Source organism: Vipera ursinii (genome assembly GCF_947247035.1).
Source record: "Vipera ursinii genome assembly, chromosome: 3".
Taxonomy (NCBI): Eukaryota; Metazoa; Chordata; class Lepidosauria; order Squamata; family Viperidae; genus Vipera; species Vipera ursinii.
In genome coordinates, this window is record NC_139516.1 from 116,249,484 (window position 1) to 116,393,662 (window position 144,179).

At 41.1% G+C, this 144,179-nt stretch overlaps 2 protein-coding genes across 2 annotated transcripts; both read left to right on the forward strand.

Annotated features, from left to right (window-relative positions):
• The first annotated feature begins 12,239 nt into the window (after positions 1 to 12,239).
• LOC310637201 (carboxyl-terminal PDZ ligand of neuronal nitric oxide synthase protein-like) lies at positions 12,240 to 90,698 on the forward strand. Its single transcript, XM_083357542.1, is given in 13 exon segments — positions 12,240 to 12,462; positions 37,899 to 37,970; positions 48,716 to 48,811; positions 49,866 to 49,868; positions 49,870 to 49,937; positions 51,306 to 51,414; positions 58,471 to 58,612; positions 58,938 to 59,098; positions 60,369 to 60,539; positions 62,104 to 62,269; positions 67,531 to 67,683; positions 83,845 to 84,142; positions 86,589 to 90,698. Coding segments are annotated over 13 exon segments (2,028 nt in total). The 5' UTR covers positions 12,240 to 12,339; the 3' UTR covers positions 87,055 to 90,698.
• Positions 90,699 to 96,277: 5,579 nt separating this feature from the next.
• Positions 96,278 to 116,430, forward strand: UHMK1 (U2AF homology motif kinase 1). The gene is made up of 8 exons (XM_083357520.1): positions 96,278 to 96,848; positions 99,333 to 99,625; positions 101,289 to 101,480; positions 102,481 to 102,575; positions 109,388 to 109,464; positions 110,525 to 110,623; positions 115,006 to 115,094; positions 116,165 to 116,430. Exons 1-8 carry the CDS (start codon positions 96,593 to 96,595, stop codon positions 116,309 to 116,311), a joined length of 1,248 nt encoding a protein of 415 aa, XP_083213646.1. The 5' UTR covers positions 96,278 to 96,592; the 3' UTR covers positions 116,312 to 116,430.
• Positions 116,431 to 144,179: the final 27,749 nt, after the last annotated feature.

A 144,179-nucleotide genomic window follows, 5' to 3' on the forward strand; every position in this document is an offset into this window, starting at 1 on the left:
GTCCCCTTCAATTAGGGGGGAGATTGGGGGCGGGGCTGGTTTCAGTCGCAGGGAAGAGGTGAGCACCGGTTTCAACAAGATGCAATGAAATACCAGATGAATTCATCTGAGGTTTTGGGGAAATTCCAACTGTACTGTGACAGGGTTGATAATCTTAGAAATGGGAAAAGGTCCAATGTATTTGGGCTCCAGTTTTTTGGGATTTTTGTCTATACTGGAGGTATTTAGTGGAAAGGTAGAATTTGTCTCCAACTTTAAAATCCTTTGGTTTGGCACTTTTTTGTCATTTTTTTATGTGCCCTATGAACATAATGTAGCTCCCTGCAGATCACAGTCCAGTGTTTTGTAGTTGGGTGATCCAATCAGCCAGTGAGGTGATCTGGGGTGTGTTTTGCGGCAGTTCTGGCATGGCAACAAATTCTTGTCCCATAGCTATTTTAAAGGAAGAGAAACCAGTGCTACTGTCCACTGGTTGTATACCGCTTCTGCAAATGGGAGGAGATCTGATCAGTTGTCTTGTTGGTAATTAATAAAATATCTTAAGTATTGTTCTAGGACCCCATTAGTCCTGTCACATGTTCCACTAGTCTGTGGATGATGGGAACTGCTGAGTCCTTGTTTGGTGCCTAATAACTTTAAGAATTCTTACCAAGATTGTAAAGGGAATTGAACTCCCCTATCTGAGATTATGTGGTCTGGAACCCCATGTAGTCTGTACATGTGCTACTGTGTTTCCCCAAAAATAAGACCTACACCAAAAATTAGCCCTAGCTTGATTTTTGGGGGTGGGCCTTATATAAGCCCTGCCCTGAAAAAAGCCCAACGTACAAGATGAGGTGAGGTGGGGGGAGCTGCCCCATGCGCCTCATACCCGCTTACTGTGCCACAGTGCTCCTGTTGCGGCTGCCACTGAAAGACAAGTCATGCCATTGTTGCCACTGCAAAGTGCATCCTTCTGCTTTTGCCATCACCGTGAGGCATGTCCCACTGCCATTACTGCTGCTGCGAGGCACATCCTGCTGTTGTTGGCACCGCCATGAGGCACATTGCACCACAAGGTGCATCCCACTGGTTGTTCCATGAGGTACATTGCAAGATGCACCTTGTGTGGCAACAATGGTGGCAGCGGTGGCAATGGCAGCAGGATGTGCCTCACAGTGGCAGCAGCAGCAGAGTGATGGGCCTCATGGCGGTGGTGACAGCAGGAGCCCTGCAGCACTGTAAGCGGGTGTGGGGCACATGGGGTAGTTCCTTGAAAAAAAATAAGACATTTTTTGGAGGCAAAAAAATATAAGACCGGGTTTTATTTTCACGGAAACACAGTACATGAAGAGATTTGCTAGGCTGTGGGCTGAAGGAATATTTGAGCAGGGTATGAAGTGCACCTGTTTGGAAAACAGGTCTCTCATGACCCAAATAAGGGAGTTCACTGAGCTTTCAGGGAGCTCAACAATAAAATACATGGAGATTTCCTTCCAAGGAGTCTTGGGTTTTGCCACAGGCTGTAGGAGTCATAGCACTGTCCATGGGCATCGTTTTGCTGCTGTGCATGCCAGGCAACTAGCCACGTATGCCTCAATGTCTTTTTTCAGAGATGGCCAGCAGAATTAGCATTTTATCAGGTGCAGGGTTTTTATGAACCCGAAGTGCCCTGCTGTTTTTAAATCATGACTTTTTTCCAGGACTAAAGTCCGTTGGCTCTTGGGATGTACATTTTCCCTCCAAGCCGTGAAAGGGCCTCATGTAGAGTGAAGTCATTTTTGTGGTTATTAAACCAGTCTTTGTCTTTTAGGGCTATTTCCAGTGGTTTGATTACTTCATCAGGTGTGGTTTTAGGTTGCTTTGTCTGAGCTCTTGTGATGACTGGGGATGCTATTTGTCATGAAGGGATAATTGCCTGGATAAGTTCAAGCTTAGCACTGTTGTATTGTGGCATTCTAAATAAGCATCTGCCAAAAAATTACAGCTTCCTGGCATGTACTACAGCAGAGCTTTTCAATCTTTTCACAGATTGTACCACTTTTACGACATGACAATATCTGAGTACCACCAGTGGCTTAGCAAGGTGTCAAAAACTTAATGACCCTCCCCAAAAAGGGGAAAAAATGATAAAATACACCCACTTACCACACTTTTAATGGGAAACATGCTTGTTTCTCTGACATTAATCTTTGCACTTGTGGCTGGAGAGTGCTTACTGATAGAATTCCAGTCAGATTCCAGCTGAAGACAATTTCTTTCCTTAGTTTTTATACATGTTAATGAAGAAAATGCCTTCTCGCACAAGTATGTGCAACCAAATGGCAGTAACGCTACAATAGCTTTCCCCCCCACTTCCGGGTATAGTTTTACAACTTGGCGGTCAATGTTTTTTCATTAAAAAGTTCCTTCAAATTGCGGTTTGATGTCAATTCCAGAAGTGCTTCTTGCTCTTGAGAGGAAAGGTCAGAGTTCAAAACATTGTCCATAATGAAGGGCGATACAACCCAACAAATTCCAGTATCACATCCTCTTGACATGAATGGAAAATACAAAGCAAACTCAGTGTGCAATTTTTCCAAGTGATTTCTGATGGCAGTTTTAATCTCTTCAGTGTCAATAACACAATTTAGTTCAATAAAGTCTGACACATTGGGAAATGATGCAATATTTCCTTTCTTTATTTGGCCTATCCGCAGATTTTCTTGTAGAATATTCAGACATTGTCTTCCATAATAAACACATTATTACAAGGCCCTGCAGTGACCGATTAAGTTCATTTACCTTTTTAAATATGTCAGCCAAATAGGCCAAGCAGGACACCCAGAAGACATCTTCCAACTTTCCTGCTAGGGGTGATGAAACATTCATCAGGAACAGATGCATTTCATCTCGTAGCTCGAATAATCTCAATAATGTTTCACCTCTTGACAACCAACGTACTTCTGTATGAAAGAGAAGAGTGCTGTGCTCAGAACCTAAATCCTTGCATAATTGTTGGAATAAACATCCATTCAATGGCCGACTTTTGATGAAATTTATTATTTTTGCCGCATCCTCCAAAATCTCATGTAACAATGGGTTCATCCATTTAGAAGCAACAGCATGTCTATGCAAGATGCAATGATTTGAAACAATGGAACTGTTTCTTCTCTTAGCTCGTGCTATCACACCTGAAACTCTTCCTATAATAGCTGCTGCACCATCAGAACAAATTGCTACACACCAAGTCCATAATATTCCATGTTCACTGAAAAAAATGTTGATTGCTATGAATATTTCTTCCCCAGTCATTCTGCCAGGTAGTGGACAGCAAAATAATACGTGTTCCAGTATATCAGAAACACACACAAAAACAATTAACTGCATTTCCTCAGTGATGTCAGTACTATCGTCCAATTGAAATGGAAATTTTTCTGCAGCTGTGATCTTTTCCGTCACTTGTTGAATAATATCTGTGGCCATATCTTGTATTCATCTTTGGACAGTGTTAACAGAACATGGAATATTATGAATAGTAATCAGCCATTTTTTCATCAAAGAGAATTGAAGCAATTGCAATGGCAGATGGGACCACCACTTAGAATAGAATAGAGCTGGAAGGGACCTTGGAGATCTTCTAGTCCAGCCCCCTGCTTGAACAGGAGAACCTATACCGTCTCAGACAAGTCACTGTCTAATCTCTTCTTAAAACTCTCCAGTGATGGAACACCCACAATTTCTGGAGGCAAGCTATTCCACTGGTTAATTGTCTTCACTGTTAGGAAGTTCAGGGACAGCCTGAATAGACAGCTGCACCACACATGCTTGCCTCAAGGACTACCAGATCAGATCCATGACTGGGACCAACTGGCCAAAAATATGGAGTTAGACTTGATGGAGTACAAGAGACAAGAGGGAGATGAGTTCTGTCCAAAGAGGGGCCAGGGGCAATGACTGCTGGAGTGAAACCCCCCCCCCATGCCAGATGCCAGACCTGCTGAGCTGCCAAGGTCCCCAGCTGGAACCTGTTTTCAATGCAATCAAGAAGGTCATCAGGCAGCGTTTGCCCAGTACGTGCTCCCAGAGGATCCCAAGAAGCTCAACTCCCCAATCCATGAAGAAGCCACCCAAGAAGGGAAAGGAGAAGTCCCAAGTGGCAAGCCAGGTCATTGAGGTCTCGCCCTGTAGCCATGGAGAGAACTTAGCCTGGGGACAACTTACAGTTGAATCTCTATGAGAGTGAAAGCAAGGGGGAAGATGACCCAAAGGTAAGTGAAACCATCAGCCCCTTTTCAGCCCAGATGGAGATTGTGGGACCTAGCTCAGGGCGAAAGGCGTAGTGAAGGCCCTAACAGACTCTGAGTGTACCAGGTGCTTGGTTAACTTGCAGGTGGTGCACAATCTGGGACTGTGGGTGCAGAAGCTGCACTGGCCCCTAAAGTTTGAGCAAGTTGATGGCTCCATGATATGGAGGGATGCCTGCCTCCTACATAACTAAGCCGGTCCTCCTAGCAAGCCACAGAGAAACCATTTGATTCATGGTGGCACCAAGGATGACCAAAGCCATGATATTGGGGTTGGGCTGGTTAGCAAAATGATGCTCCACCATACACTGGGGAAGAAAGAAGAACAGGGTAGTGATTGCAAAGAGGGACCCAACCCCTCCTGTGGAAGAGCACCCCAAGGGTATTCATCAGGAGGAAGTGGGGAGAGGCCCTGAGAGCATGAAAGGGACATTGGAACCACTATCTGAGGTTCCAACCAAATCCAGAGAGTACCAGGACCTAGCCGAAGTATTCACTGAGAAGGAATGCGACGCCTTAAACCGCCGCCCCCCAATTGCCCTAAAGACTGTGCCATCGAAATTTTACCTGGGGCAAATCTCTCTAAGCCAAAGATGTATTCAATGACCCCAAGGGAGATGAAAGAACTGAGAGACTAAACAAAAAAATCTAGTGAGAAGGTTCATCCAAGTCGAAAAATCCCGAGTAGCTGCTCTGGTGTTGTTTAAGGAAAAGAAAAATGGATTTCTGAGATTGTGTGTGGATTTTTGTGGGATAAATGGTGTGTGTGTGTGTGTGTGTGTGCAGAATATGTACCCCTTCAGTACTGCTTCAGAAGAATGGTGAGGGACATCTGCAGCCATGTGGTTTCACTTCCCAAAAGCTAAGTGAGACTGAGATGGAATGGGTGGTGTGGGAGAAAGAAGCCTTTGTTGTGTAGTGGGCCCTACTGACATGGAGGCAATTTTTGGAAGGAACTAAGGTCCCCTTCAAAGTTTGGACTGATCACAAAAACTTGGGAGGTATCATGCAAACTCTCCACAAAGCAAATTCAGTGGGCCCAATACTTCAATCAATTTGATTTCATTCTGAAGTACATCCTGTGGGGGGGGAACTTTCTGGCTGATGCCTTGTCCCGCTTGCCTCAATACAAAAGTTCCTGGGAGGAAATGGTGGACCCTATTATCCCCACAAGGCAGTTGGCGGCACAGGTGACCACCAGACAACAAGAAAAGAAGAAGACCCTCCTTCCTGGGGACACGTTTACACAGCAGATGAAACAACTGCAAACCGATGCGTGCTTCAGAGCCCACAGAGGAGAACTAATGTTGAGGGAAGAGCTGGCTGGAAATGGGTCAAGCTTATATCCCTGATAGCCTACAAGTTCTACAGAGGAATCACGATGCTAAGCAAGCCAGCCACTTTGGATTCTTAAAGACTTTGCATTTGACTAAACGATAATTCTGGTGGTCAGGGATGAAAAAGGATGTAGAAAACTATATGCAAAGCTGTGCTGTGCGTACAGCCATGAAGCGGAGGCCAGGGAAAAGTCCAGGACTACTGCAGCAAGTGGCTGACCTGACCCGATCTTGGGAAGTCATAGCCATGGACTTTATAGTCTAGCATCCAGAGAGTGGGGGGAGACAGTGATATGGACCATAGTGGACATGTTCTCGAAGCAAGCCCAGTTCACAGCATGCTCCAGCCTGCCAAAAGCCCAGAAACTGGCCAACATATTTACCAACTGCACGGAATGCTCAAATACATAATCTCAGACTGTGGGGTTCAATTCATGGCAAAATTTAGGCATGAATTCATAAAACTGATAGGATCCTCCTAGGGCAGGGGTAGGCAACCTCGGCTCTTTTATGACTCATGGACTTCAACTCCCAGAATTCCTGAGTCAGAGAAGAGTGGCTAATCAATAAATTCCATGCAAAGTATCCACAGAAACCAGGGGGTTCTGAAATAAGGAAGTGAGGGAGAAGGAATGGCTAATGTGTGGTTATTGTTTTCCAGGTTCCTCCCAACTTTTAAGTCTTAAAGCCTAGTCTTGCTAGTGTGACGGACATTGCTTTTCAATTTGCCAACAAACTCGGAGGGGGAGGGGAGAGGTTTGGAATGTAGACTTCAAAGATTAAGGAAGCAGACCATGGGAACCAAGGACAATTGTCAGAAATCTGGCAGAGCCTAAAGATGCTTTCTCACAACAATATTTTTCAACTTGACTGGCCATGATTTGACCCAGAGGGAGGAGGAAGAAGTCAATGCTTTTACCATAGTGATTTGGATGGGGTCTAGCCAGAGTTGGTTTTACTTTCATATGCACCAATATGGCATACTCAATAAAGTTTTGCATTAAGAGCCAGAAGAGTCTCGAAGGTGTTTGCTTGGTTGGGTTCGAACTTTGACACTTGCATTTAGATAACTGTTTTATCTATCTGCCAGTAGATTTTTAAAACAAACTTAGAGGCTCCAAATATCCAGTTGTCAATTGGACATCTGCAGCCCAATTATGATAACTTACAGGCTTACAAAAAATTTTAAAGAGCTAAATGACTTCATCATGAATCACTGATATCAAATGATTAAAAGGTAAAGGTTCCCCTGCACATGCGTGCTACTCGTTTCCAACTCTAGGGGCCGGTGCTCATCTCCGTTTCAAAGCCAAAGAGCCAGTGCTTGTCCGAGGATGTCTCCGTGGTCATGTGGCCGGCATGACTGGACGCCAAAGGCGCACGGAAAGCTGTTACCTTCCCACTGTAGTGGTCCCTATTTTTCTACTTGCATTTTTACGTGTTTTCGAACTGCTAGGTTGGCAGAAGCTGAGATGAGTAACAGGTGCTTACTCTGTTACGTGGCACTCAGGATTTGACCTGCCAAACTGCCGACCTTCTGATCGACAAGCTCAGCATCCTAACCCACTGAGCCACCGTGTCTCTTATCAAATGATTAGAGTTACTGAAAAACAAATATATTGACTCTTGAAATTTGAAAGCTTTAATGTTACAAACTGAGCTTAGGAAATGTAAAGCCTCACTGGCAATCTCAATTGTTGCAAAGGTTCCCCAGCAAAATGTATTTACAATAAGATGCCACAAAAAATATTTGAACCTTAGTTTGTCTATCTGGAGAAAGTTTAGCAGGATCCTGCCAGGATCTCTCACTTCAGTCAGCTCTAGAAACAACTATAATTTAGATCATCCTCCCCAAAGCCTAGAAATACAGAATTTAATGAAGTGTGCTAATCCTGAAACTAAAGTTTTCTCTGCAACCATATAGTATTGAACACTGTGAAGGTATCAGTCAGAAATTGGGAAACCAGTAAAGGGAAATCTCTAGATTTATAAAAGAATGCAAGTTTGTGATTGGGAGGGCAATTTGTGCAAAAGATGAGTTGAATTGCCTATAGAAGTTTGCAAATCCTAGGAAACTTTGCAACTGTTTCCTGGTTTTGGGTGGAGTCCAGTCCAAGACTGCCCTCACTTTTTCAGGGTCCATCTCTATTCCTTCATTGATATGTGATAACCCAGGTAATCTATGCAATCTTTGTGAAATTCACACTCTGACAGTTTGGCATATAGCTTAGCAGAGCACAGTTTTTTCAGTACTGCTCTGACCAGTTTAATGTGTTCATCTTTGGTCTTGGTATAAATAAGGATATTGTCCAGATAAACCATAACTCACTTATACAAATGATCACGTAAGACTTCGTTGATCAGCTGCATGAACACTGCAGGAGCCCCTTGTAATCCATACGGGAGAACTTTAAACTGGTAGCCAGCCAATGGGCAACTGAAAGCAGTTTTGCACACAACACCTTTCTTTATTCTTATGCGGTAATAAGCCTCTCTCAAGTCCAGTTTTGAAAAAAAAATTCCTTTCAATAGGTGTGCTAACATGTCTTTCATTAAAGGTAATGGATACATGTTTTCCACACACACAGCGTTCAACATCCTATAATCCATGCAGAGACAAAGAGAGCCATCTTTCTTTTCTCTGAATAGAACAGGGGCTGCCACTTGAGGTCTGGCTGGCTTGATAAAACCCTGCTCTGAGTTCTTTTTGATAAATTTTTCCCAGTTCAGTTAGCTCCCTGGGAGTCATTGAGTACATGTTTAGGTTTGGTAATTTCACCCCTGGAATGATCTCAATAGCACAGTCTCAGGGTCGGTGAATTTGTCCACCCTCTGCTCACTGAAGGCTTCAGCTAAATCTCTGTATTCCATTGGGAGGCTTTGCAAGTCTGACTCACTGAGGGCGGAGGCAAAATCATGACGTAATTTCTTTTCTTTAGGGATGGACAGGGCTTCCCCACCCCCCCGGGAATCTCAGCTGTCCTTCCCTCCAGTTGATCATGGGGTTCCATTTCTTTAACCAAGCCAGCCCTAAAACTAATGGCCACTCCATCCTCGGAGCCTCAATAAACGCTAAAGTCTCTGTGTAGCCACCCAGGTCAATGTGTAAGCTCGACCCTCTTGATTGTGATCCTAGGGGATCTCATAGCAGTCTCCCTTGGGCATGATGGGGTTCTCAAGAGGTCTCCCAGCCAACAGACAATCCCATCTCTTGGCAGGTGTTTTGCTGTGGCAATCCACAGCTCAATGTCCTTCCTTGCCACACTTGAAGCAGGCGGTGCTGTGAGGTGGGGCAGATGAAGATCAGGCGGTCTCCCCCCGCTTTTCGGTCTGCAGCTTAAAGCTTGATCTCACAGGTGGTGCTAATGCTTGCGTTGATTGATCTCCACTTCCTCAGCCAGCAGGCACCAGTAGTATAGCCGCCACAGGACTCCGCGGGCTACGCAGGCATTGTACAGCTCTTCGTTGAGTCCATCCTGGAAACAGCTAACCAGGATGTCCTCTGGCTAGCGCAGGTGATTGGCCAACTCTCTGGACTCCTCAGTGTACTCAGCGACTGGTCTCCTTCCTTGCTTCACTGTCTTAATCTGCTCCGGAGCATTCTTATCAGCCAGCCGGTCTTCGAAGTGTCTGTGGAGGGTGGCCATAAAATGGTTGAAATTTCTCAATTCAGGTGCGTTGCAATTATACAGGGTCACCATCCAGTCAACTGCTCCCCTTTCCAGTGCCAGAGTGACCACTCAAACTTTCTCGACATCAGTTGGCAGTGTTCTCCCATAGATTTGCATGTAGGTGAACACTTGTGCCAGGAAGTAACCCAGTCACTTCAGGTCTCCATCAAACTTCACCCTGATTGGGATCGGTTTCACCTCAGCCGGCTGAGGTGCTTTGCCTCTGGCTCCTTGAGACAGACCGCCCCACCGCTGTGCTGCCGTCTCGGGCACCTCTGGCTCATCCTACTCTGATTCCTCCTCCGACTTTTCTTCCAACTCACGGCTTTCTTTCAACGGCATCTTAAATTCATCGAGGGTCTTTTTCACATACTCCATCACAGCTTCCATTGGCCCCACTTTCGGCTCCTCTTTCTCTCCGTCTTTATCAGGAGGGGCAGGTTCTGGATTCTTTTTCTTTGCCTTCTTTTTCCCTCCTCCTTGGGCCAGGGTAACTTTGGAGGCTTTTCCTCCCATCCTTTCTCCTTACTGACTCCAAGTGACCATCTGGCTCGGTCTTCTTCACCAGAAGTTCCAGCTTCCTCCAGGTCCCTGGAGAGGCTTTCATCAGCTTTCAGGCAAAGGAGATCTTCAGACCATTTGTCTGCCTGGAACTCCTCCATGTTAGATTTCATTTGTGACTCCCCCGGTAGGGCAGCAGCTTCTCCGGGTTGAGTACTATGCAGATCTCGCCTTATGTAAGGCAACCACTTCAACTAACCACCCAAGAAAGTAGAACTCTTGAAACAGGCATTGTCTCAAAAGGAACTTTTATTAGGGGTCAGTGACAGTAGGGAAGTCAAGGCAAGATATGGGGAAAAGCCCGCCGAAACGGTATAGTTAAGCAAGCAATATTCCTCCTCCCACCAAAGCCATAATGTCCGCTTGAAATCCAGCCAATCCACAGGTGGTCTGAAGAGCGGGTAACTGGCACCATTGGCCGTATCTCAAGGTCTTACGTTTCTTTGTAACCAGCTCCCTGATAAGGGAGACACATTCCTTTCTCAAGGGGAGGGAGGCAGCAAGAGAGAGTAGAAAGAGAAATTATCCCAATCTAAATGCAAAGCTCTCCCTGCCCCAACAGAACGGCAGGCGCCAAAAGTAGGATATATATGCAAGGTAAAGAATAAGGGTTTGGGGACCTGACAGAATGATTCAGTCAAGTTTGGTCCAGTTACGGATCTCTGCCCCTGTTTAGGCAGACTATATTGTCTTTGGGCATGGCTCTTCTCTATTTCATGCTTAGTTTACAACAGACTTCCTGCTGCTGGAAATTAGCAAATAAACAACCTTATTTTATCCTGATCTTTTCTATCTCCTGCAGATACAAATCTTGCCATTTGGACCACCTTCTTGCAATACAAAGTTAGGACCTGTCTTGTCCTGGTGATCTGATTCTTAGCTACTGTTACTGCAGGATTTCCTCCTGGCAGTGGCTCTCCTGCAGTGTCCTGCCACTTCTGCCAAATCTGGCAGCGGATCTCCAGGCTTGGAAGGATGGGAAACGAACAGCAACCAATTCTTTCTGGACACCAATTCTCCTAATCCCGTGTACAACCATAAAAGTATGGGGTCTCCTACTTGAGAAGGAGGCTGGACTACAAGACCTCCAAGGTCCTTCCCAACTCTGTTACTCTCTATTCTAAGTGTCAGGAGGAGTTTGGAAGGAAGCTTCCAGCCCCCCTCCCCTAAAGTGGTCCATCAAGCCCTGAGGGAAATGGGGGGACACTGCCATTCCGTAGAATACATGGGGGAGGGGGGGGGAAATGAATCTTTAGTAATCACCCCATGGGATGGGAGAAGCGACACCCAAAAGACTCACTTTAGCCTCCTCCACTTTCCTTGTGAACAGAACATCTCTTCTGTCTCAATGCCAAAGCAAAATTACGTCTCTTTGAAACGCGGCCAGCATATTTTTTCCGCAGGCTCAGGGACTGGAGATTTTAACACTGCGGACTGGACGGGCCGTCTGAGCAAAATGTTCTGCGGGTGAAATTATCATTACTGCCTGGAAAAGAAAAGAAAAAAACAAAACACCACAATAACGGACCTAAGTATCCTTTTGCTGCTCTAAAAGTAAACCCATTTGTGTGCGCAGCCTTCTCCGTCCTGCCGCCCAGCTCGAATGGCAACGCCACCGCCGAAAGGGCCAGCCGAGAAGAACGGAAGACGGCTTCAAGGAAAGCGGGATGGCGTAGGACCGAAGATGCTGCCAGAAGAGACTTAACCGTACAGTCGCGTTGCTTCCTTCCTTGACTGTCTCTGGGAACCCCGATGTCTTTTTCTATTTGTGCCTCTCCAGCAAATTTGAAGAGTTCACTCCTTACTGCGGCCTATACTGTATAAATATGTTTGGGGGAAAAAAAAGAATAGCTTGGGCCGGCCTTCTTCCACTTACTTTTTCTCCCCCCCCACTCCTTTCCACAAAGATGCATCTAAACCAGGGGTCTTCAAACTTGGCCCTTTTATGACTTGTGGACTTCAACTCCCAGAATTCCTCAGCCAGCTTTGCTGGCTGAGGAATTCTGGGAGTTGAAGTCCACAAGTCATAAAAGGGCCAAGTTTGAAGACCCCTGATCTAAACACAGAGGTACTTTCGTCGCCCGACAGTTTCTCGCGGCGAATCTGGGGGAGGCCTCACTTTACGGCGCGCGGACTCGCATCCCCAGAGAGCGCGACGAACCCAGACTCCTCTCCAGTCCCGCCTCGCCTGCTTCGCCATTGGATTCTCGTAGGAAGGAGATAAACCCTCCCACCGGACTCTCGGGCCCCGGCTTTCCCCCCACCCCGTCGCCCGCCTTGGCGCATGCCCCGGGGAACGCGCTGCCCTTGCTTTCTCGGGAAGTCCCGCTGTATGGGGCACCGCCGGGAGAAAGGCCAGATCCCACCTCCAAGCAGGTCCCGCCCCGCTTCGGGAATCAGGCGGAGGAGGAGGAGGAGGAGGCGGCTAGCGGCGCCGCCGTGCCTTACAGAACGTCGCCAGCTTGGCGCGCAGCCTGCCCGGGGAGCCGCTCGCTTTCCCTCGCCATGCCGGTGGGAGCCTCTCCCCCGGTCAGGTCTCGGTACAACCTGGTGGACGACAGGCACGACCTGCGCATCCCGCTGCATAACGACGACGCCTTCCAGCATGGCATCGTCTTCGAGGCCAAGGTAAAGGGGCCGTCTGGCTGGAGGGGCGCCGTCTGATGGGGGCCGGGCAAGGAGGAGTGCTTGCTTAGCAGCCCCTGGGCGCTTGCAAAGAACGGGGAGGACTAGAATTGGCCAGGGGGAAGGAAAATGGGGCTTTTGGGCGATTTGAATCTCGGCTCCTTTGGTCTTTCGGAACTTCCTCCGTCCGCTCTGATGTGGCACAGTTGTTAGGTCGCTCTTCCTTTAGTTCTTCTCGGCTCGCCTTTGGATGGGTTCTTCGCGGTCTGCTCAAACTCTACGCTCGGATCCCGGCGTCAAGTTTTAGGGAAGGGTTGCAACGGAGCCTGACTGGGGCTTGGAATTCCACCGCTCAACACCTTCTGGGAGAAAAGACGCCTGTTCCTGCTGACCAGGTCGACTCCCAATAGTTGTTGTTGTTGTTGTTGTTGTTGTTATTATTATTATTATTATTATTATTATTATTATTATTATTGTTAATAATAATAATAATAATAATAATAATAATAATAATAATAATAATAATAATAATAATAATAATAATAATAATAATAATAATTTTATTTATATACCTCCCTTCTCCCGGAGGACTCAGGGCGGTGAACAGTTACCTTTCCTGCTGAGCTCCGCTCTTGCCTCTTTGCGCAGCTTTGAAGTTCTTTTCGGGGTGTCTGTGTCAAACTCTTATCTTTACAGTGCAAATAGCTTCCGAGGCTTGTTCCTCCGAGGGTAAGTCCGGAGACGGGATGAAATTGCTTTGGAGAGGGGGTCGATGGTTCTGCCAAAGAGGCTTCCGAGGCAGGATTCCTTAGTAGCTGAGTCCGCCTCGTTGGCTTTCCTAGTCATTCATTGGTTCAGCTTTTCGCTTGCATTCTGGGAATTCAGTTTTCAGGTTAGATTACACCTGCCGATACTTCCTCGTTTTATTCCGCGCAGATTTAATATATGAAGTTTCAAGAACAGGTGCTTTTTCACTGTTGCCTTCAGTCAAAGACCCAGCGTCTTTGGATGCAAATAAATATGCAGCAATTATACTGTGATAATTTTAGAAGTTATAATTCAGGGTAACAATAAGGGGCAGTGGACCATGGCTTTTTACCTTACTTACTGTACTTCTAACCTACAAATCCCATGGATATCTTTCAGAAAACTGTCACTGTGCAAGAGTACTTTGCTCTCCCAATTAAGCACTTTTTAGATTGAAATTATACTCCAATCTAATTTAATAATTTATACAAGTATTACACAAATGTGAACATTTTGTTTGTTTCCAGCATCAACCAGACAATGACTGATGTAACGTCTACAGAGTTGTAATGAGGAGAAAACGAAATAGCTTATTGAATGTATCTTTTTCTAATTAATATTTAACTATAAGTAACCTAATGCAACGCAGCCTTAATTTCTGTGATGCTCTTATGCTGACTGTTCATTGATTCTTTAAAAATGTAGAATTGCAGACCCACAAACGCCTAGGAACATTGATACGGTGTTTGATACAAAGAAAGTAAAACTAACTTCAAAGGCAAGTGTTTTTGGAAAACTGCACAATTGCTGGAAACATAGATGGGCGGTGGCTTCCCAGCCTTTCGATACATCATACATATTCTCCAATTTCCCTTGCAAAATAGACAAACAGAAGGCTTAATGAAAAAGAATGTGAGATAGAAAATTGGCAGTTGATCCAGTGAAAGAGTTGAGTATTGGGTACCAGGCACAAATGAAGGAGCCAAGAAATACAGATAGCAACTGATCACTTGGGTATAAGGATCATTGTGGAGACAACTGTTGTTAGGTAGCACAAAGGAAAAAGTTCTAATATTTTCCATAGGCTCTTTAAAGGTTGGCTGCTTGCATTTTGTGGAACCTACATGACACAAATAAGCTCAGAATTGGTCTTTTCTTTAGACCTTGAAATTGTCTTGCTGTGTATCATCTATGGTAACTATTTCTCAGTTAATAAAAACACTTTGAACTCTTGAATTAAAAGCAGGGTACACATAAGATAAATTAAACTGCATACATATAATGCTGTCTTGCACTGATATTCAACTGCTTACATCACTGATGTTCATCTAGCCCCACAATCCACTCTTTTTTTTTTAATTGTGGAGAATTCTGACATCATTGACCTGTTTTTGAAAGTGATGTTATTGTCCCTGTTTCATCTATTAGCTACTTATGTCTGAAGCGGTCAGTTCTAGTTCAGACACAGAGAAGTTCCATCCTTAGGGACTGACAGGAATGAGTAACTAACAATGTTCTACTTACAGGATACTATATTGCATTTATGTAGTTATTTATTTGGGCCAGATATGATTCCCCTGTAAATAGTGTTCACAGGAGAAGAAAAAAAAATTGATTTTCCCTTATGCAGTGGCACAGAACCTTATCCAGCCTAATGCTTCCTTTCAGTAAATGGCAGATGTTAGGGAGGAATGCAAACCACAAACCATGTAGATATCATTACTGCATATGTGGCTGCTTTGATTCCATTAACATTATATTTCAAAAAACTTGATCTACCAACCCATATACAAATATCTTTATGGAATTCACAGGAACTTAGCTAATTATTTATTGGTATTGGGGAAAGGCATCATAAATGGTTATTTTTGAGCCCATCTTAGGGAAAGTATTCTCCTTGGCATTTGGGCAATGACCTGTATGGTCAGATGTTTATTGATTAGTACTCACCACTTCATCCATTGAAAAAACTGGCTACTTCCCATACAGAGTCTTCACTTAAGTTATCAATATTTGGAAATAAATTTGGTGAGTTAATCTGCTAATATCAAGAACACAATTTTGCTCTATTTTGGCTATTAATAACTTTACAGCATCCTTAACAATGGCTTGCACTTAAAAGAAACAAGCAACCAAATGTTTTATAAGGAAGGATATTTTGGGGAAGACAGAATTTTGCCTTTCATGAAGAGCTTTACTCACACTCCCAAGAAATAAACCACAGTGGTCCTTCAGGTCTCCTTGCATTATTCAGGTGATGGAGGACTTGAACACATAGATATAAAGGACAGAGCCAGTTGAAGGAGCTTCATTCTGTGCTCAGTTTTGAGACTGTGTAATTTGACTTTGTGCATGAAGCATACCTCTAACATCAAAATGCATGATATTATTATATGACTATTGTACACTGAAAAACCTGCTCACTATTTGGATGAATAACCCTATAAGGTGTCATCTAATTACCACTTTGTCCTTATCTCCTTCATAGTTCATCTGGTTTTGAACTATTGAGCAATTTTTATAGGATTGAACAATAACAAAAAGTACATAATAAAGATAAAGGATGATCTGATTTCTACAGTGTTGAAATGCTAGAAGAGGCCAAGCTTAAAGAGAAAACAGTCAAATAATATATCAGCGACAAAGGGAGAGACATGGATGAGAGGGCAGAATTTATACAATAAGCAGAAGTTGAAGGTATCTATAGGCTTATGGGAGGTTCTTGAAGACCATTTGAGGATGACATATATACTTCATGCGTGTGGAGAGACATACATATATTACACATATAGAAACACACACATAAAATCAAGTTGACAGTGCCCTGTTCTGATTCCATTTGGCTCTTTAAAATCTTTATCAATTGGAAAGTTATAAAACCAATTGTATTTTCTCCTGACCACCATATGTTGAATATTTCTTAAACAGTATTGTTTACCTCCTCCTGCAACATCCCTATCTAGGATCTTAGTCAGTCTGGGTTGAGGCTTCATGGATAATAACAATTCTTATAGCTGTATTTAACTAAAGCACTTCTGTGACTGTAACTTCATATTTCCTGCATATACTGTATCCAGACTCAAAATATAGAAGTCCCAAACAAGGTATCTGAAATCCTGTAAGAAACTGATACAAGAAAGGAGCTTTATAACATTATCATGCTGTTCTTTTTCTTTAGTAAATGCTTTCAGGTAATTATTGCTTGCCCTTTTGCAAGATTATTTTACAGATGGAACATTAGTTGAATTGAGTTGTATGTCTCAGTAACTTTTGTACATGACTGCTAAATGTTAATCAAGGTATTCTAACATAATAGATTCCCTGTATGTTCCAAGGGACTATTGGAGAGTCTCTAGGTCAGGGGTGTCAAACTCAATTTCATTGAGGGCCGCATCAGCATTGCGGTTGCCCTCAGGGGGCCGGGTGGGTATGGCCAGGGTGGGCGTGGCCTGCTGGGTGGGCGTGGCTAGAGTGCATATGGCCTGCTGGGTGGGCGTGGCCAGCTCTACATCGTTCGCATCAAGGGTGCCTATGGGGGCCTGGGCAGGAGTGGGACAGATCTGAGGGTCTCTGGCAGAAGGAGCGTCTCTGGGCCAAGGCCAAGGCAGTGGGGGCCGTTCCTTCACTGTTCCCAGGATGGCTTCGCGGGCCACATGAAACCACTTTGTGGGCCGGATCCGGCCCCGGGCCTTGTGTTTGACATGTCTGCTCTAGGTAAATTATGCATGGAGCCCAGTTGATGGAGCCATGAGGGTGTGAAGTAGCAATAATGAGACTGTCCCCTCCCCTTCTCCTTTTCCATAAATTTCAGAATATTCCAGGCTGACGCTGAATGAGAGCTTCCATTCTATATTACCATGACTTCTCAACAGACAGCTGGTGATGATAATCCAGTACCGGCATTTGGCTGTATAATTTAAAGGGATTCCTGTTTCTAAATTACAGGGAGGAAGATTCTGATTAAACACTAGAGAAACTTAGAGGAGGAGTACTGGACCTGGCTAGCTAGGGAGGTTCTGAAATCATGCCAGTTTTTCCCAAAAGGAGCAGGCAGGTGGAGAGCTTATATTCGAGACATAACAATTGGTTGGAGAGCAGGATTTTCATCTTTTAAATATTCCAAACAGGTGGTTAGTTAGCAACTCATGTCCTCTTAAGTAATTATATAGCAGGCTTAATAGAAGGTTCTGTTTAGATATTAAAATTATGGTACAACCAAGTCAAGACTCTGTTATTTTTCTTTTTTGGGGGGGGGTAGGTGTCACTGTTTTCCATGTGACATACATGTACGTAAATGTATAAGAGAGAGAAGTTTTAGATGGATGTATATTTCTGAAAAGGTTGCTCTGTCTTCTCTGAACCAAATGGTCACAATTTGACAACTGTACTTGTTTCCTTCAAAATCGCAACTGATTCTGCTTATTTTGCGTATATTTGTTCCCTTTGATCATGTGCAACTCCTTCAGATTACACATTTTGTTCACTTTGCTTGAGTGATTCAGTAGTCCCAGATTGGGGAAAAAAAAGAACTGGCTTGCTCAGTGTCACAGGATAATCTGACTTCTTCTCACCACTGAATCTCCTCTTGCTTCATCCTGCCTTTTTAGACAACATGCCATTTATCTCCAGGGTTATTATATTACAAATATTAGTGTAAGGGGGGGGGAGGCAAAGGCAGTACCTTGTTCGGGTTGCAGCACTGGAGTCCTGCTCTATATTTAGATTAATCTCTATAATTTTAGTCCCATTCTTAAATGGTGTGCTTGAAGCCACAACTAGCCAGTATATGCTGTGAATCAAAATCTCAAATGGTAGTTAATTGCAAACACCATTCTTCTCTCATTAACCTGCCACTTTATTAAAATGAGAAAATGACCAGGTTTCCATTAATTTTTCACAGTTATCATATGATTGTTGGTTTTAACACAAGTTGGCAAACTGCATGAAAGTTGGAACAAGAATTTGTAAAATTATCTTCTACAGGAGTAGAACTTGGAACATTTACATTAAGCAAATGGAATGAAAAATCTCACTGCAATGGCTGCTTTTCTGGCCAAGGGCCAGATAAATCTAATAAGATGAATGAGGGCCATCCATCTGGTATCCTCACATTTTATTGTTCAAGTTTAAGCACTGATTAGGGAGTATTTTCCTGCTTTTCTTTTTAAAATAAAATGGAGAGTAGAAAGTGGTAGCAGTGAACTAATTGGATTGAAAGCTAAAATTTGGCCAAGGATTGTTAATTTTACCTAATGCTCTGTTTTATTTTTAACATTGCCATGTTCTACTTTCCTTCCACTAGTAATTTCAAAAGTAACTATCATTAAAGTACAAAAATAACATACAGTGGGTACCACAAACAAACAAAAATCTAGCTTGTCAGCAATACACAATGTCTATTGATTTAGTTTCCCCAAAATTTTATTGGATTTTATACTTGGATTTTCCTATAGTGCCCAAAGTCAATATATAGTGTAGATGTAGCTTATCTGCTTTCAAAACAGGCTCTTTTAAACATTTAAAAAAGGAATACAGTATGTTGAGGAATGTTGTGCAGAAAGCAATTAGAGCAGATCTGGGCATTTCATCTGGGTCACATCTGGCCTTTTGACTGTTTCTGTCTGGCCTACATGAGGTTAATTGGATATTACAATCAAATGTAAACAAGTACACATCAAGCATGCAGTACAACTCCATTGCTTTTATTTTGAAGGCAACTGATATTTTTTTCCAATTTACATAAAAGTGTGTGTGCATGCACGCCTACACACCTTCACAGCCCTATTGGTTTTATCCTCCACAGCAGTCACAGTTTCTCATGTGGCCCCTTTGGAAAATTAATTCCCCACCCTGAATTAGAGAATGATATATTTATACCTTCTTTAAATTAACACATGGCCAAATAGTAAAAAGAAAAACTTCATATTCTATTGTGTACTAAACCTTAGGTGAAGAACTTTAGAACATCTTTGCTTGTCCTTTGTGTGTGTTTTAGCACCTCATAAGGAATGTCATTTAAAGGAAGGTTGTGGGGGAAGAAATAATGCACTAATGCAAGTATAGTTAGTGATACATATTAAGTCAGATGTGGTTTTTATTGTTAGCTGCGAAGTCGTGTCTGACCCATCACAACCCCATGGACAACGTTCCTGCAGGCTTTTCCTGTCCTCTACCATCTTCTGGAGTCCATTTAAGCTCATGCCTACTGCTTCAGTGACTCCATCCAGCCACCTCATTCTCTCTCGTCCCTTTCTTCTCTTGGCCTCAACCTTTCCCAGCATTAGGCTCTTCTCCAGTGAGTCCTTCCTTCTCATTAGGTGGCCAAAGTATTTGAGTTTCAACTTCAGGATCTGGCCTTCTAAAGAGCAGTCAGGGTTGATCTCCTCTAGGACTGACCGATTTGATCGCCTTGCAGTCCAAGGAACTCGCAGGAGTCTTCTCCAGCACTATAGTTCAAAGGCCTCAATTCTTTGGCGCTCAGCCTTTCTTATGGTCCAAGTTTCACAGCCATACATTGCAGCTGGGAAGACCATAGCCTTGACTATATGCACTTTTGTTGGCAGGGTGATGTGCTATCTAGATTTGCCATGGCTTTCCTCCCTAGGAGCAAGCGTCTTTTAATTTCTTGGCTGCAGTCCCCATCTGCGGTGATCTTGGAGCCCAGGAAAATAAAATCTGTCACTACCTCTATTTCTTCCCCATCTATTTGCCAGGAATTGAGAGGGCCAGATGCCATGATCTTGGATTTCTTAATGTCAAGTTTCAAGCCAAATTTTGCACTCTCCTTCTTCACTCGCAACAAGAGGCTTTTTAGTTCCTCTTCACTTTCTGCCATTAGAGTGGTATCATCTGCATATCTTAGGTTGTTGATATTTCTCTTGGCAATCTTAATTCCAACTTTAGATTCATCTAGCCCTGTCTTTCTCATGATGTGCTCTGCATATAAGTTAAATAGGCAGGGTGACATTATACAGCCTTGCTGGACTCCTTTCCCAATTTTGAACCAATCAGTGATTCCGTGTCCAGTTCTCACTGTTGCTTCTTGACCCGCATATAGATTTCTCAAGAGACAAATGAGATGGTCTGGTACTCCCATCTCTTTAAGAACTTGCCACAGTTTGTTATGATCCACACAATCAAAGCCTTTAGCATAGTCAATGAAGCAGAAGTAGATGTTTTTCTGGAACTCCCTAGGTTTCTCCATGATCCAGCGTATGTTGGCAATTTGATCTCTAGTTCTTCTGCCTCTTCGAAATCCTGCCTGTATTTCTGGTACGTAGTTCTCGATCCACATACTGCTGGAGTCTAGCTTGTAGGATTTTAAGTATAACTTTACTAGCATGTGAAATGAGTGCAATGGTGCAATAGTTTGAACATTCTTTGGCACTGCCTTTCTTTGGAATTGGAATGTAAACTGATCTTTTCCAATCCTGTGGCCACTGTTGAGTTTCCCAAATTTGCTGGCAAATTGAATGTAGCACTTTTACTGCATCGTCCTTTAAGATTTTGAATAGCTCAGTTGGAATACTGTCACCTCCATTAGCTTTGTTGTTGTTCAGCTTTCCTAAGGCCCACTTCACATTCTAAGATGTCTGGCTCAAGGTCAGTAACCACCTCACTGTGGTTATCAGGGATGTTAAGCATGTATAGTTCTTCTGTGTAATTTTGCCACCTCTTCTTAATCTCTTCTGCCTCTGTTAGATCCCTGCCATTTTGGTCCTTTATCATGCCCATCTTTGCATGAAACGTTCCTGTCATCTCTCCAATTTTCTTGAAGAGATCTCTGGTCCTCCTTATTCTATTGTTTTCTTCTATTTCTTTGCACTATTCATTTAAGAAGGCATTCTTATCTCTTTTAGCTATTCTCTGGAATTCTGCATTCAATTGGGTGTATCTTTTTTTTCTCCCTTGCCTTTCGCTTCTCTCCTTTCCTCATCTATTTGCAAAGCTTCTTCAGACAATCATTTTGCTTTCTTGCATTTCTTTTTCTTTGGGATGGTTTTAGTTGCTACTTCTTGTACAATCTTGCAAACCTCCATCCATAGTTCTTCAGGCACTCTGTCTATCAGATCTAATTCCTTAAATCTATTTGTCACCTCTACTGTATATTCATCAGGGATATAATTTAGTTTATACCTGAGTGGCCTAGTGCTTTTCCCTACTTTCTTCAGTTTAAGCCTAAACTTTGCAAGGAGAAGCTCATGGTCTGAGCCACAGTCAGCTCCTGGTCTTGTTTTTACTGACTGTATAGAGCTTCTCCATCTTTGGCTGCAGAGCACATAGTTAATCTGATTTCTGTGTTGACCGTCTGGTGATGTCCACGTGTAGAGCCGTCTCTGGGATTGTTGGAAAAGAGTGTTTGCTATGACCATTGTATTCTCTTGACAAAATTCTGTCAGCCTGTCCCCTGCTTCTTTTTTTACTCCAAGGCCAAACTTGCCTGTTATTCCGGTTATCCTTTGGCTTCCTACTTTAGCATTCCAATTCCCCATGATGATAAGGACATCATGTTTTGGTGTTAGTTCTATAAGGTGCTGTAGGGCTTCATAGAACTGGTCAATTTCATCCTCTTCAGCACCGGTGGTTGGGGCATAGACTTTGACTATTGTGATATTGAATGGTTTGCCTTGGATTCGAACTGAGATCATTCTGTCATTTTGGGGATTGTATCCCAGTATTGCTTTTCTTACTCTTTTATTGACTATGAAGGCTACTCCATTTCTTCTGAGGGATTCTTGCCCACAGTAGTGTACCTGATGGTTATCTGAATTAAATTCACCCATTTTTGTCCATTTTAGTTCACTGATTCCTAAGATGTCAATGTTCAGTCTTGTCATCTCTTGTTTGACCACATCCAGCTTGCCTTGATTCATGGATCTTACATTCCAGGTTCATATGGAGAAAAAATCTTTACAGCATCAGACTTTCCTTTCACCACCAGATATATCCACAGCTGAGCGTCCTTTTGGCTTTGGCCCAGTCGCTTCATTCTTTCTGGCGCTACTAGTACTAGCCCTCTGCTCTTCCCCAGTAGCATATTGGACGCCTTCCACCGTGAGGGGCTCATCTTCATGCTGTTTTCATCTTCCAAGCTGAACTCTTTTCTACTACTATACTGTCTCTCTACGTGCAGAAGTATATGCACAGCCTGGAAGAAAATAAAATTGCATATTTAAGAGAGGCAAGAAATATTTCAGAGAAATAATATAAATAATAATAAATAATACACATAATAACTGCATGCTGATTTTGCAGAACATTCAAGTTTTATACTGCTGTTTATCAGAGTTATTTTTCAGAATATTATTAAATTTGGGTTGTGTGACATTTGTACATTTGTGTACATTGCTTCTCCCTGTGATTGTGATACTCGGATATGTAAAAAAAAAGTGAAAGTGCATTGTACTATCCAGTATAGTAACAATATTTTTAGAATTGTTTCTTGGCAGTTTCTGATCTTTCCATCTTAGATGTGAAACATTTAGAAATTACACAATAAATGAGATTATAAATCTTATTTGTCAGTGGTTTAACAGAAGTGAGTGCAATGCAATTTAATGACTAAATATTTTTAAAGGAAAACAGTAAAAAAGGGGAAAAGTTAACACTGCTGTTAGTACTGATGCTAATCTTTATGATGATACTACAATTTTGAATTGGAAAAATGCACCTTAAGTGAGTCTTACAGCAGGTCGATATAATAACTGCAGAGAAGAAGCATAGTTGCATATTTCTAATTTTGATGATGGCAAAATGATGGAAGCTGGGTCATGATATCGTGACAGAAGTTTTGTTCTTTTCCATATGTTGCAGCATTGCATCCATTTAGGTAAGGGGCAGAGTTCGTGTTTTGAGATGAGAATGTATATTTTATCTCTGCCCCGAACCCCTGCTACTTCTGTACAGACACCTGTGACCAAATGTATGATTTTAAAATATAAGTTACTCTCAGTTTATCATGAAGAATTGGTTGCCATGGGCTAATATAGGAAACTGACTCACTGATTGTAATGTTAATTCAACTGATATGTTTAGATTTATATATAAGTGTATGCCTTGTTTTCAATATTAGTTGCACTAGCTAGACTGTAATAATAATAAAAAGTTAAGAATCAGGATAATGAATGAAAATGAAATCATAGCAATTGTTAAAAAGCAGCAGTGCTGAAAGGTTATGTTCATACAATGCACTAAACCTAGTCTGTAGTAAAATTGGCAAGAGTTACTTTTAATTTAAAATATCCCCATAGTTTTTTTGAGTGGAACCAATCTATCCTAAGTATAGGATTAGATAGATTATACCACGCAAGCACAGAAGAGATGCTTAATTTTTTTTCTTCTGGCTGATTTGTACCAAAGTGAGTATATAAAGTAACTTACTCTTATAATAACCTTTGTCTAATTATTTCACCTTTACTCCAGAAAGTGAGTTGGAATGGACTTTGGAAGCCCTCTAGACCAACCCTCTTCTCAGGCAGGAGACTTTCTATCATTCTGGACAAATGGTTGTCCAACATATTCTTGAAAACCTCCAGTGATGGAGCTCCCACAATTTTAGGAAGCAAGCCATTCCATTGATTAATTTTTTTCATTGTCTGGAAATTTCTCCTTAGTTCCAGATTGGGTGTCTCTTTAATGAGTTTCCAGTTGTTAGTTCTTGTCCTGCCTTCAGGATCTTTGAAAATAAGTCAACCCCCTCTTCTATGTGACAGGCCCTCAAGTACTGGAAGACAGCTATCATGTCACCTCTAAGACGTCTCTTCAATAGGCTATACATGCCTAGGTCCTTAACCATTCATCATACTGTTTAGCTTCCAGACCCTTTATCATTTTTGTTGGTCTTCTCTGTATACCTTCTAGGGTCTCAGCATCTTTTTTGCATCATGGCGACCAGAACTGTACACAGTATTCCAAATGTGGCTTCACTAGTGCAGTATTATACATACATTCACGCACACGCATGAGCGTGCACGCACACACACACACCTTTTTAGAAACTATCCTTTTATGTTCTTTTTCTAAATGGCTCAAGGTAGTTCACAGTAATATTTAAATTATTTAAAATACATAAACAACCATGGAAAGTACAGTATTGAAAGCAACATAAAACCCACATTAAAACCATTTTAAACTATTACTAAGTATTGGCAGATGTTATCTCAGAACCATTGTACCATATCTTTCATAAATTCTGAAACACTGGGGAAGTACCTGAGGATTGGAATGTGGTTCCCATCTTCAAGAAAGGGGGGGGGGGAAAACAGACCCAGGAAACTACAGAGCAATCAGCCTGACATCAACACCTGGGTAGATACTGGGAAAAAATAATTAAAAAACAGATCTGTGAACATCGAGAAACAAATAAAGTTATAACTAGTAGCCAGCATGGGTTTGTTAAAAATAGATCATGCCAAACCAATCTTATTTCATTCTTTGACAAAGTGACTAAACTAGTAGACCAGTGAAATGCTGTGGGCATAGTATACTTAGACTTCAGTAAAACATTTGATAAAGTAGACCACAACCTATTCCTTGGTAAGCTAGGAAAAGATGGAATAGACAACATCACCACCAGATGGACCTGTAGCTGTCTGGCAAACCATACTCAACGAGTAGTCCTCAATGGCACTACATCCACATGGAGAGAAATAAGCAGTAGAGTACCACAAGGCTCCATCTTAGGCCCAGTACTCTTCAATATCTTCAAAAATGACTTAGATGAGGGAATTGAAGGGGAGCTCATCAAATTTGCAGATGACACCAAACTGGCAGGAGTAGCCAACACCCCAGAAGACAAACTCAGGATCCAAAAAGATCTCGACAAACTTGAACAAAGGGCCCTATCCAACAAAATGAGTTTCAATGTGGAGCAAAGCAAAGTTTTACATTTAGGCAGGAAAAATCAAAGGTACAAGTACAGATTGGGTGAGACCTGGCTCAAAAACAGTAACTGTGAGAGGGACCTTGGAGTCCTAGTGGACGATCACTTGACTGTGAGCCAGCAGTGTGCAGCAGCAATCAAAAAAGATAATACAATCCTGAGTTGTATAAACAGAGGCATAGAATTAAGAACATGTGAAGTATTAGTACCGCTTTATAGAACCCTAGTAAGACCACACCTGGAATACTGCAGCCAATTTTGGTCACCATATCACAAAAATGATGTTGAGAGTCTGGAAAACATTCAGAGAAGAGCAACTAAGATGAACAAAGGCCTGGAGACTAAAACATATGGAGAATGGCTGCAGGACTTGGGTTTGGCTAGTCTAAAGAAAAGAAGAAATAGGGGAGACATGATATTCCAGTGTTTGAGGGGCTGCCACAAAGAAGAGGTCACGTTATTCACCAAAGCACCAGAGGTCAGGACCAGAAACAATGGTTGGAAACTGATCAAAGAGAGAAGCAACCTGGAATTAAGGAGAAACTTCCTGACAGTGAGCACAATTAACCAGTGGAACAGCTTGTCTCCAAAAATTGTGGGCGCTCCATCACTGGAGGTTTTAAAAAAGAGGCTAGACACTCACTTGTCTGAGATGGTATAGGTTCTCCTGCTTGAGCAGGGGGCTGGACTAGAAGACGTCCAAGGTCCCTTCCAGCTCTATTCTATTCTATATATTTTTGAAACTCTCTTGAACTGAGTATTTTCCATAAATCGGGCGATGAATGAGAAAGACTTATCCCACTTTACCATCAGACAAGCGGGTGGCATTCAAAGGTTTCTTTTCATCTTAGTGAACAGTGGAGATTTAGCAAAAAAAAAAAAAGAGTCTCTCAATCCAGATCAATGATAGTTAGATGATAAACAGCACTTTATATTTCATTGATGGGCAATTATATTTAAGAGCACACTTAATATAGTCTCTCCAAGTAGCTCCAGCAACTAATATTGCCATTGCAATTTGAACAAACTGGTTTCCAAACCTTATACCAAGATAGTCCTAAGTAAAGCTCATTGTTGTATTTATAAATGTATTAAAGGTAAAGGTTTCCCTGTCAGTCGTATCTGATTCTGGGGCACAGTGCTCATCTCCGTTTCTTGGCTGATGGAGCCAGCATTGTCCGAAGACAATTTCCGTGGTCATGTGGCTAGCATGGATATATGCCAAACACACATGGAGCTCTGTTACCTTCCCACCAAAATGATATCTATTAATCTACTTGCATTTGCATGCTTTTAAACTGCTAGGTGGGCAGGAGCTGGGTCAAGTAACGGACCTCACCCCGTTTTGAACCTGGGCTGTCAGCCGTCCAACTGCATCTTTAACCACTGAGCCATCACAAGATATATAAAGGTAAAGGTTCCCCTGCACATGCGTGCTAGTCGTTTCCGACTCTAGGGGCTGGTGCTCATCTCCGTTTCAAAGCCGAAGAGCCAGCGTTTGTCCGAGGACGTCTCCGTGGTCATGTGGCCGGCATGACTAGATGCCAAAGGCGCACATAACGCTGTTACCTTCCCACCGTAGTGGTCCCTATTTTTCTACTTGCATTTTTACGTGCTTTCGAACTGCTAGGTTGGCAGAAGCTGGGACGAGTAACAGGCGCTCACTCTGTTATGCGGCACTCGGGATTCGACCCGCCAAACTCCCGACTATCTGATCGACAAGCTCAGTGTCCTAACCCACTGTAGTTGTTTTCTTCAGGGAACAGGCACACAACTAGTGAAAATTGCCTTCAACCAGAGCCTAAACATGGAACACTAGGCTGAGAACAAACTCTTGGAGCCTCCCAAATTGCTCACTTGTTCTTTCTAGGAAGTGCAGAGAAGTCCAGAAGAAGAGAAACTACTCTATTTTTCTCACAGACAGCACATTTGTTTGCCTTGCTTATATTCCACTTCAGTTTATTACCCCTCAACCAGCATAAAGACAGCATTGGAAAACAATGATGTGAAGAAATAGACTTGGGTGTCATCCGTAGATTAATAAGACTTAGCACCAAACGTGATGATGTCTCACCCAGGAATTTTATGTAGATGTTAAAAAAGAGCCCAGAGGAGCTGTGATGGTGCAGTGGTTAGAATGCTGTATTGCATTCTGCTGCTGACTGCTCAAAGTTGACTCAGCCTTCCATCCTTCGAGGTCAGTAAAATGAGGAGCCAGATTGTTGGGGACAATGTGCTGACTCTGTAAGCCACTTAGAGAGGGCTGTAAAGCACTGTGAAGCGGTATGTAAGTCTAAATTGCTATCTCCGTTTATTTCTGATGGCATAAATTATGTTTAAACAATAGTCTTATTAGCAAAATTTAAACACATAGCCCAAAGTTAAAAGTTATTTTTCTTTAAAAAAAAACTTTTTTCTGAAACAAAAAATCATGTAGGAAAAATTTGTGTATACCATCTCAGACAAAGACCAGAATAGTGAGGTAAAGTCGAGTGTAGTAATTGATGTACAGACAATGAGGACCCTTGTCCCTGACCAGAGGGTATATGTGATAGACGTAAGGGTGGACTGGGACTTTTCCCACTTCTATGTGCTGTTGGAGTGGAAGAAAAGTGTTCTGGAGTGCTTTCAGGTTGAGAGCCTTCAATTGACTGAGGCAGGGGTGTCAAACTCAATTTCACTGAGGGCCGCATCAGCATTGCGGTTGCCCTCAAGGGGCCGGGTGGGTATGGCCAGGGTGGGCGTGGCCTACTGGGTAGGCGTGGCCAGCTCTACGTTGTTCGCATCAAGGGTGCCTATGGGGGCCTGGGCAGGAGTGGGACAGATCTGAGGGTCTCTGGCAGAAGGAGGGTCTCTGGGCCAGGGCCAAGGCAGTGGGGGCCGTTCCCTCACTGTTTCCAGGATGGCTTCGCGGGCCACATGAAACCACTTCGCGGGCCGGATCCGGCCCCCGGGCCTTGTGTTTGACATGCCTGGACTGAGGATATTGTTCTGTACCAGCCTGCTACCGGCCCTGCAGAAAAGGCAGGGACAACCCCTTTTACAAGAAGGCAAGAGGCTGGAATTACGCCTGCCAAATTTATAGCTACAAAAACAAACAAGACACGAACCAAGAAACAGGAGCTTTAAGAAACAGGAACTATCCAAGCAGTTGCCTTCAGCAAACCAGCCCTCCCACACATTCCCCTTATATAGAGTTCAGGGCGTGGCTTCTCTCTGCCTCCTTCCGAGGAGCCCCATTGCCTTCCTCTGTTTACTCCTAATTGACTGCCTCCTGCGTCGGGCGTCCTTGAACAGGGCCAGCTGTGGGTCATCTTCATCCACGCTGTCAGGCTCACACAGCTGGGTCTCCGTGGTGACCAAGTGGGAGGGGCCTGGCTGAGGGCTCTCATCAGCAAGATCTTCAACCCCCTCAGCAAGCTCTTCAACACCCCCCTCCTCCTCCTCTGAGTCGTCCGACCCAACTGCCGAACCCACAGGCTGACCCTGAATCACAACAGATATTAAGACAGGGGTGATATTCTTGACTGTTTGGGCCACACTTTTGACTAAACCATTGGGCCAGAAAAAGGAGACACGTGCTTTGTTTACTGTAGGGGCATCAGAGGTAGAGTCTGTACAGGCTGGGGGAAGCCTGACCTCCATACAAAACCTGACTGGCAGCTATTGCATGGGGGCTGGGTATAAGAAACTACATATTTTCTTGGGGGTACAACCAGTACCAGAGGGAGAGGAAGAATATGAAACCTGGATGGAGCAGGTGGTACAAGCAGTTGAAGAGTGGGATATACCAGATGCCCCAAAGAAGCAGAGAGTTAGAGAAAGTTTAAAGGGCCCTGGTGCAGAAGCTATTAGAAGTCTAAAGTTGAGCCGAAGGCACTTTACTGTGCATGACTACCTCTCCCTATTGCATGATGAATTTGCACCTGCTGAAACAGTTTCTAGCTTACTGTTTCACTTTGAGCATATGTATCAAAAGAGAGGTGAAAAGCTGTCTGAGTATATAAGACAATTGAACAAATTATTATACCAGGTTGTGGAAAGTGGGGGGGCTGGATCCAAGCGAAGTGGAGCAAGCCCAGATGGAGCAACTTTCCTGGGTTGCTTTAGCCTCGGATCCAGTCTGGAATCAAATAAAGACCAAAGCTAAAGGGAGTATCTGGGGGTATCATGAGCTCATAAGGAGGGTTAGGGTGACGGAAGTGGTAGAAGAGGCTAAAGAGGCTACAGCTGATTTATCATCAGGATGGCCCCCAGGCGCGGGAGCAAGGACGGGTGGAGAGGATGACAATCGGCTGACAACTATGCAAGCTCAGATATCGAACTTAACTAAGATGATGGCCTCGTGGATGGCAATGGGCGGCCCACCTCCGAATGGAGGATAGGCCGGACCAGCCAGTGGGAGGATGGACTCTTCCACCTCAGCCAACAATCTGGCAAGTTCAGTGATTTGTTACAACTGTGGGGGTGTAGGACATTATAGGCGTACGTGTACAAAACCGTATAGAAGATCAGGGAATTCAGTTCAATCGGGAAACTATCGAGGGCTCCAGTGAGGGAGCCAACTGGATGCCCAGCAATATCAGCTAGCTCCAATCAAACGGGTGATTGAGGGCAGGTTTGGGTGCCAACTCTTGGGAGTGCATCTCCCCCTAAGCTCCCATCGGTGATAGGGGCAAAAGATCCCGCATATCTTAGAACCTTCCGAAGTTAGAGTGATAGGGCCCCAGCAACAGTCTGTGTGGACTCAAGTACAGGCTGTTGAACCAGATGCTATGTCTCCCACTGCCACAATTCCTAAACAGCTGGTGGCCCCCTCCTCGATGGTGCCAGTACAAGTGGAAGGTATTTATACGAGGGCCCTCTTGGATTCGGGTGCACAAGTGACATTATTATATCAGGATTTTTATGATAGACACCTGATGCATATACCAATATAGAAGTTGGGCGATTTGAAGATTTGGGGTATTGGGACTGAGAAGTTCCCATATGATGGGTACTTGCCCGTCCAGTTAACATTTGGGCCTTCTATTGCTGGGTATACCGAGACTTTTGACACCTTGGCCATTGTGTGTGCCTCTCAGGGCTTGTTGATTGTGGGGATGAATGCCAATTTAGTTAGGTGTTTGCTCACCCTGATTGTACCAGTAGGGAACAACTCGGTTTTAGGGGATGTCCATCCCGCACTGCAGACAACATGCTGATATTTGATGCAGGAGCAGCAGGCCCTGGCAGAGGGGGGTGGGGCATTTATGGAAATTAGATCAAGCAAAGAGGATATTACAATCAGGGGAAGTGGCGTGCTTGCAGGCCTCTGTCAGATTAGATTGGGAACAGCCTGGCCCTTACCTCTTCCTCGAATCTGATCCTAGAAGGCAGAATGCCAGAGTGGAGGTAATTCCAGAGGTAGTCTCTACAAAGGCCTTACAGCAGACCAGAGGACAGATTTCAGTTGGAGTCCAAAATATTATGAACCTCCTTGTGAGGTTGAGAGATCATATGTTCAACTACATGTTGATGCTAGTCGGGATGGTCTTGGGGTGGTATTGTATCAGGAGCATGACAAACATCTGAAGCCCATTGCATATATCAGCAGGGGCCTAACTATAGCCGAAAAGAATTATCCCACCTATAAGCTGGAAATTTTGGCACTTAAGTGGGCGGTAGTAGATAAATTAAAGGACTACCTATATGGGGCAGAGTTCAACATTAAGACAGACAACAAACCACTTATGTGCTTGCTCACAACTGCCAAACTCGATGCCACAGGGCATCGGTGACTAGCTGCCCTTTCCAGATTCAGGTTTAGCCTGAGTTACTGGCTGGGTGCGAGGAACAGGGATGCAGATGCCCTGTCGAGGAGACCTCACGATCCGGGGGTACATGTTGTGGAATGGGTCCAATTGACCTCTAATGGTATCCAAGCGTTGCATCAGGGGGTTGAGCACCAAGTTCGAGGAGCAATTGGGGAGGAAGCAGTCAGGGTCACTACTGCAGGTGTTCCTAAATTGTATTGTAATCCCATTCAAGTTAGAGGGGAGGGTATGTTTGTTCTGATTAAGAAAGATTTGAAAAGAAACCAGGCGGAAGAACCCCTTTGTAGCCTGTCTGAAAGAGCTTTGAGAAGTGGTCACTGAGAGGTTTTACTCACTGACCTGTCAAGGGGAGCATGGGTGCTGTATAAAGAGTGGGATCGCTTACAGCTCCAAAATGGTGTGGTTTATCGGAAGGGTCCTTCTGATGGGCCCGAGGTGAAGAGGCAACTCTTGCTCCCAGAAAAACATAGGGAGATAGTGTTGACTGTGCTACATGATGAACATGGACATCTTGGACCAGATAAGACCTGTAAGCTAGTGAGGGATCGGTTTTATTGGCCTTGTATGAAGACAGAGGTTGGGGATTATTGTCGATCCTGTCTGCAATGTATCCAAAGAAAGACCCTAACTTCCAGGGCTCCACCGATGGGCCATCTGCAAAGCTATGGGCCCTCGGATCTAGTTTGCATTGACTTTTTCTTCCTGGAATCGGATACAAGTGGGCAAGGAAATGTATTGGTTGTAACTGATCATTTCACTCGTTATGCACAAGCCTTCCCAACAAAGGATCAGCGTGCCACTACGGTAGCCAAAGTACTTGTAGAGAAGTTCTTTGTACACAATGGGCTACCTCAGGGCATACATTTTGGCTATGGGGCACTTAAACAGCAATGCACAAAACAGGAAGTTGGATCAACCAATCAGCACACAGGGCGCACACCTCCCACACAACACGCAATTGGGATTTGGAGAGTGTGCGCATTGGCCCATCTGCAGCCATCTATTACCTACATTTACCCATCAACCACTTTGCAGCATAGGTGTGAGGCGATGGTTATGTGCAATTGTTGGCAACTCTAAATCAGACTTAATAAATACATTTCCTTAAGATAGGGAAGGATGTTTGTGGGAATAAATTTTTCGATACATGCAAATCCTAGCTGAAAATATTACATAAACATCTGAAGTCTTCATTCCATATTTTGAACATTAGTCCATCAAGTAAAAGGTCTTTGTTTTTGAAAAATAATCTTGGCTGCATGATTTCAATTTACAGACAGCAATTTTACTAAGTGTTTGTGATTGACAAAAGAGTTTTTTGAGTAGGAAAAATTTGACATAGACTTATTTCTTGCAGGCGTTAGCCTCCCTCCAGTCAGATGATGGAGGCATGCTCTTTTTATTATTTGGTGGAAGATGCCACTTTTATTAATGGCCTGCGGTTAATCAGAGCTAAAAACTGTAATCGAAATATCTAAGCTGAAAACTTAAAACTTGATCAGGGCAATGGCTTATCCCATTGGTGTTGTTTGTATCAAACCTTCCTTTCTGTGCTGTGGGCAGGACATCCACAGTGTTAGAAAAAAAGAGAAGAGAAAAATTTTCTCAGTGTAGTGTTCTTAGGCGGGTTCCCGATCAAATAAGGACAGCAGGCTTGGATACGATCAGCTGGTTTATTACATCTCCACAGGAACAACTTACCCCGCTTTCAAACCCCCCCTTTTATAGTCGAGCTGGTGAGCCTTCAGCCAATCCCCGTCTGAGGATTCTCCCGCCACTTCCGTCTTTGACCAATCCGCGGTGAGTGTGTGCGGAGCTGTCAGCTCGCAGCTGTTTATCGGTAGCCTCATGTGGAGCTGTCAGCGGTAACCGCGTGTGGAGCTGTCAGCTGTCAAAGAACTATCAAACTTGTGTTAATCGTTAAATGCTCTTTTAAACTCATATATTACACTCAGCTTGTCCCTTGCTGTTTTGTTCTCATTCCTGTTTTCTGTTATCTTCTTACTTGGAATCCCCTATTGAATTCATCCAAACACCCATTACCGAGTGGCCCCCCCCCCAGACATTCTGCTTAGTTACACTGTTAAGAAATCCTGTATTTTTAAAAAAAGTGTTTCCCAGGGGCTAGAATTATGCTTACTTGGTGGTGTGCAGGAAAAATACCAATTTTAATAGATCAAGTTTCTTGAATGAGAAGCGAAACGTCGTCTTCTTAAGGGAAAAAAAGGCCAGTTACCTTTTGAAAAAGCACATTTGGGCCAGTAGGAAATATTTTGGTGTTTAAATTGAAGATCAGGGCCATTGGACCTAGGAATTTTTGCCAGCGCAGTGGCAGACAAAGCTAAAGTTGAGAAGAAGAAGAATATAAAAGGTAAAGGTTCCCCCGCACATGTGTGCTACTCGTTTCTGACTCTAGGGGCTGGTGCTCATCTCTGTTTCAAAGCTGAAGAGCCAGTGCTTGTCTGAGGACGTCTCCGTGGTCATGTGGCCGGCATGACTAGACACCAAAGGCACACGGAACGCTGTTACCTTCCCACTGTAGTGGTCCCTATTTTTCTAGTTGCATTTTTACGTGCTTTCGAACTGCTAGGTTGGCAGAAGCTGGGACGAGTAACAGGCGCTCACTCTGTTACACGGCACTCGGGATTCGACCTGCCAAACTGCCGACCATCTGATCGACAAGCTCAGCGTCCTAACCCACTGAGCCACCGCGTCCCTGTTAAGAAGAATATATACATATATAAAATTTCTGTTTCACTGATTTTGCAGATTTAATATGGATGTACTTGCCTATCACATTACTTCTCTTCAGGGCAAGCAGTACTATGCAGAGTGGAGAAAAAGAATAAGGAATAGACAGCTATACAAAATTAAAGGCATGAGACTGGAAAAAGTAAACTAAATTTAGCTTACCTCAATACCATTCATTACTTGTCTCCAAACATCTCCATCCTTGTAAACTATTCTCCTTTCTGTATATCCGTACAGATTTATGTCTTTTGTTTTTAATCTGTTGCTTTTCTTTTTTTTAGAAGCTCATCGAGTTTCATTCAGCATCACTTTTCATTCAGCATCACTTTTTTCAGTTTTCCCTTCCTCCTGATTGATGTATTCTTTCATGTATTTGACTTCAGGTCTTTCTCTTTATATGACCAAACTATTCCAATGTCCTTTTGCACTTGTATATTCAGCACATTATTTACTCTCTCTCTCTATTTCACCATGCACACAGTTCTTAAGAATCACACTCCTGTGCACAGAACTTACTTTTATGTTTCTTCTGAGAAACCCAACTCTCAGTTCCATAACAAAGAGCAGAAGCAAGCTCTTATACACTACACAGCTGTGTTCACTTATTTCGACAAACATTTGTTCTTCAAAGTAGACTGTATGTTATGACTTTCTTTTTGCTAGCATTTCTGCTGTTTAAAATATTTTGATACATTTCCCTATGTTTATTTATTTGCTTTACTATTTTACATTTTTCACCAAACTTACAATTGTTCGTTTTCCTTATCCAAAACAATTTACAGTGATTCATTAATTTTCAGATTCATGCTTCAGGTTGAGTCATACAGTCTTCTGACATTGCAATATTCAGGATGCAATTTCCTACAGGCTGCGAAATAAGAGTTTTATGACAGCTAGCATAAATTTTCACATGTTGCAGCATATTTAAATATTTAAAAAGCTGGGTGGAATTGCTAACACTTCAGAAGATAGACTCAAGATTCAGAAGGATCTCGATGGACTTGACCACTGGGCCAAATCCAAGAAGATGCAGTTCAGTGGTGAGAAGAGTAAGGCCTGCACTTAGACAGGAAAAAACAAATGCACAGGTTTAGAATAGGTGGTACCTGGCTCAACAATAGTGCCTATGACACAGATCTAGGTGTTCTAGTACAGGGCTTTTCAACCTTTTCACCCATTGTACCACTTTTAGGATAAGGCAATATCCAAGTACCACCAGCCGCCCAGCAAAAACATGATCAAAAAAAATAATGATAAAGTACAGGTAGTCCTCGACTTACAACAGTTCGCTTAGTGACTGTTCGAAGTTACAATGGCACTGAAAAAAGTGACTTATGACCATTTTTCACACTTATGACCGTTGCAGCATCCCCAGGGTTATGTGATTTAGATTTGGATGGTTGGCAACTGATTCATATTTATGATGGTCACATTGTTCCAAGGTCATGTGATCGCCTTTTGCAACCTTCTGACAAGCAACGTTAGTGGGGAAACCAGATTCATTTAACAACCATGTTACTAATTTAATCTCTTTCTCTCCCTCTCTCTCTCTCTTTCTCTCTCTTTCTCTCTCTCTCCCTCTCTCCCTCCCTCTTTCTCTTTCCTCTCTCTCTCCCTTTCTCTCTCTCCCCTCTCTCTATTGCTCTTTTCCCCCTCTCTTCCTCTCTTTCTCTCTCTCCCTCTCTATTTCTCTCTCTCCCTCCATCCCTCTTTCTTTCTCCTCCTCTCTTTCTCCCTCTTTCTCTCCCTATCTCTTTCTCTCTCCTCTCCCTCTTTCTTTCTCTCCTCTCTCCTTTCTCTCTCTCCCTCCCTCTCTCCCTCTTTTTCTCTCCCTTTATTTCTCTCCCTCTATCTGCCTCCCTCTCCCATTGTCCCTTCCTTCTTTCCTTCCTTCCTTCCTTCCCTCCCTCACTCTCACTCTCACTCTCACTCATTGTTATTTCCTTCCTTCCTTCCTTCCTTCCTTCCTTCCTTCCTTCCTGCCTTCCTTCCTTCCTTCCTTCCTTCCTTCCTTCCTTCCTTCTCCATTTTTACCAAGAAACCTTATGCCCACTTAACTTTAACACTTCTATCATAATCCAAGCAGGGGGTCTTCAAACTTGATATACAGCAGGGGGGTCTTCAAACTTGGCCCTTTTATGACTTCTAGACTTCAACTCCCAGAATTCCTGAGCCAGGCACGGTGGCCTGGGGATCGATTTGGAGGTGCGGAGGGGAGGGGAGCGGCCGAGGGCTGCCCGTGTGACCTTGAAGTGGCCACCTTTGGAAGTATCAATGCTTGAGCTGGGCAGAGCGAGTAATGAGAGAGGAGCAGACTGATTGCCTTACCGGTACTTGGGACCCCGACGCGCCTTCCTGGCCATGTGTGCCTTGGACGGGGCCGCGCTTCTCCCAGGCGCCTGGGCACAGGGCCAAGCAGGAGCCCTGCGAGGGGGCAAGCCAGCGTGAAGAGAGAGAGAGGAGAAGTGCAAGTGCCCCCCCTCTCTCTCCCTCTCCTTCTCCCTCTCCCTCTCTCTCTCCAAATGGGGGAGGACTTGGAGCTGTAGTTGAAGGCTGAAACACCTTCAGCTGTAACTGCTTGCACGTGTTTGTGTGTGTGAGAGCAGGGATCAATGCTGCTTTCCAGGTGTTAAGTGCTTCTTCGGGATGCAGCAGACACACCAGGACCAGTGCCGCTTTCAGCCCATACATTTAACCCACCCAAAACTGTCCCCTTCCATTGCAGAACAAGAAGTAAAAAGTGTTGTTTTACTAACCTGCTTTCAGCTGCATTCCGTTTCTCTGCTTCTCTGCCTTCGCCACGTGTTTGTGGGACTATTGGTAAAAAAGAAAAAAAAGTTCCATGATTGTTTCTAACTTCTCACGGGATGTCTCAAGAAGTTAGAAGGTCTCATGGAACTTTTTTTGTCCCACAAACACACGGCTGAGAAGTGAATGGAGAAACAGACTGCAGCTGAAAGGTTAGTAAAAAAACACTTTTTACTTCTTTTTTTTAACTTTTTTTTACAGTGCTGTTCAACCCGTCCTATGCGTACCACCAGCCAGGTGCTCACGTACCACTAGTGGTATGCGTACCACCGGTTGGAAAGCCCTGTTCTAGTATACCACTACTTAAGTATATGAGTCAGCAATGTGCTGAGCTGCCAAAAAGCCAATGCAGTTTAGGGCTGAATCAACAAAGAAATTGTATTAAGATTAAAGGAAGTGATAGTACTGCTCTATACTGCGCTAGTGGGTTCATATTTGGAATACTGCCTCCTGTTTTGGATATCACAGAATAAAAAAAATATGCTGAGACCCTAGAGAATGCAGAGAACAGCAACAAAAAATGATAAGAGGTCCAGAGATGAAATTTTATGAAGAACAGCTAAAGCAGGGGTAGGCAACCTTGGCTCTTTTATGACTCGTGGACTTCAACTATGCTATGCTGACTCAGAAATTCTGGGAGTTGAAGTCCACGAGTCATAAAAGAGCCGAAGTTGCCTACCCCTGAGCTAAAGGAACTAGATTTGTTTAGCTTAATGAAGGGGAGACATGATAGCAATCTTCCAGTACCCGAAGGGCTGCCACAGCATCAACTTATTCTCCATAGTACCTGAGGGTAGGACAAGAAACAAGGGTGGAAGCTCATCAGAGGGATATCCAACTTGGAAATAAGGAGGAATTTCATGATGGTGAAATAGCTTGCCTCCCAGAGTTTCAGTGCTCCATCACTGATGGTTTCCCAAAAAAGACTGGATAATCATTTGTCTAAAAAGGTATGGAGACACCTGCCCTGGGCAGGGGGTTGGACGCCAGGGCCCCTTCCAGCCCTATTTCCTATTATTCTAAATGCATGTTGCAGCTTCTTCAATGAATAGGTATCCCTTTTCCACCCCAACCTTTGCAGATACATTGAGAATGCAGATACAGTGGTGAAGCACCAATATCCACAGCAAGCCACCTATGCATAGTTTTATCACTGTACAACCCTTTCCTTACATACTTGTAGTCAGATTTCATGTACAACTATATGACTTGCAAAGTTTGCAGCATGCATCCTGTTGTCCCCACCTTCACTTCACAGATGCATGTGTCTGGAGGATACCAAGTTGGGGAAAACTGGTGTATGTATTTCCTGGGTACAAAGAGGAGTAGCAATAAATATTTTCTTGCCGAACCAATTTTAGCCATCCAGCCCTGTTTAGAATACTTTGGTACTCTGATATTCTGCTCTAACCCTTCTACTCTTTCTCCTCCTTCAGTATATTGGCAGCTTAGATGTACCTCGGCCAAACAGCAGGGTAGAGATTGTGACTGCTATGAGACGCATCCGGGTAAGTGATGGCAACATTATTCCAGCTTGTTTATAGATCCCTGAAACATCTCAAAGAAAGATTATTTCTGTATATTCAAATGTGTGCACTTTTCAATTAAATACTGGGTATCTGCAGTATTATCATTGCATTCTGAATATTCTCCATCCTGTAAATTCTTCCAACTCTGGCTTTATTTCGGAAGAGAGTGAATTAGTATCTCTTGTCAGTAAACAATATCCTATAGGCGGAAAAATCTAATGCACTGAATTAACACTGGTGTGATCAGTTTTGAATGCCTTAGAGCAGGGGTGTCAAACTGCTGACCCCATGGGCTGGACATGTCATCCGGAAGCCTCTCCCACCCCATTGCCGGCAATGGGAAAATAGTCCCGATAATCATAAACTGCTTGTCTCTGCCTGAAGGAGTTTACCATAAGAATTTGGGGCAGAGAAAAATAGGAGATGGGTAGAGGGGTGAATTAGTAGGGGAAGATTATACACTGCTGCCACATTTTGAGAAAGCAGGTTTTGGAGAAGCCTTAGAGGGCTTTTAATCTGTATTATAAGGAGGCCTAACAGGTCTGCACTTCTATATCATAGTGGTAGATTCCCATCAGTGTTGAAGGAAGGTTGTTTTGCTTGCTAGAAGACTGGAAATTAAGTATTGTTGACAGAAGATATTTGTTCTGTACAGACACGTATTACTGGTATCTAGATCACTTCTGCTCTTATCGTGTGCTTACGAAGAAAATAGTAGAAATGACACATGTTTCTGTCTTAGCTGCTCTAAATTCCTTCTTGAGATAAGAGGCAGAAAGGAAGGGGACTGGTATCACAGAGGTAAAAGAATTAAAGTAGGAAATTCAATAGCTTAATATTTTTTTTAATATGTAGCAAATCAAGTGTTTAAAACTTTGGTATAGTCCTCCCAGTTACTATGAGTTTTACTGTATATTATGTGAAGTGTTGTGGAGGCAAATGGCAGGGAGCAGAACCAAACTCCATAAAGTCACCAATGAAAAAAAATAAAATAATCCCAAGTACTAATATTAAGTTGACTGTAATTTTTAAGCTCTTGCTGGATCTTCCTTTATTTTCCTTTAAAAATGGGAACATTTGTCCTTCTCTAGTCCTCTGACACTTCACCACTGGTCTCAAGATTTTTCAAAGGTGGCACATAAAAAATCAATCGAACCATCAGTGAATTGTTTCAGTATCCTAGGATGAAATCCATCTAACCTAGGAAATGTAAACTAATTCAAAGGAAACACATTTTTTTAAGTCCAAGATATTGTATACATGTGACTACAGCATTCATAATTAATTTTTCCCAATGTGTAAGGAGGATTTCATTTCTTTAACTAGGAATTAATCTTCTTTCCTTGAACTGATAAATACTTACAGCCTCTAATCATATGAGTTTGGTCATTTGCTGTTCCAGTCCTTTGACTTTTCTTCAAAGACTGCTTCAAAGTTTCGTTTGCTGCAAATATAACTAGATTGTTTTAAGATAGGAAACAAATTAAGCCACTGGATTGTGCGCTTGATTCTGCTGATCCATAAACATCACAATGAAAGTTCACTTTCATGTTATTTCTGCTACTTTAAGTGTGTATGCTGCTTCAAAATATGCAGATATTTCTTTTAAACAAAAAAAGTAATACTATCTTTTTATTTAAAATGGGTATAAATAGTTACTGGAATTTGTTTTGCATATTTCAGTGGGACAAATCTAAACATCCATGAAATTGTGACCATCTTTCTAGATAGTCTCCAGATCAGTAGGTTCCATATTTTGTAATCACACTTACTTAATTGTTACACTGGTTGTGGCATAAATCTTGAACTAAGCTAGTGTTTCAAGAATATATGTTTAATTATAACTATATCTCCCTATATGCCTATTTTTTTTTAAAAAAGAAGAAAATTCCCCAATATATACCAAAGAGCAGACCAAGCACGGGCCAATTATTCTGGATAACTGATGGCATCATCCAATTATTTCTGTCTTTGCCATCAACTGTTTGTGGTGAAGGGATCACTATAGTGATCACTGTGTGACATTATGGGATGTTTAATGTTAATATTACTCCGTGTTGCAGAAATGGCACTACCTGTTGTCTGTATGCCTTGGCAATGATTTCTCCAATCGCCTGCCCAACTTCCCCTGGTCTTCCTATTATTATTATTATTTAAACTACACATAGAAAAGGACAACCAACTTTCCTGTCTGCTCTGCCTCTCAACTTGGCCTTTCTTATTCCTCCTAATGGAATTAGACAGGGAGGGAGGAGGGGAGAAGCAGACAGGCAAGTATCAGCACAAGAACTTGAGTTAATATAGTAGAATTTCTTATTCTAAGCAAGAAACTGCTTGGTTGGACCTATGTAGTCAACAAAAGTTGAACTTGCATCTTTGTTCTTTATTTTACTTTGTAGTAACATTTAAAAAATAAAGTTGGACCAGAAGGAAAAGTCCTTAGTGAGACATGTCAAACTCACGACGTCATGTGGCGTCGCGTGACGTATCAGAGCTTTTTCCCATTACAGGCAATTTATTTATTTTTATTTATTTAGTTGCATTTGTATACCGCCCTTTCCCTGAGGACTCAGGGCGGTTTACAGGGAATTAAAAAATCCAACATACAAAAGTTAAAACCATATTAAAAAATATTAAATTAACCCTGTACACAATTTAAAACCCAATTAAAAAATTTCTCCTCAGCCTGGGCCCGAGAGCTCAAAGAGCCAGGTCTTCAGGCCCCGGCGGAATGATCGGAGGTCGGGGGCAGTTCTCAGCTCCACCGGTAGCTGGTTCCAGAGGGCAGGCGCTCCCACTGAGAAGGCCCTATCCCTGGGTGTCACCCGCCGGCAATCTCTCACCCGCCGGCAATCTCTCACCCGCCGGCAATCTCTCACCGGGCGCATGGGGCGGGCGCAGTTTCCTGGTGACTTGTCCGGCCTGCAGGCCAGCAGTTTGACACCCCTGCCTTAGTGGGTCATGCTTAGAACAGTGAGCTTAGGAGGGAATAAATCATATGAGCTCCATTCTGGAAGATTTTGCTGGCTGTAAGATCTGCGTGGAGGGGAAATCATTACCAGCCTTAAGCATGTTCTGTATTTACAATACCAGAAGCAGCTTAGAAAATAAAATAGTGGGTGTGTGCAGGTCAGTGCTTCGTTTCCTTTTTGGTATATTGGTGCTTTATGATTGACAGCACACTATGGTAAAGGTTTTGTGAAACTGCCTGTACTATGCTCTTAACATTTTAAGTGTATTCATGGTCTCAAAAAGGTTGGGCACCCCTGAGTGTGAGTAACTGAGAGCTGTACCGGTATTCCCAGTTCAGTTTTCAGGAGAGCTCTTGGGACTTTGAGATGACAGGGCTTATACCGCTAGAATTGTTTCCTTCTTCCTGTTCCTTCAAGTCACCTGCTTGTCTGCCTCTACTGAAAACTGGAAAGGACAGGCTGATCTGATATTCTGCTCATGCTCTTTTTACCTGCCTGATTTTGCCAGTTGGAGCACTTCCCAACTCCTCTGTTTCCTGCTCTGCTTTATACTTCTCCCACCTCTCCTGGCTTTGCATGAAGAGTGGCAGCTTGTGGGGGAGATGCTTTGGCATTTGTCTGGAATGCTTGGAATTGCTGTGTGTTGTGACCTTTCGCCTTTGCCTGTATTAAGGATTTTGTGATGTGCTGCACAGTGTTTGAGAACTAACTTGAATTCCATTTGCTAGCCCCATTCTACCCAAACACTAAACATTTCAACCATAGTTTCATTCCATACAGCATTAACCTTGTGAACTCTAAGGCTTCCTCCTTCCGTTATATATTTAAGATGGACAATATTTAATATTTTATTGTTATGTATATGTAGGGGTGTGGGTCTGTAGATATGTTGTTTATAGTATGTTTTAGGTGTGTGTCATGTATCTGTTTCACTTTGAGAGCGGGGGAACTAAATTTCATTTTTGATGTGTGCTGTTGTGCCCGCAGTGAAAAAAAAAACGGCAATAAAGATTATCTTATCTTGTTAATGCAATTCTCTTCTCCTGATGATATGTCTTAGGCTTTATCCATTCATTTTATTTTGTCTGAAATCTGTCCCAGATTCATTGTGTACTTACAGCAACGAAGCAGTGAGTTAGAGGGTTGAAATATAAACTTTATATTTAGCTTTAGCATCATATGCATAAATAGCAAACTAAATTTTATACCTAATAAATTCTATGTTTTTTTGCCAGTACTTAAAGTTCAGTACACAAGATCAGTGGGTATGGTGAAAAATATTTGTAGCTCAGGTGATAGATATTGGTGGTGGTTTGTTCTCCGAGCTTGTTGTTTAGTTTCCAAATGTTTCACCAGGTTAGGTAGCATCATCCATGGAACTTCAGTTGAAGTGTCTTGTTTCAGTTCACTTCTGCTTTTATAAGTCTTATGTCAGACATGTCAAACACAAGGCCTGGGGGCCGGATCTGGCCCGCAAAGTGGTTTCATGTGGCCCACAAAGCCATCCTGGAAACAGTGAGGGAAGGGCCCCCACTGCCTTGGCCCTGGCGCAGAGACCCTCCTTCTGCCAGAGACCCTCAGATCTGTCCCACTCCTGCCCAGGCCCCCATAGGCACCCTTGATGCGAACGATGTAGAGCTGGCCACACCCACCCAGTAGGCCATACGCACTCTAGCCACGCCCACCCAGTAGGCCACGCCCACCCTGGCCATACCCACCCAGCTCCCTGAGGGCAACCGCAATGCTGATGCGGCCCTCAATGAAATTGAGTTTGACACCCCTGTCTTATGTGGTCAGTTGGTCCCTCACACAGCATGACCAGCCAGGGTGATCTCACAACCAAATGACCCTCACATGACATGACCAATTGACCACAATAAGACCTATAAAAACAGAGAACTGAAAAAAAGACTCTTCAACCAAAGTTCTGCTGATGATGTTACCTAGCCTGGTGATGAAACGTTTGGAAAGTAAACAACAGGCTTGAACAAACCACCACCAACACTCAGTGGACAAGGATGACTTCAAGATTTGCACAAATACAAACAATGTTAAGGAATCAAAGGCCTCAACCATAGAATGCTGAAGGATTCAATAATAATAATTACTGACGTTACGAGATTGCCCAGATGACTAGTAACTCTCTTTTGCTAAGATTTAGTCTGATGACACCCCACCCCATCCCCCCCAATCCTTATAGCTTCCAGGCCCCAGAGGATTTTGTTGCACATTGTAAGTAGAAATAAAACACACAAAAAGATCTTTAAAACATATTTCATAGGTGTGTTTTACTTTTGAAATGCTCCACTTTTTTCCTGTTTATCCCTCTTTTACTTTCCTTAGTGCAGGGGTGTCAAACTCAATTTCATTGAGGGCCGCATCAGCATTGCGGTTGCCCTCAAGGGGCTGGGTGGGTATGGCCTGGGTGGGCGTGAACTACTGGGTGGGCGTGGCTAGAGTGCGTATGGCCTACTGGGTGGGTGTGGCCAGCTCTACATCGTTCGCATCAAGGGTGCCTATGGGGGCCTGGGCAGGAGTGGGACAGATCTGAGGGTCTCTGGCAGAAGGAGGGTCTCTGGGCCAGGGCCAAGGCAGTGGGGGCCGTTCCCTCACTGCTTCCAGGATGGCTTCACGGGCCACATGAAACCACTTCACGGGTCGGATCCAGCCCCTGGGCCTTGTGTTTGACATGTCTGCCTTAGTGGGTTTTTAAAATCAAAGAAAGTACTATAGAGAGTATGTACCAGTGTTTCTAAACATTGGCTGCTTGAAAAGGTATGAATTCCAACTCCCAGCTTTTCCCAGCGAGCTTTAGCTATGCTGGCTGGGGAATTCTGGAAGTTGAATGCAGCCAATGTTGAGGAACATTGGCCACTTTGATACATACAATTTTTTTGAGAAGATTGTATATGACTACACTGGGTATTTTGAACCCACCAAAGCAATCTTTCTGAACGTACATAAAAGATTCTGAACTTTATGATGCTCAATAGAATGTTCCATATCCCACTGTGGTTCAGCTAAAAAATGTTTTCACCCCCAATTACCTCAGGGAAAAGCAAGACATCAAAGATATTCTGGTTGGTTATTAGCTTCTTGCTTCTTATTTGCATGAAATACCAGCTAGATGGTGGCAGCACCTAACTGACCTTGGCTGATCTTGAAAAGCCAAGTAGAGTTGGATCTGATTAATACTTAAGAAAAGAACAGGAAATTCCATGCCCTAGTTAGGTAAGCTAAACTAAGAAATTGAAAAACTGTCAAAGAAGAATGAAATTACCACTTTGGAATTGTTGACAAAAAATTGCATATAACCATAACATTTTTATTGGTGTAAAAATAAAAAAAGAACTTAATAAATATGTTTAAAATTTATATACTCCTGCAGTTAAATTATGTCATATCAAATGAATGTGAGGCTATTATAAATTATTTTATTTTAACAGAATAACAATAATACTAGCAATAATAGTATTGCTCGAGCAGGGGGCTGGACTAGAAGATCTCCTTGGTCTATTCTATTCTATTCTATTCTATTCTATTCTATTCTATTCTATTCTATTCTATTCTATTCTATTCTATTCTATTCTATTCTATTCTATAACCATAAAATAATTGAATCAGACTCCTAAAGCACTTTTCATGATAATTTGGCCTGAAAAGGCAGGATAAAATAGCTCCAAGGCACTAAAAGCTAGAAGAAAGACTTCCGGTTTGCCACCGCGTTGGCCACGGACATTTGGAAGACGAGCTCCATCTTCCATGTTCGATTTTGCATCTCTGGGGGACCCTAGAAAGGGTCAAAAGTCACCCTGTAGGGGCAATCAGCAAGGAGGGCATCCCCGCTTGATCACGAGAGGGCGGTAGCTCTTCTGCTTGATCTGGTGCAGCCCTCCAGACTGGCAGACAAAAGACCGGCCATAGAAATATGGCTTGTCACCAGGCTGCAGACAGCCAAAGTCAAACTTACCACCAGGCACCTACAAAGAAGTACAGATGAGACTGGGTGAGATCTGAACCTCTCTTCAAGCCTAACTATTTTTCCCACCTGTATAAGCTGCCTAAAGTATTTTTTCCCCTGTGGAGAGAGGGAAGGGAAACTCTATCCCACCCTCTAATAACAGCGGCGACTGACTATCCAGGGGAGTTTAAAATGTTGAAACAATAACCTGATTTTAACTGGATTTCTATCTTTCCAAAAGTTGAGGACTAAAAGATTTCCTATTTTTATTGAAGATTTGGGTTTTTACTTACAAAAAAGAAGTAAAATTGGAAAAAAAAAGACGATATATATCTTGGTTTTTTAAAAAAATCTAAACTGGTATGGGTGACACCTTGTGGTTAAACCTGATATTGATTTAAATATTGTAGAAAATGATTAAAAAAGAGATTAATTGGCTTAATATTTAGGATTTAGATTTATAAGGGAAATGAAAATTAACTATTAGGATTCAATTTTGAACTATAATATAAAAATGGACTGAGACAATAAAGGATACTTTATTAGTAAGTGGTGAGGTACTAGGATGAGAAATAGAAAATGTTTATGAAATAAAATAAGAATGTATTTAAGTAACTAATATGTGTATTTTAGATATGATAATTTTTATGTAGTGAAATAAAGGAAATTTGGGTTACCCGAAATTTAAATACTATGGATATTCAAGGTTAAGTTGAAATACCATAATGAAAAATTGAAAATTAGGTAAAATTTTAAAACAGGACATGGATATGTATAAGTAAAAATATATTGATAAATGTTTTAACTGAACGTGCTATAACTAGAAATGTACTAGCTTAAAGATGATATAACAAATATTAAGGGAAATAGAGAAGGAATTTTTGATGATGCAACCTGAGATTTTGTTATTGAACTATTGATTACCCAATCACCACGCTGCTTTCCAAATATTTAAATGTAAAACTGGAAAACCAATAAAATTTGTTTTAAAAAAAGAAATAGAATATAGTCAAATAGATAAGATATGTATTCTGAATACTGGACTTTGTAATGTATTATGATAATGGGAACTTTGGTTACTTAAAACTTGGAAATTCGAAATATTAAATGTTAAGTTAAATATTAATGGGAAATTAAAAACTGGGGAAAACTAATTAGGACATTGATTGTCTATAAAGACTGAATGTTAAAATAATAAGGATATGTATAAGCAAAAAATTGATAAATGTAAGACTGTCATTTTTATCTAATTGATTTAATAAGAATTGTATCAATTTAAACAGGAGACAGTAAATACTAAGGGGAAAAGAGGAAAAATTTAATGTAACAGCTTGAGACTTGCACTAAAGATACTTGTATGTCATTGTATTATCAATTAACCCAGCTGCCACAGGCTTTTCAAATACTTAAATGTAAAATTAGAAATAAAATAAAATAAAAGCTAGAAGAAAACCAAAAGGCATTTTCACCATTCTCTGTCTTCTAAAATAACATAAATTCTAAAATAAAAGAAATATCTCAGGATGGAAGGAGCAATAAAACATTAACAGTATGTTGGCTTGATAAAGAGTAAACCTAAGAAGAGAGCTTAACAGATGTGTTTCTGTCTTCTTTATGGTACTGAAAAAAACACATTATGGAGAGCAATCCTGAATGTCTAGTCTTGCAACAATTCACAAGGCATCAGATCTTCAAATTGGAGTCATTAAAGTGAAGGGTGGAAGCAGTTCTATCAGAGGATTTTTTAGATTCAGTAGGTGCACAAGTTTTCAGTCCATTTTTTTCTAGCCCATTGTTTCAGCCAATGGGGCAAGAATACATGACTGAAAGAGCCAATCAGGGTATAGCGACCACCCACTTCTAGAACAGTCAATGTAGGAAACATCATCCCAGTACAAGTCCATTCTGCCAATCAAACCACTGAAACCAGAACCATCAGTGGACTTGAAGGCACTATCAAAGTAGGTTTATTTGCCCAATGGAAATGCGAGAATAACACCTGTGGCAACTGCTAAAACATCTGGGCATTCTGTCTCAAGTACTATAGTCACCTAGAGTAACTACAACTATGTGTCTGGAAATTGAGCAAAACTAATGACATAATTACTAATTAGGAAACATAGGAAGTGTTTCAGAAAAGACTATACTTTATGGCCATATCTTCACTCTACAAAGTTCACCTATTGCCTGAACTGTTGAAGAACTTCTGTTTTTCTCTGTAATAAATAGCAAAACCCATATCTGGTACAGTCATCTACTAAGACTAGTACATACCTAGCTCCTCCTAGAGAGGGCACTATAGGACCAATTAAATCAGCATGCACTAACTACAAAACTCTTGTTTGTTTGCCTTGAGCTTTTCTTACTTACAGAATACACTCTGGACTTTGACTCCTTACAAATAGCGCAATAAAAACGTGTTGCATTTTAAGTCCCTCAGATAGGTCTGGCATCCTTTGCAGAACTCTAAAACTTGCATAACCTAACCTTCTATGTAATAAATGTACACAATTATTATGTGTGGGTGGGTGTGTAAGTGTTTATGCACCACCATCCTGCTGCTTTCCTAACACATATAAATTATCCAGCTTAACACCTTGTGCACAAATCCTCCCACCTTTCCTGATGAAGTTTTGTTTTGGTGAACTAAAGTGCCTTCTTGTAACAATTACCGGGAATTGTATTGGATAATGTGACCCGAATTGTCAGAGAGGAGAGGACATTCGTTCTTTAACTGTTGCCCATCATTTATTCACAGCTACTTTCACTTTGAACCTGCCAAGTAATGATTCTGCTCATTAAATGTTACATTAGAGTAATTAATAGCTCTGGTGTTTTTCTTAGTTGGGCTTTTCAGCTGGAGGTTGACCGCCACTCTCACCCTTCACTCACAAAAGCCCCTCACTTCTCTTTCTCACCCTTTGCAAAAGCCCCCTTCACATACCCGCCGACAAAAGCCCCTTGCTCTCTTTCTCACTTTTCGCTCACAAGAGCCCCCCTGCTCTCTCTCATATCCTAAACTCACAAAAGCCTCTCACTCTCGCGCTCACCCTTTGCTCACAAAAGCCCCTCTCGCAAGCACTCTCTTCATCGCTTCGCTCACAAAATCCTCTTCTCTCTCTTTCTCTGTGTTTTTTTTCCCTCTCCTGCCAAAAACTGCTCCTTTTATAGCCTCTCCTCTCCACCCTTCTCCTCCTTTTCCAGGTGCACCGGAAGCTCCGATCAGCATGTAGCCGTGCGTGCTGATCCTAGAGCTTCTGCCAAGCCCTGACAGACTGCAGTTCCAACTGATCTCCTCCAGGCCTGTGCAGCACTGCTTTAGCTCATTTCCTCCCTTGCTACACTTGCCTTGGGTCGCATACCACCTGCCAGGTGCTAAAGTATTACTGGTGGGAGGAAAAACTGCAAAGCTACTTCTCCAAAGATTATTGGCAAACTGCAAGGGAGTATGGAAATCGCAGGAACTGGCTCCTGCCAATGGGAAACTGCCCATTGCAAAACTCTTATGTTCACCATTTTCTTTGGAGCAGCTGCTGAGCTAAATTGAATTGGATCAACTTGCAAAGATTCCATAAATTCAACTGCATCAGAGACACCCAGAAATGTAGCACTGCCTGCAGATCATTTGTTGCAGAAGGGGGTTGTGCTCCTTAATGATTAAGTGGCTATAAAGAAGACAGTAATAGCTGTGAGAAAATGAAAGTGGGCTCAGCACAGGTTGACATGTCCTACAGTTTGCTGAACAGTGCTGAAGTTAGGCCTTACTAACACCTGTGTTTTACACCTGGCAGTATGAATTCAAAGCCAAAAGTATAAAGAAGAAGAAGGTGAATCTGTTGGTATCTGTAGAAGGTGTGAAAGTGGTACTAAAGAAGAAGAAGAAGAAGGTAGGTTCTTGATTTCTAAAACTTTTACCCTGTAGTACAGTTGATTTCCTATGAATTAAAGGAACTTAAAATAAATTTATCCCCCTCTGCGTAGATCAAATGTTTCTCTTACTGCTCTCATATAGAGAAACATATCACACTTAAAATACTGCATCCAGTTTTGCTCACCATATTATGAAAAAGATGTAGAGACTCTGGAGAGAGTGCAGAAAAAAGCAACAAAGATGATTAGCAGGCTGGAAACTAAAACGTACGAAGAATGGCTGCAGAAATTGGGTTTGTTTAATCTAGTGAACAGAAGGACTGGGGGTGACATGATAACAGTGTTCCAATATCTGAGGGGCTGCCACAAAGAAGAGAGGGTCAACCTATTTTCCAAAGCACCAGAAAGACAAGACAAGAAACAATGAATGGAAACTAATCAAGCAATCTAGAACTAAGAAAAAAAATTCCTAACAGTGAGAACAACTAACCAGTGAAACAGCTTGCCTTCAGAAATTGCGGGTGCTCCATCATTCAAGGCTTTGAAGAAGAAACCAGACAGCCTCTTGTCTGGAATAGTATAGGTCTCCTGCTTGAACACGGGGTTGGACTAGAAGACCTCTAATGTCCCTTCGAACTCTCTTATTCTGTTATTCTTTTTTCTGGTCAGTGGAATAGCACAAGGGTGGGGGAGCAGGGAAAACTGGATATGGTGTTCAGAGAAGAGCAAAATGACTGGGATGAGGGAAGGGAAGAAGGTAATTAGAAAAGGAAGGAAAGGAAAGAAAGAGGAAACCTCCCCAGGCATTACCAAAAGAATTAAAATTAATTAGACAAACAACAGGGATGAACTCAGCTGGCTGGGGACAGATAATCTTCAAAGGCTTTCCTGCTTTTCAGCTGCAGAGTATGCAGTCATATTCAGCAATATTTTCCATTCTCGGTGAAGGTGAGGACCACCTCTCCCAGGACAATGTAGCTACGAAAGAGCTTGGTCCCTTAGTAATACTGTCTAAAGGACATTCATAAATGTTATGTCACTCAGTGAAGCATCTGTCCTGCTTATACACAGCTCTCTTTTACAGAAGAAAGAGTGGGACGGGGATGAGAACAAGCTGCTGGTGATGCATGACCCTATCTACAGGTAAGAGATGTGAGTGAGGAAAGCACACAGGTTAACAGCATCATTATTGGCCTTTGGGAGAAGGAAAAGTTAACTAGCAGTGTGCATATTATAGGCAAGTCTCCAATGACTTAGACAAGGTTCTGTTTTGCAGACGGGGCTATTGAGAGCAATAGCAATAGCACTTGGACTTATATTTATTTTTTATTTTAATTCCATTTATATCCCGCCCTTCTCCGAAGGCTCAGGGCGGCTTACAAGCTTAGCAGTAGCCTTCATTGTATGTATATGCCTGCTTATTAGGGCTTTCACACACACCCCAAGCGGCATTATTAGAAAGTCAGCTTAATTGCCCCCAACAATCTGGGTCCTCATTTTACCTACCTCGGAAGGATGGAAGGCTGAGTCAACCTTGAGCCTGGTGGGACTCGAACCTGCACTAATTGCAGGCAGCTGGTGTTACTTAAGGAGGCATCAGCCCACTGCTCCACCAAGGCTCTATATACCACTTCATAGTGCTTCATAAAACTCTCTAAGTGATTTACAGAGTCAGCATATTCCCCCAACAATCTGGGTCCTCATTTTACCAACCTCAGAAGGATGGAAGGCTGAATCGACCTTGAGTGGGTCAGGATCAAACTCCTGCAATGCTGCATTTTAACCACCATAGCTCTTGGAGGGTTTAAAGAAGAAGGTAGAAAGTGCTGGTAGATAGCTGATCACTACATGGGTTTGTCTCTCTTTTCCCCAGGCCATTTTGTTCCAAGTGGTATGATATTTGCACACAGTCCAGAATGAATCCAGATTGGGACCTGAGACTAGGCTAGCAATTGGCAGAGGTTTCTAGGTCTTGATGTGACAGTGACAGCACTTTGAAGGATAGCCCCTATTTCAGTCTTCTCTTTTCACTAATCCAACTTCATGCTTTACGATATGAGCACTGTACAGGCAGAGGTATTTGTGAGATGGAATTCTGGAATTCAGATTATAATTCTATCGTGTTGCAGCTATAGCCTGCATGACAGAAAATAGTAATTGGTAATTGACCGTGTGCATTTTAAGTATCAACCGGTTCACTAAACAGAAATGGCTAGCGGTGGAATATTATTCCTGTCTATTAGTCATATTAGCAGATGGTAATAACGTATCGTGATTAATAAACTATCTGCTTAGAAAAGAGTGCACAAGTGGTAGAGCGAGGAAAAGGAATAAACTGCACAATAGTAATAATGTAAAGATATTATTATTTATATATGCCAGTATTAATTACAATCGATCAATGAAAACCCATACCTTGACTTGGCTGTCTTTTCTCCAAGACAATGATAAGACTAGCCTCTTTCCTATGTGGTATGTATACATGCACATATAGTTCTACTGTTTTTGCAGGATATTTTATGTGTCCCATGATTCCCAGGACCTGAAGATCTTCAGTTATATTGCAAGGGATGGTTCCAGTAACACCTTCCACTGTAACGTTTTCAAGTCAAAGAAAAAGGTACGTTGCAAATTGGCAAGTTATAAGCTTAGGGCCTCTTATAAATCCCTCTAACAACTGAAGGTCATCATCCCACTCTGGGGATATGGTGCATAGTTTGTATCTCTTATTTTCCTGGAGCCTATTTACATGGGAATTGTAAAAAGGTTTGCAGTATTTTCTTCTCCTTAGGTAGAGGAGAATAGGTGCTGGGGAAGGAGCTTTTTTGTACTTTCTAAACAACATTCTTACTTATGCTCTGTGTTGATGGTACTTGAAACCAGGGCTTTTTTTCTAAAAAAAAAAAAAAAAGGTGCCGGAACTCAGAGGTGCTCTCACTGGGAGCGATGCCGGTGTCTGTAAGAACCCCCTCTTGCTACGGCGTCACCACCAGTCTTTGGGCTCCCACCCCTGTGGCTTGGAGCCACAGGCCACGGGGATTCTCCTCCCCACAGCCGCTGTGGGGATTCCCCTCCCTGCAGTTGCCACGCCGCAGCCCATACTGAGCCCCCACCCGGAGCTGCTCTGAACCCCGACCCAGAGCTGTGTTCCTCGTGGCAGCAGTCTCCAGCGTTGAACAGCCGACGGCCTTTGGCATTGTCCCTGACACCAGCTGAAGACGCCCCAGCCACGGAGCGCTGCATCAGGCCACCCGGCATCTCCAGCACCAAACAGCTGATGGCCTCTGGCCTCGGCACTCATTCACTTACTGCCCCGTCACTTCCAAACGCAGTAAGTGAGTGAGCAAGTGGCGTTTGGAAGCGTTTAGAAGCGACGGGGCAGTGAGTGAGTGAATGAGCAAATGGCATTTGGAAGCATTTGGAAAGGTTTAGAAGCAACGGGGCAGTAAGTGAGTGTGTGAATGAGCAAATGGTGTTTGGAAGCGACGGGGCAGTAGTGAGTGAGCGAGCAAGAGGCCTTTAAAAGGGATGGAGTGAGTGGGGGAGAGACTGAACGAGGTGCCTTTGAAAGAGACGGAGGAGTGAATGAGAGCGACTGGAGACTTTTGTGAGCAAAGTGTGAGTGAGTGGGGGGGCTTTTGCGAGCGAAGGGTGAGAGAAAAAGGGAAAAGTGAGGGGGAGAAGGGAAAAAGAAAAGGCCCTGACTTCTGACTTGCTTTGTTGCAGGAGTAGAAGGAAGCATTAACATTGAACCTCAACTATTTACTTTTCTATAACATTATAAACTAGCCATTTCTATAACAATAAATGAATATAACCAATGAAACCCAGATGGCTTAAAATCATCTGTCATCACCACTTAGTCAGAAAGACTCTTTTTTTAACAGGGAAAATAGAACTCACAGTAATACGTTCTTTTGTTGGCAGGTAGAGCCATAGACTTGGCCTCTGCAGAAAACTCTCTCCCATCCTGTTTCACTCTCCTTTCCCAGAAGTGCTCCAAATTCTACATTCTGACACTGTGTTCCTGCCTTGATGTAGCTGCTTGGTTCTTACTGCTGCCATTACCTGTCTTTCCCGCTGTCCTTCTCCTTAAGTCTGAGGTGTGGGATGGAAAGGAATCCCATATTCTGTGTCCTCACTAGCAAACAACAATAATAAGCAAACACAACTATAGTACATTTTATAACACCACCTCCCAGGACTATAGTGTGACATGTGTGATTAAGGCATGATGGGGAATCTAATGATAGATAACACGATTTTTCTAAATTCAAAAAATAGTAAAAATTCACTCCATTGCTTTACATAGTCATCTGAAAATATAATTAAGGTTGTGTTAAAAAAACACAGTGTTGCGAAAATCACAGATGGATATCTGTTCCTGTTATAGATGAAACAATAAGTTTAAGGCTGTTTGGTGGAATGGATCTGCTATTATTTTTTTATCCCATTTATATCCCGCCCTTCTCCGAAGACTCAGGGCGGCTTACAATCTAAGAAGCACAAATCAATGTGCTTAGCAATAGCCTTCATTCTATGTATATGCCTGCTTATTAGGGCTTTCGCCCCACCCCAAGCGGCATTTTTACAAAGTCAGCTTATTGCCCCCAACAATCTGGGTCCTCATTTTACCTACCTTGGAAGGATGGAAGGCTGAGTCAACCTTGAGCCTGATGGGATGCGAACCTGCACTAATTGCAGGCAGCTGGTGTTACTTAAGGAGGCATTAGCCCACTGCTCCACCAAGGCTCTTAATATTAATATTAATATTAATATAAGACATCCTGCTGCACAGAGTTCCCAAAGTGTCTCAAATATATGATAACTGAGCTTGTATAAATAAAATAAGCACCAGAAACAAAAATAATGTAGTTATTCTTTCCTTTATTTCTGTTGATTAGTTTAACACACTGTTGTTGTTGTTAGTTGCGAAGTCGTGTCCGACCCATCGCAACCCTATGGACAGTGTTCCTCCAGGCCTTCCTGTCCTCTACCATCTTCTGGACTCCATTTAGGCTCACGCCTACTGCTTCAGTGACTCCATCCAGCCACCTCATTCTCTGTCATCCCCTTCTTCTCTTGCCCTCAACCTTTCCCAGCATTAGGCTCTTCTCCAGTGAGTCCTTCCTTCTCATTAGGTGGCCAAAGTATTTGAGTTTCAACTTCAGGATCTGGCCTTCTAAAGAGCAGTCAGGGTTGATCTCCTCTAGGACTGACCAGTTTGTTCACCTTGCAGTCCAAGGGACTTGCAGGAGTCTTCTCCAGCACCAGAGTTCAAAGGCCTCAATTCTTTGCCGCTCAGCCTTTCTTATGGTCCAACTTTCACAGCCATACATTGCAACTGGGAAGACCATAGCCTTGACTATATTCACTTTTGTTGGCAGGGTGATGTCTCTGCTTTTTAGTGTGCTGTCTAGATTTGCCATGGCTTTCCTCCCAGGAGCAAGCGTCTTTTAATTTCTTGGCTGCAGTCCCCATCTGCGGTGATCTTGGAGCCCAGGAAAATAAAATCTGTCACTACCTCCATTTCTTCCCCATCTATTTGCCAGGAATTGAGAGGGCCGGATGCCATGATCTTGGTTTTCTTAATGTTAAGTTTTAAGCGAACTTTTGCATTCTCCTTCTTCACCCGCAACAAGAAGCTCTTTAGTTCCTCTTCACTTTCTGCCATTAGAGTGGTATCATCTGCATATCTCAGGTTGTTGATATTTCTCCTGGCAATCTTAATTCCAACTTTAGATTCATCTAGCCCTGTCTTTCTCATGATGTGCTCTGCATATAAGTTAATAGGCAGGGTGACAGTATACAGCCTTGCCGGACTCCTTTCCCAATTTTGAACCAATCAGTGGTTCCGTGTCCAGTTCTCACTGTTGCTTCTTGACCCGCATATAGGTTTCTCAAGAGACAAATAAGATGGTCTGGTACTCCCATCTCTTTAAGAACTTGCCACAGTTTGTTGTGATCCATACAATCAAAGGCTTTAGCATAGTCAATGAAGCAGATGTTTTTCTGGAACTCCCTAGCTTTCTCCATGATCTAGCGTATGTTGGCAATTCCTCTGCCTCTTCGAAATCCTGCCTGTACATCTGGTAGTTCTCGATCCACATACTGCTGGAGTCTAGCTTGTAGGATTTTAAGCATAACTTTACTAGCATGTGAAATGAGTGCAATGGTGTGATAGTTTGAACATTCTTTGGCACTGCCTTTCTTTGGAATTGTAATGTAAACTGATCTTTTCCAATCCTGTGGCCACTGTTGAGTTTTCCAAATTTGCAGGCAAATTGAGTGTAGCAGTTTTACTGCATTGTCTTTTAAGATTTTGAATAGCTCAGTTGGAATATTGTCACCTCCACTAGATTTGTTGTTGCTCAGCTTTCCTAAGGCCCACTTCACTTCACATTCTAGGATGTCTGGCTCAAGCTCAGTGACCACCTCATCGTGGTTATCAGGGATGTTAAGCTCGTTCTTGTATAGTTCTTTTGTGTAATTTTGCCACCTCTTCTTAATCTCTTCTGCCTCTGTTAGCTCCCTGCCATTTTGGTCCTTTATCATGCCCATTTTGCATGAAACATTCCCTTCATCTCTCCAATTTTCTTGGAGAGATCTCTAGTCCTCCCTATTCTATTGTTTTCTTCTATTTCTTTGCACTGTTCATTTAAGAAGGCATACTTATCTCTTCTAGCTATTCTCTGGAATTCTGCATTCAATTGGGTGTATCTTTCTTTTTCTCCCTTGCCTTTCGCTTCCCTCCTTTCCTCATCTATTTGCAAAGCTTCCCCAGACAGCCATTTTGCTTTCTTGCATTTCTTTTTCTTTGGGATGGCTTTAGTTGTTACTTCTTGTACAATGTTGCAAACCTCCATCCATAGTTCTTCAGGCACTCTGTCTATCAGATCTAATTCCTTAAATCTATTTGTCACCTCTACTGTGTATTTATCAGGGATATGATTTAGTTCATATCTGAGTGGCCTACTGCTTTTCCCTACTTTCTTCAGTTTAAACCTAAATTTTGCAATGAGAAGCTCATGGTCTGAGCCACAGTCAGCTCCTGGTCTTATTTTTACTGACTGTATAGAGCTTCTCCATATTTTGCTGCAGAGCACATAGTCAATCTGATTTCTGTGTTGACCATCTGGTGATGTCCATGTGTAGAGATGCCTCTTGGGTTGTTGAAGAAGAGTATTTGCGATGACCATCGTGTTCTCTTGACAAAATTCTGTCAGCCTGTGCCCTGCTTCATTTTGTACTCCAAGGCCAAACTTGCCTGTTATTCTGGTTATCTTCTGGCTTCCTACTTTAGCATTCCAATCCCCCATGATGATAGGGACATCATGTTTTGGTGTTAGTTCTATAAGGTGCTGTAGGGCTTTATAGAACCAGTCAATTTCATCCCCTTCAACACCAGTGGTTGGGGCATAGACTTTGACTACTGTGATATTGAATGATTTGCCTAGGATTCGAACTGAGATCATTCTGTCATTTTGGGGATTGTATCCCAGTATTGCTTTTCCTCCTCTTTTATTGACTATGAAGGGTACTCCATTTCTTCTGAGGGATTCTTGCCCGCAGTAGTATACATGATGGTTATCTGAATTAAATTCACCCATTCCTGTCCATTTTAGTTCGCTGATTCCTAAGATGTCGATGTTCAGTCTTGTCATCTCTTGCTTGACCACGTCCAGCTTTCCTTGATTGATGGATCTTACATTCCAGGTTCCTATGGAGAAAAAATCTTTACAGCATCGGAGTTTCCTTTCACCACCAGATACATCCACAGCTGAGCGTCCTTTCGGCTTTGGCCCAGTCGCTTCATTCTTTCTGGTGCTACTAGTACTAGCCCTCTGCTCTTCCCCACTAGCATATTGGACTCCTTCCGACCTGAGGGGCTCATCTTCCAGCGTCATATCGTTTTGCCTTTTGGTACTGTCCATAGGGCTTTCATGGCAAAGATACTGGAGTGGGTTGCCATTTCCTTCTCCAGTGGATCACGTTTTGTCAGAACTCTGCTATGATCTGTCCGTCTTGGGTGGTCCTGCACGGCATAGCTCATAGCTTCATTGAATTACGTAAGCCCCTTCGCCAGGACAAGGCAGTAATCCATGAAGGGGAGTTTAACACATTAAGATAAAATAAATTCAGATTACACAAAATTGAGTGAGATAGCTCAAGCCTTAGAAGGTAGAAATAAAACTCAAAAACCATCTTAGATGGGTTAGGGAAATTGGTGAGAATAAAAGAAAATGTCTACACAAGTAAGGAATTTCTTTGAATCAGAAGGATTCAATTTTACCCATACAATTTTACTTGCTTTTTTAGTTTTCTAGAAAATCCAAGCTTAAATCTGGGCCTGAAAAATCTTAACTTTCCCTTTCTCTTTATCCCAACACATCTTTTTTTTAAATTTTCATTCCACTTCAGCTCTCTCAGTTTCAGCTAGGCAAGATTGTTTTTTTAACTCGGACCAGGAGGGTTAGGCAGATTCCCTTCTTCTTAATAGAGCCAGAGCATGTCACATAGCCTGTTCTGAGGCAAAGCCAATGTGTTTTGGTTGTCTGGGATGAAAGACACAGAGAGGATTACCTTTACACATTGGCTATTGCTGAGAATTATGGAAATTGACACCCCATCATCTGAAGGTTGGTCAGGTTGGAAAACACTGTTCTGTTTCTAGGTTTAAGTTGCATTACTCTTAAAGATGCTGAGCTTGTCAGCTGGAGAGCTGACAGCCTGGGTTTGAGACCTGAGTTTCCATGCAATGGGGGGGAGCTCCCATTACTTGCCCAAACTCCTGCCCACTTAGCAGTTTGAAAGCATGCAAATGCAAGTAGATTAATAGGTTAACTTTTGTGGGAAGGTAATAGCATTTCATGAGCCTTTGGCATATAGCCATGCTGGCCACATACCACGGGAATTGTCTTCGGACAACATTGGCTCCCTAGACCAAGAAACAGAGATGAGCACCATGCCCTAGAATCAGACACAACTGACAGAGAAATCTTTACTTTTACCTTTTATTCTTAAAAAAAACACCATTTAAACCTAAATGACACCATAACTTTTATGACAGTTATTATTTGCTCTCTGGGGATATAATGTAGGAATGGCCACTCCAAAAATGTATTCCTTGTTAACGCCTTCATGTCTAAGTGACAAACTACATATTATTGCAAAAATGTATCTAGCTTGTTGCTTACTCAAAATTCAGAATAGTGTTATATATCTGCCTTCTGATTCAGGTAGAAGTTTATAAGAGAGTATCAGGTAAGTCCACCAGTATATATCTGAAACAAACTCAGAAGGAACAGCTTAAAGTCGAAGTGCAGCTTCTCAGTCATTCAGTACAACATTCAATGCACTGATTTGCAAATTTAGAAAACCCATCTGTGATTCTTTCCATGTCACTAAACAGCAAGACTCCAAAGTTGAAAGGGAAGAATGTAGGAAAATAAGCTCTTCGGGAGCAGATTATCTAATTATGTTGAGACAATATGTTGGCTACAGAAATCAGAGAAAAGCATTACATGGAAGAAAGTGGATTATTACCCAAATTGACACTGGTATTGTACCTAACTGAATATTAAGAGAAGGGACATAGATCTTTCCCCTCAGAAATAACTGTACCTTGGTCTTCAGAGGGGACGTTCTTATTGCTCTTTTTCTCTCTACCTTGCAGAGTCAAGCCATGCGCATTGTTCGAACAGTGGGGCAAGCATTTGAAGTCTGCCATAAATTGAGCCTTCAGCATACACAGCAGAACGCTGATGGCCAAGAGGACAGTCATAGTGAAAAGGCCAGCGAGGATTTGGAAGCACCAGGTAAAAAGACAACAACAATGGTGGGAAAGGTTCTCTTTCTATGAACAGAAAGTTGAAGTCCCAGACAGACAGGAAAAGAAGTGGCAAAACTTTATTTGAGTGAAGAATGGGTTCAATGACTTGCCCAGAGCAGGTTGAAAAATGCCCTCAGCCCTCGGATACAGAATTGAAAGAGTGGAGCTAATCTTTCTCTGCATGGAAATAATCTTTCTTTGTGGGCCTACTGGGACTTCACTTTTGCCTCTCCTAAACCAGATGTTAGGACCTTATCTTAGATCCTGCCTAGATTGCTGTAATAATTTTTGCTACTGATAATTTCTCATAGCCTGTGGTTTGACTGAACCTGTACCTATCAACACTACTGAGGAAACAGATATTGATGCCGTGGACACTAGTCGATCAGGGAGTGATCACTTGGAGTTTACCAGGGGAGTGACGGACCTTGACGCTGTTGGTAAAGAGATGTCTGGTCTTCTTTGCAGCAAGGTATACGTCTCCTTGTCAGTGATGCTTCTGTTCAAAGAATACAGCTCTAGGAAGAGTGCTTGAATAACTCTGCCTTTTATAGAATCAAAAGTCTAACTGACACGTGGTCCACTACCTTACAGAGCATAGGCTATCCTAATCCTGAAGTGAAAGTAATCAGGAAAATGAATCAAATGAAATACCTATGTTCCTGAACTGAAAAAAAAAACCCAATTGTTTCCTTTTCTCATTGTTCATGAGAAATTTATCATTTCATTAATGGGAATTATCCATTCATATTTAATATGTGGGAAGTATGAGAAATATTGGTCGGCACTTTGGCGGGTCGAATCCCGAGTGCCGCGTAACAGAGTGAGCGCCTGTTACTCGTCCCAGCTTCTGCCAACCTAGCAGTTCGAAAGCACGTAAAAATGCAAGTAGAAAAATTGGGACCACTACGGTGGGAAGGTAACAGCGTTCCGTGCGCCTTTGGCGTCTAGTCATGCCGGCCACATGACCACGGACATGTCTTCGGACAAGCGCTGGCTCTTCGGCTTTGAAACGGAGATGAGCACCGGCCCCTAGAGTCGGAAACGACTAGCACGCATGTGCAGGGGAACCTTTACCTTTATGAGAAATATATCATTCATTGGAAATAAATCGATCCTACACAGTAGAGCCTTTCCCAAAGGAATGGTATGGTGATACATGTCAGCCCATTCCCAATGTTCTCAGCAGATGATCTCTGTTCTTGATGCTACGCAATATTTGAAAACTGTGTACTTCAGAAGCTCAGCTTTTTTCTGTTTCCCTGCCAGATGTCTACACCTTCTCCATCTCCTCCTTCACTTGATATTGGCAGGAAACAATGATATTTTAAAATCTCTGATGTTAAGATGGCTACCTACCTAGATGATAAATTATATTAGCCAGAATGAGTAGAATCTGATCCTCTTGGGTCGAAGCCTCTGCATCATCATGGTTGGTGCTGTTACTTTTTTTTTAATCGGGCAAAGAGAAAGTAGTATGGATGGTTTCCCCAAAACTATGGATGAGCTGGAGGAAATTGTCCTGGTTAGTGATGTTGCTGAGCTATATAAGCACCAGAACCTCTGTGGTCTCCTTCCTAAAGTAGAGTGTAACCGTGCTTTGGTTGTGCCACTGTAGCTGCTCCCCTCTGCCTATTGGGTGGGGAAGAGTTATGTTCCTGACAAATAAAAGATGTATACTGGGGTATAGGAAAGTCTAAAGTGAATCCTGCATTGATCATTGCATCTGCTTTTTTTCATAGGACTTGGTTCATAAAGAGAATATCTTCATGGCTTCTCCTAAAATGCTTCTCCCTTCTTCTTCTACCCAGTTGCCTGAACCAGAGGTTCCCCTCTCTGCTCATCACCAAATGCAGTTTCTGCAACAGCTTTTGCAGCAGCAACAGCAACAGACTCAGTTTGCGGTGGCTCAGGTTATTATCTATTTTGCAGGAAGATCTAATTGAAGAAAAGACTGCATAGAAATCCTATACAAAGTCATCTGAACTGTGTTAGTGTATGAAATGTTCCAGCCTGAGCTTGGCTAATAGTTGCCTGTTCAATTGCAGTTCTTTAGCTAGGAAATAGCAAAAGATTTAAAGGAATAGAACCCTAGATCAGCAGTTTCAGTGCCAACTTTACTGCACATGGGATATCCTTTTCTTTACTGCCAGTATATTAATTTATTATTATTTATTTATTAATTTGGTTTATATACCGCCCTACTCCCAAAGGACTCAGGGCGGTTTACAAGGCAAAATTTAAAAACAATACAATATAAAATTAAAATTAAATTACATTAAGTCTAGCCTCAAAAATTAAAATCACAATTTAAAAACATTAAACCCCTCAGTCCAGACCAGATAGCTCAAAGAGCCAGGTTTTTAGGTCCCGGCGAAATGAACGAAGGTCGGGGGCAGTCCGGAGTTCCGTTGGCAGTTGATTCCATAGGGCAGGCACGCCCACAGAGAACGCCCTCCCCCTGGGGATCGCTCGTCGGCAATCCATGACTGGCGGTACCCTGAGGAGGCCCTCCCTGTGGGAGCGCACAGGACGATGGGAAATTGACGCTGGCAGCAGGTGCTCCCTTAGATAATCCGGGCCCATGCCATTTAGGGCTTTATAGGTCATCACCAGCACCTTGAATCTCAACTGGAGGGCAACTGGAAGCCAATGCAGCTCGCGGAGAAGAGGTGTTACATGGGAGTATCGGGAGACTCCCATCACAACTCGCGCGGCTGCATTCTGCACCAGCTGAAGCCTCCGAGTGGTCCCCAGGGGCAGCCCCATGTAGAGAGCATTGCAGTAGTCTAACCGGGAGGTCATGAGCGCATGAGTGACTGTGCGTAGGGCATCTCGGTCCAGATAGGGCCATAACTGGCGCACCAGGCGAACCTGGGCAAAAGCCCCCCTGGCCACGGCTCCTATATGATCTTCCAAACTGAGCCGTGAATCCAGGAGGACGCCCAAGTTGCGGGCCCTATCAATGAAAATGTAAGAATATTTGGTGGTGGTTGAAACAATATACCATTTGTTTTCTTACTCATGAACCGTTCCCCTTGGAGACTGATATCACTCTGAATGTTGTTTTTATCCTTAAGCCAATATCTTGGTTTCTTTTTAGTATCTAAGACAGGGGTGTCAAACTTGCAATGCCATGTGACATTCGTAACGTATTCCGACTTTTCCCCCCCATTACCGGCAATGGGGTGGGCGCAGTTTCGCCATGACGCATCTGGCCTGTGTGCCAGCAGTTAGACATCCCTGAGCTAAGGGCTCTGCAAAGTATTTGGTGGGTTGGATCTTCTCCTCAGTTTCTGCAGGCCCAAAAGACAGTTTCACTAGCTATCTCAGGGGAAGTAATCTTGAAGTATATTCAGCCTCCATTCATATCTATATTCAAAGTGTAGGGTTCTGTCAGAAAGAAAGCTCTTCTGTACTATCTACTTCTCACTGCAGCTATGTATAACCATGTGTTTTTTTGTCTCTGTTATGCAGGTACATCTGTTGAAAGACCAATTAGCTACAGAGGCAGCTGCCCGCCTTGAGGCACAGGCCCGAGTACATCAGCTCTTGCTTCAGAATAAAGACCTTCTTCAGCATATATCACTTCTGGTAAAGCAAGTGCAGGAACTGGAGGCAAAACTGCTGGGAGTTAACACCAGTAAGAGCTCTTCCTTCTCCCGTCTATAGGAACCATTTCTTTTCCTGTCTTAGTTTTCTCTCCAGAACACATTTTCCGTTTGTCTTTCATGCTGTAATTTTTTTTACAGCAAGTTATATCTGTACCAAATGTAAACTAATTGAATTGTTTGAGGAAAAGTAAAGTGTCTAGAGGAAAAAAGCAAAGGGTCTAGGGCAGGGGTAGGCAACCTCGGCTCTTTTATGACTCATGGACTTCAACTCCCAGAATTCCTGAGTCAGCTATGCTGACTCAGGAATTCTGGGAGTTGAAGTCCATGAGTCATAAAAGAGCCGAGGTTGCCTACCCCTGGTCTAGGGTCTCATCTGTCTTTACTCCGAAGGCATGGGTCCGGACTACCTACGGGAGCACCTTCTGCCAATGTCAGCACCCCACCGTCCTGTGCGCTCCCACAGAGAGGGCCTCCTCAGGGTGCCACCGCTCAAGGAATGTCGGCTGGTGGCCCCCAGGGGGAGGGCATTCTCAGTGGGTGCGCCAGCCCTCTGGAATCAGCTTACCAACCGAAATCCGGATGGCCCCTGACCTCCGTACCTTCCGTCGCGACTTAAAAACTTTCCTGTTCCAGCAGTCCGGCCTGGCATGATAGCGTTAATTGGGGTCCCAGTTTGTTTTCATTAGTGTTTCTTATTATTTTTATTGTTCAATCTGTATACATTCCTTCCTCTGTACACCGCCCCGAGTCCCTCGGGAGAAGGGCGGTTTATAAAAACTAATAAATAAATAAATAAATAAATAAATAAATAAAATTATCCCAACTTATCAAATGCAGCACCGTAAAAGACAGAATAGAAGTACAAGTAAAATAGACGCTTATGGGTAGAAAAAGGGGTGGAGAAATAATGCTGTTTTGGAGCTTTTACCAACATAACAGCGTCTCTTAAGTCATGTCCAGTTAGACTTCATTTTCCTCCAGCAACACTCTCATCATTTCTTAACACTTTTCAGGACCTGGCAACTTCTCTGTGAACCACGGGGAGAGTCAAGAGCGATGGGTTGAGACAGGCCGCACAGGCATGATCTTGTCCAAATCCTTGGGTGCCCTTTGATTTTAGGATGTTAGCAAGACTTTGGGAGGACTGTGCAACAACCCACCCACCCACCCCCCGAGCATCCCCCAGTCCCCTCTGGAACCCATTGTGGTCTATCATTGCTAGGGGCGTATTTGAAGAGATCTGACCTCTTTGTAGAGGGGGCAGCATAAGAGAGTCTCAAGAACACCAGGGCGTGATCTGACCACGACAAGCAGGATAATGTTAGATCCCCCCACCAGTTCACATTGCCATTGCTTCAATAAGAAAATCATTGTCAGACCTAGCCTGGCTTGGACATTTAGGAAAGGAAGACTCTCGACTCCATTTGTAGCGAAAGGTATACTTGTACTAAAGCCAAGTTGTTACAGAATAAGCAAAGCCAGATCTGAATATTCCTGCATAAAGTCAGTGGTTTTTCCTTTCTCCCAGGCTTTCCCACTTTGGTCATTTTCTTAAATGCCCAATGATATTCAAACTAGGTGATTTAGAAACAGTTCTAAAGTTTGGCATCTCTTTGGCAGGTGTTTGCATTCCATTCCCAGGTCTGTGTCCTTGGATCTCTCAACCGTTGTCTTTGGTTGGCACTTCTAGTTCCTGTCATCCCCCCCTCCCCATATTCCTCCGTTGCTACTCCCCCTTTTTTATGGAAGAATGCAATGGAAGCAAGGCTGAAGCGGTTTGATAGCAGATCTGACAATCATGAGGTCACTGTCCTGAGTCAGACCCAAGCCACCATGGTAGTCATGAACTTCTGAGCTGTTTCCAAGGTTGAACCCAGTGATGGCAGGTTGAAGTCCTCCAGAATATAAGTCTAGGGAACTCCACTGCCAGCCCTGAAATGGCCTTCAGTGGCTCTGGCAGGGAAATTGCAACACAGCAGGGAGGCTGGTATGTTAGCAACAATCCCTATTGATCCCATGAGCCCAGTTTCAAAAACAGGATCTCACAACCAGAGACCTGGGGAGTAACACCCCTGAAGGCCAAAAGAGACTCTGATGATCACTGCCACATCAACTCTCTGAGGTCTTGGCTGGTGCCAGATCCTAAATCTGGCTGGTCATATCTCTAACAAGGGAACCCCCACTTCCAGATTCAGCCAGGTCTTGGTGATGCATGCCAGATCTCCTTGATGTGTTCTTGGATAAAGGGAGCTTTGTTGACTGACCTGGCATTCACCAGGAGCTGCCGAACCTCCGGGCCATCGAGAATATACATTGGGCCATTTCCCCCTGTAATAGCCTGCCTTCTGGCTCCCATAGCATTCCATGGCCATTGTCACTGTAACTTATTGTTCCCTCCCTTCCCCCTGGTCTCCCTCCTCTGAGAGCCAAGAGCTCTGTCATCTTCCTCCAGCCACTCTCATTCACTTCCTAAGTCATCCTGGGGAGATAGGTGAAGGAGCGAGCCTTCATAGGGGTATAGCTCAAGCTTGTAGCACCAACAGGGCTTCAGAAGGGAACTTATCAAATTTGCAGGGGAACCAACCTAGAAATAAGGCGAAATTTCCTGACTGTGGGAACAATCAGTGGAACAGCTTGTCTTCAGAAATTGTGTGTGCTTCATCACTGGAGGTTTTTAAGAAGAGACCGGACAGCCATTTGTCTGCCTGAGCATCGGGTTGGACTAGAAGACCTCCAAGGTCCCTTCCGACTCTGTTATTCTGAGGGCACTCTCACCCAAGACTCTTCACCGACTCTCACTTTGGGTGGGGAGCTGCAAGTATCCACCCTAACGCAATAGCCACTCCTAGGCTTTCACCCTAGGAGCGAGGTAATCTCAATTGAAGCATGGATGGGTGGATCCTTTAGTAGCGCACCCGATCTTGCTGTGTTCTCAGTTAGGCCCAGATTATTTTATTCGTTGGAAGAAACACATGAAAACATAGCCAGATTAAGCGAATAGTCAATCAATCAGTCTCGGCATCTCCTGGATTAATATTAATTGAATTTTGGGGTGATCACATGAATTTCTAGTGGCTTTTTGTGAAGGATACACGTGCACTTAATTCATCAGAGTTCTTATGATTATCATATTTTTATTCCACCTTTTAAAAAATACAGTTCAATATATCTAATTCTCCTGCCTATTCTTTTCCAAACAACAACCCTGTGAGGTGAACTGGGCTGAGAGGAACAGGCCCATAGTCACCTAGCCATCTTTCATGCTGAAGGGAGGTCTCCTGGTATCTAGGTCAGCATCTTTGCCATGACACCAAACTGTTCTCAAGAGTTTATTGTGTTGCAGACTTTCATATAATGGTGAAGTTGTATGATATGTTTCGCTTTCATTAAACTGTATTCTTGACATTCTGGTTTAATGTTTGCTATCTTAGGAGTGTTTTTATATCTCTTAGTGATGTGATTTTTCTTTACACATTCTTTTTTTTTATGGTCATCAAAAATCTTCATTCTCCAGTTTGGCCTTCAGTTTATGCATAAAGCCAGCTGCTGCTGTAGTGATGTCTTAATTAATAGGGACCTTGGAGGTCTTCTAGTCCAGCCCCCTGCTCAAGCAGGAGAACCTATACCATCTCAGACAGGCGAATGTCGAGTCTACACTGACTACACTGTTATGTAGTCTATTGCTTTTGTGTGTTGTTTGCTTATTTTAGAATGATGTTCCTTCTGAATGCAGCTTTAGCTTGCCATGGCAATGTCTATGGAGATTCTCAGTCATCCAGGTCATAGTTACCTCAAAGATGCTTTTTCAAAAGGCAACTGGACTGGAGATTTTTTGTGGAAGAAGATGTTTCTCTTCTCATCCAAGAAGCTTCATCAGTGTTGATAAAGCTTCTTGAATGAGAAGTGAAACATCGTCGTCTTCTTCCTCAAGAGAACAGTCCAATTGCCTTTTGAAAAAGCAGCTTTGAGATGCCATGGCAATGAAGTTCAGTGCAAGGTATTTAAAAAAAACGTAATTTCTATCATTAAAAAATTCAGGTGTCACCTCGTGTCAAAAAATGCTCTTAGCTTCACTGTGTTTCAACTATCCTATAACATCCTCACAAGTCCATAAAGAACAAGGATTGTGCACTCTTGAACTGAATTGCATAAATAAGGCAATTTCTTTCTTTGTATGAAAGTTTGTTTCTATTTTATGGAGAGCTCCATGCAGAAAGATTTAGGGATTAGGACCCATTCCATTATAAATATAATGACATCTGTGGCCTTACCAAAGATCATAGTAATCACATTCCCAACTTTGTAAAATACTACTATTCCCACAAAGAGATTGTTTGCTCTCTAGCAGATTGTTCTTTGACTATGAACACCATTCTTTAGGTATGCCTCATACTCCATGGGATATTGGGCATCCTTCTGATCTTACAGGATGAACAGAGACAAATGCAGAAAGATTATCCTATAAATATAAGACCAAAATCCATGTGATATTTTATAGATGACAACTGATAGCTTGAATTGTACCAATTGTACACTGAGAACATATAGCTGGTCCAGGATTTGACTGCAAAAGCAGTTTGGAGTTCATCACAGTATTGTCAACCATCCCACTGGGTTAGACAGGAAAAGCAACTCCTGGGACATTTTTTTTTAGCAAGAGTATAACTTTACTAAAAATTCTACATGGGTACAGAAGTAGAAAAGCCAGTTCTAATTATTTCGTGTGCAAACAACATAGGAAAACTTTCCCTTTTTCCCCTGGACCTCCCATTGTCCATTGTCGACCAATCATTTGCACTCTCTTTGTTTTGGGAATGTCTGTCTGCCTCGGATGTTCCCAACCAGTGACCTTGGGGTGTTGGGTCTGCTTCAGGCTTCCAGTCGACACACTTGCATTTTCCTCACAAGCCTCCATTACATTCCAATGCATTCCCTCCCCCCTTCCCTTACTATTGTCTGGTTGTGAGCTGGGCTGTGTAGCGAGTCAGCCATGAAAAGTATGCTTGTAACATATGTCCATTCTGTGAGCTGCACTGATTACTAGTGGTTTTATGAGTAATCAGCACAGCTCACAGATTTTAGATGTGTTATAAGCATACTGTGATGCTCCCCAAACTGTTTTTGCAGTCGTATCCTGGACCAGCTGTATATTCTCAGTGGTCTTCAAGAGCAGCAGAAATAATTGCAACAGGTAATTGTTCTCTTGGATGGTTAGAGTAGCCATCCTCTCTGACATAAACATGGCAGAAGTAATTGCTCTGATGCTCCATTCTTTCTTCTTGTCTTTCAGTGGACTATCAAGACAGCTTGTTGGAAATAACCTATCGATCAGGTGCCCTGCCTGTTCTGTGTGATTCCACTACCCCTATGCCTGAGGACACCCACCTTCTTCAGCCTGACAACAGCTTCTCCAATGTTTCCAGTTCTTTGGGCAGCCCTTTAGGTAGGAGTGACTGTTTGGTGAAACTGGAATGCTTCCATTTCCTTCCTAGTATGGACCCTCCTTTGGGCAGCCTGGAGCTCATCAAATTTCGTGAGTTTGGTATTGCCTCTGAGTATGAATCCAACATGGATGAAGGCGAGGAGTGGGACTCATGGGCCCAAGAGGAGCCACGTCGCCTGCTCAATATCCTGGACAAACAGGGGCTGGGAGATAGCCTGGAAGATGAGGTTGCCCTTTGAAAGAAAAATGAAGTGTCTTAGGTCTGATAATATATGAAATGATGTTTGCATGTCCTTTTAAAAGGTCTCAGCAAGCCTGTCTATTTCTGTTCTCTCTTCTGAGTACAGATTCTTCCTGTGAAAGAGTGAACCTTTGGAGGAATGATAGTTCCTGGTCCTCACTGTTAGGCCATTTGAAAAACTGCTCTTTTTCCACTGACAGAACAAGTATTACCTCAGATGTCCCACGTCTCTGATCTTCTATCACTTTAGAGCATTGGCATCTCAAAAAAGTTAGTTTTCCTTTAGGAAAGCAGTTTTGAGAGTGAAAGTATAGTATTGAAAGTGCGTGGATAAAAACCCAAAGCCAGCAATGGGAGTGAAGAAGTTACTAGAGGCCTGGAAGGATGTCTTCAGCGTACAATATTTCCCTTGGCCTCTCCCTATAAATGTTGGAAACAGAATATATCATGCAAGTCAAGCAATGTATTCCATTTGCCTGGTTTGCAAAATGCCATACTGCATACAATGTGTTTGACTTTGGTACAGAATTGCCTTGTCTGTACTGTGCTGCCTTCTGTGGGTAGAATATGTAGAGTCCTGCTCTTAGCCAAAACTTTGCAACTTTCTGCCTTTCCTGTTTAAGCCTCCCTATTTAATCTTCAGACAGGACCAGTAAGCGCTTTATGTCTGTGAAATTTGAAGAAAATGGTTCAGCTTTGAACAAATTGCACAGGGATAAATTGTTTAACATGACATCCATGCTCTTTTGGAATCTGAACCTGTTCATTCATGAATACATTACAGAAAAGGCTTCCCCAATTCCAAAAGAATAGCTATAGTATTTTGTCTTTGGAGAAGCATTTTAAGAAGAAGTCCTTGTCAAAGCAGCTTCTCGATTGTTCATCCCAAACAAATGCAGACTATGTGGCTAGCCCTGACACCTCAGGAAACCATCTCATGGGAGTGGTTTATTTGGTTCCAATCTAACATCTGTAAACATATCTACTGTCTTTCATTTGTTCATCTGCTGCATTGCATGAACTCAGCTGTATCTTTGATGCAACCAAGTTTAGCACAGCCAATCACGTCCGTCTTTTCCATATGATAGATTCTGTCCCATATAACTGGGTGCTGATTACCTAGTAAAGACTCTGCTCTCATACTTATGTTGCTGATATGTCATTTGCATATAGCCCAAATACACAAGTAGCCTTTCTGCCTGCAGTGGTAATGGAAAAAGGTTAAATTGGCATGTGAAGTTTCTTTCTAGCTTGTATTTTAATTCAAATGATAAATAACTTTGTTTAGTGTTTGCTTTATGTTACAGCAGTGTGACAAATTTACCTGGACCTATCCTTTGAAATGTGCCCAGATTAACTTCTTAATCATTAGTAGTTAAAATATTTTCCGCTTGATATTGTGATTGCTGCTTCGGAATTAAGTCTGTAGAGTTTGATTTTGTTCAGAAATACTTTCTGCAAAATGGTTCACTAGATTTTTTTAGTTTTGATTGCAGTAATTTTAAGGAACAGTTAGATAAAGCTGCAGAAGACTTAGGCCGGGGGGTGTCAAACTCCCGGCCCACGGGCCAGATGTGTCATCTGGAAGCCACGCCCACCCCATTGCCAGCAATGGCAAAACTGTCCCGATACGTTGTGCGACGTCACGTGACGTTGTGAGTTTGACATGTCTGAGTTAGGCAGTACCAAATGACAGGAAAAGAACTGATGTGGTTCCAGTCTACAAAAGGGGGGGGGGAAATGGATCCAGTAAACTGCAGACTGACATAAATAGTTGGGAAAATTCTGGAAAAGATAATCAAGCAGTGCATTTGTAAGTATCTAGAAACAAGCAAAGTTATTACTAGAAGTCAACATGGGTTTGTCAAAAACAGATACATCTGACAAAGTAGACCACAGCCTACTTCATTGTAAGTTAGACTAATCTGAGATAGACTGCCTCACCACCAGCTGGATACATAACTGCATTCAATGTCTAGTCCTCAATGGAACTACATCTAAATTCAGGGAAGCATGCAGTGGGGTACCTGAAGATTCTGCCTTATGCCCAGTGTTCTTCAACAACTTCACAAATGATTTAGAAGGGGAACTCATAAAATTTGAAGATGACACCAAGCTGGGGGGAATACTAACCCTTTAAGAAGGTAGACTCAAAATTCAGAAGAATCTTGACACATTTGAAACCTAGGTACTATCCAACAAAATGCAATTCAGTGGTGAGAGAAGTAAGGCCCTACCTTATAGGCAAGAAAAACCGAATGCACGGGTATAAAATAGATTGTACCTGGCTCAGCAGTAGTAAATGAGAATGATCTAGGTGTCCTAGTAGACCACCATTTAAGTATGAACCAGTGGTGTGCTACAACTGCCAGAAAAGCTAATGTATTCCTAGGGTCCGTGAACAGAGGGATAGTTTCAAAGTCACATAAAGTGTTGCTACTACTTTATACTGCATTGGTAAGACTACACTTGGAATATTGCCTCTAGTCTGCTCAGCGTAATGCAAAAATGATGTTGAGACCCTGGAAAGAGTGCAGAGAAGAGCAACAAAGGTGATTAGGGGTTTGGAGGCTAAAACATATGATAAATGATTAAGGAAACACCAGCAAACAAGAGCACAGCGAACAAAGGGCTGCATGTGGAGTCAGAGGCAGCTGGCAGCAGAGAACGAGAGAGCCAGCTCCGGAGCACAGCTAAGCAGCCCAATGCTGGAGGGGGTGGGGGGAGAAGGCAACGGAGAACAGCAAACTGGAACCAGAGCAACACACACACACCCATCCGACAGAGCAGCCACGCAGGATAACAAAGGGGACACCAGAGGACTTCTAGGCCAGCCCGGCACAGGGAGATGGAAACCGGTGTGGCAAACTGGGCCACGCAACACACTGGCAGCTCAAGCGGTGGAAAGGCAGCTGACAGCAGTGTGAGGCAGAGGACTGGTGAGACAGCTGGGGGAAGCGAAAAGGAGGTGGCCGGTAGCAATGCGAGGCAGCGGACTGATGAAGCGGCTGGGGACAGCACGGAGGCAGTGGGCAGTGGCAGCAGTGGACTGGGAGGCCTGCAGGCGATGGCATCCTTTTCTGAGGACTGGGAGGCCTGCAGGTGGAGGTGAGGCAACAGCAGCGGACCGGGAGGCCTGTAGGCAGCGGCAAGGCAGCAAGACAAAAAGCACCAAATATCAAACTCATGGAACAGACAACTGAAGCTATTGTGGTATGCAGTACATGTTCCATGTATGCACTGATGTCCAAAGAACACCCCAACTATATATGCATCAGATGCAAATTATGTGAACTATTACAGGAAAAGATTAGGAACTTAGAAGCAACTCTAGCCAAACCCCGACACACGAAAGAAAGCTCCACCCAGATGGAACCAAACAACGAACAAATAACTCCCACTTGAACCCACCGATAAACCCTTGGAGGAAAATATGTCACACACAGAAGGAAACACAATAACCAAAGAAAGAAACAGCATACAACAAACAACCCCCCTTGGCCCAACCAGAAACAGCCCCACTAAAACTGACCAATTAATTTCTCCCCTTAGACGGAAACATGCAGACCCACAACCCCCCCCCTCAAAGAAGACATGCAGACACCTAGCAAAAAGACAACTTCAAACTTCCCTAAAAAGGTCACTTCAAATATCCCTAAAAAAGCCACTTCAAATATCTCTTAAAAAGCCACATCAGCAAACACACCTGAGATAAAACAGAAAAGCACCCCAGACTGCAGTACCCCACAAAAGGAAAGGAGAGTATTGGTAATAGGAGACTCCATCCTCGAACAAAACCATCCATCTGCAGACTAGACATACAATCCAGGGAGGTATGCTGTCTCCCTGGAGCAGAATAATTAGGCCCACAGATTACTACCCCTTCCTCCTCCACCACACTGGGACGAATGACACAACAAACAACCTGAGTGCAACAGTGAGGGACTACAAACAACTAGTCAACAAAGTTAAAGCAGCTAGGAGCACAAGTAGTGTTCTCATCCATACTCCCAACGAAAGGCCAACACCCATTGAGGCAAAAAAGAATTTTAGAATTAAACCACTGGCTAAAGGGTTGGTGTCGCCAAGAAAACTTTGGTTTCCTGGCTCATTGAATTTCCTACACGAGGGACTCTTGGCAAGGGATGGGCTACACTTCATGAAAACAGATCTCCAAACAACTAGAAACAAAGTCATAACTAGTAGCCAGCATGGGTTTGTTAAAAACAGATCATGCCAAATCAATCTCATCTCATTCTTCAATAAAGTGACTAAACTAGTAGACCAGCGAAACACAGTATCTAGTATACTTAGATTTCAATAAGGCATTTGACAAGGTAAACCTACTGCACGGTGAGCTAGGAAAAGGTGGAATAGACAACATCACCACCAGATGGATCTATAGCTGGCTAACAAACCGTACTCAATGAGTAGTCCTCAATGGCACTACATCTACATGGAGAGAAGTAAGCAGTGGGGTACCACAAGATTCCATTTTAGGCCCAGTACTCTTCAATATGTTCATAAATGACTTAGATGAGGGAATTGAAGGGGAACTCATCAAATTTGCAGATGACGCCAAACTGACAGGAGTAGCTAACACCCCAGAAGACAAACTCAGGATCCAAAAAGATCTTGACAAACTTGAACAATGGGCCCTATCCAACAAAACGAGTTGCAATGTGGAGAAAAGCAAAGTCTTACATTTAGGCAGGAAAAATCAAAGGTACAAGTACAAACTGCGTGAGACCTGGCTTAAAAACAGTAACTGTGAGAGGGACCTGGGAGTCCTAGTGGACGATCACTTGACTATGAGCCAGCAGTGTGCAGCAGCAACCAAAAAAGCTAATGCAGTCCTGGATTGTATAAGCAGAGGCATAGAATCAAGATCACACGAATTATTATTACCGCTTTATAAAACCCTAGTAAGTCCACATCTGGAATACTGCAGCCAATTTTGGTCACCATATCACAAAAAAGATGTTGAGAGTCTAGAAAAAATTCAGAGAAGAGCAACTAAGATGATCAAAGGCCTGGAGACTAAAACATATGAAGAATGGCTACGGGACTTGGTTTGGCTAGTCTAAAGAAAAGAAGAAATAGGGGAGACATGATAGCAGTGTTCCAGTATCTGAGGGGCTGCCACAGGCAGAGGGGGCCAGGTTGTTAACCAAAGCACCAGAGGGAAAGACAAGAAACAATGGTTAGAAACTGATCAAAGAGAGAAGCAATGTGGAACTAAAGAGAAACTTCCTGACAGTGAGGACAATGAACCAGTGGAACAGCTTGCCCCCAGAAATCATGGGCGCTCCATCACTGGAGATTTTTAAGAGGAGACTGGACATTCACCTGTCTGAGACAATATAGGTTCTCCTGCTTGAGTGGGTGTGTGTGTGTGGACTAGAAGACCTCCAAGGTCCCTTCCAGCTCTATTCTATTCTAGTCTTACGAAGAGAAGGAATACAGGTGATACGATAGCAGTCTTCCAGTACTTGAAGGGTTGTCACAGAGAAGCAGTGGCGTAGCGTGGGTTGTCAGCACCTGGGGCAAGCACCCGGCCGCTGCACTGTCCCTCCCCCAGATAGTCCCTCGCTCTCTCTCCGCACCGCACTGCACGCCTGGCACACACACCCCTCCACAGTGGGCGGCGACCCGGCGGCTCGGATCGGATTCGCACAGCCAGCACTGCAGTGAGAGAGAGTGAGTGAGCCAGGCAGGGTCAGAGAGCTGCGAGTGCGAGCGCGCCCCCCCAGATGTTGCGCCTGGTGCGGCCGGCCCCCCCTGCACCCCCCACGCTACGCCACTGCAGAGAAGACAGGGTCAACCTATTCTCCACATCACCCAAAGACAGGACAAAAAAATAAGAAGTGGAAGATCATTAGAGATCCAATCTAAAACTAAGGAGAAATTTCCTGATAGTGAGAACAGTTAATCAGTGGATCAGCTTACCTCCAGAAGTTGTCACTGGAGGTTTTTAAGAAGTGATTGGATAGTCACTTGTCTGGATTTATATAGCATTTCCTGCTTGAGCAGGGTATTGGACTAGAAGACCTCCAAGGTGTCTTCCAATCCTATTATTCTATATTTAAAGTTCTGAACTATCTCTGTGCAAAGAAAGTGGAAATTTAATTTGGACTGGATAGTGTGCAATATTCCAATTTATGCTCCTGTATATAATTATGATTGGCAGTCAATGGCACTGGTGGCCCTTTCCTTATTCCTACTTTTACCATTGGCAGTACCTCAAACTGAAACTGGGATTTGTTAGGGGTCCATGATAGAGAGCCATATACGTATTCTTTTCATTTTTCTTTTTATCTTTATCTTTATCATTAGACTTATTTATTTATTTATTTATTTAATTAAATTTCTATACCGCCCTTCTCCCGTAGGACTCAGGGCGGTTCACAAGGTTTTTAAAATAACAATACAACAATTACAAAAATTAAGAACAGTTAAAATGATTACATTTAGACCTTGAATAAATATAAAACCCCAATTAAAATCCAATTAAAACCCCAATTAATATTCTCAGTCCAGGCCAGAAAGCTCAAAGAGCCAAGTCTTCAGGTCCCGGCGGAATGAGCGAAGGTCAGGGGCAGTCCTAAGCTCTATGGGCAGCTGGTTCCAAAGGGCAGGCGCACCCACTGAGAAGGCCCTCCCCCTGGGTATTATCCGCCGGCAATCTTTTACCGGCGGTACCCTGAGAAGACCCTCCCTGTGGGAGCGCACAGGACGAAGGGAGCTTGATGCCTTTCAAAAATTGTCAAACAAACTTTGTTTTGCTTTCCTGTTTTCATTTGTCAGCTGTGTCATTATTTGATTCACAAAGCATCTCCTAAGCTTAAAGAATTATTACCCCCAGACTTTCTAATTGGAGTAGCTTTGGTAGCAATGGGAAGTCAGAGATAATATTTGTCTGGGCATTTTATATGTTCCCAGAATCAGCAGATGATGGTTATAGGATGTGTGGCCAAATGCAACTCAGGTGAGGAACGCAGAAAATCAAGTAACTTCACCGGATGGTGGGTGGCTTCAAACATTCAGCAGATGCCCGCTGTGCTTTTCCGTTAAGCTAATTATAATATTATGTGTTGATATTACTGAGAACTCTTAAAGCGAATTATGGACGAGATCACTTGCAATGCAGTTTCTGAATATACCCTGGGTTTCCAGGCTTCCTGGAGCAGCCCTGGATTCTAAGGAAATTGTAGAGTTTGAAGAGTGTAGTAGCTGACAGAGGGACAAGAATAGAAGTGTTCCTGGCTGTAAGGGCTTGTACCCGTGGCAATGGACATTGTCCTGCCTAACTTGAAATGGATACCTTTGAAGAAAACTCAGATGACAATAAAGCCTTTCCTTTATGTTGTAGTGTGTGTGTGAGGGGTGGGTGTGTTCTCCTTCCCCTCTAAACTCCCCTTGCTTTCCTCTGAATGTCTACTTTCAGAGATCCAGGCCCATTCAGGTAAAATCCTACGGTAATGGCCCAGGAACAAGCTGAATGCCCACATGTTCCTTTCCTGACTCCCCCTTTCTTGCCTGGTGTGTAACTTCAGCAAAGCTTCTTTGTTTTTAAATTAGTTCCCCGTGGAGCCCAAAATTTACCCTGTTCTGGGAAGAACACTTAAATCACTATATATCAGAGGAATATATCAAATCAAATCAGCTTTATTGTGGCTTCACATGAATGGGAAGTAGAGAGAACATAGCATAGCCCATTCCTACATTGCTAAAGCAGGATCAGAGAAGCCATAAATCAAGGCCCATTCTCAATCCATCAGTTAGATTTTCAGGAATGCAACTCAGGGAGAAAGTGCCTTCTAAATGAATTAGGTGGGTGACTTATTTCCCCACTGTTATTTTTTATCCTGCAAATCTAGTTGAAAGGTAGAAAGAGAGCAGTGTGGCCTCTTTGGTGTCTGACAGCCATGGCCAAAGTAGTGGGAGAGGGCTGTTGCTATCCTTCAGGCTGGGTCCTATGGTGAAAAATTAATCTCAGGGCTGTGCTAAGGACATAGTCAAGGCAAGGAAGTGAGTGGTGAGGAACAGGAAGTGAATGTTGAGAAATGGAAAGAGCATATATAGATCCAAGTGGAAAGAAAGCAAGTAGGATGTGGAGATGGAACACTAAGATGATGAGGCTGCAAGTGGCAAAAGCTAGAGCAGTCGAAGCAGCAGTAGCAGCAGCATCCTCAGCAATGGTACTCACAGCTACATGAGGTGAACGTATTATGTAAAAAGAACACCATTAGATCCACTTAGCAGAGTCCATCTCTAGCAGGCTATGAATATTACTTAGGGGTAGCCCCAACCACCCACTTGGAAATCCAGAACTGAATCCCTAGGAGTGACTCAGGTTGTCTGTCTGATCACCTAATATTAGTGTATTTTTCTACTTCATATATTTTCTTCAGAAAGCTCCTCTGTATTTCTGTCTCTCTTGTGTTCTTTTGCTAGCTCAGTGGTTATTATGGAATTACTTTTTCTGTAAGTGCACTTAAGCCCAGGGTGGTGGTTTTGGCTTTTGGCTTTTGCTAAATAAACCTTCCTTATTTCTAAAGCAAAATTGTTGTTTCTGCTTTCTTTGCTTCCTTTACTTTCTCTGTTCTTTGCAAACTTGTATTTTTTTTTACATTTTGTGAATTGTGAAAAAAGACAGGTGATATGTTCAAGGTTCCTGAAAATCCGCAGCTGAAACATCTTCTGTAGAGAAAAGCTGCATGGGAATCAATGGCTAATGTTGTCAATAGACAAGCCAATAAGAAATATCAGTTCCTGTATCTCTCCTATAAAGCAGCTTTCTTTCACACAAAAAACTTTGTACAGGAACCCGCTGCACCAAGACGCAGTTGCTAAGAGTGGCAGGTCAGATTTCATGAAATGGTGGTAACCAGATCCATATGATCACTCTTGTCATGTTAACCTGGAAATCCTCCTGGGGCACCTCAATCCATTCAAACTGATTGATTCCTTTCTTGTATCACAGGCGAAAGCTTCCCCATCCCTTTCAAGACTCAAGTATCCAGAAAGATATTGAGGCTCAAAGCTATTTATAATGTTCCAGTAGATTAATTCCACTAGACGGTAACATCTTGTGTTAGGTTTTTCTGAATTAATCTCAAATGCAAGCATCTATGACAAAATTTGGGGTGGGAACTAATTTGTTCTGAAACGCTGATACATTCCCCCTATTCTATGAAAACCACTTAATGTCACTATCACGGAGAATAAATATTTCTTTGTGACAAAGCACACAACAGGATACAGTAGAAGAGAAACAGAGAATGTATAAGAGGCTAGAATAATGTAGCTGGATGGATTAACTGAATGTTAACATACAACATATACATACAACATTTTAACAGAAGGTGATGTTCAGTGCATCATTTGGAACCTGTTGACTTCCCATGACAGGAAGTACCCAGCTTTCACTTCTTCCTTAGTGGGGAAATGCAAGAGAAATGATCGTGGCCAGTACTTTTGAAGTGATTCTGAGAAATGAGGCTCTACAATGAAGTCATGCAAGATCTCTTGGGAATGCACTTAGGGAGCTTCTAAAGCTCTTTGGTGGCTACATAGCAGTTATTCCTGTATAACTGAAGACAGAGGTTTCTGTGCTTAGACACACAATAAATCAGGAACTGAATCCTTTTCTGCTCATAAAAGATATCAATTAAACATGCAGGAAAAGAGAATGATGCTTTCTTTTACTTTTTCTAAAAAAAATCATTTTAATTAATCATTTGCTCCAATATTTCAAATGCTTAAATCTTGAGGGTTTTTTTTTTTGCAACATACAAGAGAAATAACACAGGGGAAAAAATATTCTGAAAATTCACTTGCGTTATTGATATATTTGTTATAAACTGCAGTGAACTCTCATGTTTTCAAAGCAAGTTATCCTTTCATGGTTCCTAGAAAGAAGTTAAATATGCAAAGTGCTGTTAAAAAGATGAGAAATAAGGATCAAGCAGAAATACCCCCAAAAATGTTTCAAGAGCTGTTACTATATGCTACTTTTCAATGAAACACAGGTTATGGTTCTTATTTTCAGGCAATCATTTCAGAATAGGAATATTATAAAATTCTTACTAAATACTTCCAGTTTAGCATCTGAAGATATATGAAAATGTAAACAATGTTAATATTCAAATGCCAAGATTATCCATAACTCTCCATCTTTACAATATATTTAAACAATCTTCTTTGATCATGCATGTAATTACTTTTACTTTATGTTTAAATCAGGGGTCTGTAACCTTGACAACTTTAAGATTTGTGGACTTCAGCTCCCAGAATTCCTCAGCTATGCTGGCTGAGGAATTCTGGGAATTAAAATCCACAAGTCTTAAAGTTGTCAAGGTTGCAGCCCCTGGTTTAAATGTTGGAAAATTTAAACCTCTGTCAGTATAGAAGCCTTCTTCCGTAATAGTTTCAAAAAAACTTTACAGGCTCAATTCTCAGTAATAAGCAAGCTGAACAGAATACAAAATGCTCCCAGATAAACATAGTTATTTTGAATTGGTGCTTCCTACAGCAACCCTATAAAGGAGTGGACAAGTATACTCATGATTTTTAAATGTCTTGATTGGACCAAGTCCTGAAGTAGAGGTATAAGATCTTTTTCAAATGCATCATTAAATATACATTGTCTACACTTTATTAGTTTCTATTTTCCTTCAGCAAAATATGTTCACCACCAATAGGTTTGCCATATAAAGTGAGTCTTTTGAAATTTTGCAAAGATCCAAAATGTATAGTTAGCAGTAAAACTGGGTACATTGCATAGGGTGTTTAATCTTAATTTATCTTACCAAACTTTTTTTAAATTCCAGGTAGTATTAATGTGATACATAAGATCACTCACTATGTTTTGCATTTCCACTCTTAAAAACAGCAAGAAATGTAATGTGTTGTTTAACTGCTTTCCTCTTACATCTCTTATGTAATAATTTCTTTAAAAATTTGTACAAAATGGAGAAGAAATCAAAGAAGTTGCTAGCCTAAACAATGTAACAAATTCACCTTCAGGCACCCATCTCTTGTTTCCTGTGCTTTGTGCGGGAAAAATGTCATATGCAGCCTCTTCTAGGGGTGTGGAATGCAACGTTTATCTGCTGAAACTAGAATTTTGGCTTCTGACTCAGTCTGCTAGGCTGTGGAAGAGAATCAAAGCTTGTTGGGTTTTTTGTTTCCTGAAAGTGAGTGAGTGCATAGAAGAAAAATGAGGGAGCTTTACTTGGATCTGTTGAAGGATTTGTAAATTCGTTCCTCATATTTGCAACTACATAGACATTAGGACCTTTTTAAAGGAAAAATTAAATATATAGTCTTAATTATTCTACTGACATAGTCTTTTTCTCTCCTTCAATTTTTTTATTTTAAAGCTCTGGCTATGTTCACACACTATATTAAGCCATAAACTAATCATATAGGCTAAGTTAATGAAACACTCTTAAGTTACAAAACAAAGTAAAACAAGGATACCATGCAGTACAAATGCAACCGTTTACTCATCCAGAGACGTATTTGTGGGAATACCGTCTCTGATCTGAGCTTTATCCTTTTGTTTAGGTTCCTGAAATATATTCTCAGCCCACTTCTGAGATTGCAATTTTGTTTATTATTTGCAGTCTGGGCATTCCTCCAATCCCATCTGCTAATAGGGCCTGCATTACAAGCTACCAATGACCTGGCTCAACTTTCGCTGGAGAAGGAGCATTATGTTTTATCACAAGGTGACCTTTTGACAACTGAGCCATCAGATTCAGCTTTTGTTATAAAACAAGTAATATGGCAAGTAATCCAAGTGGGTGATTCTCTGCAATGTTGCTGGAGAGCATTTAATAGAAGTAATTAGGGAAGCTGTTCATAAAATTATAGTGGAAAGGTAGAAGGGAAATATCATATGAACACTTAGGGAACTGGGTGTGTCTAGCTAGCCTAACAAAGAGATGAATTAGGGGTGACACAATAACTGTGTTTGAATACTGGAGCAGTTATAGAGATGAGGAGGTTGACTTATTCTCCAAAGCGCATGAGGGCAGGACAAAAAGCAATGGGTGGAAGTTTGTGAGAGAGAAATCCAATCTGGAACATAGGAGAAACTTCCTGACAATAAGAACGATTAATCAATGGAACGGCTTACCTCCCAGATTTCTGGATGCTCTATCACTGGAGATTTTCAAGAAAAAATCGACAGCCATTTTTCCAGGATGCAATAAACTCCTGCTTTGGACAGGGGTTTAAACTAGACATCCTCCAAGGTCCTTTTCAGCCATAGGATTCTATGGTGGTAGATAAATCTAGAGGGAGCTGATCCAGTGACCAGCAAGGCATCTGCCAAGTTTGTACTTGAAGATAACATGAACAATACTTTCAGTGAAAGCAAATTTAAAGAAAACTGAAAATAATAACGGCAGGATCAGGCTTAGAGGGATGCTAGTAAGCTCTATGTGTAGAAATTCAAGATTTTGAGAACAGAAGCCTATTTGAATGCATTTGGATAAGGATAGAAAGAGAGAGAAGCAAAATTGGCCTTTGAGAAATTACACAGACCACCTTTGTATGCAACATTTTGCAAATTACTCAGGCAACTGGAAAACATGGATGATTCTTTCCTAATAAGGATGATAAGCCTTTCAGAGAAGTGGGCTTTAATAATAAGTGATTTCAAATATTTTGAAATCTGCTGGAATTTTAATTCTACAAAAAATAAAATAGATCAGCCAACAATGCTTCAGATCAGGGGTCTTCAAACTTGGCCCTTTTATGACTTCAACTCTCAGAATTCCTCAGCTAGCATGTCCACAAGTCATTAAAAGGGCCAAGTTTGAAGAGCCCTGCTTCAGATTGTCGTTGGAACTTTATCATTTAGAATGTAAAAGGTAATAAAATTCTTCATTTTAGGCAGAATGGTTTATACACACACATGATAAATAAACAAGGATACTTACTGTCCTATACTTAATTTTGACTTAAAAGAAATATGTTGATGAAGAGATGTATTAGAATGTAGTAGGCTGGATTCCCAGGAAGGAAAGGATGTATTCCAGAGGAATAAGAAGCAGCTCAGACCAGATATTTTGTGTGAGAGAAAGAGAGTGAAGACAGATTTCCTCCCTAACAGTTTTCAGAGAATATGGTAGATTTATATAGAATGCTTCATTTTGGCAAAATGCTGTCTATGGGAGTGGAACAATGAAGAAATCAGCTTGGGGGGAAAAAATCACATGACTTTCTTGGTTTTTTGGCCTGACAAGTGTCAAGTGAAGAAATTGGAGAATCTAAGCATGTTTAGTGTGGACTATGAAAATTCAGTCTAATCTGCCATGTAGTTTGAATTATAGAAAGGTCATATGGTGGAGTGGTTGCTTCCCAAAAAAGATCTATGGAAAAGGTAAGCAACCTGAGCCATGACAGGTGGGAGAAGGGTATGGGACCCAGCGGGGCGGGAAGTGGAGCACAGGTTGCCTCAGAGGATGGGGGAGACCTGGAACAGACCATGTGTGAGCTGGGGAGGTGCTGCAATGCTAGGCCTGGGCCTACCTCAACCCTGAGGCACCGCTTGCTCCACTTAACTGCAACAGGGAGAGCTGTGATTGAGATTGAATGCCTTGTTTAATGACCATCACAAATTGCAACCATAATGGGCAAACTTCATTATACTCGGAAACTGAGGATTACCTATAAGCCTTTAAGATGTACTAACTTCAATTATCTTCTTCACTGTCCTTCAAATATTCTTCCAATTCCCACCCACCCCCTTTTTTTCTTCAAATGTCTGGTTCACTTGTAATATTCCATATCCACTATGCTCCTTAATAAGTAGAGTCTTTCAACATTACTGCATAGATAAAGGGTATGATTCATTAGTGGGGTTTTTTGTTTTGTTTTTTTTGTATTCCTATTTGGGGTTTTAGTTCTGCTTGAGTCCAGTCAATATTCCAGTGGTGTAACTAATGATTGGAATTGCCCAGTTTATTAATTGCCTTAAGCTTTCATCCTTAAGCTTGGACTTTAAGATTTTCATCACTCTCATGATATGTTCACTTCCAGCTTTCTTCTTGACTTCAGTGTGCTTGATGTTGTCAGCTTGAAGGATGCCCAAGTATTTGTAATAATCATCTTCATCCATATATTTCCATAGGGTATCGTGATTCTTTCAGTTGTCAATATTTTTTCCTTCTTGATTGTAGGGTGGCAGATTTATACAGTCCAAATCCATGGCAATATCTTGGTTGTATTGAGTAGTATTCTATTTCAGATGTTTTTCCAGATCATCCATATAAAGGAGATAAGATAGCCTGGCAGATATTTTTTACATTTGGTAGCCATAGCCTGACTTGTTACTGTTGTAGACAGAGGATTCAGTGCTGTGAAAAACATAAGTAATGTTAGTGAATCTCCTTGAAAGATTCCTCTCTTGATATTAACCTTTCCCAGTGTGTTACCACTGACCAACAACTGTGAATTCCATTGTGTTATTTAAGTTTGTGCAAAGCTCCTAATAGTTCTACTGACTCCTGTTATTTCTTGGTACTTGATTATCCAGTCATGTGGCAGGGAGACAAATGTCTTCTTGTAATCAATCCAAGCTACATTCAAGTCCCTTTTCTTGCAGTTTTCCAAAATCATCTTGTCAGTTAGGAGCTGATTTTTTGTTCTTCCTCTGTTTGAGCAATTTCCTTTCTGCTCAGGTATAAAGCACTTGTTTTCAACCAGATGTTGTTGGACTGCATTAATTACAACACCAGTTAGCAATTTGAAAGTTGTTGGTGAACAGGTAACAGGATTGTAGTTGCCTGGTGCTGCTCATTTTGCTGGATCTTCCGATTTCACCTCCTTGCAGTATATTGACTTATATGGCAGTTCTGGTTGCCATCATTAGTGAATCATCTGCAGTTGTTAAGTGCAATGTCATGAGACCACACTTGCAACTTCTTTCTTGCTTTTCCAATGACTTTGCTTATTGGAAGTTGCCTGTGAAGATCACAAATGGTGATCATGTGACTGTGGGACACTGCAACCATCGTAAAGGTGCCAGAAATATGGAAACTTTTGCTTCTCCTAATTTCTGTTTCTTAAGAACCAAAATACAGATTTTTCTATCTTGAATTTTCAGCTTTGGGCTTTTCCAGTCAGTATAAAGAACGGTGTTTCAGTGGACCATTGCAAGAAACCCAGCATTTTTTTTCTTTATTCCCTCAGATATGGTCAAATTCTCTGTCTCATTTGACAGACAAATCTCAAATTCCTTTCCTGCCTCAAAGCTATCCTGAAGATGTATCGATTGTAAATAAAACATGATCATTAATGCTGATCAATTAGTTACTACTTTTATGTTAATTTGCTTATTTTTTTCTACATGGCAGAAAATTCCTAAATCAAGATGAAAGAAACCGAGTTGCTGCAGAGGACCAGATCTATGAAATACAGTTCTTTCTTTGCCTCACAAGGCTCTCACTTAGGGGAGGGTCTTTCCTCTTTTGTTTTAGGATAAATTGGATCAGTGTTATGAGGGAATTCCAAGTTTAAAAATATTCACTAAAGTTGGGTTTTCCAAATAGCACTTAGCAGGAAAATGAATTAAGAACTAGGGGAGGAGCAAGAAGAAATATTATTATTATTATTATTATTATTATTATTATTATTATTATTATTATTATTAATAATAATAATAATAATAATAATAATAATAATACCAGCTTTGCATGAAGTCCAACTTTCCTCGGTAAATATGAAAGTTGATTTTAATTTAGCACAGCAGATCAAAAAGAAAAAGAAAGTAAGTTGAGATTTTTCCACATTTTTGCAACAGGTACCAACCTGAATTCCATTGCTGCTTCCATTGTTCTCTTGAATAATATCTCTGCCTGGCACCTCTCCTTATTTACAGAGGCATTCTCTTTCTTTTTTAGTTGACCAAAGTATGTTTGAGAATTCAAATACTACCCTGGCACCAAAGTTGCCCATTGTCAAATCTGCCTTCCGCTCCTCCACTGGTACAAATCTGCGAGGGCAGCCAGAGTGGAAAACTGGCGGTCAACATCTAAAAAACCTCAGCATGTCTGTTGGTGCAAAAGTCAGTGATTTCCTGCGGAGGAAAGAGCCCACCAACCACAGCATCTTTGGGGTAACAGAAGTCAATGAGCGTGCAGAGGCAGCCCTCCCTTTCGCACAAGGCACACTGCTGGGAGGTCAGGACCAGGCAAATAGGTAAGTGGCTCTATGAGGTTTGTTAGCAGTTATTTTTTCATCTTTCCCAGATCTGGGGTACATCAGCAGGGGCAAAATAAAATAATTTTAAAAAAGCAATCATTTCTTCCTGGTTCTCTGCCACTAACTAATCTAACCACAGTCTTACCTTCGCTAAGAGAGGAAGAAGAGGAGAAGATTCAGGTAAATGATTCAGTTCACATTTCACTCCTTCGAGATGAGGTTAAAAATTAAAAGAAAGAGATATTGCTGTAAGCCAAGCCAGAGGTCTTGAAAGGCAAGTAACTTTATTATAACAAGTCCAAAGCTGAGGGGGACTTCAGACTGATGAAATAAATATTCAAGAGCATATCTTTAAACCTAAATTCCTCTGTTCATTTTCCTGTGCAACTACTACTTGCAATGAAGAGACTGGGTTTCTGATGCAGAGTATATCACCAATAAATAAATAAAAGCCATGTTTTCTGTCTTAGTCATTGCTAAGTATGTAGCAATGTACGTAGATGGTACGTAGATGGTATATACGTTGCCAGTGTGTATATAGTATTTCCCCTCCCCCTAAAACAAATGTTTCTCTGGAACTTAAACCAAGGTTCATTCATTTAATTATTCTGGGGAGGTGGTGTGAGTGAAATTGAAAGCAAAAAAGAAAAAAGCATTTATCTCCTTGGTTTTAGTGCATGCATTCCTTGGAGGAATATGTACAGAGAGGTGAAGCAAGCCACGGTTAAAAGAGGAAAGAGATGTTTGCGCCCAAGCAGAAGGTGCAAACAGTTGAAGTTTCAAACTATCAGGCAGCCCAGCAAGGATGCAATCAAACATAAGTTGCTTTGATGGTGGTGGCTTGGACAAGAAGGAAATCACAATTGGGTTTTGATGGAAGAAATTTGGAAAGGGGGATGTTGCTAACTTGTTCAAGTAAATGGGCACTAGGACTACTGTGTGGAAGTTTTGGAAGATGCTTACTCTAGAAACATGAAGAAGATGTCTTATTTAGATAACTTCTCTACTTCCTGAAGGTAAAATGTTCCAGTTGTCAAAGTATTGACTGTTTCTTGATTGCCAAAAAAAAGCTTTTAGTAAGTCTTGTAAAGTTTCTGGTGAAAAAGCTATTGATAATCAAACCTATAACCTGAGATTAATTACAAAAGGATAGTTATTAGTTTATTAGAAGCAGATTGATTTGAGCTTCTTAGATTGTAAGCCGCCCTGAGTCTTCAGAGAAGGGCGGGATATAAATGGGATTAAAAAAAATAAAAAATGAAAAAATATTAATTGCAAGACAAGAATAGATACTTTATTAATTGGTCATGACAAAAATATAAAACAAAAATAAAATACAGAATCTAATTTCAGGGTAAAATAGATAAAAGAAAAAAAGAAAACCCAGTAATACATACATGTTTTATATATATGTATTTTACATTCTTTATACACAAGCATAATCAATCAGCATTCAGAGAAATACATTACCTTTACAGGACACCTTAATTTGAGTGATATAATGGGTTCTTAGATCAACTTCCTTATATAAACTTAGCAGTTCTGCTCACAATATATAGGTTAGAGCCCAGGAGGAAATAGGACAATTTGCAAGTCATATTCCAGTGGGCTGTTCTTTCCACTAGGGATGTTGTATCTAAACCTAAGGGGGACATATAGTTGACAATCATGAGCAATATCTTTGGTGGCTGGCTCACTACATATACAGATCCTCTCATGATATGGCAAGGTGGTAGAAGAGCCCATATTTAGCCATGAAATCCAACAACTCAAATCTGGGACTAGAATAGGTTCACTGACAGGTATTTTTCAAATTGAAAAATAATTTTTGTTCTTAGTCAACCAACTTACCTAATTTTGCCAATAACTCCATGTCAGTTTGACCTCTGATATTTAGGACTCTTAACAATTTCCCTTTCTTGGGAGGCAGAATAAATACTGGATGGAAGGGAGACAAGGAGATGTTTTTGCTCAAGTAAAAGTTTTAACATAATGCTGTATTTCCCCGATATATGTACAATTCTGCAGCCAAAGGTAATGCCTCTGCAGCTGAGAATGAAACTCCAGATTGACGTGCTCCCCCAGCCTGCATTTCACCATCAGAGGCCTCCCGGAAAGGCCTCTGCACCCGAGAACTGAGTACAGATTGAATCTGTAGCTGAGTTCTTGGCTGCAGAGGCCGTTCCGGAAAGCCTCTGACAGCAAAATGCCATAGAAGTGGGTCAGTGAGGTGAGGTGAAGCGAGGCAAGTGTCGATTCATGGGAGGCCTGGCTGCAATGCTAAGCAGATAAGGGGTGCATGGAGCAGCTCCTCTGCCCACCCCCACCCTAGCTTGATTTGAAGGTGTGTGCCTCGCCCCCAAACTAGGGCTTATTTTGGGGGAAGGTCTTACTTTCGGGGAAACACAGCACTTCTCTTAATGAATCTTTCCTGAACTTTTAGGCAGACATCAACAAGTGTAATTCCAAGGCTTAATCCACCCCCACTGAGTACCAAAAAGCGTACTCCAAGAGCTCTGAAAACCACTCAAGATCTGCTGATTGCTTCCGAACCACAGATGAAGACTACAGAAATCTCACTTCCTGAGGAACTCCGGGAACTTCAGTGCCCACCCACTAATACAGAGGCATCTTTTAGAGAAATTAATTCATTGACCCAGGGGAAAGTTGGAACCAGCAATAGGGCATTTGATGTGCCTGATCTCATTCATAAGAAGAATACGGAGCCCAAACAAAGTGCAATTCACGGTATACCTTCTTCTACTCTCCCAGAAAATGTGGCTCTTAGACTTGAGTTAAGTGCTGGTAAACACATTCCTGAACACCAAAGCTGTAAGATGCCTTCAGAAGCAAAGATACCAACCTTAGAAGGTGAAAGTCATAGCCCAGACTTGTTGTCTTTTGAGTAAAACTGTCTTTTATTTGCAGCAGTGCCTCACTTTTATTGCCAAAATGATCATTGTAGCAGTTTTTTTAATGAAAACTTTCTGAGCCAGGTGTTGGAATTGACCCTATATTCCCTGAAAGCAGCTTTCTATTCTCAGGAAGTGGTGACAGGAAGCATCTTGAGGAAAAAGTGGGTCTCTTTTCCAACAGATTTCTTGCATTCAGCTAGCCATAGGAATGCATTCTGCATGCTATTTCTGCTGTAGTCCCTTGTGTGGACAGCTTCAACAATTATAATCTGCACAACCTGAATGTGAGAATTTTCAGTGGTGAAACTGCAACCCAATTAGAACATTCTTGATATATTCTTCAAATGCACTTTTAGATATCTGTAGGATGGAAATTATTTGAAATTGCCTTGCACGAGCAGAACAAAAATGCAGCAGTACTTCACGTAAGACTCTCTATGCTGGTTTATGATCACTAACAGATGAATCTTGTTTCAAAATTTCATAAGAGTGTTAACTCAAAGTGCAATTCAAAGTCAAAGCATTATTTTTTGAGAGAGGCGAGAGGAGGGGAATGCATTCTGGTCCAAAAATTAGGTTGTGTTCACTTCAGTTTCCCTGGAGAAATGTATGAATGTATTTCTTTAGCCATTGCTCTGATTGCCATGAGTGGAGAGGTTTTGGGCTCCTGCTATATATAAAACAGCTTCATTAACAAATCTTTTAATTCCTGAGGATGAAAAATGCCAACAAAATCTCTGCATAGTCATGTTCCTCAGAAGCAGGAAGAAACTCAATATGAGCCTTTCCTTACTTAGATCAAAACTTCCCTTCACTGTTTCGGCTGGTTTGGACTTTATAAATGTGATTAAATTCCATCCAAAAATCTAGGTGGAGTTCTGTCTCCCAGGGATCTTTACTTTTTTGCTTTTCTCAAAAAGCATAGCAAAAAAACTAGACCTGAACCAAGATGAAGAAACTCTTATAGAGCAACATGATGCTTGAGTACCTCCCTTTGCCTGCCATCCATGTGTCTGGCAGGAAGAACAATCTTTGCTAATGATGCCTTCCTTCCAGTCCATCATATAACCCTTCAGCCCTTCATATCTGTATCACTTGCTATTTATGCTCAAGAGTGGGCATTTGAAACCAAAGAATAGGGTTGATAAACTGAGCACACTATACTAAAATTAATCTGTTCTTGACTATCTGTACACCTGGGAGATACTGTCTTTCCTGCTCAGGATTAGATTGTTAATGAATCTTTCCAGTGCATTTTTTCTATATACATGTATAACTTAATGGCATGAATATCTACCTAATTGTATTCCTTGAACATGTCAGTTAAATGGTATCAATCTCATATAGGAACTTCCAAATTTGAAAAGCAACATAATTCCTCATATTATTTTTAATATTGGAGTCAGCTGGGAATCTAGCTATTTTTGCAAGTTTACTTCTGTTACTACTCAAATTCTTGTCTGTTTTTTCTCACAAGAATTTTTATTGAAACAAATATGCATGATATCTAAGTCAGTAAATTTCCTTTTCTGCTCACCCAAAGTGAAAATTTTAACATTTGAGATTTCTATGGCATTTCTTGGTTTCAGTAGGTTTAAAGTGTGAAATCTATTTCAACTGTCAGTTATTGTCAAGTATTCCTTTTGATTGTATATTATTTCACCAGTGCTATACACAATAATTTATTCTGTATCAACTTATTGGATGGTGGTATATACCAACTGGCTTTCAAAATGTCTGATAGGCCACAGTGGATTCTTTGGAAGCATTTTTTCTTCTTCTTATATGTACAGTAAGCCTCCATGAAATACTGTTTGCTAACTATTATACTGACCTTCTATGATTTAGCCACAAAAGAATATTGACTGTTTTTGTAGACACCCTCTGTTTATGATGCATCATGCTGAATTTAGAAGTGGCTTCATGTAAACTGAGCTCCAAGGTAAGTCCAAATCATTAGCTGTAAGTAGAGATTCCTGGATAGTTTCACTAAAATGAAAAGTGCTGATGGAAAGAAGGGAACTTAGAAAGACATCCTGACATTGCAATGCATGTCAGAGCCTTGGTGGAGCAGTGGGCTAATGCCTCCTTAAGTAACACCAGCTGCCTGCAATTAGTGCAGGTTCGAGTCCCACCAGGCTCAAGGTTGACTCAGCCTTCCATCCTTCCGAGGTAGGTAAAATGAGGACCCAGATTGTTGGGGGCAATTAAGCTGACTTTGTAATAATGCCGCTTGGGGTGTGTGTGAAAGCCCTAATAAGCAGGCATATACATAGAATGAAGGCTACTGCTAAGCTTGTAAGCCGCCCTGAGTCTTCGGAGAAGGGCGGGATATAAATGGAATTAAAATAAATAAAAATAAATAAATGTTAGTTTTTAACGGCACAATCAGACACTAAATAGTACTGATTACTGTGAAAAATCAGTTACTGAAATAAAATACCACTAAATGTCAAATAGGGACATTGGTTGCTTGAAGTATATATCTTCAGCAATGATTGTGAAGAACAATTATGAATTTTTTTAAAAAGAAAATTCATTTTTGCTATGTTTCATGCTCTTAAAGCCTGGCAGAAATTCAGCAGATGAAATTTTTTCTAGTATTGCTGCTAGTTTATCAAAGAAATTCTTGAATCATTCTTCTTGAATCATTACTACAAAGCACATAGCCTTTGGAAGGGCAGGGAGCCAATTCCTATACAGAAACTAAAATCATAGTGAAATCGAAGTGTGTGTTCTGAGCCATCCATTCAGCTCCCACTCAAGTCTAATCAGCACCGGAAGGCCATCTGCTCTCATGGCATAAAATATCAATATGATGTTGATACTTGATTTACTTCTCACCCTTGGGCCAAACAGGAGATCCTGTTTAAATGTTGTCTAGATGTTTGGAGCTTAATTAGGTGTGGATGAGGAGGACTGGGGTTGAGGCTTAATTCCAGCAAGATAGATTGATCTTGGTTTGTAAGTCTCCCATTCCCAATTCCAGAAACGCTCTGACTTTAATTCTGCATCCAGCATTGCTCTGAAAGGGATTAGCCATAACTTTATAGTTCCTACTCAAAGAGTGAGCAACGAATAAGTGCAACAGTTACAACTCCTCCTAGAATGAAAAGTTTTGCTTGCAATCATTTTTGGTATTAATCACCTTTCTACTGGACCTTTGCACTTTTCTTGGAGAATTTTGAAAACACAACTGATGAGGCAACCCAAATCGTCACAAGCATTTCTCATTGCATCTGTGTAACTGCTGCTGCCATTAATTATCAGTTGGCCTCTGGGTGTGGTTCAAGTTGTGGGTTGTCACTTTTAATGCCCTTCATGGTTCAGGGTCTGGATATCTGCCTTTTCCCAATAACATCATCCTGCCTAAGAAGATCAAGTAGGTGATGCTCTCTTCATGTCCTCTTGCTCAGGGAATGTCACCTTGAGAAGCCACAGAAACATGACTTCTCTATTGCTGTCATCTTTCCATGGAACAGCACGTCCAGACCTTTTAATTTTCTTTTTGGCATTCAGGATGTCTACAATTTAAGTAGGCCCAGGGGTTTGAATGATTGTTTCCTCAAGTAATTTGAAGTTATTTTGCTGATTGTGTTTTATTCCTGGGCTTTATGTTGATTATTACATTCATTACATTGTATGGCTGTTTACTGTCTATTGCAGGGGTCTTCAAACTTGGCCCTTTTATGACTTGTGGACTTCAACTCCTTTGCTGGCTGAGGATTTCTGGGAGTTGAAGTCCACAAGTCATAAAAGGGCCAAGTTTGAAGACCCCTGGTCTATTGTTTTGCTTTTATCCGAACTTATGAAGGGGGAATTCTGCATAGTTCATAGTTGACTGTGACTGGAACAATCGATTTTATTCCTAGCCTATAAACAAAGTGTGTCAAGGAGAGACCCAACCTAGAACTAAAGAGACATCCCCTGTCAGAACAATTAATCATTGGAAAGTCTTGCCTCCAGAACTTGTGGATGCTCCATCACTGGAGGCTTTTAAGAAGAGATTGGACAGCCATTTGTCCAGAATGGTATAGGGTCTCCTGCTTGAGCAGGGGGTTGAACCAGAAGACTTCCATATGTAAAATATATAGCTAAGATAAGCAAGCCAAGGCTGCAATTTACAGGTGGTCCTTATTACCACAATTGGGATTGGAATTTCCATTGCTAAGCAATGTGGTCATAAAGTGAGACATAATAGGACCGTATCAACTAATGACAGGAACCCTAGCCCTCCCCGTTGCTATCATTAGCTGAAAATAGTGGGTTGTTAAATGATTACCCACTGGAATCTGAGCCATTCTGAACTTGGCTTCTTCGATTCCCCTCACTCACCTATCTCTGCCCGTTGGCTGCCCTGCACCTGCTTTGTGGGGCGACAAGCAGCCCCAGACCTACATGGCTCTGGGACTGCTTGCCATGCCCTGGGAAGCCAGAGCCGTCACTCTACTGCTCTCCTGCCTCAGCTGACCTTCACTCTTTTCTTGCTCTGTTGCTGACAAGGCCTGCCCACCTTGGCTTCACCAAAAAAGAAAGACAAACCCTAAAAGCAGCCCCTGAGCCATGGTGTGTCAAAATACTCTTTTGCAAAAAGCTCCTGGAGCAAAGCGAACAATTCGCTACACAAAGTTCCCCAGGCTGGCTCAACAGCGTACCACAAATAAGAATAACTACCCAATGTGGAAGATCGGAAATGGTTTTGCCCATTGTGAAAGTGCCGGGGGATAGCTCAGCTTCTGTAGCAAATGCTTCCTACATATGGCTCCCTCAGCCTTCAAAAAGCTTCTGAGGTCTTTCAAAGTAATACGAGAATATAGACACCTGCCATTCTTCAAATAGCACTCCACATTCCCAATGCTTTGGCAAGCCTCAGGAGCTTCCCAAAGGCAGTTTAGCTTTCCAAATACGTAAGGAGCCATGTGTAGGAAATGTTCTCCACAGAAGCTAGAATACGTGGGATAGCATATCTGAAAAGAAAACAGCAAAGGCAATAAGGCATTTCTGCTTCAACTACGGTGGCTGAATGCAAAAGATGAAAGATCAGTGCAGAAAGAGAAGGCAACTAGGTCAAGAAAAGTTTGGCTTCCCGGCTGCTTTGACTCGCCGGGACAGCTGAGGTTTCGCACTGTACTGCACCCAGAGGCTGCTTGCCACCCCACAAGGCAGGGATCAGGGCAGCCAAAGGGAGAGGGGAAATAGGCAGATGGGGGAATTGATGTATCCTTGTTGCATTTATATGCAGACAGCTAGCTGAGCTCCCAACTTTTGATCATGTGACTACACGAGTATTTGCAATGATTGTAACTTTGGACATGGGTCATAAGTCCATTTTTTTCCCCCAGCAGTGTTGTAACTTTGAGTAGTCGCTGAAGAAATGACTCATCATAAAGTACGGACTCTTGATAAATTTCTTAAGAAGACCATCTACTGAAGTATGCACATTCACTAATCCTGAAATCGAACCCCATTTTAACAAGATATTGGGTGCTTCTGTAGAAAATGTATAATGTACTTACTTTTTTAGAATATGCCCAGTAATTATTGTGACTCTATTGCCTCCCGTGGTTTGCTGTGCCTCTCAGTGGGGAAGAAAGGGAACAGTGGTGCTATTGCACTCATGCCCTTCTTCACAACTTTCTAGAGACATTTCTCTGGCTGCTGATTATGTGAAGAGATACTGGATGACATAGGCCAGGGGTAGGCAACCTCGGCTCTTTTATGACTCATGGACTTCAACTCCCAGAATTCCTGAATCAGGAATTCTGGGAGTTGAAGTCCATGAGTCATAAAAGAGCCGAGGTTGCCTATCCCTGACATAGGCCTTTAGTCTGATCCTGCAGGATTTGTATGTTGATACATAGAAACTTAAAGACAAATTCACTGTTTTAATGAAGGAGCACCTGCAATAGAAGTAGCAACTAAAGTCGTACTTTTTAAAATAATGATTTAAACTTTTCAGTTATATAATCTAAGTTAGTAAAGGAATATATGCAGGTTTTGTCTAATTATTCAGATTGCACAATAAAAGCATTTATTGCACCTTAGCATTGTTGTGATTTATAATAAGCTACGATTCAGAATCTATATCTAAAAAAGAGACCGAGGGGGAACAGGACACTGCTGACCAGATCCTGAAGCAGGCAATGCACTTCACGGTGGAAGCATTTCGGGACCTTAAAGTCTGAGCGATGGAGGGGGAGAGGTGAGGAGCAGCTTGAAGAAGCTATGGGAGGCAAGAGCGAGTCAGTGACTGCCAAAAGTGCAGCAGGAGTGGTTGGTTCTACTGAGACACAGCTGCCCCTCAATGGGCTGGACCTCTAAGGAGTAAACGCTCCCCAAGCAGCCAGGGGAAGAGCCCCGCCACCTGAACCTGAACCCGAACTGAAGCTGGTCCCCCTCAGGGTGAAATTCAACAGGGATCCCCAGCAACTGGGATTCTTCCTCGCTCACATTCTCACCTACATGCATGTGTACAGGAGGACCCTCCTCAGTGAGGAAGCTACAGTCAGGATCGTCACCCTGGCTCTGGAAGATGCCGCAGCCTGTTGGATGGTGGCCCTGCACAACTCCAATGCTCCAGAGCTAAGGAGGTTCAATTGCTTCATGTTGGCCTTGAGGCGGCACTTTGAAGACCACCTGGCCAATCAAAAGGCGCGAGACCGCATAAAAACAGCCAGGCAAGGGCGCCGCCCCATAGCCGAATACACAGAGGAGTTCTGGGACCTGGCGTGCTGCCTCAACTGGCCTGAGGACATCCTGGTTTCCAGGACGGACTCAATGATGACCTGTACAATGCCTGCATTGCCTACAGAACCCTGGTCTGCCTACACAACTGGTGCATCCTGGCTGAAGAAGCAGAGATCAACCAGAACCACAACCCATACTGGTCAGGGAAAACTTGGAAGAGGTCTCCCACAGAAGAGAAAGAAGAGGCAGCCAAATCCATGGTTGCTCAACTGCACTCAACAGCCTGCTTTAAATGTGGTAAAGAGGGCCATCGCACTCTAGAGTGCCGCACAAAAACCCCTGTCAAGAAGGAAGACTGGCTGTCTGGAGGGAAACCAATGAGACCTGCTCGATGCACGACAGAATCAGCCCTGAAAAGCATAGAGGTTGTGGCATTCTATGCAGCCCCAAAATCAGGAGGGGGAACTCCAACCCCACAGGATGATGAGCTGGGGATGCCTGAGAGCGACTACGATGATGACCCCTTGGTAAGTGGGCTGACCGCACCAATCATGTTGCCCACAAGACTGTTCATCTTGGGCAAGGAAGAAAGGGTGGCCCTAAATGCCCTAATGCACTCAGGCTGCACCGGGTGCCTGATCAGCCCAACCTTGGTAAGGATACTGGGGGTCCAATTAAGGAGGTTAAAAAACCCCATCACATTTTGTCAACTCAATGGGTCTGTCACAGAGAGCTTCCCGGCCAGCTTCAACACCGAACCCCTGGGCTTAACCTTAGGGAGCCATTCCAAGACTCTAACCTTCATAGTGGCACCTGGAATGGCCCCTTGTCCTAGGATTGACGTGGTTGAAAAAGTGGAAGCCAAGGATAGATTGGTGGGCAGCTTGAAGCTCCCAAAGAAACCTAAACCATTCACAGTTGGGGATCAAGTATACCTATCACTAGATTCCTGCAGTTCTTGCAACCATCAAAGAAACTAGGACCAAAATATGTAGGGTTGTTTCTGGTTAAACGCATAATAAACCCAGTTACAGTAGAACTGGCTCTCCCTAAGGCCCTTTTGGCTTCTTTCTGTCCCTTGCCCATTCTGTTGGAACCAAGCTAATGTTTTAAATGAGCAAAGGAAAGCGAGTTGCAAGCCTGGGGTTGTTCATTCCTCCCTTTCCTCTCTTCACGAAACAACCAAGGGTGACTTCCAGATTTCTCTGCGCTCTTTGGAAAGCGGGGAAAACTTAATTTTCACTATTTTACTCATGCATTAGGAGGGGCCATGGAATTAACACCTTAAAGGATACTGACGGCTGAGCAGTCTTCTATAATTGCAAGTCTAATAGCCCACCAATAGACTTCTGCAGCACCCAGCAGCTCTTGGTAGAAATCTAAATAGTAGCCTAGAATGGAAGGGAGCATTCCCAGATGAGCCTGTAAGCAGCCTTCTCATCTCGCCCTTTGGTGGTCACCTGACTTTGCTTCTGCCTCCATGTTTTGTGTGTTCTTGTGTATTTATTTTTATTTTTTTATTTTTTTACTGGAAGTGACTAGAGCAGAGTTTCCCAACCTTAGGAACTTGAAGATGCGTGGACTTCAACTCCCAGACCACGCATCTTCAAGTTCCTAACTAAGGTTGGAAAACGCTGGACTAGAGTACTTAGGAAATTCCTGGCAAGGTTTTGTAAGTGATTTGCATGAGAGTGACTGGCCCAAGGTCAAACTTAGCTGACTTTGTACCTAAGGTCTCCCAGTTTATATCCTATGCCTCCTTAACTGTGTTCTGCTGGATGTCATGTAAATGGCTGGCACACTATAGTAGCAGTCACACGTTTTGCGGTTGTTACTGAATGCTGCCTGCTTAAAGGAAAAGCAGCATTTTATTAAGCCAGCTAAAAAAAAAATATTAAGGCTGTCTCGTCGGCTGGTGAGGAGATAAGAGACAAAGTCCACGGACACCGCAAAGTAAATATCAAAAATCCAGAGCATGTTTGTGCCTTCTCCGTTGCTCCTCGTGTAAAACTACGCATATTCACCCAAACTTTCCAAAGTAGGCCGCTCGTGCATACGTTTGTCTCCACCTCGACTCGGCTGGGCTTTTAGCCGATACCTTGCAGCCTGCAAGTAATGTTACGGAGGGGAGTCCTCGGGTGTGCTCCAAATTCGGTTGCACGCTTGCAGCTGTTTCGTTACCCAACTGGGGAACTTCTACGTGCCCTGGAGAAAGCACCAAAGGACTCCGCGGTTTAATCCAAAATTACAAATACTACCTTCTACGCCAGGGGTAGGCAACCTCGGCTCTTTTATGACTCGTGGACTTCAACTCCCAGAATTCCTGAGCCAGCACAGCTGGCTCAGGAATTCTGGGAGTTGAAGTCCACGAGTCATAAAAGAGCCGAGGTTGCCTACCCCTGTTCTACGCAGTGCGAAAAAGGTGCCGGAACTCACACATGCCATACAACCCGCCTTGCCTACCCTACAAAGGTTCCATCCCAAAAAAGGTGCCGGAACTCCGTTCTGAGCGTTCTATGACAAAAAAAAAAAAGCCCTGCTTCTACTCATCTACCGCTACTTCGCAGAGCCTTTCCACAAAAGCGCCGCGATTTCCTCCTCCCGGGCCTTTTTTCCAGGCTCCTGGTTGCGCTTGCGCCAACTCAGCTGCTTCCCGGCGGGAGGCAGGTCCAAGAGGAGGAGGCAAAGGCGGGCGCGCTGTCAAGGCGTCACGGAGCTGGCTGTGAAGGCAGGGGAGGGAGGGGGCGAGTGGCCCTCCTTTCCCGGCTCCTGCCTCCCGGCCGCCGAGGTGTGGAGCGCAGCGCGATGTGACTGCCATTTTCCCGGCCCTCTCGGTCTCCGCGGGATGGCGGCGGCGGCGGCGGGGTCGTCGGTGGTAGAGGCGCTGGGTCGGCTGTGGCAGGTGGAAGCCCTTCTGGGTCGCGGGGCTTCGGCCGCTGTCTTCCAGGCGCGCTGTCTCGGCGAGCCCGGGGTCCCACTCACCGCCCTCAAGGAGTTTCTCCCGCCGAGGTCCGGGCTGCTGGCCCTTGGGGGCGACGTCGACCACGGCTTCAGCAACGAGCGCGCCGCGCTGGAGGAGCTGCGAGGCCACCGTAACATCGGTGAGAAGCGGGGGTGGGGGGTACCGGGGGTGGCGGGTGGGAGGGCAGGAGGAGGTCAGACTGGGAAGCGGCTGCGGGGCAGGATCTTCACGGCTATGCGGGCTTGCAGTAGTGCGTGGAAAGGGGGAGAAGGGCTCCGGGACATATTTATTTATTAATTTTAATTTTAATTCCATTTATATCCCGCCCTTCTCCGGAAGACTCAGGGCGGCTTACAAGCTTAGCAGTAGCCTTCATTCTATGTATATGCCTGCTTGTTAGGGCTTTCACACACACACACACACACCCAAGCGGCATTATTACAAAGTCAGCTTAATTGCCCCCCAACAATCTGGGTCCTCATTTTACCTACCTCGGAAGGATGGAAGGCTGAGTCAACCTTGAGCCTGGTGGGACTCGAACCTGCACTAATTGCAGGCAGCTGGTGTTACTTAAGGAGGCATTATTTTATTATTATTTTTATTTTTTATTTTAATTCCATTTATATCCCGCCTTTCTCCGAAGACTCAGGGCGGCTTACAAGCTTAGCAGTAGCCTTCATTCTATGTATATGCCTGCTTATTAGGGCTTTTCACACACACACCCCAAGCGGCATTATTACAAAGTCAGCTTAATGAGGACCCAGCAACAATCTGGGTCCTCATTTTACCTACCTCAGAAGGATGGAAGGCTGAGTCAACCTTGAGCCTGGTGGGATGCGAACCTGCACTAATTGCAGGCAGCTGGTGTTACTTAAGGAGGCATTAGCCCACTGCTCCACCAAGGCTCTGTGCAGAGTGTAAGTGGGGTTTCTCCCCCCCCCCCCCCGTAATTTGATCCCGCTGAGTCACAAGCGAAGGGTAAATTGCATCTCGGTCCTTAAGCGGGGACGAAAAGTCCTTGAGATCCATATTTAGGGTGCTTTCACGTGAGGCTTTTGTGAAACAATTGCCCTGCCTTTAATGACATTTTGCTTATAGTAATATGGTTGGCAAGGTAAAGTATGTGTACAGGTTTTTTTGTTTTGTTTTTGTTTTTTTTAATTATTAAAGAGTTTTGCAAAAACAAAATTTTACAATATATCCCCAAATCCCTCCCACCCCAAACCCGCCCACTTCCCGCCCCCCACTTCCCAGACCTAAATACAGGATTATAGTTACAATAATCATATTCTAAATAAAAATTATGCATAATATACAATTAACCAAATTCATAATGTGCTTTAACTCCCCTTTAACATAACTACAAACAAAGTACCAATAACAATATCCCACTAAAATCTACTCATAAGTTAAATGGAACTTTTTAGTCCCATATTTGTTCTGAATATAATTTTGTTTTTATTTGTAGCTAAGATCTTTCCATCTGTCTGGTTTCACGCTTCCTAGACCAGCTTAGCTATTCCTCATCTCTTCAGACTCTAAGCCAGGATTATCTAATGTGTTGTAACTATTTGTGGACACCGTAGCCCGGCATGTCTAAATGTTTGCAGTGTTCATAGAGAACATAGGTCTGGGCGTTTTGTAACTTGTTAGGGCATTTGATTTAGCGTAACTGTTGCCCTGTACTATCCAATTGAATGTTACAAACAGACACAAGAATTTTAGTATGTAGATGTCAGGAATATTGAAATGGTGACTGTCATATGGTAGAAGGCTTATCTCTGTCCCTTGATATGTTTGTAATCTCATTTGTAAGAGCACATACAAAGTGGTAACTCTGATGATCACATACCTATCCATTGATGACAGAATGAGACTGTTGTTGCAAATGACAGAATGAGACTGTTGTTGCAAAAAAGATACATGAAACTAAGAGCACATATTGCTGTATGTTGCAGCCTAATTGTGCAACATTGAGAATAGCACTGTCCCTGAATCTTAAAACTGCCTCCAATCTGTTTTTGGTCTTAAGTATACTGCTGTCCTGGGCATATTTTCCATCAAGAACTAGTCAATCATCTATTATGAAATCTAAAGAAGAATACCCTTTGTCATTTAACAGAACTATTTCCCAATGCTATTGAACTGTCTCCAAATACAGAACTAGCCAGTTTTCTTATTTAGCATTTATTAGTAGGAGTAATATTTATACTATGGAGTGCTGCTCAATTCATGGCATGTAATACTTTAATGTATCGTGTGCTGTTTACAGATTGTGAGACTTGCAGCTCAATATTGTTGAGGTCATCTACAAATGTCTTAGAGGTCATACAGAATTATAACAGGGATAGTGAAAATCAAGGGTAGACAGTAGTTCAACTCTGAAGGTAATGTAGGTTGTCACATTCAGAGTAAGCAATATAAGGATTGTTCTGTCCTTATTTTCATTTTACTACACATAATTTTTAAAGTCAGTGTTGGGGAAGTAGGATGGATTTCAGGTCAAAATTAGATGGAGAATTCCTAAGCAGAGACATTGCTCCAACACTGAGACAATCAACTAAAATTGCTATGTTTCTTCATTCTATAACTTCTACCAATATTTTTTATTTCTTGTTTGCAGTAACCTTGTACAGTGTGTTCACCAACTGTTCTTCTGCCAAAGGTCCATCGTATTGCCTTTTATTAGAGTTGCTGGATATCAGTGTGTCAGAGTTGCTTGTGCATTCTAGTCAGCGTGGCTGTTCTATGTGGATCACTCAGCACTGTGCACGTGATGTCCTGGAAGCCTTGATATACCTCCACCATAAAGGTTATGTCCACGCAGACCTGAAGCCACGCAACATTCTATGGAGTGCAGAGGAAGAATGCTTCAAGCTCATAGATTTTGGTCTTAGCTTCAAGGAGGGGAATCAGGTTAGTTAGTTGACCCAAGAAAATCATAAAAGAAATAGGATTAACTGTAAAAAAGTGAAGCTAAGTGCTTTACGAGATCCCTTACATTTAAATTTAACTGCAGGGTAATATCTTTATGTTTGCCAGAGTTTCTCCAAAAACCAGTGTTTTTCCAATTTTTCAAAAAGTTAAAAGATTCTTGCTTGTGGAACGTATAATCTCTTTCTGCAATGAAAGACACTTTCTTACAGCTCTTGTATATAACACTGAAGTTGTTTGGAGGAAAAACTCCATAAACCTTTTGTGTGGTGTGGGGGGTGGGTGCTCATGCATACTTACTAAAATGTATTCTCAATCCTTTACGAAAAAAGTCAAGATGCAGCATTCATCTGTTCTAGTTATGTGGACACTAAGGTTTATGCTAGCTTTTAAGGACCAAAATATTCTGAAATTATTCTTGATTATCCTCAGTCAATATCTACATTTTGTGCTATTGATAATTCGTTTGTTTTTTTTAAAAATGAAGACCTAAGGTCTTTAGACATCTGGTCATTTAATGGAAAAATAAACCTGATTTGCTGATTCACTAGTCACTGCTCTAGCCATGTATTAAAACTGTTTGGCTGAAATTAAAAACGAGGGGTCCTTGGCTCTCTAAGCTTGGTTGTTTTCTTGCTGACATTTCATTACCCAAACTAGGTAACATCATAAAAATTGTACATGCTGGTTCTTACTTTCATTTTGATAATTATCAAATTCTAGGATATGAGGTCTGAGTGTAAAGAACTAAAGCAGGTAGCAATACCCTAAGATATCTGTTTGCAGTCCATCTCTTATACATAGTCCTCGACTTATGATCACAACTGGGCCCAAACTTTCCATTGCTGAGCAATGAGTTTTAAGTTTTTTTGGCCCATTTTACAATCTTTTTTGACATAATTGTTAATCACTGCAGTTGTTAATTTAGTAATACAGTTGTTAAGTGAATGTGGCTTCCCCCATTGACTTTTCTTGTCAGAAGGTCGCAAAAGTTGATTACATGACCCTGGGACACTGCAACTGTCATAAATAAATGCCAGTTGGCAAACAGCCAAATTTTGATCTCATGACCATGGGGCTCCTGCAATGATTGTAAGTGTGAAAAACAATATAAATCACTTTTTAGTGCCATTTAACTTCAAATGGTCACTAAACAAATGGTTGTAAGTTGAGGACTTCCTGTGCTTCAAGAAAATAGATTGTTGGTTCTGATAAACCAGTTTTCCATCCGCCAGCATACTAACCTGTAGCTTTGGGGCTGAGAGACTTAGTTTTTGTTTCTTTACCAAATTTTTATATTCATTTTTTATCGATCATATGTTAATAGAAAATCCACTTGATTTCCCTAAATTGAAATTCCATGCCATGATGATTATCCAGGTATGATCAGAATATCCATTCTTTGTTCCCTTGGAATATTATAATGTTCTTTGTTGCTTAGAATAATATAATAATTATACACATAATAAAAATATAGTGGAATGACAGCATAGAGTAGACACTCTGTGCAATGGCTAGGATTTGATTTGGAAGACTCTAAAAGTTTTCTTTGAGAAACCATTTGCATCACAAAATACAGCCATTTATTTCTGTGTCATCTTGGTTGGTGAATTTATAGTTCTCAAATATTCTTGATCTTTGTTAGGATGTGAAATACATCCAAACTGATGGATACCGAGCGCCTGAGGCTGAGCTACAGAACTGTCTATCCAAGGCTGGACTCCATGGCGGAACTGAATGTACTTCTGCTGTTGATCTTTGGAGTCTTGGAATAATATTACTGGAGATGTTCTCAGGAATGAAATTGAAACACATTGTCCAATCTCAGGAGTGGAGGGTAAGTTCTGAGTTTCTTTTCAGTTCGTTTTTTAAAAATTCAGTCCACCAAACATCTCTGTTTTTGTAGCAGTTGACTTTCAGGAACTTTCAAATTTTATAAAAGATATAAATAAGTGTCTTATTTGGCTTCAGTCTGCCTTATTGGGCAAATGAAATGTTAACATTTTTGGTTTTCTTGAGGGAAGCCAAAGAGGCAGAGATAGAGCATACATATAAAACTTTGCTGAAAATCTGAAAAAGATGGGGAAAATGGTTAGAGGATCCCAGTTATTCCTCCTAGTAATGTCAGAGCTTGACCACCTGCCTGTAGTTCCCTTTGTTAGGTAAAATAGTAGTAATAGTAAATAACAACAATATAAGAAGTATGCTTCTGCCCATAGCAAGTTTGCTTATCTGCTATAAAGCTTTGGATCCTACACCTCTTACACAATTATGTGCCCTTTTCTTGAGAGCAACTGTTAATTGGCCTGGTAATTGATTTCCTTTGGAAGAATATAACAATATTATGTGGTAAACCAGACATAGGACTTTGGAAATATCAGGCGGCCATCAAATAACACAAGGTAGATCAGCTAGCACTTGCTATCTGCACTAAATAGTACCAGATGTTAGTGAGAGGGGAATGCACTTACTGCAGAAAAAAAGACTTTTCCCCCAACCAAACAACAACCTAATTGTTCTGTGTTGCAGATTGAGCAGAAAAGTAAAACTATTACTGTGCTATGTGACTTGACTGTGTGGTTTCATCCCTGGAAAAGAATAGTGTATTTGCTGAAGAGAATGAAGACTGAGCAGCTATAGAATGAGATAATTATAGGAATGGAAAAAATATTCAGTGTGCTTGGTTATCATTTATTACAATGGGGATTTTTAAATATCCAAATTTTGAGGGCTGGGGGAGTAGGATAGCAACCAACTATGTTGCATTCCAATTAATAATCCCTTTTTGGGTTGATTGTTGTTTTATTCTCTTTTTTTTCTTTTCTGATTCCTTCTAGGCAAATAATTCTGCCTTTATTGATCACATTTTTGCCAACAAAAGTGTGATAAATTCTGCCATCCCGGTCTATCACCTCAGAGACCTCCTCAAAAGGTATGCTGTCCCTATTTGAAAGAAGAGCATAAAATGGTCCCTTTTACAAAAGGTTGTGTCCTTAGTTCAAGATCAGTTCCAGAAATACAGCTTGTCCCCATTATTGGTTTTGCCAAGAATGTAGAATTGTGAATCTGAATAACAACTTGGATCGTTGCCTGCTAGTTATTGTTGCTGTAGATACAGGACAGTTTAAATTGGTGACATTGCCAAGTTCATAGCGGAATTCCACATGTATAAGTCCACCAGTTTAGAAATTACATGTCCTATGTTTTCATTCAGGTAGCAGTTTAGCTTTGCCTTCTGTAAATCTTCAGATGACTTAGTTTAAAAAAAGATAATGCCCTAGTAGTTAAAAGTTGCAATTGAAGATATATCTAGTGTTAGAAATAAAACTGGTGACATAAGAGACAGCAGTTCTGAGACCTGAGAGAACTGTTAAGCCATCCAGTTGAATTGAATTGAATTTATTAAATTTATATGCCACCCTTCTCCCTAAGGACTCAGGGCGGCTCACAACAATAAAAGTTAAAAACATACAATACAAAATTTAAAAAAGAATTAAACAAGTAAATACATAACAATAGACCCAATAAAACCAAATTTAAAACTACAGTCAGTCCAGGCCCAATTGTTGAAACATCCATGTCTTCAGGCCACGGCAGAAGGACTGAAGGTCAGGGGCCATCCGCAGCTCCATGGGCAGTTTGTTCCAGAGGGTCGGTGTGCCCACAGAGAAGGCTCTCCCCCTGGGGGTTGCCAGCCGGCATTGCTTAGCTGACGGCACCCTGAGGAGGCCGACTCTGTGGGAGTGAACCGGGCGATGGGAGGTTGATAATGGCAGCAGGTGGTCTCGCAAGAAAAAGGTACAGTGAATAAGCAAAACTTATTCAACATCAAGTAATCTGTCAAGCCCCGGGCTTGTATCTTGTATCTCTAACAGATAGTATCTGGGCTCTGAACTCATTGGAATCAAGCTTTTATAAGACCAGGACTAAAGAGAAAGTCACTGGGGATGGTGGCTTTCTGTTGTGGCTATATTATGTGTTATCTGGTAGCTTCCATAAGTGGACCTACCATTCATTTCTTTTCTTTTTTATTGAAAAGTTTTAGAATACATTTTTAATAACATAAAGTTGCCTCCCGAAGGATTTTAATAGAGCAGTAAAATATTCACAAGTTTCTACTTGAGGTTGCTTATTTTGTTTGCTTTATAAGGACTATATATGCATGACCATATGGAATCAATTGTTAAGAATTTCCTTTCTTGACAATGAAGACCCAGTTCGAAGATTAATACATGACAAATTTTGTTAAGACATCCTTTATAATCTGGTATACAAGTGTCCTTCCAGAAATCTATACTGTAATCACTTTGTTTTGCAGTTTTCCATGGAAAATATAATCAGAGCTCTTCATCAATGGATGTTTTGGGGATATAATTTAACTACAAGGGAAAAGATACAATTTAATAATGGTAATTTTGGCACTTGAGAATAATACAACTCAGGACATTTTGCTGTAATTTCCAGTTTTACAGTGCTGGGCATTATGGATAGTCTTCACTTAATAACTGTTACCACAGACACCCCCCCCCCAAAAAAAAGGGTATTTATGACCTGGATTCAAAGTTGTGACATCCATATTTCCCCCCTCCCATGCTCAAATGATTGCATTTTGGGTGTTTGGCAATATCCATTTTACAGCTGTTTCCAACATCCCACAATCGTGATCTACAATGTTTTTTGCTGGAAACTAGCATTTTCTTCCAGTTTCCAACAAAAATGCTCCTCCCATTGACTAAAATGGGTTGGCTTAATGACCACGGTGTTTGCTTTACAACTGCTGCATTTGCTTAATGACAGCTGCAAAAATACGTAACAAATTATGATGACCGGCTTAATGGCCATCACAGCTTAATCATAATTTCAGGTTCAATTACGGTCATCAGTTGAGGAATGCCTGTAATGGAATACTAATGGGAGTGGCACAACTTAGAAAAGGGGAATGGAAAACTCTCAATGTGTGGCAGTGTGATATCCCCCTGTCATCTTTGTACATCAATGTAAGATTTGTTAACTGTGCTAATAAAACAAATTAGCACACATAAACAAGACCTACCTGGTGAGGTTCTGCAAGATTAAAAAGAGAGAAGCAAACATAATCACAATATTCAGAAAAGGAATGAAAGTGGACCTTGGAAACTATAGCACAATTAATTTAGTACTTTTGTACTTGGTGGGGTATTTAAGTATCAGGCAGCACATCAGAGAAGGAACGCTAGTGGTACCATGGGCCTACCTGGGTTTGTGAGGAGTAAGATACGCCAGGGTAATTTTTTTTTATCTTGACTAATTTGGTAGGCTTAAGGAATGTTATTGATGTAGTTATACAGGTAGCTCCTCAAGATACGATGGGTCACTTAACGAAGATTCAAAGTTACGACAGATACCCCAAAGTTACATATGACCTTGTTTCAAAATTACAGCAGCTGCAGCACTCCCACGGTCATTAGCCCTTACATAGGGATGCTGCTATATTTATTTATTTATATTTTATTTTAATTCCATTTATATCCCGCCCTTCTCCGAAGACTCAGGGCGGCTTACAAGCTTAGCAGTAGCCTTCATTCTATGTATATGCCTGCTTATTAGGGCTTTCACACACACACACCCCAAGCGGCATTATTACAAAGTCAGCTTAATTGCCCCCAACAATCTATCCCCTGCCTCTTTTTTCCCCATCCCAAACCAATGGGACCCCACAGCATTTGAGTCTGCTCCCCATGCCTCCTGGAAACAGCTTTCATTTTCAGTGCTACAACAATCCCTTGTGGTAATGGCAGCTGCCTTTGGAGTTTTCTGCCCTGATCAGCTGGACATTTGAGAGACTGCAAACTTTTTTTTTTTTGGCTCTTGGTAGGCTTTGGGAAACTAGACCTTGCATGCTAAGTTGGCAACTTCAGCATCACCTTTGTAAAACCTTTCCTTTGTGTTAAACCCCAGCCACATTTCTTCAATAAATAAAATGAAAAAAGCTGGGAGGGACAGACAGTTTGATCCCCCCCCCGCCACCGCCAATTAGGTGGTAGAACTAAAGTCCCTGCCTCTGTTCTCCAATCTCTTATCACTTTTAATAACTTAATTTGCAAAAAAATTTACTGCGTGCCTGGAAAGAGGAGGATAAAATCTATAAGTTACTTAACTTGACTCCAGGTTGAAGAATAGAGAAAAGGAAGCAAGCAAGCAAAGAAAATCTTTCTGCAGCTTTTTGCCTCGAGGAGCTGAAGAAAAAAAAAATTCAGCTCAAAAAGTCTAGTCGGCTAGACACAACACAGCAAACAGAATAGAAGCTGTCCTGTAAAGGCGAATTCTAGCTGGGTCCTAAAGACAGTCAGGCAAAGAGCAGAAACTTTCCAAGGACCCAGCCTCTCTCCCATTTGCTGCATGTGATGTGCTCTAGCCAGCTAAACGTTTTGAACCGAATTGATTTTTTTTCCAGCTCCTCAAGGCAAAAAGCTGCAGAAAGATTTTCTTTGCTTGCTTGCTTCTATTCTTCAGCCTGGAGTCAAGATAAGTAAACTTTCAGATTTTATTATCCTCTTTCCAGGCATGCAGTACCTAATTTAGTGAATGAGGTTTTTTAAAAGGGATAGAGATTGGAGGTAAGAGGTAGAGAGTTTAGTTTTAGCACCTAATGTGGAGGAGGGAGGGGGAAGATGAAAAACTCTGTCCCTCACAGCTTTTTTGCTTTCTTTATTGAAAAAAAAGTGTCTTTCTGCCGGAGGGAGGGGGTTAAAACAGAGGAAAGGTTTTGGGAAGCTCCTTGTGCAGTTGCCGTCTTTGCAGCTTTCCCAAATCCTAGCAAGAACCGGGAGAAGGTTTGCCCCTACAGCCAGCTGATTGGGGCAGAAAACTCCTTTTTTGTCCCAGAAAGGCAGGGACCCATGGTAGGAGGAAGGGCAGCGACAGAACTAGGAAAAGCAGGCACACCCAGCATTTTCCTTTCTCATTATTTCTCACTGGCAAGACAATCAGCTCTGCAGCAGGTACACCTGTCAGCCGTCCAAGGTATGGGAAGTGGAGCATGGGGTATATTGAGTTGGGAGAGGCCTTGGGAGGCTTGAGGCAGGTGGGCTTGTGCCTGCACTAGGCCTCCCAGGATCTCCCCCATGCCTAAAGCACCTGATGTTCCACTTAATGACCCACATGTTTGTTTCACAAATGCACCGGGAGAGCAGGGATGGCTGGTGATTAGTTGAGGCAGTTCATTTAATGTTTGTCCCATTTATGCAAACTCCATTACAATCATAGCTCGAGGACTACCCGAACCTTAATCTCTGTAAAACCTCGTGGCAAGGTAGTTAAATACATCTAAAAGGTGCTAAAAATGTCTTGAATTACCTTGGAGGGAATTGTCAAGTGAGATCCCCTAGGGCTGCGGTCCCCAACCTGTGGTCTGTAGCCCACTACCAGGCTGTGGTCTGCTGGTCACCGGGCCACGGAACAGGCTGCCCAGTGCACGCATGTGTGTACGCGCACTCACCCCCATTCGTGCTAGTGCTGCCACCGCTACGCACATGGTGCGCTGTATGGTGAAAATGGGATGCTGCATGGCGAAAGGGCACCGTGTGGCAAAAATGGGTCGATGCTAGCAAATGTCACACGGGCGCTAGTACCTCCCTGTTTGTGTTGCACATGCTCGTGGCCTTTGTGTGTGTGTGTGTGTTTGTGCGTGTGCGCACATGTGTGTGCGTAAAATGCTTCTTCCTCCCTTTCCCTCCAGTCTGCCAACCGAGAAAAGTTGGAGACCTCTGCCCTAGGGTCCCCCATTCCTTTTTTTTTACACTTTTTTTCTTTTTTGTTGTTGTTAGGGTTGAATGTCTGCTTTTGCTTTGTTTCATTTTGTTGGGTTTACTGTTTTTTATTCTCATGATAAAATAAAAAATAATAATGAAAAAAATAAATTTACTAGGAAGATGGAGCGGAAGAGACACTGTTCAAATTTGCAGATAACATCAACCAGGAGGATTGGCAGTGATTTTAGCCAATGCAAAACCACAATGCAAAATGACATTAAATCATTAAATCATATCCACCAGAATGGAGTTCAGGACACCAGAATAGTTCATGAAAGGAAAAGCTGTCAGCAAAATGGTATCTAAGCCGGTGATTCCTGGCTGGAGAAAAATCTTGGGCTTACAACTATGAGTCAACATGTTGACCCAACGTATGACATTGGTAGAATAGGTATATGCAATATTAAGAGTCACTACGAAAGGAACTGAAAATATATTTGCCAATTTTAAGATATCCTTATACAAACCTAAGCTTAACTATGCTTGAAGTATAATTCTGATAATCATATCTTTAAAAGGATACTGTAGACCTGGCAGCAACCATAGAACCTTACTCAGCTGGACTAACTCCTACCCCTCCCCCCATCTACAGACAGAGCTATTAAAACCTACTTCCTCTATGGGAAGACTCCCTGGAGAGACAGGAAGAATAAGACAGATAATAACAATCAGATGAGCTTGCTCCCATTGTGCTGCCACCACGTGGCTGGGTGGAGAAATCACAATGTGGGCAGTCAGACCCTCCTACTATATGATGTATTTCCTTTCCCCTCCCCTTTCTGGGATGGACTTCCTCCTCCTTCTTCCCTAGTGAGCCATGCTTCATTAGCAGAAAACATGGGGTCCCAATATGCAGACCCTGGGAACATTATCATCTTCTAACTATTCTGGAACGACGTGTTGTGCTTTAATTAATCTCTTGTCCTCCATAAGGTCCAAGAGATCCACCAGAAAATATTGAGGATGGACAAATACCTTACAGCAAAGGTCTCCAAACTTTTTGATTTGGCAGTCCGGGAAGAGAGACAGGAACCACTACGGCGTGCATGCAAATTGGCTGCGTGTGTGCATGCGCAAAAATGAGCCCCGTGCGCACCCACACAAATGGGCCTCGTGTGAGTGCACGGCCACATGCAAATGGCTGTGTGCAAGCACATGCACACATGCAAATGGCCATACGTGAGCGCATGTGCACATGAAAACAGGGCTGCCGGGCACCAATGCTGCAAATGGGGCGGCCCTAGTGCTGGTGGGATGCTGTGGGTGGCACTAGTGCCGGTGGGACGCTCGGGGTGGGGTGATACTAGCACCAGCAGGATGCTCAGGGCGGCACTAGTGCTGGTGGGACACTTGGGGACAGGGTGAGGCTAGCGCCAGCGGGATGCTCAAGGCAGCACTAGTGCCAGTGGGATGCTTGGGGACGGGGCGGCGCTACTGTCAGCGGGATGCTCGGGGTGGCGCTAGCACCAGTGGGACGCTTGGAGGGTGGCTCTAGCGCCAGTGGGATGGGTGGTGGTAGCGTGAGTGTGGGGGAGTGAGTGCGCACGCATGTGTGCGTGCACTGGCCATTCTTTCATACTGCCCAGTGGGCCATGGCCCACAGGTTGGGGACCCCTCCCTTACAGGCATAGAAACAATTTACATATACCTCTGTTGACATCAGGCTATCCAGCACAGTGTTCATCTCACAGAAAAGCTCTTCTGCAAAAGAGAATTTTATTCCATTTGTGAATTTCCATGCAAGGTAGTACAATTCAATCAAACCAGGAAAACCCTCAATTTCTAGAGAATATCTGACAGTAAAAATAGATTGATAGAAATTTACTTTTTATCATCTTCCATTAAAGAAACTGGCGACAAAGAAAAAAATCTGGCTTGGGATTTTTTCTATGTTTAACATATTGAAGTTTTCTTGTAAATTTTACTGGAAAGTAAAAACATTTTTGCTGTTCAGCATGCTTCATAATGACCAAGAAAAAAGAGTTACTGCTGCAGAGGCCTTGTGTAGTCCTTTCTTCAGCATTCCTTTTGGTAAGTCATAACCATTTTGCCATCTTTTTAAACCCACTAGGAATGACTGGTGATTTATCCTTGATTATTTATTATATGAACCTGGTTATATGGTTAAAGTGCATTAGTGCAGGTTAACTCTGCCCACAGCCTGGAATTCAATCTTGACAGGGCTCAGGGTTGACTCAGCCTTCCATCCTTCTGTGGTTGGTAAAATGAGGACCCATATTGTTGGGAACAATGCAAATCAGTCTTCTACATTGTAAATCACCGAAAGAGTACTGTAAAGAGTTTTTTTTTTTAATTTTTAATTCCATTTATATCCCGCCCTTCTCCGAAGACTCAGGGCGGCTTACAAGCTTAGCAGTAGCCTTCATTCTATGTATATGCCTGCTTATTAGGGCTTTCACACACACCCCAAGTTATGGGGCGATAGAGAAGTCTAAGTACTATTTCTATTGCTAACACACTAATCTAACACACTTTTAATTACAGTAACTTGGCTAACTATGAACAATTAACACTTCTTTGTATTTATTTTATGCCATTTATTTTTTCCATGCATTTCTAGTAAATTCAGTATTAAAGTGATATCCAGTTTTCAAATTTGACTCGCTGTGTATGCATGGCACTATAAAAAATATGACCATTTTTTTTTGGTTTACTGGAAGTATTTATACTATAATCATATCTAGAAATTTTCAGAATCTGCCTGCTTTTCCCTCCATTACAATTCAGTTCTCTGACTATGGCATGTTATTATAGTTCAAGCAATCAAAATGTATATCGGGTGCTTAGGAGATAATATATATTGGTTGTATGCCCATTGAGAAGCCATAGTTGAAAAAAGTAAAACAATGCTTGTTGGGAACAAATGGTCCTCAAAACCTGATGCTTTCTTATGCCCTTTTTTAGCCTTAGTACCTGATTTGCCTATTTTCACCATGAAAGTTACAATGAAAATATTTGACTAAAAAAACCAATGATAACAGAATACTCTCAGGATTAAGGCCGAAACTTCTAGCAGTGCTTGCTAATTAGTTTTAATGATTATCTTGTCACTTACGTGCTATTTAAACAGCTCCTCATATTGAAGATTTGGTGATGCTTCCCACTCCAGTGCTAAGATTGCTAAATATTTTGAGTGATGCTTCTCTTCAAAACGAAGAAGAATTTGAAGGTTTGTATGGTATTCTTTTTCAAACAGTTCCTTATTTAAAAGTAGACCATAGAATATTCTAAAGTGGGAACAGAAAATAACAAGTAGCTTTAGCAATAAGAAAAAAAAATCCCAAGGTTTTCCTATCTCCGAATAGGGATTTTCTGAAAGAAAATATCTCAGACCAAAGGGGAAAGGCATTAGAGAAAGCCTTAGAGTGGCTGGATTGGGCAGATGTTACCTAGCAGTATTGAAAAATTTGTTAGATCCAGAGAGCACTTCTTATTTTGTGTGTTATTTTGAAACAAAGGTGGCTTTAGTGTGGCATTTTTTTTTCTTTATTAATTTATAATATAAAATACAAAAGCAAATAATAGGAAAAGTAGAGGAGGAAAAGAGGAAGGGGAAAACTCTAGAGCAGGGGTGTCCCTCAAGGGGCCGGGTGGGTATGGCCAGGGTGGGCGTGGCCTACTGGGTGGGCATGGCTAGAGTGAGTATGGCCTACTGGGTGGGCATGGCCAGCTCTATATCGTTCGCATCAAGGGTGCCTATGGGGGCCTGGGCAGGAGTGGGACAGATCTGAGGGTCTCTGGCAGAAGGAGGGTCTCTGGGCCAGGGCCAAGGCAGTGGGGGCCGTTCCCTCACTGTTTCCAGGATGGTTCGTGGGCCACATGAAACCATTTCGTGGGCCGGATCTGGCCCCCGGGCCTTGTGTTTGAGATGTTTGCTCTAGAGAAAAATGGGGAAAAGGCATTGACTTCTGACTCCCTTTAGTGCAGTAGAATAAGAAGTAACATCAAACCTCAACTTTTTACTTTTACATAATAGTATAAACTAGCCATTTCTATAACAACAGGTCTATCTAATCAGTGAAGCCCATAATCAACATTTCTTTTTTTCCACCTCAAGCATAAAGTCCACAAGCAGTTTCCAAATAGAAACAAAAGTACTTATGCTTTTTTTTTCTTTTATCAAAGCAGTCAAATGCCATCTCTGCTAACCCCTGGCATTTCCAAGTGTGATAGCACCTCCAAAAGTTTCTGCCTGAAACACTAGGACCGTGTCCATGCAATATAATTATATAATTACAGGCTAGATGAATTCAAGATAGCTTGAGTGCAGGATCCATTGTTGATTCCCAACGTCCATTTAAAATTAATCTGCCTCAAACTCAAGTGGTGCCTTGTCAAAGCAGAAATAAAGTGGGACACAATCATTTCCCATGATTTGGATTCTATGCTGTTGTTTTATATCCGAAATAGAATTTGCCTTTTTAGTAGCTATATCATTATTCAACTTGAATTTTCTTTTTTCTTGTAAAGTTTTGTATCGCCTGCAAGTTTGGAAATTATCCTTTTAAATATTTTATCCAGATCCTTGATAATTATTGTATACTGTATGGGGCCCAAAACCAAGGCCTTCATCATTTTACATCTCACTGTTTTCCAAACTGATATAAAGTAATTTATGAATGCCTTTATGAGCAGTTGCAAGGAAGAGTTAGTGGGAGGGAAATACAGTGAAGCTGGTTACTTGGAGAGTTAGAACTATAACAAGGAGACATGTGCACAGGCTTTTAATAAACTAGCTATATGTTTTGGAATTAGCATTTTAAAAGCAAACAGCCATGAATTGAGTGACAAAAAAAGATACGCACAAATGCTATCACAAAAAATTGACTCTTTGGGCCACTTCCAAGTTCAGGAGTCTCTGTAGATAGAATGAGATTATTTTAAGGAACACAGTTAGCTACAAATTCAAGAGTAATGAACTGACTTGCCCTGTAAATGTGTACTTAATTGCCTTAAGTCCCATGAATGTCAAAAATTCCAGCCAGTAGGAAAGCAGGCTACTTATATATTCAGCAAAACCATAGCAAGCAAAATAAACATGACTTGACTCAACGCACATCAGTGCTAAGGAAAAAAAAAAGCACTGTAAAAAGTTAAACTGGGTCAGACTAGGTTAGTGTTTGGATGGGAGATGATCAGGAAATATCTAAAGGCTAAACTGTGATATTAAAAACATTCTAAAAGAAGGCTGTAAATCTCCATGTTGTTGCCAAGACAACAGTGATCATGGTCAACAAGGATCTTTTTTTTTTATTGAAAAGTTTTAACATACAATTTTTTCTTTAAAAATCCCCCCTCCCCTCCCTTCTCCCTCCCCTCTCCCTCCCCCCCTACCTCTCCCCCCTCCCCCCTCCCCCCCCGACTTCCCAGAGCTAAATACAAGGTATATATAAAAAAAACAATCATAAACAACCATATACTAACAACCATAAACTCTAAAATCCATCACTCTCTAGCTTATATAGGATAAAACAAACCTTAGTAATATTAAATATATATAGAAAACTAAAATAGAAAAAGAAGAAAAGAAAGAAGACTTATTCAAATGCTACATGAAACTTCTTAACCCTATACTTGTTCTGGATAAACTCAATCCATTTTCTCCATTCCATAATATAGCGTTCTTGCGAGTGATCTTTCAAATAGGCCGAAATCTTCGCCATCTCAGCCAGGTCGGAAACCTTTAAAGTCCACTCTTCTATGGTCGGCAGTTCCTCTTTCTTCCAGTACTGACCTATCAAAAGTCTCGCTGCCGTAATTAAATTCAACATCAACTTAGTGTCCACAACTGTAGCATCTGTAATTATTCCCAACAAAAAAAGTTGCGGACAAAACTTTATCCTCTGTTTAAAAATCTTCTGCATATTCCACCAGACTTTTATCCAAAAGGCCTTAACCTTTTTACAAGTCCACCATATGTGAAAATATGTTGCGTCTTCATCACCGCACCTCCAACATTTAGGCTGATAAAAAGCTTGCAAGTATGTATCCGAATTATCAGCCTAAACAAGGATTGATCTTTACTTCCTTTACCCACCTTTACTTTTCAGAACCAGCCAATGTTGTACAGGTCTATAGCTGATTTTAAAGGGATGCAGAGGTCTTGTGTGAAGGTGCCATCAGTTTCAGAGGCTTCTTGAGAAACAGTTATTTGACATCAAATCACATTAATTGTCAGTGTTTAGATGGAAAAAGAAAAACTGAAACATCCTATGGCCTCCGAGATATAGGTGGTTGCTAGGAGGGGGAGGAATGACTTTTTATCTATATTCCAGGTTTATAAAATCTGAGTATTAAAGTTGCTTTTGATTAGAACTTTTCAGTGTGTCAGGCCTTTTTAGGAAAGTGGTGTGCCATGACAGAGTGAGCAGAATAATGAGAGTAGCACCATACCCAGGTTGCACACTTGTATAAAAGGGGTGGAGCTTGTGCAGTGCTACTTTTAGTCATTTTGACAGAGGCAGAGGAATCTTAGAAAACATTTGTAGAATTTCTGACTCTGCAGGGACTTGTATGTGCAGTTCTCCAAGTTTGGGTCTTGCCATAATTGATACATTTTTGCATTCTAAGCAAAATATGAATACAGCATGCAAGCCCTTCCATAGATGTCCATAATGTCAACACTGCAACGATCCTGGCTGAAGCCATTTTGTTTCGTTTTCGGTTGCCACATAACTGGGTGGGGGGATAGGTGATTTTAATGTTAGCCTAAACAATATCTTGTCCCATGGGAACCAAGGTCATCGCTGCCTGGAAATTTGGCAGGCTGAGCCTTCCGTTAGAAAGCCCGCCAAAGTATTCTGTTGGGGAACGTAGTTGATTACATAGTGCTGGGGTGGGAAGTTCCACTTTGTAACATTGTAACACTTTGGAGGGAATTCCAGACTTAGTTTCACTTTTAACTAAGCCTATACTCTGTAGCCAATAAACATGTTCGCCAATAAACATGTTCTTTAAGGAAACCTCTAGCCTTGGAGTTCTGCTTTTACTGGTTTCATCTATTGCAGACATGTTAAACTTGTGATGTCACGTGACGTTGTACAACGTATCGGGATGATTTTGCCGTTGCCGGCAATGGGGTGGGTGCGGCTTCCATATGACGTATCCGGCCCACGGGCCGGCAGTTTGACACCCCTGATCTATTGGAACCATGACACGTTATTTACTGAGAGAGACTTGAATCAAAAAAGGTATTCAAAAGAGACACCAACTTTCCTTCACTTCTATAAATCCTTCTTTTCCATTCTGAGAATATGAATGTAACAGGACACAAGGAAAGTGACAAATGCCAAGGAAAGCCTCTCAGCATCAGTTTTACTATATCCTGGTTAAGAGTAGAAGAAATGTTCACAAAGCTTAGTATTGATTCATATGTCAAGTGAAATGCTATGTATATTACTATATAAAATATAATCGTTTAATGTATTAATTTAGTTTTGCCCTTCCTGTGGTGATCTGCAACAATATTGTATAGAGTATTTAGTATAGTGTCTAGTTAAAATACCCAGACTCTTGTGAGTTTCAATTTTGGTTGGGTTGTTTTTTTTCCAGATGTAGTGGATGACATAAGGGAAGAATGTTCCAAATATGGACAAATAGTTTCCTTATTTGTTCCAAAGGAAAGTCCAGGAAAAGGACATGTGAGTACCTGGATAGTGGATAAAGTTATATATTTTATTATTATTATTATTATTATTATTATTAGTAGTAGTAGTAGTAGTAGTAGTAGTAGTAGTCAGGTATCCAAGTGATGCTGTGATCATTTATTTATCAGCACACAGTTTACCTCTCTTTTGTCAGTATTTTTTCATAATAGGGGAAAACCAGAAAAAAAGAACAAAAATGTAAATAACTGTAATTGTTTGCTTCAGTAGGTTTTTAAGGAGGATGGCTTCAAAATCTGCAGCAATGTTTGTTAACCTTGGCATGTTCATTCTTGAGAATACAGTAGATTGATTTTAAATCTCAGGGTTTAGAACATCCCAGCAAACACTATTTTATTTTATACAGGAATTCCAGATTTCCAGAATATTACAAGTTCACTCTTTAGAAAGTTGCTCTCCGCTGCTACCTACATTCTTTTTCTACCAAGTAAAGAATAGATTTTAATTATACAAAGATGAGAAAAAGGGGGTTTTATGAGATATAAAAGGGATAATTTGTTCATAGAACATGGAGATATGACAAAGGAAAATTTCTGTATCTATTATTTCTGTATTCCTATACCTATTAATTGTACTCCCATAACTGGAGGCATGAATTCTGTTTTTTTTAAAATTACCAATTACAATGTAATAAATAGGTTAAAGCAGCATGAATTTGTAGTAGAATCTTGCCCTATTTAATATATTTGATAATATGTGTTAACTGAACACAATTTAGCCACAGAAGGTATCTTAAAGAGACATCAGGAACATCAACATGGCATCTAAGAAATATGACTTGCAATCGTCCATCCTTTATATGCCATGTTACTAAAAAAAAAGGACTATGGTTCCTTTAGCCTTGTGTTGGTAAAGTTGCTGTTGAAGACTAAAACGGCTAATCTGTTCCAGAAGGAAAAGGAGTGAGATTTTTTTAAAAAGAGAAAGTTTGGCGCCACATCTTTTATTGTGTTTCCAGTATACCTTTCCTATTTTTCTTGCTCTTAGCTCACTCTGGTTTGTTGCCAGAGTTCAGTTTATAAACGTGTGAACTTGCTACTTTCCAGGTTTTTGTTGAGTATGCCCACGCTGGTGATTCCAAAGCTGCCCAAAGAGCACTGACTGGGAAGAGATTCAACGGCAAGTTTGTTGTGGCTACATTTTATCCACTGAGTGCCTATCGGCGTGGGTACCTTTACCATACTGTGTTTTAGTCCAGAAGATGTATGTATAAAAAACTGTGTCACTTTGCCAGGCTGTTTTCCAGAGATAGAATCCATCTGGATCCTCATTTCCTTTCTTTGCACACAAAAAATATTTTACTACACGTGAACTTGCTTTTGTTTCTTCTTTTTATTTTTTCTGTGGCAATTAAAATGCCAGAGAATGCGCTAAAATTAAAAAGCAAAGAAGAGTTCAGTGTGACAGAAAACTAAGTTTCAGTTGATAATTGTAACTGTGAACTCAGAGCCTCGAAGCATTGATTTGTATTGTGTTGATATAGTATCACTGGAATCCCAACATGCTACAAACCCTGCGTGACAAAGCAGCACTTTTCCTGCCCTTAAGGTTATAAATCTATGCCTTTATGTACTTAAACCTGAGCATATTACATCCTCTGCAGAATCCTTGGCATTAACAATAGTGTTTTCATGAGAAGATAGTGGAGGTCTTCTGAGGTTCTCGCAGTAGGGGAGGGGTAGACTTAATTCAGATCTGCTTGGAAGCCATAGGTGAGCTATAACCATTGACTATCTTGCTTTCCTACATAGCCCCAGCTGCATCTTCTCATGTGTACAAGCCTTTCAATGGGAAAAAGGCAAGATTCCTATGTTAAGGCCCATTTCAGTTAATTGAGGCATTGTAATAGAATCCTAGAGCTTATTTCTAAAACATTTTTTTAAAGAAAAGGCCTTTTCTTAAAGACAAACCTAATTTGTATATACTGTACTAAATATACAACAGGCAAATCTATGTAGCTCCATGGAGCACAAAATTCGCCCGAATTAAGGAAAGTGGGGAGCTAAAGAATCTGGGGCTACAGGGAATACCTCTGGCACGACAGGCAACCCTGGGAAACACGAGGACTATAGCGGGACCCTCAGTTCGCACAATCCGATCCAGAAAGCGCCCGGAGGCTCCTTCATTACTTCTAACAGAACGTCTCCACGCCCACATCCTGCCCGCCTCGCCTTTTAAACCCCGCCCCCTTTTCCCCTGTAACGTTTCCCTGCTCCGCCTGCTCTGAGATTTGCCCAGCTTTGCTCCTTCCCTGCCAAAGGGGGGCCTCGCCTTCTTTCCTCTGAGCTCTCTCGCTTGGTGCGCTGCTGCTCTCAGTTCCACACTCTGTGACCGGGCAAGCGATTCTTCTGGTCGGCGCGGGTCAGGCGGTGCCTTGGCGGGAGAAAAGGTGCTCCCTTCCTACTGTTGAGCGGCGTGCCTCTGGGGACCGCCTGCCCCTCTTCTCGTTGGGGACCTAACAGCCAGTATTGGAAGCGCCAGCATGGCCAGTCCTAGAGAGAGCAATGGCGGCGGCTGCAGCAGCCACCCCATGATCTGACGAGAGTTTGCCCTCCATCACCCGTTCGCTGTTGGCCGCTTAACCACAGGTCGCCATCGCCTACCTCCATTCACCCAGCGATCCCGCCGTCCAGCAGAAAAGATCAGAGAGGTGAATAGATGACTTAACTTGGTAAAAATGCTTGGCACTTTTCAAGTTTAACAGTTGGTTCTTCCATCTCAGGGCTTCTGATTTATGTTATCATATAGTCTTCCCATCTTCTTTGACTTCTGTCCATTGGAGTTAACTAGAGGCTGTGCAGCAATGTGCTGTGCTTCATTTTTAATTTGTATCACTGTGATTACTTCTCCCCTCGCTCCAATTTTGTTTATCTATATCTGGGTGTTTCTTAGTACTTCTCATGCTGGGTCTCAGCAAGTTGTTTGGGAAAGAATATGAAAGTAGTAATGAAACACTTCATTTAAAAATATAAACCCTCTACCTTTTTATGTTTGATACCTGTATTTAAAAACTTGCATTCATAAGTTTTGGTAATGTTTGCAAACATGCATAATTGGATTTTTCTCATAGTTGCAGATTGCAGTTGGTCAATCTTGCAATCACCAACAGAGGCTCATATATCTTCACATGAAGACATCTTGTACCAGGTTCAGGATTTAGCTAAAGCACACTGAGAGAGGAATAGGAAGATAGTAGGAATGAATATTCCACAAAGTTTTTGAACTTCTTCTTGTAGCTAAAACTTTTCTGTACTACTTGCTACTGAAATTTGATAGCACAATGATGACATAGTCACTCACTCTTTTCACTGGTAAGTTAAAGGAAATACGTGTATAAGGATCTAAAAGGTTTACTGCATCTATACAAGGCTTTTAAAAATATGGAAAAACATAAAACTTGAATAAAATAATGAGCAGGAATCCTGCCCACTCTAAAATATCATGATACTAAGATCCTGTCTGCTGTGGTCCTGAATAGATTAAAGAAAATTAGCAGCAGTTCAAAAGTTGACATTGTGCAATAAAGAGGAAACCTTCTGCCTACTAAATCCTAGAACATGAATTCAAAATTGCACCTTTTCAAGAAAATAAATTAAGAAGTTTGAGATTACAAAATACTAACTTGTTTATAAGATATTATATTCTACATTGATAGAAGAGAAACCTGGACTTGCACTAAGACTTAGCCCTAACTTATGATACCATGTGACAAAAAATGAAAACGCTGCTGTAAAAATGAATGGCTATTATATATTTTAACATTTTCTGTTAATGTTTTTTTTTTAAATTTTGTCTATTTTGGATCAGCTGATTCAAACCTCATCAGATTTCTCAGCTTTCAAAGTTTGTTCTGGGCCTTGGATTTAACAATAACCCATCATAGAACTTTTGCTTTGCTTGCAATTAATTATTTAGAGGCCATTTCAAGCCAGAAATTATAACTTCATTAAAACATGGGAACCATCATACCAGCATGCCAGAACAATGACTTCAACTGCAGATGAATACTGTATACAATCTTACACTTCTCACTAAAAAACCACACATTTCTTCTGAAAACAACTGTGTCATTGGTTAAATTCAGTCTGTTTGCTCGAAGAAAGAAAGTGCTAGTGCCTGCCTCATTGTATTTAATTGTTATGGTGTTTTATCTGTTTCCTATGCAAACTGTTCAGGTTATTTAATATCTACTGCTTTGTACATCACTGTTGAGCAGGTTGGCTTGCAAAAATTCATTTTTGAATAAAAAGAAATTGCTTCAGTGTTGTACTATGGTACCATCATTCCAGACTGTGTAATGAGAAGAAAGCACTGGGCTGTTACAGGTGGGAATGTAGTTTCTTCAACAGAGCTGAACATCTTCAACTTTTCAGCTTCCTTAGTGTTTTCTAAAACTATGTGACTGAAACAGGAGAAAGCTGGAACATGATGTGATAACAGATGCCTGTTGACTATGGGAATTAGGAAATGTTATGTAATTGTGTTTTGATGACTTTCAATGAACAACGTTGAATTATCTCACACTATTTGTGGGAGGCCCTTAGGCAGCTTATATTTGTGATGTATGAAGTAGGAATAATGGCCTGTCTCAATGAGTTCTTCATAAATCCATAAATATACACAAACCTTGAAATAGTATTTTTCCAATAGGCAAGGCCACCATTTATGTGAGTATATAGGGGAAATATGAGTACTTTAAAAATTGGTTAACCATGTATTTTTTCTCTACATCAGACATGTCAAACACAAGGCCCGGGGGCCGGATCCGGCCCGCGAAGTGGTTTCATGCGGCCCGCGAAGCCATCCTGGAAAGAGTGAGGGAACGGCCCCCACTGCCTTGGCCCTGGCCCAGAGACCCTCCTTTCTGCCAGAGACCCTCAGATCTGTCCCACTCCTGCCCAGGCCCCCATAGGCACCCTTGATGCGAACGATGTAGAGCTGGCCACGCCCACCCTGGCCATACCCACCCGGCTCCCTGAGGGCAACCGCAATGCTGATGCGGCCCTCAATGAAATTGAGTTTGACACCCCTGCTCTACATGGTTAACCAATATATGGAGAAGCTGAACCCAATTTTTAGATGCATTTGGACAGCTACAATTCTCAGCTTATCCACAAATATATATGGTATGTGGGTGATTTCCATCATCTTTGATGCATTAATTTTCAGGACCGTGCTTCTTGTATCATATAAACCTTGGATGCAAATCATTTAAGTTCTCAGCCAACAATACATTATCTGCATACAAAAATACAATCACATTTCTATCCCTATCCAATAGCATGAATAACTACAAGAATTTCATAGAATCATAGGACTGGGAGACAAGTTGGGAGCGCTTAAGACCAATTTCTGCCAAGAGTAGGAATTACCCTAGTACTTCAAACTAATGGCTATCCTGAAAATGTGTTTAAAAAACCTTCAGTGATAGAGCACCCACAATTACAATAGTTTAATGCAGGGGTGTCAAACTCAATTTCATTGAGGGCCGCATCAGCATTGCGGTTGCCCTCAGGGGGCCGGGTGGGTATGGCCAGGGTGGGCGTGGCCTACTGGGTGGGCATGGCTAGAGTGCGTATGGCCTACTGGGTGGGCGTGGCCAACTATATCATTTGCATCAAGGGGGCCTATGGGGGCCTGGGCAGGAGTGGGACAGATCTGAGGGTCTCTGGCAGAAGGAGGGTCTCTGGGCCAGGGCCAAGGCAGCGGGGGCTGTTCCCTCACTGTTTCCAGGATGGCTTCACGGGCCACATGAAACCACTTTGCGGGTCTGATCCGGCCCCCGGGCCTTGTGTTTGACATGTCTGGTTTAATGGCTCTGATAGGAAATCCCTCTGTTTCAAGTGTGGATCTCCCTCTGCTTCCACCCGTGATTCTTAAACCTATGGAGAAAAAAATCTACACCTTTTCTGTAATAATTTCAATATTTGAAGACTGGTATCATGTTTCCACTTAGTCTTCTCAGGCTGAAGACACCTAGTTCCTTTAACTGTTACAGGATTTTGTCTCCTTGGGGTTTACCTGTTAATAAACAAGCACTGGGTCATCTTTTCTTATTTCATGCTCAATGTTAAACTAAGCATACTTAGTCCTATGCATGGTTTATTTCTATCGCATACTGCTCTTACTGCATTCAGCAACTGACTCTTAACCACACAGTGACAAAAAGAACTATCATTGTAACACATGCACTTTCTTTAATCAACACTAATAAAGTGATTTCTATTCTACATTCATTTGTCATTTGTCTGTTGAAGAGCATCAATCTGGTCTGCATATCTCCTTCCCATATAAAGGCCCACATGTTCTAGGTTTTCATTGTCACTTTTCATACAATTTCAGTCTGAATGCTTGCAAATATTTTCCCAAACATGCTTTACAAACTAATTCCCATGCAGTTTTTGCATTCACTCTTGCTATTTCTCTGCTAGTCTTTGAATTATCAGGCATGGACTACACCTGCATTAAATAAATTGCATAGCTCCTCCATCAGCAAATCATACCCATACATTAATATTTCTCCAGTTACATCATCTATTTCTGCAGCCATACCATTTTTTCAGCATTCATAATAATTATTATTTCTTTTTCATTAATACTTTTTTTTTTTATAATGAGCATTTCTAACATTTGTTTCAATTCCAATCTTCCCTATATTACTATCAGTCCCATTCATTTCGGTTTTCATTAATCACTCATTTATCAGTCAGTGTAAGGACCCACCTCAGCTAACCACCCAAGAAAGCAGAACTCTTGAAACAAGCATTGTCTCAAAAGGAACTTTTATTAGGGGCTAGTGACAGTGGGATGCAGTGGCTCAGTGGGTTAGGATGCTGAGCTTGTTGATCAGAAGATTGGCAGTTTGGTGGGTTGAATCCCGAGTGCCGCGTAGCACAGTGAGTGCCTGTTACTTGTCCCAGCTTCTGCCAACCTAGCAGTTTGAAAGCATGTAAAAATGCAAGTAGAAAAATAGGGACCACTACGGTGGGAAGGTAACAGGGTTCTAGTCATTGGTGTCTAGTCATGCTGGCCACATGATCATGGAGATGTCCTCGGACAAACGCTGGCTCTTCGGCTTTGAAACGGAGATGAGCACCAGCCCCTAGAGTTGGAAATGACTAGCACGCATGTGCGGGGGAACCTTTACCTTTACCTTTTAGTGACAGTAGGAAAGTCAAGGTGAGATCTGGGGAAAATCCCATTCAAATGGTTTAGTTAAACTAGCAATCTTCCTCCTCCCACCAAAGTCATATTGTTCATTTGAAATCCAGCCAATCTACAGGTGGTACAATGTTTGGGTAACTGGCACAAGTTGGCCACATCTTGAGGTCTTCCCTGATAAGGGAGACACATTCTTCTCTCAAAAGGATAGAGGCGAGAGAGGAACAGTAGAAAATGAAAGTTATCCCATGCAAGTACCCCCCTTCCCAGCAGAATGGAAGTCCCCAACAAGACCACATATGCAGGGAAAGCAATAAGGGTTTGCGGATCTGACAGTCAATTTGGCTCATTTTTAGATATGACATAAAGGTCAGCAAAGGTCAGTATATCATGCTCAGTTTGCTCAAATTATTCTGTGTCCAGTAGGATCTAGAGCTTTTCTTTCCTCCCACCTTTCCCAGCTTTAGAGCCTTCTCTAAAAATTAAGTCTATAATAATGTATTCAAAATAGGATGATTGGAGCCTGGTTATTTGTTCCTCAAGTGAGAATTCTTAAGTTGAAAATCCTGGAACAGAGCCCTACATAAAGGATTTGACTTCAGCAAACAAAGTTTGTGGATCAATGCTTTATTCTTGTTTGCAATGAATCTACCTAAGTCATGCCTGAGAGACTTCTGGTGAGTAAACCAATTCTTGAACAAAGGATTAAGGGTCCAGAAATTCAAGATATACAGCCTAGAGTGAAGTCTGACCATGAGACTCAGAGTATGTGACAACATTGACTATGTTCACATAACAACAGGGCTAAGTCATCTATTTCCCTGGCATACATGTACCTCTGATTATCAGTAGTGCATGACAGAAGCAGCTTCTTTCAACATACTTGCTACTTCTGTAAAGGAGGCTCTTATTGCTTTGCTTTTTTTAACAAATGAAGCAAACTCCACTACCACCCATTTTGCTAGTATCTGGGTTGACACTTGGAAATGGAGACTTCCTGTAAGGACTTGCCTCAGTTAAACCTCCCAAGAAAGCAGAACTACTGAAACTTGCATTGCTTCAACGGGAACTTTTATTGGAAGATATTGATAGCAGGATAGTAACGTAGGATCTGAGGATTTCCTATGTGAAACATTATATTAAGGAAGATACTTCAATGAGGATAGAACAAAGCAAAGAAAGCATACTGCAGAATACCCGTAGGTCCCCCTCCCCCCTTTTGAATGGCAGAACCTGAAAATGAAAGCATAAGAATAGGGGTCTGACACTTCCTTTTCTCCAAAATGGGGGAAGGAATATAAAAGAACCTGAAGAAATGGATCTTACGGCAGCCTCATTTTTCCATAGCCTATCTAGAATATACTTTTTCTAGCAGCTGGACAAGAAGTTATCTCTCTATGAAGTCTTGTGTTCCTGTTCATCAAGAAGGCTTTGAGAAACTTGTAGTCAAGTAATTTCCATTTTATTGCCCCATTTGAATTCATGGCATTGATAACACCCTGGATCTCATAGAATGCTAACATCCAATAATAGTAATTTTTATATATAGCACACTTTGGAATATGGCAAAGCAATTAATTTTCTTGGCTTGTTAAATGTATTTTAATTTTCCAAAAAATACTTTTTGTCATTTTTAAAAATCCTTATGAAGACATTTTACTATTAAATTTCAATTTAAATCAAGGATACACCATCTTGCAATGCCTGATAGGTATTTTTTAAGCAAAGTGAAGTTCCCACTAAAACCGCTGAGTTTGGATGAGAACTAGTCTCATTCTGGACAGTAGGTGAGAGGTGTGAAGGTTGCAATTGTTGTGTTTGAGGATATGAACTTACCATGTGCTAAATGGAAGAAGAGAACAGCTTTTGAATAGCATGGATCTTTTCTGGATTTATATTTGTTTCTGTATCCTTCATAAAAATGTCAGCATTCAATTTCCTTCTACTTCATGACTTGCTTTGTCATATCTTTAAAACCACTGCCATGCGAGAAAGATTTTATTTTATCATTTTATGCATTAAAAATATTTTTTTGAGGGGGTTTGTTTATAAATTGTGAAGTTTAGATTTTTTAAGCACATTGATTTCTAACTCAGACTCTAACTTGAAATACAATAATATTGACCACCTTTATAGAGTCATTGAAATGAGATTCAGTAATTTAATACAAGGGCAATTCGGAAATAAACCTCCATTTGGTTATCAATGACGGACACTCACAGATACAGAACTTTTATTATACACATTAGAAAACTACATTACATTACTTTTCAACATAATCGTCATTCAAATTGAGGCACTTGTCATAACATCTTACAAGGTTTGAAATTCCTTGGTAGTAGTTGCTTGGTGCCAAATCTGGGCTATTGGGGGGGGTGATCAAAAACATCCCAATGGAACTACTTCAAAAGTTCTTGGGTGCGTCTAGTAGTGTGCGGGCAAGCATTATCATGAACCAACACCACACCGGAAGTGGTGCCATAGCAAATCCCACCAAATGTGAAGATGCCAAAGGAATACTGCTAGAGAAGTTCATGGAGCATGGTTCGATGATCAGTTCAGAAGTCTACTGTGAAACATTATGAAAACTCAGACAAGCCATCCATAACAGGTGTTGGGGCATGCTGGCTTCCAGTGTGGTGTTGGTTCATGATAATCTAGTCATCTAGTCAAACTCCCTGCCCAAGCAGGAGTCCCTATACCATACCTGACAGGTGGCAGTCCAGTCTCTTCTTGAAAGCCTCCAGTGATGAAGCACCAACAACATCTGGAGACAGTCTGTTCCATCGATTGATTGTTCTCACTGTCAGGAAATTTCTTCATATTTCCAGGTTGAATCTCTCCTTGATCAGTTTCCATCCACTATTCCTTGTCTGGCCTTCAGTTGCTTTGGAAAATAGGTTGACCCCCTCCTCTCTGTGACAGCCCCTCAAATATTGGAACACTGCTATCATGTCTAATATTCACTTGCCCTCCTTGCAATATGTATGAACAGGTGAAGAGAGTTTGGATGGTAGAGAAGAAATAATGAAGAGTAATGAGGAGGACATGATAGGACATTGTTCCTGGACACTTCCTCTTGCTAATAGCTGCTTTTCTTCAGTTTGTGAAGCAGACCAAAATTATGTAGATATACTATCTTCTGCCTCAGAAACAAGGCCAGCAACCTGTAGTCAAGGAAACTGTAGGCCCAATAAAGGGAGAAGATGGGAAGGAAATTATAGGCAACAGGGAGAAAGCAGAGCTGCTCAGCCCATACTTTGCATCAGTCTTCACAAAAAAAGAAAATATAGCCCAACATACCAAAAAAACCCACTGCAAAAGACAAACTCGAAACAAAAACTAAAATAAGCAAGAAAATAGTAAGGGAATACCTATCCAACCTTGATGAATATAAACCCACCAGGACCTGACAGACTACATCCCAGAGTTCTGAAAGACCAGGCAGATGTTATCTCAGACTCATTGCACCACATCTTTCATAAATCCTGGAGCACTGGAGAAGTACCTGAGGATTGGAAAAGGGCTGATATGCTCCCCATTTTTAAGAAAGGGGGGAAAAACAGACCCAGGAAACTACAGACAATCAGTACGTGGGAAGATCCTAGAAAAGATAATAAAAAAACAGCTCTGTGAACAACTAGAGACAAAAAAGTTATAGCTAGTAGTCAGCACAGGTTTGTTAAAAACAGATCATGCCAAACCAAACTTATCTCATTCTTCGATAAAGTGACTAAACTAGTAAACCAGTGAAATGCAGTGGATGTAGTATACTTAAATTTCAGAAAGGCATTTGACAAAGTAGACCACAACCTACTCCTTGGTAAGCTAGAAAAAGGTGGAATCAACAACATCACCATCAGATGGATCTGTAGCTGGCTGACAAACTGTACTCAATGAGTAGTCCTCAACTGCACTACATCCCCAGGGAGAGAAGTAAGCAGCGGGGTACCACAAGGTTCCGTCTTAGGCCCAGTACTCTTCAATATCTTCATAAATGACTTAGATGAGGGAATTGAAGGGGAACTCATTAAATTTGCAGATGACACCAAACTGACAGGAGTAGCCAACACCCAGAAGACAAACTCAGGATCCAAAAATATATATAGTCTGGGTTCCAAAAATTAACTTACTAATACATATTAAGTTCCTTTCTCTCTGCCTCATTTTTCTAGCCATTGAAAAAAGCTATCCCATGTTCTAAAGTATACTGAATCTTCTTTCTCTTTCATTTTCAATGTCAATCTGTCCATTTCTGCAGAATCTAAAAAAAAAATTATTAACTCATCCTCCATTGGTAATTCTTCATTTTTCCAATGTTGAGCGAATACAATTGTCTCTGCAGTTAATACATGTAATATTAGATATATACACTCTTTCTCACATTTTCCTACAATTATGCCTGACAAAAATAATTTTGACTTAAAATCTATATGTTTTTTAGTAATTTTATCTAACCATATGTGTATTCTTGACCTACCATGGTGGCCATATCTGCAAATCCAAACAAGATACAAAAAAAGATGTTAAAACATCTGGAATTTATAAAGAACAGACAGAATTTGACCAGATACTACTGACATCAGAAAAAAAATTGATTAAGAGACTTCATAGTTAGGTTTGGATGAACAAATGCTTCCATTGTTGAGAGCCATTCAGGTATTTTCATGTAAGTTTTTGCTTTTACTTTTTCCATTCTAGAAGAAGTGCATTTCTTATGTAATGATTTTGAAAGTATCTGTGTATTTTATTCTTCCCATGCCATAGAAAGGCATGCCATCCAAGTTGTAGGTCATGCCCTTCTAGGTATAGTAGTCTTTTGTCTCTAAGGGTTATCCATTGTTTTAGTCATGTTAATACAGCTGCTTGGTAATATAACGTCCAGTCTGGCAGTCCAAATCCTCTGCTTTCTTTTGCTTCTTGTAGCATTTTTAATCTAATTCTAGCTTTTTTTCCTTGCCAAATGAATTTCAGCATTAGTGTGTTTAGTTCATCAAAGTTTTTCCCCAATCTTATAGGTATTGTTTGAAATAAGAAGAGTATTATTGGTAGAATATTCATCTTCACTGTTGCTATTCTCCCCAGCATTGAAAGTTGTAGATTTTTCCATTTTTCCAAGTCTAGTTTTATTTAATAATTTTATGTAATTATCTTCTTTTATTGTTGCAAATCTTGCTGTTAAATAAACCCCCAAATATTTGATTTTGTTTTACTATTTGAAGAACTGTTTTTTTCTGACAGTTGATTTTTTTGTTTTTCTGTGAGGTTTTTAGTTATCACTTTGGTCTTTTCTCTATTTATTTTTCAGACCTGCCACTTCTCCAAATTCTTCTATCTTTTTCATAAGCTTAAGGCTTCTCTCAAGTGGTTCTTCTAGTATGAAGACCAGATCGTCCGCAAATGCTTGTAATTTGTATTTTTTATCTTTTATTTCCAATCCTTTAATTTCTGTTTCCTGCCTAATGTTTCTGTTTAGTACTTCCACTGTTAGTATAAATAATAATGGGGATAATGGACATTCTTGTCTTGTATCTTTTTTAATATTGAAGTTTTCTATAAAATCTCCATTTACAATTACTTTAGCTTTTTGTCTGTAATAAATTATTTTGATTATATTTATGAAGTTTTCTGCAAAATCCATTTCATCTAATTGTTGAATCATAAATTGCCAATTTATATTGTCAAAAGCCTTCTGTGCATCTAGAAATATTAACGCCATCTGCTTCCCTGGGTGGATTTCATTCCAACATGCCTAAGATCATTCTTAAGTTATTTTTTATTTGTTTTTTAGGTAAGAATCCATTTTGGTCTGTACCAAATTCAGTCAAAAATTTCTTTAATCATTCTGCTATTATTGAGGCAAAAAGTTTGTAATCCACGTTTAATAGAGATATTGGTCTATAATTCTTTATTTGCGTCGGGTCTGAATCTTCTTTAGGTATTAAAGTGATCTTAGCTTCTGTCCATGTATTTGGTATTTTAGCCTCTAAAAGTATTTCATTACACAGTTCTTTCATTATTGGACTTAGTGTGTCTTATAAACATTTATAAAGTTCTGCAGGTAACCTGTTTGGACCTGGAGTCTTATCATTTTTTTGCCTTTTTATAGCCTCTGTCACCATCATTGATATTTTTTTTCATTTAAAATGTTTTGTATATTTTCTGGGATTTTTGGTAAATCTGCTTTTTATATATTGTTTTATTTTTTCCTGAGAAAAAAGTATCTCATAAAAGACTTTGATTATTTTTTTAAATTATATCCTTTTGGAACTGTAAATCACCTTTTGAGTCTTACAGTTTATTTATCAATTTTCTCTCTCTTTCTTTTTTCAGTTTGTATGCTAGCCACCTTCCTGGTTTATTAGCATTTTTCAAAAAAAATCTGTTTGGCCCTTTTAATTTGTTGTGCCATTTTTTTTGGCCTCTACTAGGTTTATTTTATGTTTTATTATTTCCATTTGTTTTTTAAGTATTTTCTTTTGTGGATCTATTTGTACTTCTGATTCTAATTTCATAAATTCTTCCTTTAACTTTAACTGTTGTTGCTTTTTTTCTTTATACTTTTTTGCCATGTAGGTTATAGCCAACCCTCTGAAGTATGCTTTAGCTGTGTCACACACATTTTGAAGCGATGTCTCTTCTTTTTTATTTTAAAAAAGAATTCCATTTCCTTTGTTACTATTTGTATAAATTCTTTCTCTTTCAATAAGGATTTGTTCAGGGACCATCTTAATTTTTTCTTGGTTCCTCTCCAAGTCATTTTTATTGGGTGTGATCTGCCCATATATTGGGATCTATCTCAATCTCTTGTATAATCGTGCTTAGTTCAGGAGATATCCATATCAAATCAATTCTAGACCATGATTTGTGTCTGTTGAATAAAATGTATATTGTGGGTTTTTGGGTTCTTTTCTCTCCATATATCCTGAATACAGATTTCTTCTGCTATTTTAAAAAAAAGTTTTAGGTAGTATATTCTTTCCTTTCCTCCCTATTTTTCTACTTTTGTAGTCCAGTGTTCCATCTACTATTGCATTAAAGTCTCCCATTAGACAAATGTTTTGATATCTAGTGGACGATCACTTGACTGACCCAGCAGTGTGCAGCAGCAACCAAACAAGCTAATATAATCCTGGGTTGTATAAACAGAGGCAGAGAATCAAGATCACAAGAAGTATTATTACCTCTTTATAAAACCCTAGTAAGACCACAACTGGAATACTGCAGCCAATTTTGGTCACCATATCACAAAAAAAGATGTTAAGAGTTTGGAAAAAATTCAGAGAACAGCAACTAAGATGATCAAAGACCTGGAGACTAAAACATACAAAGAACAGCTGCAGGACTTGGGTTTGGCTAGTCTAAAGAAAAGAAGAAATAGGGGAGACATGATAGCAGTATTCCAGTATCTTGAGGGGCTGCCACAAAGAAGAGGGGGTGATGTCGTTCACCAGAGCACCAGAGGGCAGGATGAGAAACAATGGTTGGAAACTGAGCAAAGAGAAAATCAACCTGGAATTAAGGAGAAACTTCCTGACAGTGAGGACAATCAACCAGTGGAACAGCTTACCCACAGAAATCATGGATGCTCCATCACTGGAGATTTTTAAGAAGAGACTAGACATTCACCTGTCTGAGATGGTATAGGTTCTCCTGCTTGAGGAGGGGGCTGGACTAGAAGACCTCCAAGGTTCCTTCCAGATTCTATTCTATTCTATTCTATTCTATTCTATTCTATTCTATTCTATTCTATTCTATTCTATTCTATTCTATTCTATTCTATTCTATTCTATTCTATTCTATTCTATTCTATTCTACTGTTCTCAAGTGGATTTTCATGGCATCATCTGCCAGGTGGGGAGGGGGAGATCCAAAATTGTTATTCTGAGGAGTCAGGTTTGGAGAGATGGCTAGACTGTAGAATGTCTGCTTACCTACTGAACAAGATGATGCTCTTCACTCCCCATTTCAGACATGATGTAATTTGTCCTGTGTAAGCATACTTCTGCACTCTTAAGTATCATACTTTTAGAATTCGAAATAAATTCAATTTTCTAGGCAGTTTTCTCAGACACAACAAAAATATATAATAAAACTTGCAAGAAATGATAAAAATAAAGTCATAAAAGTACCATAAAACAATGTAAAGAATTAAAATAATATTATGCAATATGGTGTTTTCTTGATATCCAGATAGAAGATAAAACCAATACCTCTAGGGAAGGCTGATCTAAAAGTATGAAAACGTTTAAAAAAAAATAACTGATAAAATAAGATTATCAACTGCTGTAAAAAAATAAATCTGAACACAGGCACCAGGCAATGTTCTCCAGTAAGTACACTCCACCAAGATTCTGCTACTATAAGCTGTGTACTCGGTTACATGCAGACATTATTTAGAAGAGGGCCTTAAATAAGGTCTTTAGGGCCCAGTTGGCAGAAATGAAAGAAGATGTCCCTTTAGATAATGTGATCTATTTTAAAAAAATATGTTTTATTGATTTTTTAACATACACCTTAATATTTGGTAAACATGGTGTTGTCTGGGTTAGTATTTAAAAAACAATCAATAACAATTAATTTCTATAATTCTATAGTCCATATAATAACTTTACTTGATTTCCTCTTCCAATAATGTTCTCTTTAGCCAACCTTAAATTAATTAATACAGTTCTTATTTAAATAAATGACAATTAATATAAATATTTTTCTCATGTTTCTGCAAATAATAACCACATCAGTATAAAGATTCTTTTCATTGATCATCTTGATTGCCTCATCATAAATCCTGTTTACATTCTTATTTAAATTTGTTTTCCCCACAGTATTCAAAACTTTCTTACTGGTTAAGATTTTCTCAAAATTAGTTACAGTTACCATAAGTATTTAAATCTTTTTTGTCTGTTTTCTCTGCTCACTCTCTGTTTTTATTTTGTGAGAATTTTTATGTTGTAAAGTTAAATTGGAGATGTGTTCACTTATGTTTTCAAGGTTATGTTTAATTTCCTCGTGGTCTGAGATTATTATTGTTTGGATTAGTTGCAACATAGCATAGATCTCCTTCTGGAAAAGTATTTGTTTTTTCTTGGTATATTCTTTCTGCAGATCTCTAGTTTTCCATGATAGCCAAAAATAAGGGTTTTCCTTTCTCTGCAGATGGCTTTAGAGTCACAGTTGAGTTAGTATTTGTAATCCAGAAAGGTCAATTCTTTTTTTTAAAGAGTTTGTAATTCTCACTTTATAGAAAGCCCAAGATGTTTTTGTTTCTTTTTTGTCACAGCTGTTCTTTGTTATTAAGACATTGAAGGTCACCAAGATCAAATTTATCTTTTCCTGGGCTTTGCCAGTTTCAGAGTAGAGCAGCTGTTGTCATATTATCATCCACCACTAGATGTCAGCACCAGTTCTTTCAGTAATAAACACTTATTTACTTCTGTTTTGATGATATAAAAGGAAATTCCACCGATTCCACCGATTTCAAACTTATCCAAATTAAGTCTTATATTCTTTTTATTTCAATATATTTCTATTCCCCCTGAGAGGTTTAATTCTCCGCTTCCATCTGCATGATGTTGAGGAAAAAGTTCCCTTCCTTCTCACTTTTGGAGGCGTTTTGTTTCTTGGGGTTTTTTCCCCCCAGGAAATCAGTTTCCAAATAGAAGAGAGAAAATCGCTGTTCTTACCCAGTTCCAAACACGTTGTTTACAGTCAGCCTGAAGGAGTACTTTTGGAGTTCAGTTGCTTGTAGCTTGGGCTAGACTCGGAAGTTGAGCTAGCCCAAGGGTAAGCAACCTGGCTCTTTTATGACTCGTGGACTTCAACTCCCAGAATTACTGGCTCAGTAATTCTGGGAGTTGAAGTCCACGAGTCATAAAAGAGCCAAGGTTGCCTACCCCTGAGCTAGCCTCTTCTCGTGCTGGTTTCTGGAGTGCTTTCCCCAAACTGATCGAATTGACCGCCATCTCTCCACAATCGGCAGGACTTCCCCCATTCTGTGTTGCTTCTACTGGGCAATTTCAGGTCCATTTAGGGTCCCCTGGCAGGCAGAAATCAGCCATAGGGAGCGGAGCCCTGAAATCCCTTGGCTGCTGCACTACTGCATAAAACCGGAAGTCCAGATAATGTGATCTATTCTACATAATGTTCAAAGTTGGAATTACACCTGAGATTGGCAACTATATAGATAACAAAAAGCTATTATCACCAATTCTCAGTTATCATCAATTCTCAATTAGCTGATGGGTTTTCAGTGCCGGTCCATTTGTATTGTAATAACCCAAACAAGAAGCTGTACGAATAACTGTTGCAAGGCATGTCTATTTGGAAACCATTAAAGCTGGCAGTTTGCAAGGCTGAGTGAAGGAATTATTTCTTTGTTCTGGAAACTTATGGTTTAAGTACAGTAAGTAATTCATTGGCCTGAATTGATTAACTTAACTTAACTGATAACTTAGCTTCAGAATAAATCATCTTGTATCTCTAGTTATAACAGTGGAGCCAGAAGCCCTCTCAAACTACAAATTTGATCCTTCGAGGGCTGGGATTGCAGCTTTAATCCTAGAGCCACTCAACACTTGAGTGATATGCTCAGCAGTGTAGTCCCAAATGCTATGTAATTAATTGGAAAAAATATCATCACTCTCCCAATATTTAATACTTTTTCTGCCAGATTAAAACTCTGCAATTGGAGGCAAGTTTTTAAGAAGCTTAAATGGCTTCAGGCAAGGCTTGGAAAACTGTAACTTGTATTTGCGGAGAATGTTGTTTGCTCCAGAAGAGGGTGATATCACTTACCAGATGTACAAGCCATTGGTGGCAAGCAGTGACAGATGCATTAGTTTTATGAAGAAGAAAATCCACAGGAAAGCTCCTTTCAGCCTTCACGTGCAGACCATTTAAACAATCCCTCCCCCACTTGCAAAGAGAAAATGGACATAAACTAAATCTTTGCAGAATGTGACCTAATTTGAGAAGAGAATTGATGTTAACTTCATCTCATTCAAATCATCATCTTTCTGCTCATCCTGGAAGCTACATCCAGGGATATCCATTAGATATATTGGGCCACAAATCTATTATGACAGCACCACAGTTATCATGGCAGTCAAGAAAAGTGAATTATCGTAACTGACATGCCTTGGGATACATACTGAGATCTTGAAAATAAGTCAATGGAGAGTAGTTATATAGCATCTTTTTATTATCTGCTGTTTGTTGGTATAAACTTCCTTTGCTCCAGTAAGTAGGTATGTTGATTTATATTCCAGGCTGGTGAAATGCTACAAGCATCAATTTGTTAGTATGTGTCTTTCCAGTACCCTTTCCAGTATTCTACATCATTTCTGCTCTTTGGATGCTCTGTGTCCTTATTCATGTCTTTTTAACATGTATTGCCCTGTTCACCGCCCTGAGTCCTTCGGGAGAAGGGCGGTATACAAATAAAATTAATAATAATAATAATAATAATAATAATAATAATAATAATAATAATAATAATAATAATAATAATAATAATAATTTTACTTATTTCTTTATCTCCATGCCCTGGTTTAATGAACATTTGCCCGGACACATTCCCATACTTACATGATCAAGATCTTTTGCTGACATATCCCCAGATGCTTTCAAAATGCACTGAAATTGTTATTTCATTGGGTTTTTTTTGTAGGATATGTAATAAAACCAGAAAAAAATTGCATCAAAATCATTCTTTTCCAACATCACATAACATGCAAGTAGCATGCTATTATATTTCTAACAAAACTATGTGTTAAGCCCTCCAGATAAGGGCATCCCCACATCTCTCTCTCTCTCTCTCTCTCTCTCTCTCTCTCTCTCCCTCCCTCCCTCCTTCCCTCCCTCCCTCTCTCTCTCTCTCTCTCTCTCTCTGTTTGTGTGTGTATGCACTTTATACACAAAGAGAAACCTGAAAAGATAATGGATTTCATTCTCACTGCTTACAGGCAATATCCGAGTATCCTGAGATTAAATTAAATGAAATTATTTAAAGTGTGAGCGTGAGTGCATTAAAATTTGTGTCCCCTAAAATTGTTTTGTGATTGATGAATGCAAAGAACAACAGAATTTTGTTGTTCTGCTCCATATTTTGACATAACTAGAGATGGTGTCATCTATCTTCTTTTGCAGTCATGCCATGAAACAGAGGGTACTGTATTTTAGCATGAACTGCTCAAAAGATCACTAGGAAAAGAGAATTATAGAAAGCACAATAAAAAAAGATTTCAGCAGTTGGTTTTATTGTAGTTTTGTAGGTACTGTTCATATCTGACTTTCTTCAAAACTTTGTACAAACTAGTAATCAACTGTATACATGATTTTAATGCTTGAACCACTTCTGAGATCCAGAAGTGACTTGATGAAGATGCTTTGGTCAGAGAAGCTCTCTTACTGGCTGGTTGTCTTTCAGGCTGGATTGTCATGTGACTGCCTGTCTGTGCCTGCTGTACAGGTGAGAGGATGTTCTGCACAGCAAGTGTAGACAGGCAGACACGTGACAACTCTATCCAGCCAGCCCATTGGCTCCCACAAGGAACTCTGGGATTAAGAGCACTGACTTTGTTGCAGGAAAAGACACATTAGAAAGTAAACTTTAACACATCAGAGAGCTATCAAACAGAGAAGATATTTACTTTATTCAGAATATGAATTTTACATGGTTATTTTTTAAATAATATTTGCTGCAAAATATACAGAAAGACTGCAAGGAAACATGGCCCTAAACATATTTCCAAAGAATATCTGAATCCACTTCAAATATCTGCATTCTTAGTGATCCTTCTGTGATCATGGGGTATTGCTCTTTAAAATAGTAAAATACTTGCTATTAAGAGGAAAGATGCATTCCCACAAGCATTTTCGTAGAGAAAGTCTACCAAATCTATATATAATACTTAAAAAAGAAACTAAATTACATCTTGGATATGGGAGAAACCGTTTCCTAAATGTGATAGTTTCATAACTTAAAAATTCACAGATTTCATCTTCTACTCTCATATAATATATTACACACAAAGAAAGGCCAACACTCTCAGCTCTTAGTGGTAGACTTATTACAAACTAAACAACAACACCCCCCAATTTTTGTCATTATTTTAAAATTTAAAAAATGTTCTTTATATCATGAAACGTACACAAAAATTGAAGCTACCATTTGACTTCTGGGTTCTATTAATGTCTGGCTCTGAATGTGTTTGTGTGTGTGTGTGTGTTTTGCATACATTTTATGTTAAAACTAAAAATAATTTTATAATTATATTGCTATATATAGCTCTTGCTATGTTCCAACATGATTTCATAAAGATCTATAAATTCTTATGAAACATTGTTAATAATTAAGAATCTGAACGGAAGTGAATGCAATATTATCATAACATTGCTCAAATTCAGTTCACATTACAAAGTAGATAGCTGATGTTCAGAGGTTACATAGGCCCTTCATTGGTAGATTTTTGGCTTGTGATCATATTCACCTAGGTTTAATTTATAGAACCCGTTCTGGGAAGATACATGTTTACATTAAAAAAAAATTCTGAATGTTTTCTTTCCTATGTTTTTTCTTATGTTTGCAGATACTTCTACATGGAGTGAAGTTATACAGATTAGTATGTAGATTTTAGTTATCTAACTTTAATGAAAATATGCTTCACCAATTTCCTACGAACTATTCCATTTGCATGAGTTTGTGTTTCAAGTAAATAAATCATTTGCTAATTAACGCATAAAAAGAAATGTTAGTATTTATGTAATGTTAAAAGTTGGAGAACTTAGGTAGCACTGAAAATGTAAAAGATTATTGTAGTTCATAAATCTTACTGAGTGATGCTACTTTTTAAATCTTTACTTACAGGCTTCCTAATTCTTATAATTTAAATTTTGTTTACTTTTGTGGAACTTCTATAGGATGAGGATATCTGGGTGGTCTGCAAACGTACCTCAGTGAAATATTCTGAATACTAAAGTGAAAAGATTTGAATCATTGCTTTGACGCAATAATAGAGGAAACTAGGAATGAATGGAACAAAATTTATTGTTGATTCTGTTACTTGAATTTAGATGTGTTCTTAAGACCTTCATGTAGTTCACCAAATTAATTATTTGATCCAGTGCTTTTTTTGTAAAAGAAAAAGGTGCCGGAACTCACACATGTCATACAACCCGCCTTGCCTACCCTACAAGGTTCCATCCAAAAAAGGTGCCGGAACTCCATTCTGAGCGTTCTATGAGAAAAAAAAGCCCTGATTTGATCTATGTATTATTACCTAATTAGGAAAATAGTACCCTAACCATTTCATTCTAAAAGAACAGTAACTTCTCTCCAATACTTTCACCTATTCCTCTCATTTATTCTCTACGGTGAAATCATATTCATAGAATATAGAGAGACAAAGAAAAATCCAGACTGCTTAATATATTTATTCTAAAGAACTACATTGCAGTTGATCATTTATTAGGGACTGTAGGACTATTTTTTTTTCCTGCATCAGACAATTGTTCAGTAGCAATGACTGATTAGATGGTGCTGGAACCCATAAACCTTCATTTCAGTTTAAATTTTCCAGCAGCCTAATGTTCTGCTTTCCTGCTTAAATAAACTTTAAAAACTGCACTTTCACTGCTCAGGAAACCTTAATTTTACAGCCATCTGTCTACAGATTTCATTCTTCAACAATCACATCTTCAAGTGTTCATAAATCACTCACTAAGCACTCTTAACTCTCCTTCTAAATATTGTTACTTGATAATAATGATTCCATATCAGTTTAAAACTCAGAATGATTCTGACTCCAATCATGAAGTCTAAAGTCTCTTCTTTGCTTATATGGGAATTTTTTCCTCCTCCCTGATTTTTGTTTGTTCATCCTCTTCGTCTGCGTTGTTGGGAAAGAGAGCTTTTTTGTGTGTGGGGGGAGGGAGTTGTCACAATGAGGAGTGTAAAAGGAAATGCAGCAAAACAAGTTCCGCTAATTGGTTTTGCTACATAGTGGATGCCGCCAATGTTACTCCTGTTTTTATTGCCACAATGAGTTTTAGAATGGAAATGTTACTTATTTAAAATTCTATAATATATAGTTGGAAAATTCTATAACATTCTTCATTATTTATAAATATTACAGTTATCTGGGGGAGGGGGAACCTTTCCCCCCCCCTAAATTAAAGGACCATTTGGCATTTTCCTAGTAAGCTATTAACATTTTCGAATCTAGAAACTGATCCGAAAATTAATCTAGTAATGAAAAGAATGGTTTTAAAAAATATTAAAGTGTATGTGAATCACTCCTTTTTAAAAATTAATTGCTATATATCTTTGGTTTTTAATGGATGTTTGCTGTTTACTATATGTAGTAAAAAGTAAAATCTCGAGTTGATTGCTTTGTTATAAAAGCTTGTATAGAATACATAAATGATTCCTTGGGAGTAAATCCAGAAAAATGTGCAAGAGCAGACTGCATAGGTTATATCCAGTGTGGGAAAACAGAACCTGTGACAATGAATCATAAAGTTACAGACAGGCAGATCAGCAGTAAACCTAATGAAAAAAGTAATGGTATCCAAGTAGATATAACACATCTATTAATAATTCGTATCAATACATTTTGTTTTTCCTTTACGAATTTCAGGCACAACTCAGACTCACGGCACAAGTGAAGGAAAAGTTTCGCTTTCTTTGCCTTATTGAAAATGCTCTTCAGTTGCTCTTCACTCCAGTAGGAAAACTTCCTTTGGAGCAGAGCATCTTTTGTATCTGTTGAGGATACGATTTTCCCCAAGAAGGAGACACACAGTGGCTGTGTTAACCTCTACAGCATCTCTAGTCTTGTGTATGGAATAACAACAAGACACGTTAAACACAATGAAGCATAAATTTTTGAAACTGCATAAGTTTTGCTATGGAAAGTTTTTAGGAAGTACTGTGTATTTACTCATGGCAGATATACTTTGCTTGTAATTATAACATAAAAATCTTTCTCATAGATAATAATTTGAAACTTTATTAAATTATGATATGGAAATAGGGATCCCCCCCCCAAAAAAAAACAAATAGCAAGTTTAGAGAAATGGCCTATGAAGTTGAGATGGTATCAAATCACAGCATTGACATTTTCTGCATACAGTATTCTGAAGTCTTCATTCAGCACTAAATGCTCCCCCTCTTCCCAGTTTTTGGATAGTTTGAACTCACCAAAGGAAATGTTTGCATCTATTTACAAATTCCAATTTTATCAGTGAGATTCATTGCCCAAGAACATAGAACTGTTTCCTCTGTAACTTAGACCTCTTAATTAACACTGAACTGCTATCACCCAGGCATCATCGTTCAGAGCAACCAAACTCTTTCTCTCAAGTTCTTAGCAGCGCTTCCGTGTAATTATTATTTTGCAAGATAATAAACTGATTAGAACTATTTTTTAAAAAAATAAATAAAAAGGTTTTAATCTGGCACTCTCATTCTAAACAATTTTTCTTGAGGTGATTTCTGGCCTCCATATGGAATAGCTATTGTTCAGGACATATGACTGGGGTGGGAGGGAGAGAGGGCCAGAGAAAGGCTGCATTAGCTCTGTAGCCTAACCAGAAATCTAGCTGTTTGTGGAAAACCAAAGAGCATGGAGGCTTGATCCATTTCTGCACTTCTGAGTGGATTCTGCCTGCCATCTCAGCCATGTGCTAATTCTTGAATTGCACGCAGTTATAATATGTGCGCCTGCATCTAGAAGTTTGCTTGCATAGAACAATTTGAACACTCACAATATCATTGAAATGTCAGCATCTCCGTTGGGGAGAAGGGGACAGCAGACCTAGATTTTGCTGCTTATAGATAAATATTTGCCATGAGTCAGAATGGAAGTGTAGGTATTTCTTATAAGCAACTTTGCTTTTTAATGAGGCTGGACCTAAACTTCTTCCAATTTTCTTTTCGTACAAACAGAAACCATATTCTGAAATTCCACTTTAAATTCTGAAATATCTGAACATCAAAAAATATCAGTAAAACTTGAAACATACATTTTCAACATTAGTTTTGGGTAATAGTTTACAAGGAATACATAAATAATGTTAGTAATTTAAAATTTCAAAACAGCACTGTTTCAATGGTACTTCTAAGTGCCTTGTGGCCATAGCTGTCTGGGTTTTAGTATGCGCATTGAAGGTATAAGCTCTACTTTTGTTTTTCTTTGCACTTGAGCTAGGAGAACTCCTCTAGTCTTTCCTGCCAGAACAGGGTAAGGAAGATCCCCTCTTTTTTTCCCTTACTCTTTCCTGGTAGGTCAGAAGCTCATCTGAAGTACAGAGGCCTTACCCGAACGTCTTCCATGCAGTACTGAAAAGTCTTCCTGTTCCCGTATGCTTGGACAGAGCCCCTACTTTCTAGAATGTAAAACCTGTGAAGTCAAAGCTCTGGGTCTCAAAAGTTGAAAGAAGCCATCCCGGTCTTCTCAAGGCCTCCTCTGGCGTCGGTTACCGCTGCATTCCCTTGCCCAGTCTAACCAATGTGCAGACTACTGTACAACAGCATTGTCCTGAACAGGTAGTCTGAACACTGGGGCGACGGAGCAGGTTGGGGTTACGGTTACATTAATCCTCCTTTTGCCTGTGGGTTAAAAAGTTCCTTTCTTGCATCAGGGTCTGTTCTCTGCACTCCTCCAAAGCACTGAAGGGCTACAGTTCCTAGCCTTGACGTGGCACATTTGCAGTAGACTGTGGATCTGGCAATGAATTTAGGACTGGGGTGGGGGGGGAGGGTTGGGCCTGAGCATCCATATATGGGATGATGTCACCCTAGGGAGGTTTGGGTATGCACTGTGCCGCTGGTGAGACCGCTGGAATTGCCTGCTCTCAGACATGGGTCTGTGTATAAAATGGTACCAGATGTTTTAGTGTAATGTTAAGCAGTCATTTCATCTTGAGGCCAGGTTTTTTTCTTCATCTGAGCAGGAAATGGGCCCCACTATGGAAAAGCTGTAAAACCTCAAGAAGCATACTTTTACTGCAGCAAGTTCAGTTTGGAGTGAATTAATGTAACTTTGAAAGAAAAAAGAACTCCTCTGGTAAAACAACTATTAAGGGAAATAATCGTATAAACTTTCAGATTCTTTTAGTTGAGCTTCCTTTTATTTATTTTTTAGTCATTCAGATTTTTTTTAAAAAGGGGTTTTTTTTCCACTCTTGGAGCAGGCAATCCAAAAGCAGGCCACTTTGGACTTGCACAGTAATTACAGGCACTTCCTGAAAATGAAGCCCCCATGAAAAGTCTGCAGAAATGTTCTTTGTCAAAGAGTCGACATAAGTAATTAGTTCCACATGTGCTCTTCCTATTTTTTTCCAGCTATTTGTGCTGGTTGGAGACATTGCTGGAGCCCAAGTCTCACTTTCAATGTTATACACTAAGCCTTCCAATTAGTTTTTGTGGCTATCAAAATGAATTGATTCTGGAGCATCAGGGCAGCTACCATCCTGATCTCAGTTTGTTTTCATTGATCCTTACTGAAATCATCCTGTTAAGTTTGACTAAGGATATATGACCTTACGGAGAAGCTCTGAGGGCTTTCTCCAACCAGTGCCCTTTCCCAATGAGATTCAAAGTGGCCTTCTTAGTGGTAGCACCCCAGCTGCAAAAAAAGAAATAGGCAAAACTGTGATATATTCCCAGACCTATAAAGACCTGCTTAGCTTTTTAAAAGAGCTTTAGTTTGAGATCTGAGTTATAACCATTACAAGTGCTATAAAATTCTATAAATTCTATAAAAAAACAAAAATTGGTTTCATCCTAAAATCCTGTTTATGAAAGAATACAGAAATGCCTATTTGTAATTAGGCCAAATCCTCAGTAAATTTGGCATTTCTAAAGAAAAAAATGCTTGCTGTGTAAGAAACATCCAAATAACAGCTGGTGATTGTACTTTATTGATATTTGTTGGAACTTTAAAAGTTAACTATAATAAGAATTTTATTTTTTACAATGGCTTCAATTAGTGCTGGATGGGATAAGTCAGAATTGCTTGCTCTTAACATATTTTGGCTATTGTACATTGGCAGTCAGATGAGATGAGATGTTAATTTATATACACACAATTAACATATATGATTTAAAAATGTAAATACAGTTGTGAGAAGCCTAAGTGGCTTTGAGACCCCAGAAAGTGGAAGTTGTAACCACTACTTTTCTCTGCTTGTGTCATCAGGGAAGCCTGCCTTGGCCTCAGTAAAGAGAGGTGTCCATCATTCAGTGGAACTAAACTTGGAAGGAACAACCTTGGATATTGGTTGTTTTCAAATATATACTATTGTATGAACTCTTAAAGTTTTTGCCAAACTGCCAAGAATAGTATAAAATCAATAAGCCACAATAACAATGCATATATTTCATGTAAAGGGACATTAATTGTATTGATGAGACAACATAAGTATCTAATAATCATAGCTCAAAGAGCCAATTTAGTGTAGTGGTCAAGGCATCAGACTGGAAACCAGGAAACCTTGAGTAGTAGTCCTGCTTTAGGCACAAAGCCAGCTGGGTGACTTTAAGCTAATCACTCTCTCTAAACTCTAGGAAGAAGACAGTGGCAAATCACCTCTGAAATCTTGCAAGAAAAATGCATTGACGTATACGTATATAGTCTGCATTAAAAATAATGTTAGTGAAAAAAGTATATGGACTTTATGCTGCATAGTAAATATGATTGATGGATGATATATAAAGAAGTCTGCTTTTTGAAAAGGTCAAAATATATGAAGAAAATGAAACTTGAATGACTATCCCTCAGTGTGTATATTAAAAAGATACGCCATTGAACAAATAATATGATGTAATTATTAATAAACCTATAAAAAAAGTCAAACAACTGTAAGAATGCTTAGGAGTCTTGATCCAAAGTGTTGTGAGATATGCTATTCCTCATTGGTTACATATGGCAGAAATTTACATGCTCTGCTTTAAACTAGAGCAGGCATGTCAAACTGCCGGCCTGCGGGCCAGATGCATCATACTGAAACCGCGTCCACCACATTGCCAGCAATGGTGGAAACGTCACGATACGTCGCACATCACGTGACGTCACAAGTTTGACATGCCTGAGGAAGATTGCTAATTCCATGTACCTAAAAATATGGAACTGTCATTTGAAAATTGCTTTCGCCTTTATGTGATTCTTTCTTTGAACAATTAAATATAAGGGAGCTATTAAACCAGTTGAAAACTTAAGTTGATTTGAGCTGTATATGTTTTGCCCAACAGAGGAAAATATCTTATTTGGCAAGTTATGGAACCAAAACAAGAAGAATTTCTCAGGGGCATTCTTATTTCTACATGTCAGGACAGAGTAAGCTCCAGATGGTATTCTTTTTCTTTCTTTTTTTTGTAGTATGATTGAAACTGATCATAGTTTATGAAACAGTCACCTTGGTAAATGAGCTGGATGTTGCTTACTGCAAGGACTGCTTTGACTCATAAGATGCTTTTTGGCTAAAATTTTGCATCATTCGTCAAAAATTGTATATGCTATGCTGTTATAGGTTAACACTGTTGACATGTCAAGTTGATTTTGGTGCAAGAGGACATAATCTGTGTTTGAAGACAAATAAATTATCTTCACTTTTTTGAATGAAAGGTATGTCCAGCAAATTTGGCCAACCGCTTTGTGTCAATGGGGTGGGTGGGAGAGGCCAGATAAAGGGGGGATTTCTCACTATGGCCAAGCATCTCTCATAAATCTCACATTGATTTATGAAAAAGTTTTAAAGATCATTATTCTAGGTATGAAAGAATTCTTCCAAGAAAAATTAAAATAAAAGTAAGTAATATGTCTATGGAGATTCTCAGTCATCCAGGTCATGGTTGTCCCAAAGGTGCTATTTCAGGAGGGAACTGGACTTTCTTGTTTTTCTTTGAGGATGTTTCGCTTCTCATCCAAGAAGCTTCTTCAGCTCTGTCTGGATGGTGGGAATGGAAGGATTTATAATCCTTGCTGACAGCTGGTCATTTGCATTCTTTTAGAGAGTCATCGAGGCCACTTGGAGGTTTACCTGTGTCTGCAGGATCACCTGAGTAGTGCAAATGGAACATATCCCTTTCCTTCAATCTCTTATGACTGATCTTGCTTGTTGCTCTTCTCTGCATCTGTTCCAATTTATTTCAATCCTTATTCAAGAGAGGTACTTGCATCTGAAAATAATTTTGTGTTGATTGGATCAGAACTCACTAATTCCTTAGGTGGGTTTTGATCAAATCAGAGTAAGAAAATGGAAATATTACCTTCCAGTTTTGGAAATTATATTTCTCTTGATGCAGCCCCACATTGTATTTGCCTTTTTTGCTGCCACATTATACTGGTGTTTCATATTGTTTGCAAACAATTGCTATTTCAACATATTTTTCAAATCACTGAATGTGTATTTATTTCTATTCTTATGTAGGGCTACACCCAACAAGACACTAGAACATTCCAGCTAAAATATAAAACAAACAAAGCATACATAAAATAACTGATAAAAGCCATAATTTTCTGGCATCCCCAGATCAAGATTAATTATACTTCAGTTAACCCCCAATCTGTTAACAAAGTTACTCAATCCAAAAATGAGGAAAGTTTGGCTTGGGAAGTTTATACAAGTATCAGTATTAGATTCCTTCTTCATTTTGAAGATAGGGAAAACATTTGCTTTCCTGTAGACCAGGGCTTTTCAACTGGTGGTACGCAACTTTAGCACCTGGCAGGTGGTATGCGACTCCTAGCCAAGTGTAGTGGGGGAGGGAATGAGCTAAAGTGGCGCCACGCAGGCCTGGATAAGACCAGCTGGAGCTGCAGGACTCGGCAGAAGCGCCAGGATCTGCATGCACAGCTACATACTGGTTGGAGTTTCCAGTGCACCTGGAAGAGAAAA

Excerpts from the sequence above, each read along its gene's own strand:
- UHMK1 (XM_083357520.1), top strand. The coding sequence starts at position 96,593 with ATGGCGGCGGCGGCGGCGGGGTCGTCGGTGGTAGAGGCGCTGGGTCGG. Across the intron at positions 102,576-109,387 it reads CTCAGAGACCTCCTCAAAAG|CATGCTTCATAATGACCAAG; the intron begins GTATGCTGTCCC and ends TTTGCTGTTCAG. Across the intron at positions 110,624-115,005 it reads AAACGAAGAAGAATTTGAAG|ATGTAGTGGATGACATAAGG; the intron begins GTTTGTATGGTA and ends TTTTTTTTCCAG.